A 144,179-nucleotide genomic window follows, 5' to 3' on the forward strand; every position below is an offset into this window, starting at 1 on the left:
TTTTAGCTAGTAAATTAGATTTATGATTAGACTTTAGATGTTCACTTCTCACTTGTAGAAAGTGAAGAAAAACGATTGATCATTGCACATCTTTAATTTCCAGAATCAAACCTTCGAATCGTTAGCTTTGCGTACTTATGCTTTTGTTAAACATTTATTTATTTCTAAAATTACACTCGCAATCTATCTAACTCCTAACTTGAAAGCTTTCAGTAGATACGCGTTAGAATGACATATCTATCATGAATGACATATATTTATTGCATTTGTTGTAGCTATTACAGGATGTTTATGTGATCCCACTAGCGAAGCGGCTTTGTCAGTGTGGAAACTGTCATAAACGGGAAAGAGAGACTTGAATGCGGGCTGCATAAACCATGATGTTTTGTTTGAGTTTGCTGTAGTAGATGAATTTGTCCTATTGTATGAACTGAAACTATGTGACTGGCCACAACTTGGATGGATATTTTTGATAAAAACCTTATGCGGAAATAAAAATTTGTTTGCTTGTAAAAATTATATAAAATAAAATAATATTGTTGAAGATGATGCAAAACATGATTTGCAGAACATTGAATACATCATAGCCCCGTTGACATCTGTGCTGAAATCTTGTCTGATAGATGGATGTATGAAGTGCAATCAGAGCTGCATGGACAGGCACTCTTGCATAGCTCGACAATTTGTTTAGTACTTGAATCAACTAATCAAATGTGAGCAGTGAATTTTTTTCTACAAATTGATACCCATAATGACTCTATAACGTTGAGTATACAATGTACATGACTTTTAGGGATGCAGTTGGTTTCGCCACATATTCTTTTCAAAGACGCAACTTGCTTATTCTACTTAGTAAATAGTTTACATTATGGGTAGCGATGGAACTGTGTCGTTACAAAGTCCTTATTCTACTTAGTTTGCTTGACATAATAACCGTAGACCAGTAGAACTGGTAGTCGGTACTAAGATGTTTACACAGCATTTAGAAGAAGCTAATATGACAAGTTTTTAACTTCCCTTATTTCAGGCGTTTGAGACATTGATAATAATGTATCTGTAACTGAATTAAAAATTTTATTCTAGCCAACATGAGCAAATACAAGATAAAATATATGCCAATAGAGCCGCGTAGGACTACACTTTTATCGCAATAGTCGATGTGAATACGAGAGATAGAGACAGGTTGTATCACGCGTTACATCATTTTGGGCAAGTCCCGGCATGTTTTTTGGCCTGAGCGTTTTTACCGCAATCAATTTTATTCGATTTTAATCTTGAAATATCTTGACAATAGATCGCTTAACACGACAAACAACATCTCAACTGCTAGACAAAAAATACTTTCTTTTAAAACCAACTCAAATTTGACGCAACCACATCTTTAACATGCTGTTCTTAGATACAGCAGGTTAAAGAAGTCGACCTCTAACCCGCTGTTCTTAGATACAGCAACTCCATTTTCATCAACTACTAGACTGATGCGCAGAGTTGTGCAAGTATTAAAAATCAGTTTATAGACAGTGGCAGGGAATGTAGTTGCCTGCCACTTGCCATTAGCCTGGCACACTGCCAATGACTAAATTGAGTAAGCTACTATCCGTACTGCTAAACTTACTAATAAGAGCCGTGAGAGCAAGTTTAGTGACATTGCGTAACACAGAGTGGTGTTGTGCGTGTTTTAACTGAGATAATGACTCACATTGCCTAATATATCCATTACATCTCATGTAGCTTAATTGGTTAGGTCATTGCCTAGTGAATTGAAGATTTTGAGATCAATTCCAGCCATAAGTGATGCTTTAATTTTTAGATTTTCTATAGCTAGACATAGTAAATGTCCAAAGGCTTTGAGATTTATATATACATATTAACTATTAATTATAGATACAGCAGTCACAAGTTGGAGGAATCTAGTTTTCACCCTAATCATGCTGAAAGTTTAGTAATGCTAGCAAATACATAAGAGCCAATCAATCAGAAAAGGTGCCTAGAGTAATCTATCTTTAAGACATTTCTTCTTGTGACTGTTTTGGTAGAATGAACAGTCATTTTAAAGATGTGAAAAGCTTGGCCTCAAAGCTTGGCTCTCAAGCTAAGATATTCAGAATAGTGTCTTATTGTTTAGGTGTATTGAAGACCTTATTCATCTTTCACATTCATTGCTTTCTTCACAGCCATTGTGCGGGACAATTGAAAACAGTTATGGAACATTCTTTGTTCCAAGGGATGATCACAAGCCAAAAAACAAAAATCAGGTTTCAGGTATCAGGTAAATCGATAAATCGGTAAATCGGTTATCAGGCAATCAAGTAATCGGGTATCAGGTCTTTATGCCAGCATTCCCTTATTGCTTGTTGTTTTATGCTGTGTATAGAAAATTAAATCGGCATAACAAATGTTTTTTACGGCTATATATAGGCAAGCAGAGGTCTTATGCAAATCACTTCTTTACCTGTTGGCTGCAAGATCAGTGTGCGGGTAAGCTCAGTGTAATACACTCAGCAGTTTAATGTATGGTTTTGCTTAACTGACAGTAGTCTCTTAGGAGCTGCCATTTGACAACAGGAGGTTTAAGATTGATAACAGATTTTGCAGCTAGTTGCATTCATCCGGATTATCAGCATTTTATTAAATGCAGTAATTTATCATTGTCATTACTATTATTGTGTCATACTGGTTTTATTATATTTAATAATATATTTTATTGAGTAAAACTTGTTCCTCACACTTATACTTGCTTGAATTCATTAGACAGTAAATTTTTATAGCCACTTAATATAAAAATATTATGTAACACTGCTTTTGAAATTTTATTTTTAGATTCATTTTTGCAAAGGAAACAGCCGGGCAGACTTTAACTATGCAAGTTTTAATTTTTCCACTGATTCTCCTCGGAGCTTTCTCAGCTTTACGTAAGTTATAGCAAATACAGCTAACACATTTACTCACCGCTGCATCTACGCAGCAACTGTCAGCAGTGCAGCCTAACGTTCTAACATGTGTGTGAGGCTACACCCAAAAGATTTCTGACATTTGAACTCTTAGCGCATTTTTGAAAGAAATTATAGAAAGGAACTATGAAAACTATAAAATAGCTAATTTGTGGTAAGATGGTATGAAATTCCACAGGTTTAAATTAGAGTAAGTGACAGTTTATACCTTAATCATCATGTCTCAACCAATACGCGTGTCTCTTTGCATATCTTTATAGCAACAACAAAAGCATCCTAACTCATTATTTTTTTGTTGATTCAACGTCAACATGTAAAGCTTATTTATTAGTTTCATCTGCTTGTATGGGACTTATTTATTCACATATTCATTTATTCAAAAATTGTTGCAGGTTTTTTGACGGTGAAATAAATTAATTGAACCACAGTGTATTCTTATAAAAATATTTTCTTCCCTATGCGATGATTTGAAACATACAAAACGTATCTCAGATCATATGTAGGGCTTTGACTGCATTGGTGCAGAGGTGTACAGCTAGACTATGCGACATGGTGACTACTGTATTGGTGCAGAGGTGTACAGCTAGACTATGTGACATGGTGACTACTGTATCGGTGCAGAGGTGTACAGCTAGACTATGTGACATGGTGACTACTGTATTGGTGCAGAGGTGTACAGCTAGACCATGTGACATGGTGACTACTGTATCGGTGCAGAGGTGTACAGCTAGACTATGTGACATGGTGACTACTGTATTGGTGCAGAGGTGTACAGCTAGACCATGTGACATGGTGACTACTGTATGTGTAAAAAAGTCATATAATGGCCAGTCACAAGTTGAACATGCGAAGTACGAGGCAATTAGAGTTTTAAAAAATAACAAGATGGCCAACATCTGTTATGTTTAATTATGTTTAATATGTTTAACAGCTGTAATAGTTTAATTCTCATAGAAATATAGTTTGTAGGTTATTTAATTCAGTAAGTGAAATACGTGTATTAAAATATTTTACTTTCCTGGCTATTGCACTATTGCTCAATACCGAAAGTATATTTATGAGTTGAAAATAATTAGCTTGTAAACAAACATTACTCTAATTTAATATCTATAGCTAATAATAATAGTTAATACTATGGAATTTAAACATATTTGGTGCTTGAGTTGCTTGCCTAAGCTATGGCATAACTTCACAACCAATAGTCCTACCATCACACCCCCTAACCTGTATTCCTACTGTCACACCTCCTATCCTGTATTCCAACTGTCACACCTCCTATCCTGTATTCCTACTATCACACCTTTCACCCTGCATTCCTACTATCACACCTTCCACCCTGCATTCCTACTGTCACACCTTCTATTCTGTATTCTTACCATCACACCTCCTACATTATATTGTATTCCTACTGTCACACCTCCTATCCTGTATTCCTACTGTCACACCCCCTATCCTGTATTCTTACTGTCACACCTATCCTGTATTCCTACTGTCACACCCCTTATCCTGTATTCCTACTGTCATACTTCCTATCCTGTATTCCTACAGTCACACCTCCTATCCTGTACTCCTACTGTCACACCTCCTATCCTGTATTCCTACTGTCACACCCCCTATCCTGTATTCCTACTGTCACACATCATATCCTGTATTCGTACTGTCACACCGTCCATCCTGTATTCCTACTGTCACACCTCCTATCCTGCATTCCTACTGCCACACCTCCTATCCTGTATTCTTACCATCACACCTCCCATCCTGTATTCCTACTGTCACACCTCCTATCCTGTATATTTACTGTTACACCTCCTATCCTGTATTCCTACTGTCACACCTCCTATTCTGTATTCCTACTGTCACACCTCCTAACCTGTATTCCTACCATCACACCTCCTAACCTGTATTCCTACCATCACACCTCCTAACCTGCATTCCTACTGTCATACTTCTCATCCTGTACTCCTACTGCCATGCTTGCCATCCTGCAATCTTAGCATCATACCTTATTTTTCCCTCCTAAGTATCTCTTTCCTCACTCTTTTTGTTTTTTATGTTAGTTTCTGTTGTGGTATAATCAAGTTTGAGGTGTTGCAACAAACTGTAAACCTGTGTCAAACTGTAAACTTGTGTCAACCTGTGAACCTGTGTCAAACTGTGAACCTGTGTCAAACTATAAACCTATATCAAACTGTGAACCTGTGTCGAATTGTGAGCCTGTGTCAAACTATAAACCTATATCAAACTGTGAACCTGTGTCAAACTGTGAACCTGTGTCAAACTATAAACCTATGTCAAACTGTGAACCTGTGTCAAACTGTAGACTTGTGTCAACCTGTGAACCTGTGTCAAACTGTCAATCTGTGTCAAGCTGTGAACCTGTGTCAAACTGAATCTGTGTCAAACTGTCAATCTGTGTCAAACTGTCAATCTGTGTCAAGCTGTGAACCTGTGTCAAACTGAATCTGTGTCAAACTGTCAACCTATGTCAAACTGTGAACCAACAATGACTTTACAAGATAAACTAGTAACTACTAAACTTAGTATTGAAATATTTCAATTTACTTTGAGCTTTTCTAGCTAGTTTATTTGTCTTTACTGGTGAGAAAGGAAAGTCTTTTCATAGCATGTACTCCTTTATTTAATTTTGTTAGTCGCTGCTGAGCATGAAGAAGAAGTGGTGAATATCAAGTTGTTGACTAAGGAAGAGGGAGGGATCCATATGCAGTTTACGTCACATGGTAAAAATCATAACTTGCATCTGAAAGAAAGCAGAGTTCAACTGAAGCAGGTTCCTATTAACTTTCTGGGGGATGTTGATCATGCCGAGGGAGTCAAGCTCGCTAAGGTAAGTGTTCTACTCAACACTTCCACTCAACTTTAGACAGCCGGCTGTTTTGTCCTTAATTGTCCTCTACTGATGAGTGTAATGTGGGATGAGAAAAAACCCTAGCCATGATGTCAATAAATTTGCTTCACATATTTGTGTATAAATAATAATTATATATAAAACTATATATATATTTCTCAAAGTATGTGTGTATGTATGTGTGTCCCTCCAGCTATAGCTATTACTAAAATAGCTGTAGCTGGACAACACTGATGCAACATCATGGCGTACCGACATTAGAAGCCTAGCACTTATTAACTAGCTTACTGGAATTTTCCATTAGCAATGTGCCCGGCTAATAGCAAGTGGCGGGCAACTCTCATTACTTCTCATTTTTTATAAGTTGAATTTTAATACTATTTTCCATTGGCATTGTGCCAGGCTAATAGCAAGTGGTAGGCAACTCTCATTACTTTTCCTTGTATATAAGCTGATACCCGGTAGCTTAATAGGTTTATAAGCTTAATACCCGGTCAATGCCAGGAGGCACAGCTAGTATATAAATAATTACAGATATTGGTATAATATATATGAATAATTATACAATAATATGGGTAAGGAGTAAAAATAACTTGCTAGAAATCACTACAAAATTGTTTCGCGCTCTTCAGGCGATAATAAGTGGATTACCAATTGTATAGATAGAGACGTAGTGTGTAGCCTGAGATGTAGGACACAGCTTGAGATGTAGCGTATAACTTTAGATGTAGCATAAAGCTTTAGACGTAGCATATAGCTTGAGTTGTAGTGAACAGCTTGAAATGTAGTGAACAGCTTGAGATGTTGCATATGATTTGACACGGAGCAATTCTTTTTAGGAAACCACTTTGATGATTGACAAAGATCGGGTTGCAACGATGGCCATAAAGAGAGACCCTAACGGAGAGCTAGAGCCAGTTGTCCATGTAAATATTATCTATATAGTGTTTGTCTGTCGTTCATAGGTTCAGTTCAAGCAATAAAGTTTTAAGAATGAAAAATGTGCTGTGTACTGGAATTGAACTCGGAAACTCTGAGTCTGCAAACAGATGTTTTATCCATTAAGCCACACAGGCTACGTGCATGGATTACATATGCACCTAAGCATTACATCAGTTAAAATAAAGTGTTCTTAAAGGGAAAATACTATTGGTTAAGACTAGCTTAGCTTATTAGCTACTAGATGTGTTTGAGAATATTTGGCCAAGTAACTGTTATTAAGCTGGCTTTAGGCATGGCCCTTATTATAGTAAAGATTCAGACTAGCTTAAGTTACTAGCTTAAGTTACTAGCTTAAGTTACTCAAACTCATTGGGTAATTATTTTATTACCCATGCAACACCGAGCATTCTGTAGTTATGATCAATCCAAGCATTGACCCAAATCATTTCTAGTTTCTCATTGTCATCGCATGCACATTTCTCAGACTATCGCCTCACATAGCATAAATGATATAACCTCTAAATCAATTACTTATCCTAAACGGCTATGAATACCGCATCTAGGAGTTGCTCAACAAATAGTAAACATGAGCAAACAACTACTGTTTCTTGTACTAAAAGCATTGTGTTTACTGATGTTTTGCTGTGGACAGAATCATAGAAGCATCAAAAGCTAGCTAGTAATGCCCAGCCGTTGCGAGCATGTACAAGATCACTTGCTAATAGACACAAGTCATTTAGCAGAATTATAGTACACAGAATATTGAACGCTACATGGTTAATATGCTGTCTGTCTAGTATGGCGCATTTTAGAGCCAAATGGTGACCTAAGTAGCAAATATAGTATAAAGTAAGAAGACAAAATATAAGAACAATAGTGATTGACAATATTGGGGAATAATCTATGGTACGCAATGTCTTGAAGCTATAGTATGGTTCAGCACAATATTATCACCAGCCCTATTCCTAGAAATAGCTGGTTCAACTTTTTTTTCAGTAGTTTGATTGGGTTACGGAATGTTTTGTGATGTTTTTCTTCAGAGTGGATTCTTCCATCTCGGAGATCATGAGTTTGAGATGACTGCACATTCGACAGGCAAGGCAAGAATAACTAAGAGAGCTATCAAAGAGAGAGAGTTTTTAAATGATGGAGGTAAGGTAGTCAGGACTCTGTAAAGATTTATACAAAGTCTATACAAAGTTTTCTTGTTTGCAAACTCTAGATTGAACCTATTGTGACCTAGTATAACTCTAAAGAGCCCATTGTGACCTAGTTACATTTCCAGAAAGCAAACTGTGACCTAGTATAACTCTAGAGAGCCCATTGTGACCTAGTTACATCTCCAGAAAGCATACTGTGACCTAGTTAACTTTAGAGTAAGCCTACTATGACCAAGTTAACACTACAGTGAGTCTATTGTGACCTAGTTAACTCTAGAGAGACCATGATGACCTAATTAAGTTTGTCAGAGGACTAAGGTTCTACCTTGACTGAGTCCATTCAATTGAAGGGAAACAACATTGATTTAGCAACTTGTTGCTGTGAAGACTCTAATATGTAGGTGGTGTGGCTAGTTCTACTATTTAAAGTGACTTGACTAAGGAGTAAATGGGTTTGATCTTGGGAACAAATATGTTAGGAGAAGTTCACAACCTCTTTGTACATGTATGTTATTGCAGATTGATATTAGATAATGGGCAATAAAATAAGGTAACGCCTTGTTTCAGATATATGCTTGTTGGAGCCATCATTCCCTTATAATATTTATAGCTAGCAAGTGTCCTAGAGTCAGATAATAGTCATACATAGAAAACCAACTTTCATAAATTCTATTTACAAGCTGAAATCTATGTACGCTTTTGAACTACTCTATATGCTCTTCTTTGCTATCAATTTAAAGTTCAAGTAACTCCTATCTCTTTTAAAAATGTCTAAATTTAAAAATTAATATTATATAACTTTTAGTGATGAGAGGTTAGACCTTCTTTACTCGAACTGGGATGTTTACCTTCCAACTATAGCTCCGTCCGCCATTCCATTCATGAACCAGTATTAGCTATATCTCTTACCTCTATTAGTCTTACTTCTTCTGATTATCATTCCCCCAACTTATTAAAATAAGGAAGTGTTTTGCTTCAGATACATGTATATAGTTTTGGGAGTCATCATTCCCTTACAACATTATGCATTTATTATCATTCTTCAACTTACCAGTGTTGCTCTTAACATCTCTTAGCCTTTGCTTCTTTAGGCCATCCGTACAGTTGTTGATCTCATCTGCAAAGATACTGTTTCTTGGTGATTCTCGAGTAACCTACAATGTCCCACTAGTTGTCCCACAATTGAAGTTGTCTCACTGTTATATCGGAGGTAGACAACTATTATATTAGTGCGCCTGTGCATCAGTCAGTCTATCAGTATTGCTAACAGGAACGGACTTGAAGATAAACATTGATAAAGTTGCACATTTATCTTGAAGCACTTTTTATCATGAAAACTGCACAACTTACTTTTGTTCAATATCTGTCATGCATATCCCACCCTACCCTAACATACCTCTTATGCACGTCTGACATTCTAAATGGTAGCATTTCTGTTCTCTCATGACTTTATCATAACCTTTGATAGATCTGTAAACACAGAATGTAGCTTTTTTTCTATTTTTGTATACCTTTCCTTCAGTCGTCTTAGTATAATGCACTCTGTTTTTTATTTGTCCTGGTAGAATATGTTTATTTATAGTCGTTTACGGAGCTCAAAAACAAGGAAAGAGATTTGAAGTGGTGAACAGAACGGAGCCAATTATAGCTGATGTAGAGCTGGCAATGTTGGTAGACTATTCACTCTATCAGAAGTTTCAAGGTCATGATAGGATCAGAGGAGCTGGTTCAAGTACTCGATTCGCAGACCTTCTTCTCTACTTCGCCCATTTGGCATCTATAGTAAGGTTCAGCTTACAGTTGGTCTAGTTTACGTATTTATAACAAACTACTTATGTTTATAGTTTAATTGTAACAAGGTAAAACATAAAATGCTCATGAAATAATAAAAATAAAAATAGCAAGTATTTGAAAACCAAGGTAGCGAGAATTTGGGAGAAAAAGGAAAAGGAAAAGTGAAAGGCAGAGAAAGAGAGAGAGGGTGAGAGAGAGAGAGGGTGAAAGGGATAGAGAGACGGAGAGGGATAAAGGGTGAGAAATACGGAAAGGGAAAGAGGGGGAGAAAGAGGTAAAGGAAGGAAAGAGAGGGAGAGAGAAGGAGAAAGTGGGAGAGAGAAGGGGAGGGATGGAGAGAGAGAGAGAGAGAGAGAGAGAGAGAGAGAGAGAGAGAGAAAGAGAGTGAGAGGGAGAGAGTGAAAGAGAGGGAGAGAGAGGGTGAGAAAGAAAGACAGAGAGAGGGAGAGAAAGAGAGAGTGAGAAAGAAATGAAGAGAGAGAGGGAGAGAAAGAGAGAGAAAGTAAGAGAGATAGGGAGAGAGGGAAGGAGACAGAAAGGAAAAGAGAGAGAGAAAAAAAAGAGAGAGGACGAGAAAGAAAAAATGAGAGAAAAGAAAGAAGATGATTAAGGAGAAGGGTAACAGAGGTGGGAGGGTGACAAAGGGATTAGGCAGAGTGACAAAAAAAGAGGTGAAAGTGAAAGTAAGAAAGAAAGAGATATTAGGGTGAGAGAAAGACGGAGGTGGAAGGAGGAGAGAGAAAAAGAAAAAGAGATACGGTGTGAGAGAAAAATATGGTTAAAAAAGATGGAAGAAGGAAAGTAGATAGAAAAGACAGAATAAAATAGAGGAAGGGTGAGAATTAGTAAAGAAAAGAATGAAGAAAAGAGAGTTAGGAAGAACGAGGTAAGGAGGGAAGACAACAGTTAATGTCTAACACTTATCTAACAGTCTTCACAATAACAGTCTTCACAGTCTGCACTCGCTATAGCTGCACTGTGCTAGATAGCTCAAATTATTTCCCTTATATTTGCAGATGGACACATCATACAGGACTATGCAGAATGATGATATTACTGTCTGGATTACATTAACAGGAATAAGTGTCATCACAGTAAGTACCTGCAGGTGTCTTTAGAAGCCAGTATGAATCTCTGGTCTATCTATAATCTGTTTTTACAAGTAGAACAGCTACTAACTAGTAGTTTTTTTTCGTTTTAATTTTGCGAAGGAATAAAAGGATCAAATTGAAGAAAAGATAAAAGCTGCAGAGATCTTTTTTGTAGTCTCCATTTACATACCCTGGTTTGGTGGAGGACCTAAAGAATAATACTGGTAATATTACTTACGTGGATGGAGAGGAAGTTCTCGACAAACTAGAATTGATGCGAGAGAGTCTGATGAACGATTCTTTTGTGCCTCCAAATGACCATCTCATGTTGTTCAGCAAGTAGGTTGGACTTAATAATTGTCATACAGTTTGCATTTTTTCTTACATAAATAAATTGACAGTATTTAAACAACTAAGGTTGTACTAGCAATAAGATCAATTGACAATATCTAAACAATTAAGGTTGTACTAGCAATAAGATCAATTAACAGTATCTAAACAACTAGGGTTGTACTAGCGATAAGATCCATTGACAGTATCTAAACAACTAAGGTTGTACTAACAATAAGATAAATTGACACTATCTAAAAACTAAGGTTGTACTAGCAATATGATCAGTTGACAGTATCTAAACAACTATGGCTGAACTAGCAATAAGATCAGTTGACAGTATTCAAACAACTAAGGTTGAACTAGCAATAAGATCCATTGACAATATCTAAACAACTAAGGTTGGACTAGCAACAATATCAGTTGACACTATCTAAACAACTAAGGTTGTATTAGCAATAAGATCAATTGACACTATCTAAACAACTAAGGTTGTACTAGCAATAAGATCAATTGACACTATCTAAACAACTCAGGTTGTACAAGCAATAAGATCAATTGATACTATCTAAACAACTAAGGTTGTACTAGCAATAAGATAAATTGACACTATCTAAACAACTAAGGTGGTACTAGCAATAAGATCAATTAACAGTATCTAAACAACTAAGGTTGGACTAGCAATAAGATCCATTGACACTATCTAAACAACTAAGGTTGTACTAGCAATAAGATTAATTGACACTATCTAAACAACTCAGGTTGTACAAGCAATAAGACCAATTGATACTATCTAAACAACTAAGGTTGTACTAGCAATAAGATAAATTGACACTATCTAAACAACTAAGGTGGTACTAGCAATAAGATCAATTGACAGTATCTAAACAACTAAGGTTGGACTAGCAATAAGATCCATTGACACTATCTAAACAACTAAGGTTGTACTAGCAATTAGATCAGTTGACAGTATCTAAACAACTAAGGTTGTACTAGCAATATGATCAGTTGACAGTATCCAAACAACTAAGGTTGAACTAGCAATAAGATCAATTTACAATATCTAAACAACTAAGGTTGTACTAGCAATAATGCTAGTCTTCCTCATCCCAGTTTAATCAGTAACTTGTACAAATATATTTATTTAATTTTACAGCTATGACCTGTCTGCTGATGGCAGTGATGGTCTACTGGGTGAGTCATTGTTTGCTATTTGACCTTTAGATTTGCTAGAGTTCATTCTAGAAATATTCTGCTATAACTTCCCCTATTAAGCGTAGGGTCTACCAAACTCCAAACCTAATAAATTTCCAATTTAACCTTCTCTTCCTTTTGATGTCTGTTTTCGGCCAAGAAACATTTTTGCTTATCATCCTGCCGCCAAAGTTTTTTTTGTAAGAATTGAGTCTTTAAACTTCAAAGCTTGATCAAATTATAGCATTCAAGGTGAAAACTCTCAGAATCATTGCCTGATCGTGACAGAACTAGTGTTGTAGGTAATTATATGATTTATTGTAAAATCAAGATATTCTGCAATCGATAGCTTAGCGATAGAATCCTTAACAGCCTTATATACCAAGCTGCTTTAAAATTCAATAGCATATTTTTTATTATAATAAATAGATAAACATGAAGTTGATCTCAAACCATTTTGAGGAGCATTTACTAATGTCGTCAATTTTTGCTTTGGTAAAAATGAAAAGTTATAATCCTAACAACACTGGCAGGATTTGATTAATTTTGTTCAGTCATGTGCATGCCAGACCTTTGACCTGTAGCTTAGGCTGACACCATTCAGGGCGATGAAACTTTCAACTATTTCACCTCTTAATTTGTGTAAAAATAGAAAAATAAGGTTTTGGAGAGTAAAATACACAATTATAAATACAAAAAACTAAATATAAACATTGATGTTGTGAATATTCTGTTGCAAATGCAAAGCATAGCTCAATTTATTGCAGGTGTTGCCTTTACTTCTCAAATCTGCCAGAATGGATCAGTTTCAGTTGTAGAAGTTATCCACCCACAGGCATATGTTGCTATGACTGCTAGTCATGAGCTGGCTCACAGGTGAGATTGACTTGTAATGAGCTGACAGCCACTTGATACAGTTCGAATGATAAACACACGCATTTCTAGGGGCTAGTCATTACTTACAGTATATCTTTGCTACCTTGCAGAGGTGTTAAAGTCTAATATGAACAATGCTATTGTTATCAATTTATCTTATGGGTCATGGCTAACTAGTGCAGCTGTCATGGCTAACTAGTGCAGCTGCCATGGCTAACTAGTGTAGCTGTCATGGCAAATTAGTGCAGGTGTCATGGCTAACCAGTAAGGGTTGCATGGAAAATTAGTGCAGGTGTCATGGCTAACTAGTGAAGGTTGCATGGCAAATTAGTGCAGGTGTCATGGTTAACTAGTGAGGAACATATGGGCAACTTAACTGATGCCATGGCTAGTTAAATGAAGAGGCAAACACATGTCTAGATTTTAGGAACTGAATGCTTTCTCCATCGAGCCACATTACCTTCTAAATTAAAAATATCTAAGCTATCAATCCTACCAAATATTCTGCCCCATTGTCCAAACATTGATGTAAGTTTTATCACCTTACCATAAAGTTTTTAATATTCTTAATGAAACGTTTACTCTTGTACACATAAAGGTTGTTTTCTTTATAGCCTCGGAGTCAGCCATGACGGATCAACAGAGTCAGCGAACTGCTCTGATAGTGACTATATCATGGCAGCTTATGCTGGAGGAGACGGGAATCCTTTTAAAAAGTTCCAATTCTCTTGTTGTTCACAGAGAAGCATGTACTTCTACCTTAGCCAGCCAAGGTAACAAAGATTCTTAACAATCGCTAATTTTTCCAAAAATAACACCACATAATAATACTATAATCTGTATATATAGATCTAAGTGTTTGTTGGTCTGTCATTTGTTGGTCTGTTGTCCGTATGTCCAGTTATAGCGACAAAATTTTAGAAAGGAACAAAACCACTTCGCACTGCAGTTCAACTCGGAAACTTTGGTTCTGCTGACAGGCATACTGTACTATCCACTACACCACACAGTTGGTGGAATAATTGTGTACATACTTATTACACCTGCCAATTAGGTAGCTAATTATTATCTATGTTCAGGAAATTGAGCAATAACATGATATAAATAAGGCTAGGGTAAGAAAATAAAGGTAAAGTTAGGTGACAAGGCTAGGGTGAGGTAACATCACCATCTCTTGTACCTTCAGACTTACTTGCTAGCGCATGGTTTACCATTTTAGTGCCCAGTGTCTAACTGTGCATGATGCAGAAATATATGGTGATGAGGAGATCACAAATAGTACGTCTAACTATCTGCCTGGACAAGTCTTTGACGCGGATGATCAGTGCTACATAGCTTATGGAACCTCAGCCTGTAATCCAGTGAGTGGCCCCTCCTCTACTTCTTTTCACTATTCCGTGTATACATGTGTAATTGTCAGGTGTTCAGTCTATTGATAGCTGAACATTGACCGTAATCTATATGTTTAAATATCAGTGTTTGTCTGTAGCCTGTCCAATTGTAGCGATAACTGGACAGACAACAAACAAAAACTGCATAATTGGATAAAATTTTAGGAACGAGAAAGTCAGATTTGCATTGGATTTTTACTCCCAACCTCCAGGTTTGCAGACCAGAGAGCTAATCCACTACACTACGTTGTCCTTGTGATACTCTGGCACATACTTATGCATCCCTTGCAAAAATACTAGTACCCTCTAAGTTCATGATTGCGATATACGTAGATCATTTGGTATAGATCACAAGTTAGCTCCAGATGTTGGAAACGGATGTTATTATAGTAAGTTACTAGTTTCACTAGCTGAACTACTAGAATCTATTGGGTAATTGTTGTATTACCTGTGCAATGGCAAGCATTCAGCTAGTGGTAATAAATATTCTGACACCAAGACAGCAGCTCTATGGAAGTCTAGAATCTCATCTGCTATAGCAGAACCTTGCTGATTGTTCTGGTAGTCCACGTGGCCATAAGACTTGAGCATTAAATGCAGTGAGGTTTAGTTAGTTTTTCCAGGGAGTTGATGAGCACCTGCTGCATACCTGAGCATTTACTTAGAAAATTGTCTTCTCTTGGTCAAGCATAAAGCAAACACCTACATTTTCTTATAGAGCGTATATCAGGACAACAACAGTTCCATCTGCCTTGAACTTTACTGCGTTAATCCAGATGATGCCATGACATGCATACTCTCAGGCAATACAGCTACTGATGGCACTCGATGCGATTCAGAGAAAGTTTGTTACCAAAGTTCATGCGTCAACAAGACTGATGCTCAACTGCAAGCAGCCCAGAACTGCAATGGTAGGCATATTTGTTACCTTTATAGCTGAACATAGTAAATGGAATTTGAATGCATTTGTAAAAAGGCCCTGTCAGCTAGCCAAACTGACAGCGTTGTGAAAACAGTGGACAAGAGTACACACAAGAGTGGACAAGAGTGGACAAGGTATTTTAAATCAATCGCCATTCTGTATCGTCTTAGTGTATCTATTATTCACATACATGTTTAACAAAACAACCAAGATACTTTGAAAAATGTTCGATACCAGCATAAAACACCAACTGTAAATAGAAAAGCTAAATATTTCTAGAATGCCCTTAACACCAAGTAGTGGCACCTAAATAACACTAAGAGATCACACATGTCACCACTATGATGCATGAAGATCTAGTGTGGCCAGAATCAAATTTTCATGGAACACCGAAGAACACAGGCTATTTGAGGAACAATAGCTAACGGGCTTGATCTAAGGAAAACTCTGGGAAAACCACAAGTACCTTTTATGATTAGCATATAAACGACAAATTTAACAAAATGTCGAAGGAGACAGCCAGTTTTGTTTGCTCAAAACATTCATTTAACTGTTAAAGTTGTTCTCTCCTACAGGAGAATCAATCAGCTCAGACATGTTAAGAAAATGGCTGCTTCACAAATCTTCAGTTTTCAGCTAGCAAGACTGACAACTGCCAATTCAGTCAGTTGGTATGCTGCAGTCGACAGTTGTGAGTGTTTTTAGGAGAGATTTAGACTAATTTAAAGTTGAGTTACTTGATGTGTCATGAATCCAAATATACTAATTGATTTATAGTCCACATAAGTTCTCCAACAACTTTTGTTAAAACTATTGAGTAAAAATCTGTACCAGTTAAACTTTAAGTTATAATGTAGAATTCCTGATGACAATAAGTGAAATACTACGAGTTGATGACCATTGGTAATAAATAGTCTTTCATATTTACCTGATTCCTAACTCTGTATAAAAAGATGTCAGCTGGAGAAAACTATCTGATTTTCTTGTAAAGATAGACTGTAGAGTAGATATAGAGTTTAGACTGAAGAGTAGATGTAGAGTTTAGATTGTAGATGCTACAATTATAGCGCTGTTATCAAGCCAAAACTTAAACCTAATATAAAATGTGAATCTGTTATTTCCTTGTTGCAGTTAAAGACTGCTACGGATCGGAAATGAAATGTGAAACCGGTCTGAATGCGGTTGAGCCAGGGCTAGGCCAGTGTTACCCTAAAAATTGGAAATGTGATGGTGAGGCTGACTGCGAAGATGGCAGCGATGAAATCTGTCCACCCTGCGAAGACAAAAGTTTGCTCAAAAAGAAATGCAACCAGATTATGGTCAAATGCCAACAAGCAGAAACTAAAGAGGAAAAGGAAAAGTGTAAGCAGTTCTGCGAGGAAAGCAAGGAAGAATGCTGCGAGACGTGCTGCAAAAGGCTAGGAATGTGCTAGGAAGGGCTATAAGTTGTAGCTGAACAAGATGGCTGCCTAAATTCAGTTTAATGCTTAAAATGTTCAAAATTTATTCACATTAGATATTGTAACAGTGATTAAAGCAGAAACACTATAAATGGCTCTCTTCTTCCTATTGGTTATCACTAATACTAAAGCTAATAATACTAGGATTACACTTGTCTTAATACTTGATCATTTACAAATTCTCTCTTTTTAACTACCTAATCAGTGGTTCACCTTTCTAGAGTTGTTACTGACACATAGCCTTAGCTCTAGCTACTGCACATATGTAGCCTTAGCTCCAGTTATTGCGGATTCATATCCTTAGCTGGAGTTATTGCTAACGCATAGCTTTAGTTAGAGTTAGTGCTGACCCATAGCCTTAGCTTCAGCTATGGCCGACACATAGCCTTTAGCTCTAGTGAATGCTGACACAGTCTCAGCTCCAGTTATTGCTGACACATAGCTTTACCTGGTGTTATTGCTGACACAGAGCTTTAGTACAGGAAGGCAGTTCAACTATTGAAAGTTTTCTAATCGTGTGTGTTCTATTATTATAATGGAATAAAATATAAGCAATGATTCTTATTTGTCCCATTTATTTTAGTTTGTTATCACTCAATAGACAAAAGCTATAAACAATTAACATATTATTTTACATTTTCATGTACTCTTGACTTCTAAAATGACTCTATAATATGAGGAGTCAAGTTTATCTTGACATGCAAAGTTAATCCATGTTGTTATTTGCTTCATGTGTGAAAACCATCGCATACTGGACCAAGTATACGCCTCTAAATCATCACTTTTTGTGTGTGAGAGCAAAAAGATGGTGTAAAATAAGGACTATGCACTATATAACTACTGTATATTCTACTACTGTATATGTATACACTATACAACTACTGTATATTCTACTACTGTCTATGTATACACTATACAACTACTGTATATTCTACTACTGTCTATGTATACACTATATAACTACTGTATATTCTACTACTGTCTATGTATACACTATACAACTACTGTATATTCTACTACTGTCTATGTATACACTATATAACTACTGTATATTCTACTACTGTCTATGTATACACTATATAACTACTGTATATTCTACTACTGTATATGTATACACTATATAACTACTGTATATTCTACTACTGTATATGTATGCACTATATAACTACTGTATATTCTACTACTGTATATGTATACACTATATAACTACTGTATATTCTACTACTGTATATGTATACACTATATAACTACTGTATATTCTACTACTGTATATGTATACACTAAATAACTACTGTATATTCTACTACTGTCTATGTATGCATTATATAACTACTGTATATTCTACTACTGTATATGTATACACTATATAACTACTGTATATTCCATTACTGTATATGTATGCACTATATAACTACTGTATATTCTACTACTGTATAGGTATGCACTATATAACTACTGTATATTCTACTACTGTATATGTATGCACTATATAACTACTGTATATTCTACTACTGTATATGTATGCACTATATAACTACTGTATATTCTATTACTGTATATGTATGTCAGCCTAGCCGTCGCTATAGCATTGACCCGCTATAGCATTGACCCGCTATATCTATGACCCGCTATATCTATGACCCGCTATATCTATGACCCGCTATATCTATGACCCGCTATATCTATGACCCGCTATATCTATGACCCGCTATATCTATGACCCGCTATATCTATGACCCGCTATATCTATGACCCGCTATATCTATGACCCGCTATATCTATGACCCGCTATATCTATGACCCGCTATATCTATGACCCGCTATATCTATGACGCGCTATATCTATGACGCGCTATATCTATGACGCGCTATATCTATGACGCGCTATATCTATGACGCGCTATATCTATGACGCGCTATATCTATGACGCGCTATATCTATGACGCGCTATATCTATGACGCGCTATATCTATGACGCGCTATATCTATGACGCGCTATATCTATGACGCGCTATATCTATGACGCGCTATATCTATGACGCGCTATATCTATGACGCGCTATATCTATGACGCGCTATATCTATGACGCGCTATATCTATGACGCGCTATATCTATGACGCGCTATATCTATGACGCGCTATATCTATGACGCGCTATATCTATGACGCGCTATATCTATGACGCGCTATATCTATGACGCGCTATATCTATGACGCGCTATATCTATGACTCGCTATATCTATGACTCGCTATATCTATGACTCGCTATATCTATGACTCGCTATATCTATGACTCGCTATATCTATGACTCGCTATATCTATGACTCGCTATATCTATGACTCGCTATATCTATGACTCGCTATATCTATGACTCGCTATATCTATGACTCGCTATATCTATGACGCGCTATATCTATGACGCGCTATATCTATGACGCGCTATATCTATGACGCGCTATATCTATGACGCGCTATATCTATGACGCGCTATATCTATGACGCGCTATATCTATGACGCGCTATACCTATGACGCGCTATACCTATGACGCGCTATACCTATGACGCGCTATACCTATGACGCGCTATACCTATGACGCGCTATACCTATGACGCGCTATACCTATGACGCGCTATACCTATGACGCGCTATACCTATGACGCGCTATACCTATGACGCGCTATACCTATGACGCGCTATACCTATGACGCGCTATATCTATGACGCGCTATATCTATGACGCGCTATATCTATGACGCGCTATATCTATGACGCGCTATATCTATGACGCGCTATATCTATGACGCGCTATATCTATGACGCGCTATATCTATGACGCGCTATATCTATGACGCGCTATATCTATGACGCGCTATATCTATGACGCGCTATATCTATGACGCGCTATATCTATGACGCGCTATATCTATGACTCGCTATATCTATGACTCGCTATATCTATGACCCGCTATATCTATGACTCGCTATATCTATGACTCGCTATATCTATGACTCGCTATATCTATGACGCGCTATATCTATGACGCGCTATATCTATGACGCGCTATATCTATGACGCGCTATATCTATGACGCGCTATATCTATGACGCGCTATATCTATGACGCGCTATAGTCATGCACAAAATTCTGTAACTGCAAGTTCAAAATCAACTTTTTATATATGCGTGTGCACTTTGCGTGATCGTGTGTACAAGAGCTAGTCATATACATATACTGGTACATTATATAAAAACAAATTAAGACCTAGAAAATGAGTTAATAACTTTCTACAAAACATTATAGACATATCTATGTGATGCTATAAACGTAAGCTTGACTATAATAATCAGCTGTCGTCTCTCTACTCACACAAGAGGTTGAATGACTGAATGACGAAACTTTATTACTGAGTTAAAGATGTGGTTGCATCAAAAACGTCGATTTAATGAAATTAAAATCGATAAAAGGCTAAAACGTCAGCTACAATTTAATGTAATTTTTGTCTTTCTAGACTAACCCTGTCCAAAGATATAGACATTTGAATGAGGCCATTTTTTAAAAAGCTCAGATTCCAGCGGGTGCTTCATTCGTGATGTAACAAGTGATACATGTGAAAAGAGTCCACGAGCAATAAATATAAATCTATTCATTAGCCAATCATCAGCACAAAACTTTCACATCGAAAATTCTCATAGTTGAGGATTTTACTCTATTACTAGTTAGTTAATAAACAACAGAATTGTAACCTTGCTCAGTTCAGGGAAGGTGACTCAAGTTTTCTGAGCGTCAGGTGATTAAAGATTGGGGCAGACAGGTTATGGTTAGAGCTGACAGGGGTCAACAGCGTTATGCTGCTGAGAAAGATAGGAGAATGGAGGTAAATCTATCTTTAACTTTGAGTATCATTTACGTATATTCTAAACTAGCGGTAATAAGTTTAGTACTCATGAATAAATCTACTAATAAGTAAGATTATAACTTTTTGCTATCACGAATCATCGTCTCATCGCTTTTTGATCGTTTCACAACTTTTTATCGTTTCACCGAGCTATAACATTTGCTTAAAAAAATTTTCTTTGGCGTTATTAGCTAGTAAATTAGATTTATGATTAGAATTTATGTTCATTTCTCACTTGTAGAAAGTGAGGAACATCAATTAATCAATGCTCATCTTCAACTCTAAGAAACAAAGCTTCGAATTGTTGGCTTTGCGTATTTATGCTTTTGTTAAACATTTATTCATTTTGAAAATTACACTCGCAATCTATCAAACTCTCCAATTGAAAGCTTTCAGTAGATACACGTTAGAATGAGGTATATATGAATGACGTTTGTTTTATCATTACAGGATGTTTATGTGGTTCACTAGGGGAGCAGTCGTGTTGGTCTGGAAACTGTCATAAATGGGAAAGAGAAACACGAATGTTTGCTGCACAAACCATAATACGTTTTGTTTGAGTTTGCTGCAGTAGAATAATTTGTCCTATTATATGGGCTGAAACTATGTAAATGGCCACGACTTGGATGGATGGTTTTAATAAAAACTTTATGCTGCAACAAAAATTTTTTGGCTTGTAAAAATTATATAATAAAATAACATTGTTGAAGACAATGCAAAACATGATTTGCAGAGCATATTGAATACATCATAGCCCTGTTTCCATCTGTGCTGAAATCTTCTATGATAGATGGAGTTATGAAGTGTAATCAGAGCTGTATTGACAGGTACTTTTGAATAACTCGACTCAATTCCAACGGACTAAATATTAAGTTCAAAGAATTTTATGCTCCACTCTACTAAGTGAAAACAGGTTAGTCCACAAACTGCCAACCAGATGCAAGAATGGCTTTAGTGATCATTTGCGAGAATAGGTGGGTTAATTGATTTCAACGAATTTGACGTTTTGCGTTCACTATTTTGGTCAACTCATAAAACCATTTGTTTTGCACTTGAATTAACTAATCAAATGTTACCAGTTAATTTTTTCCACAAATTGATACTGATAATGACTAGATAACGTTGATTATACATGACTTTATAGGATGCAGTTGGTTTGGCCATATATTCGAACATATTCTTTTCAAAGATGGCTGCATTCTTATTTTGTTTAGTAGCTAGTTTCTGGTGTGAGTAACAGAGAACTAAGCTGATACGAAGGCCGCAATGAAATATGTTAACTTGCGACCTAATTACTGTAGACCGGCAGAATCGTAGTCGGTACTCAGATGTTTACACAGCATTTAAAGGAAGCTAATATGACATGTTTTTAATTTCTCTTGTTTGAGGATTTGAGACATTCGTAAATAGTCTATCAATAGCTAGATTTAAAATTTTATTTTAGTCAACATGAGCAAATGCAAAATTAAATATATGCCAATAGAGCCACATAGGACTAGACTTCCATAGCCGATGTGAATACGAAAGATAAAGACATCATTTTAGGCAAGTTTTTATGGCCTGAGCGTTTTTTCCGCTATCAATTTTTTCCACTTTTAATCTTCAAATATCTTGGCAATTAGATTGCCTAACAACAAACAACATATCAACTGTTAGACAAAAAAATATTTTCTTTTAAAATCAACTCAAATCTGACGCAACCACATCTTCAAGAAATTTATCCTTATTGTAAGCATCTTATGTATCTAGAATCCTTAAGTGCATTTAGCATATTCCAAAAATCTGTGGGGCTCTGTAACACTAAGAACTCTAGACTAATATATTAGTATCTAATTTATGGAAATATTTAGATGACTGTATCTACATGTATAACAAACTATTTAGTACCTAAAATTCCTAAAGTACCTAACAATTATTTTAGATAGTTGTATATGTATAGTCCTTAGTTATCTGTGTATATGAAGAACTCTGTTACTTTCAATGTCAATATGGTCTGTGTATATGACTTACTCTGTAACTTTCAATGTCTATATGGTCTGTGTTACGCCTTGTATGGATTTTCCAAATGAGTATAACTGATGCTTGGAATGAGTGTGTGTATACGTTTATTCTGTCGACCGTAAAACTGCAAAGCAAAATGCCCATAATGAGTGCAGCTATACAGTATGTACATAATACACAAATAAAGTGAATGTATGAGCAAACCAAATAAAGCCTCTTTACCTCTACTTATCTGTCCATACAGATGAACAAAACTTCCGATACTAACAGCGTAGTATGAGTGAGGATGCGTGCTTCTTTGCTGAAGTTTTCCTTTGTCTTGTTCACAACGGTGGTAAGGTGTGCTTTTATATAGCATGGCAAAGATTGATCCTTTAGCTTGTGTTATAAACTATGAGGTGACTAACAGACAGCAAGATACTTATGCACAGCAAACTTACGTAGCGGATTATGGAAAGCCTGCACATAGTGGAAAGATAATTCTTGATGGCCTCCATTACAGTCTGTGTATATGACGAACTCTGTAACTTTCATTGTCAATGTGCTCTGTATATATTAATAAGCTCAGAAGTCTGCAATGTTCACGTGGCCTTCAGTGTTCATTTCAATATAACTATCCATGTTTAGTCCAATATATTCATGTTTAATTTAATATATCCATGCTTAGTGCAATGTATCCATGTTTAGTCTATTATATCCACGCTTAGTGTAACATATACGTGTTTAGTGCAATGTATTCATGTTTAGTTCAATATATCCATGTTTAGTGCAATGTATTCATGTTTAGTTCAATATATCCACGTTTAGTGCAATATATCCATGTTTAGTGTAATGTATTCATGTTTAGTCCAACATATCCATGTTTAGCGCAATGTATCCATGTTTAGTCCAATATATCCATGTTTAGTGCAATGTATCCATGTTTAGTGCAATGTATTCATGTTTAATTTAATATATCCATGTTTAGTGCAATATATCCATGTTTAGTTCAATATATCCATGTTTAGTGCAATGTATTCATGTTTAGTCTAACATATCTGTGTTTAGTGCAATGTTCCATGTTTACTTCTATATATTAATGTTGAATCTAACATATTCAGGTTCAGCTGAACATATCCATGATCAGGACAATAGATGGTCTATTTGTGGAGTCTATAAAAAGCATGGTCTCATCTACTCTTAGCTGATGAGTACCTGAGTAATACTTTGTTCATAATATGAAATTTAAAAGTTACAGTTGTTTGAAAAAAGTTTGAAAACCTTTAGAGTGTAACTTGTTATATTTATTTATTCTTTATAAAATAGAATCCTGAGTAAGTGCCAGCAAAGAAAAGTATTATTCTTTTCTGCAGTTTAAAATAAATTTTAAGTTGAATTCTTGGAACAAAAGTTTACTGTCTATTATATCTGTCTATGTAGGTGATGATGGTCATGCAAGCCTCAAATAAATAGTCAAAAGGCATCAGGTACATCTTCTTCTAGAACCAATCAGATACATTAAAGCGTCTAGCAATGAAACAGAAATACGGGTAGAGAGCTAATGAAACAGCAGACGAGTAACAGCAGTAGTGTTCTTATTACTTATTACTAGTATCATTACTAATATTATTGCAAAAGAAAGAGCAACTAGAGAGATTGTGTGCAGAGAATAAACTATGGAATATAAATGTAATACAGTTGCATGACTTATACTGGCTCTCTGTGCTCTCATCCAGTCTGTTATACCGGCGGTGAGTATAGCCCAGCATTCTACACATTAGTCAGTTTAGCCTGAATACTCTGTCAAAGATCACTCTGCAGGTAGGTTCGCCCCGTGCCTGGCTGCTCATTCATGTATGTACAATTGTCATTGCGGTATTGAGGATAGTCGGAGTTGTTAGACTGAGTTCCATTGCTGTGATTGCTAAGAGTGCTTCCATTGCTGTCCCTTCTTATAGACTGCAAAGAAAGCTAGTTTAAGAGTCTGATAGAATGAGTGGGCAAGCAAGAGTAGACAACCACAGTAGAAAGATTTTAGCACCTAAATGTATCTTTATAAAGCTTAACAATCTGAGTCGAAACATTCAAGGATTAATTGTAACCATCTCTTTACATATTTTGGGCCTTAAGTGCAGCAGTTGAAGGCATCTCTGTAAGTCAGCAACTTTCACCAAATGTTTGAAACGATGCCACTTTATAAGGGAATAGAAATCTGTACTTGTGACCAACGTAACTACTGTCAAATTCTACTAATCGACTCTGATATTTGCTTCGTATTTAAAGCTATCATATCTTAGAAAAAATGTTCTTATATTTGAGTACACTGTAATTTCTTTAATTCAAACCAGAACCTGTAAAACAAGTAATTTCATATAACATTCAAATAATCTTTCTTATATAAAATTATGTGAAAAGCTGTAAGCTACATGTACGTATCGTATAAATATTAACACACATGTATGCGCTGCTGGATACACTATCTCTTCTTGCAGTTCTCAATTAGACTGAAATCTTTTGATTTAAAGTTAGAGAAGTGTTTGTATAGAATTGATAAAAAGGCACACACTGTTTAATAGTGTCAAAATCGACTTATTTTCAGTATTATTTTGTTAGAAAGTATTTTTAGCATTTTGATGATCTCCATTGTCATTTCTATAAGCATTTTAAAAAATGTTAGTGTATGTATGCCATACGAACTCACTAGCGTCAAGCAAAAAGCTAGCACATTCTAAAGCAGATGGCAGGCCACAACAGCTAATGCATGAGACTTGAATATTTCAAAGAGAAAACAACTTCTATGAAGTAGAGAAGACCAGACTTGATTACCATGCTTTCTATAGTTCTAACAAGAATGAGAAAACAATTTGCGTGCAATATAAAAATGCTTACAGACTTCAATAGCAACTTGATTCAGTATTTGCTCTGCTTTGAATGAAAAAGACGAGTTTGTGTGAGTACTGTGAAAGAGTAGAGTATGAATAAGAGGACATGGTGAGGTGGTTTTAACTATATTGAGTTGTGCTCTCACAACATAGAGTACAGAGAGGAGACGACATAAGTTACCAATCCTCATATATCTGTCCTTCACCTGTCTCCTTGGCAACAGAATCGGATACAATCAGTCGATAAAACTATACAAAGTTAGATGCTGAGTGTATTAGTTTTAAACATGTTAGAACTAATAACATGAGCTCTTCTATCATAGAAACTGTGTGTACTTACAGATTTCACTGTGGTGGGCGACCCGGAGAAGAGTTCAGTGCGTGGGGACACAACTTGATACTCGATCTACAATGTATGGATGTTGGTGAGAGAATTCTTGTAGGAAAATAAGGAGGAAATAAATTCTTGAAGGAGATAAATCGATTTCTTGTAAGAACTATAAAGCTCGAATGGCACTAGTGGTACTAATCAGGTACTCTGTACCTTCACATCCCCTCCACCCGCTTTGTGTCCAATGTTGTCTCTGCTGCCAATTTTTGATTTAGCGGTTTCCTTAAACGTCAGCTTTTCATCATGAATCTACAATAAAACACAAACTAAATATTTATCATACTCTCCTATTCCGCAGCCTATAGCTCAAAGCCTATAGCCTATAGCTCAAAGCCTATAGCCTATAGCTCAAAGCCTATAGCCTATAGCTCAAAAGAGAGCAACTAATCAAAATTTAGCAATTGAGAGCAAATAAGAAGATCGCAGGCTTGGATTTCAAAATTAGCAAAACTATATCCAAGTGTCTGTTCGATTGTCTACTGCCCTCTGGTGAGAGTGTGAAATAATAATTATTTCCTTTATCTGAAAGATCTCCTAGTAAATGACAATAAAGTGTGAGGTTATACTTGTGGCTAGTATGTTTCTAAATTCATTCCTACCTTTATATTCCCTCCTTTTGGAGTGTGATTCGCCTTCTCTAAGGATCCTATTCGGGCAGCTGCTTTTTCCTTGAAGTCAACTTTGTGGGACTCTATCATAACCTCTCCACCTTTAGGTGTGTGGTGGACATAGTCTAATGAGCCAATTTTAGCTTGAGCTTTTTCTGGAACCACAAGCATCATTAACAGCATTTGTACATGAAGTTACAGGTGGCAGCGGGTGACATCAGTTGATTATTGTTATCAGATGCAGTCATGTGAACATCATGAGATCTGATGAGCTTAAGTACTATCTGATGGCCACTTAGTACCAAATAGTTACTCTTTAAACTTAAAATGTTGCAGCGATTACCCTAGGATCCTAGATTACCCGGACACTTATGTATTCGCCTCATCTAACTTTCGCATTTTCGCGGAAACTAAACTATTATAACGAACAAGCGAAAACGCGGAATTAAATAGCTTTGTTCATCGATAGTCCAAGAAACAAATGGCAGCAAGCGATCAAATTGCATTATCAATATCGGCCACACAATTATACCTGCGGTTTACAATTACAAACTAGTCCCAAACTGAAAAAAAATTTCTTATTGGTGAACCGAACCTGAGGAATCTAATTACGTTTGTTCCGCTGCATTTATTTTCGCATCACTATATTTTCGCACTCATCAGAGCTACGAAATTAAGTTGCATCAAAATTTTACTCTGTATGCTACTCACGAAACTAAATACTAGTGAAAAATATAAGTGTCCTTGGGTAGATTGTCACAAGTTATTAGCTGTGATGAATTAACCTGTTATTAGTTGTAGTGAATTAACCTGTTACTAGTTGTAGTGAATTAATCTGTTATTAGTTGTAGTGGATAAACCTGTGACTAGCTATAGTGGATTAACCTGTTACTAGTTGTAGTGAATAAACCTGTTACTAGTTGTTGTGGATTAACCTGTTACTAGTTGTAGTGGATTAACCTGTTACTAGTTGTAGTGGATAAACCTGTGACTAGTTGTAGTGGATTAACCTGTTACTAGTTGTAGTGGATAAACCTGTGACTAGTTGTAGTGGATTAACCTGTTACTAGTTGTAGTGGATTAACCTGTTACTAGATGTAGTGAATAAACTTGTTACTAGTTGTTGTGGATTAACCTGTTACTAGCTGTAGTGAATTAACCTGTTCCTGGTTGTAGTGAATTAATCTGTTATTAGTTGTAGTGGATTAACCTGTTACTAGCTGTAGTGAATTAACCTGTTCCTAGTTGTAGTGAATTAATCTGTTATTAGTTGTAGTGGATAAACTTGTTACTAGTTGTTGTGGATTAACCTGTTACTAGCTGTAGTGGATAAACCTGTTACTAGTTGTAGTGAATTAACCTGTTACTAGTTGTTGTGGATTAACCTGTTACTAGTTGTAGTGGATAAACCTGTGACTAGATGTAGTGAATTAACTTGTTACTAGTTGTTGTGGATTAACCTGTTACTAGCTGTAGTGAATAAGTCTGTTATTAGCTGTAGTGAACTAATCTGTTACTAGCTGTAGCGAACTGGTCTCCTACTAGTTGTAGCAAATAAAACATCTTTATAAACCCTTTTAGTGTTGTTCAGTAACAGTCTGCAGTTTTAAGCTTGCTGTTAACCTAAGACTGTTCATACTGTTTCTATAAAACCAGAAATACCTTTAAAATGTAGCTTAGTTTGTTCTATTTTAACATTTCCACCCCCTGGAGTGTATGTTGCCTTTTCAAGAGAACCAATTTTAGGCTTGGCTCTCTCCTTGAACTCAAGTTTGTGTGATTCTATAGAGACATCTCCTCCTGATGGCTTGTAAGTGGCATTAGCTAGCGAGCCAATTCTTGAGCCTGTCTCCCATTGAAGCTTCTCATCAAATATCTATAAACAAAGCACTTGTAATTGCTTGCCATAATTGTGTGCTCCAACAATAAAGTGGCAATACAGAGTCAGCTAAGCATGATGAACCCAGATTTTTTAAATTCATTTGAAATGTATAGAAACACATTTCAGAAAACCTTAATCACACCTAACTAGAACAGTTGTGAAATATATCTATATATCTATATACATATTTCTCAAAGTCCGTCCATCCTTCGGTATGTCCAGCTATAGCTTTTATTGGAATAGCTGTAGCTGAACAATGCTGACGCCATGTCATGTCATACGGCATTAGCAAGCTTACTGGAATTTTCCATCGGAAATGTGCCAGGCTAATAGCAAGTGGCAGGCAACTCTCATTGTTTATAACTTGATTTTAATACCATTCTCCATTGGCAATGTGCCAGGCTAATGGCAAGTGGTAGGCAACTCTCATTACTTCTTGTGTTTTTCAGCTGATTTTTAATACCCGGGCAATGTTGGGTAGCACAGCTAGTCTATATATATATATATATATATATATATATATTTCTCAAAGTTGGTCGTAGGTATGTCGTTTCAGCTATTGCTATTAAAATCTTGCAACAAAACATCCATAAAGCAGCAGATTTGATCTCAGTACCTCCTGTTCACCAGTCAGACATCTTTACTAACTAATCCGATCGAACTTGATACATTCGGCAGACAATTTATTTCGATATATTGGCGCAAATAGGCTACTGCTTTCAGTCACAACACAAAGCGATGACTAAACATCATAAGCGTAGGTCTTATTAGTAAGCTTACTCATATCCATTGGTAATGTGCCTGACTAATATCAAGTGGTAGGCAACTCTCACTACCTCTCATTGCTTATAAGCTTATTTTTTATACTCGGGCAATGCCGGGTAGCACAGCTAATCTGTATATAAATCTCAAAGTTTGTCACTATTCATCTGTCCAGCTATAGCGATAAAGTTTTAGCAATGAAAAATCACCTTCATACTTGATTAGAACTTGCATCATTCACATCGTAAGTCTGATAACGAGCCTGCGTAACCACAAGGCTATGCTGTTCTTATCATCCCCATCGCCGTTACTATACATGTATACTGTAAATCATCTTTGTGATTGTACACGCTAAATTATTAATTAATACAGAGTGCCCACGAGTTACAACGCCCACCATAATAAAAAAGATTTTGCCTTACTCTATAAAACACAATGCTTTTTCGTCGTCGCCATACTAGGGCGAATTCTTTCAACAAAAATTTATCTAGAATTCATAATTTGGCAGACTGTTTACTGATTATGACAAACATGCCGATATTCTATTCGCCGAAATCTCTCCCACAACGCCTAAAAGAGATATATGATGCATGCTATCTCAGCTCAGCGTTATTTGTTAGATGTTATACTAAAAACAAATTTGAAAAACAGATGGGCGATAAAATTTCAGCTTATGACAAGGTTGAAGTTTAGTTTATTAAAATACATACTGAAACTTAGCTTCAAATATATATATATAACTCAATTAAGTAAAATTCAACATCCATGTTATTTGTTTGTTTGAAAGGTAAGAACTCCCCATTGTACGTACTGCTAGTACGTATATTGTAATGTTACATTTTCTTGCAGATCATAACCACTAAATACACTAAAGTTATTGTAGGCAACTATAGTTACAAAAGTTAACATATTGTTTAATTCCTAATTTTTTTACTAATTACTAAAATTTTGATGACTTTTACCAGAGGTGTTTGCATTAGATATATACTATAGGTTTCTATACTGCTCTATACAATATTTACCAGGGGTGTTTGCATTAGATATATACTATAGGTTTCTATACTGCTCTATACAATATTTACCAGGGGTGTTTGCATTAGATATATACTATAGGGTTCTATACTGCTCTATACAATATTTACCAGGGGCGTTTGCATTAGATATATACTATAGGTTTCTATTCTGCTCTATACAATATTTTCGCCTTTTCTGAAAAAATGAAATCCGTATACCAAATCATTACCAAATCATTGTTCATTACTTATCATATACCAAATTATTGTTCATTGTAATTGTAACAAAACAGACTTTATTTAGCATTACTTGCTAATTATTTCACATTAACATTTAAACACCTTTACAGTTGTTTTATTTTTTCTCTTAATATATTTCAACAAAACACATTTCTCATGGTATGAAGTTTGAAAGTTAGAATAGTAACTGTTTTTATATGTTAAATGAAAGTAAATTTTCTGTGCAGAAGCCTTTTTTATTACTCGGGCAACACCCGGCATTCACCTAGAATTAGTATATATATAAATCTGTGTTTGTCTGTCTGTCGTTTGTCTGCCCAGTTAATGCAACAAAATTACAACAACAAAAAATCACCTTCATGCTAGACTTGAACTCACCACTTTCAACCTGCCAGTCTACTAATAAGCACAAGTAACCACTGGGCTAAGCCATTTTTTATATTCTGTACTAGAGGTGTATCCTTATTCCAATTTCACACGCTAAACATGTACTTTTTATTATTAGTTAATGTAAACTTCTGTGCTTGTTTTTCTTTAAAAATTTGTTAAAAGCCATTTCAAAATCCATTACTTAGTTTTTTAATTTGTAACTTTCAAATGTTCCATTTCAGTTTTAAATGTGCTGTTATACGCCTATTACCGGTTTCTTTTAAGGCCAATATTTATATCTATTGAGTACAAACGTAGATAAAACTAATTATATGATAATTAAAAATCCCCAAAACATATTTCAATTAAACGAAGTGGTTTATTTAAATGACAGACAACTGAATTACTCAGATAACGTTAAATTTCTTGGAATTATCATTGATAGCTCACTAAGCTGGAAAGACCATATTGACAGCCTCCGTTCAAAACTTTGATAATGCTTGGGTCTGATTTATATAGCATCAGGATTATTACCTAGAAATGTTTTGATTTTGCTTTACAACAGTCTGATCAACAGTAAAATTATCCATTGTATTGAGGCTTGGGGAAATGCACCACGGAGTCACCTAAATAAAATTTTGGTAATTCAAAATCGACTATTGAGAATAATTTTTAATAAACCCCCCACCTACCATACTTCTGATCTTTACAAAAAAGCAAATACTCTACCTATTCATGAATTATATCTTTTACGTATTTGCACATTGGCTCATTCTGAATTTAAAAGCTATATTAAATCTAAGCCAGATCCACCTTATGATACCAGAAACTCTCAATTTTCTCTTCTCTTGCCACCTTCGACCTCCGCTGTTGTCCACAGGCGTTGTGCTTACCAGCTGGCGGCTGCCTGGAACGGACTGCCGGTCGGATTAAGGTGGATTGGAAATCACACTGTTTTGCGAACTACTCTGAAACAATGGCTCCTTGACTCTCTGACATAGCTTTTTTCGCAGTAAATGAACTTTTGTTTTTGTTGACTGTCTACCCGGGCTCTGCACCTCGACTAGCTACGCTATTGTGCACGTGGGCCCTCATCATTAAATATAGATTGATTTTTCTATTATGTTCTTTTGATTCTTTGATGAAAAATACAAACAAAGACATAAACCTGCCACTGGCTTAAGAGTATGATGCACTCTAACTAAACTGTGTACTTTCTCACTGATATCTCACATGGCGGTGGAATGATATCAAGTATTTAAAACTCTAACAGCTAAAGAAGTTGTCTACCTTCACATCTCCACCAGCAGGTTTGTGATTCGCTTTTTCTAGACTCCTTATTTTAGACTCAGCATTCCAGCTCAGCCTTTGCTTTTCTATCTATAAAAACAAAACTCACCATAATTTTTAGGTTTCAACTAAGTTAGATTTTACTCTGTTGCATCAGGTGATATTACAAACTATATGTCTATGGTATATGTGACTATACCATATGAGACTATATCATACTATAGTATATGTGACTATACCATAAGAGACTATATCATACTATAGTATATGTGACTATACCATATGAGACTATATCATATTATAGTATATGTGACTATACCATAAGAGACAACATCATACTATAGTTACATGGTAAATGCCAGGGTGCGAGTCGACCCGGTGTATAAGCCGAGGCCTAAAAATTCTCATTTTGAGATGTACCTACTGTTTAACCCTTTGAACCCTAACGGCCAGTATTCTGGCATCGTGTAGGGTGGGTCAGAAACCCTAACAGTCGGAATACGGGCATTTAAATGGCTCTCTTTACAAATGCTGTTCTTAAGTGAAAGTTTAAACCAAACAAATTAATTCTTGTACAGGGTGTTGGACCAGAATTTGATGATTGTGATGCAGATGGAGGATTATATCTAACTATAACTTTGCAGATTATTATGAGTTATAAAATGATGATGAAGGTTTGCTCCATAAATATGATATTACTGTAAAGATTTTTCGAAGCTTTCAAAATAGTACAAATTGTTATGGCTTTAGCCTGAAGAACTATGAAACACATTTTTTTCCATTTGGGGACATTTGCTGCGCGTTGCTTGACTTTTTTACTAGTGTTTTACCAATTATCATTGTATTATGAGCATATTTAGATATATTTAATAGAAGCTTCAAACTGTCTATCGCTGGACCAATTGCCCTTGAATACTGACAAAAATCGACAAGTACGACCGGGTTCAAAGGGTTAAGTCGACTCCTCTGACTCATATCATTTGACCAATAATAGTTCAGTCAGCATCCAGAGCGGGTGATGTGTAGCTGAGGAAATGGCATCCAAAATCGCTATCAGCAAAAAAGACAGAAGTTTTTTGTGCCATTGGCAATACGTACAACAATTAACAAAAAGATGAGAGATGACAATTCTAGTCAAAACCACAAGGCACGAAAAATAATACTTCACCATCGTATTCATCCGCTTCGCCAATAGAAAAAACTCCCATCTTAAATAATATGTACGTTTTTAACAAAAAAAAAGCCATGCCGAAAGGCAGATTTCTGTCAGGAATCGTGACTTGTGCACAAAAAAAATGAATGGATGATAGGAGTTGCCTCAAATAGATTACCAAAGTATGGGCTTGCGAGCAGATACTAGGAAACTAGCATTAAATTCGAAAAATACACGTTATTCCAGAAAAGAATCCTCGTGATGACAATCTGAATCATGAAGAACGAGACTTTGTCTGTGATCCATTTCATGTTGAGCAGGATTACTAGTATTTTATTATTTTATAAATAAATCCCTAAATGTTATACCCGTATCATGTAATTTTGATTTGTGATGGTTTTTTTTAAATTAAATTTTACTAAAATTTGTGTCATGAAAAACGTAACCGCCGTATCAGTCGGCGATAGATTTTTAAGTTTGAAATTTGGTGTTAAATTTTTGACTTATACACCAAAAATTTACTGCATTTAACTATAAAATACGAGACTATATCATCGCAGTCTGTAGCACATCCAGCTAGCAAAATGGGTCATATGTAAGTTAGAAATCACTTGTTGAAACTAGCATTCTTTTCCTACCTTGACATCTCCTCCAGCTGGTTTGTGGTTTGCTTTTTCTAGGCTTCTAATCTTTGACTCTGCATTCCAGCTCAGCCTTTGATTTTCTATCTAATAAAGAAAAATAAAAAAAACTTGAAGAACAATGCTGCAGTTTGCTGCAGTTTGCTGCAGTTTGCGGCAGCAGCGCTAGTAATGGCTCTCTAAAAGCTTTTTGTTTTTAGAGAGGAGAAAGTAGTGAAGAGACAGAAAGAGATTTTCTAGCCTAATAGAGACATGATAATCAGAGCAAACATTCATGCGTACAAGACAATTCTAGAATGTGACTGCTAGATAGCGAACAGCTAGAATGTGACTGCTAGATAGCGAACAGCTAGATTGTGACTGCTAGATAGCAAACAGCTAGAATTTGACTGCTAGATAGCAAACAGCTAGAATTTGACTGCTAGATAGCAAACAGCTAGAATGTGATTGCTAGATAGCAAACAGCTAAAATGTGACTGCTGGATAGCAAAACAGCTAGAGTTTGAAGATCCTAGTTAGTGGTTTGTAAGCGTAGTATACAGTGATTGAATAAGACAGTTATGTGAGGTAGAACTGTACAATGTACGTTAAATGGTGATGTAGTATTTAGTGATGGACTGGCTGGTGATCATTGATCGGCTGGTTCAATGACCCATGATCTGAAATGATATGATGTGATATGATATGAACCAGTTATCAAACCCCAATGTGTAGAATTTATCAAAGAGCTTGTATGCTGTCTCTTTGTAATAAAATTTTGAACAAGAGCTTAAAGTTGCTGTTTACAAGCTAAAAAAAAGTTTTGTTTTATGTGAGGCCCTCTCTGAAATAAAAGGTTGGCAGCTAGTCTAGAGAAAGTAAAGTTGGCTCATTGATGGGTCAGCATACAATAGAACTGCCTACAGACAGTACACGAACATGTGTGTGTACGTGTACACATATTTGTACATGTATGTGTACATGTATGTGTACAAATACGTGTACATATATGTGTACATGTACATGTAACTGTACACGTACGTGTACAGGTACACGTACGTGTTCAGTAGATTTGTAGAAGGTAAAGAGATGCTAATCGTTTGTAAGCGTTTTCAAAGTAACATCCTACCATTGATAGAGAAAAAGTGACACCTGTGATAAGGGTCGCGAGTGCAACATTATAGCAATAATAGTACAGCTGACACAGGAATTACAGAACATACTTGACAGTACTAGCTGATTGCTGTTTATCTAAACTCACCTTGACATCCCCTCCAGCCGGTTTGTGGTTTGCTTTTTCTAGGCTCTTGATTTTTGATTCAGCATTCCAGCTTAGCCTTTGATTTTCTATCTAGCAAAAGGAATAACAATAGCTAACTGAATGATACATTTTGATTTATCAGCTCATGTAAATTAAATAGGAACTCCGATGAGACAAATTATTGTTCACAAGTGACTCGACACCCTCACTGCTGTTCATTTAAAATATTTTAATGTGCTTTCAAAGTATTTATTAATTAAAACCTCATTAACCAATGAGACATAATTTTATGTTTTTGCTTCAATTTATGACTTTTAATACTTACTTTTAATACTTACTTTTAATACTTACTTTTACATAAATATTAGCTGTGCTACCCGGCGTTGCACGGGAAATAAAAAAGTCTTTGGACAGAAAATTCATTTGTATTTAACGTATAACAACATTTGCCATTCTAATTTTCAAATTCATATCATGAGAGAAATGTTTTGTGTAGTTGAAATATATTAAGAGAGAAAATAAAAACAACTGTAAAGGTTTTTAAACTTTTTCAAACAACTGTAACTTTCAAACTTCATATCAAGAGGAAAATGTTTCGTCTAATAAATTAAATTAAAATAAAACAACTATAAAAAGGTTTATATATAAATGAGAAATAATTAGCAAGTAATAACTAAATTAAGCCTGTTTTGCTATGATTACAATAAAAGAGGATTTGGTAATGATACAATTAATACGAACTGAGAAAAAATGAAAATCCTGAATATGTTGAATTAATAATAACAATTATTGCATAGAAGTGTGTGTGTATCTAAAAGGTTACTGTTCTACCAGAAACTATCCATCAAATCTTTGAATACTACGATAATTGTGCCTCTCGATACTGGTACAAATGTAAAAATGAGATATCGTACTGTCTTTGTCTAACCAAACGGAGAGAGCACATTGAGGCTCTTTTTACGGAGATAATACAATTGTCCGCGTGAAAAGAATTGACCTTGACCGTGGATATAGCAATTGAACCTTACATAGAATCGAAAATAGAAGTTTAAGAAAACACGAAAGAGCGTCGCATTTCATAGAGTTAATAGAAATCATAGAGTTGTGAATATTATGTCATCTAGCGTGTGCATAAGCTATACGGTATAACTATGATGTCTTTGATCAATATGCCTTGTATAACTCAGTTGGAGAGCATGTGCATTTACAACTTGCAGCTGCAATCTTTGTGTGTTCAAATCCGTCATTAAGAGGAATTTTAATTTTTAAGATTTTACTAGCTATGGCTGGACATACACACAGACATACACACAAACACACAAACTTTGAGAAATATATTTATAGATTGGAGTTTATGTGTTTATAAACTACTAGCTCCATCTGTGGTTCATAATCACATTATAAACCATAAAATATTCAACTCAGAATTGTACAGTTGTAGATAGGCTGACTCATAACACACCCAGAGTCATCAATACGTTGCGTTGCGTGCCAATTTAGATACAAGTGAGTTACTTAATATAAACACAATCAAAGAGGTCTCATCACCTTTACTTCTCCTCCAGCTGGTTTGTGATTTGCTCTCTCTAGACTCCTTATTTTTGACTCCGCATTCCAACTCAATCTCTTGTTCTCGATCTAAAGAGACAATATTGCTTATAGTCATATACCTCCTATAGCATTAGTTCTCAGTCTACATAAAGGCACTGAATATTCTCAGTTATTCCAACCTAGTTGATTATTCTCAATCTAAATCAAATACATCGGCTGAGGTTTCATAGCTGTTCCAATTCAGCCATCATTTATTCTCCTTTTAAAAATCAAATTTTAGTTGTGACGGTTAACAGTCAATGTAAGAAAACAGTTATGTGAGCTCTTGGCAAAAAGTATTTTAGTCTTTTTTCTAAAAACTCTCATCAAACTTAACAGGTTCCCGCACCTGGTGGTGTGATCTGTATGAATGTTAGTTCATATTTTACGCTGCAAAAACGTCTCTCTGATATGTATAAACAAGACTGAGGTCCTTCTCACCTTTTATGTAATATCCGCTTCATTTGCCAAAAAATAGTTAATAAAAAAAGATACAGTTAAAACCACTAGAGCCAGTTAGTAACATAATGCGTTAACAGTAGATAACACATAAACACAATGAATGCTACGAGTAAGTATTTATTAAGTTATGCAACAACACTGTCACAATACTGTGGGTGTTGACCGTAGCTACTGGTAGAGGCTTTTGCATACACAATACAGAGTACGTGGAATGATTTGTCATAAACCAAATATTAGTATGAAAATGATTATTAGCTTAAAATAATTACGGAATAATTTTGTTTTAAATTAAGCCTCAAGAAGTATGTAAAACATTTACAACTGATAAATAAAAATATAATTAAGTTAACATTTATGTATTTTTATAAAACCCAAGTTTATAGTAGTGTTTATTTTATTACAGCTATAATACATGTAGTAACGTAACAATTATGAAATTAGAAGTTGTCTGTTCAACCGATGAGGAGCTAGCTTAATTGTTTTATAGGTGTTCAGAGTTTTACCATGTCAGAAAAAACTTCAGCAAATCAGTAAATCACACTGTAAGCAAACATATGTATTATTACTTCAAACAATAATGGCTTAATCACAGTCAAACTTTTACAGGCAATAATTTTTTTTAATTGTCTCAATTTAGTTTGTCATGATTCTCCTATTTGAGTAGCTTTAAATAGAGCCATTCTTAAATATTGTTTAAATATTGTTCTATATTTGACTTAAAGTTCCAATTAAAGCAGAAACTATTGACTACTTTTAGATCTGTAATGATAAAAGGTAAAATGCATTCGTTTGTTCATAATTAATCTGTTTGAATATTGTAGACTTTTCAAGATTGTGGCGGAAATATTACTAAAACCAGGTTATGTAATGTAGGCTACTAGCTGTGCTACCCGGCGTTGCCGGGTAATAAAAAGTCTTTGAACAGAAATATATTGGAGCCACTCTAACTTTTATACTTCATATTATGAGAAAATATTTGTGTAGTTTAAATGAGAGAAAAAAGAAAACAACGGTAAAGGTTTTCAAACATTTTCAAACAACTACAACTTATAAATTTCATATCATGAAAGAAGTGTTTTGTTGAAATAAATTAAGAAGAAAAATAAAACTGTAAAGGTTTAAATGTAAAAGTGAAATCATTAGCAAGTAATATAGTCTAGTCTACATAGTATATAGTGATAGCTAAATTGGTCTGTTTTGCTATGATTACAATGAAAAATCACTTGGTATACGATTATATGACTTTAGTTCGCTTCAGTGTTGGCACCATAAGGTGAAAATATCGTATAGACATATAGAGTGGTATAAAAACCATAGTAATTATCTAATGCAAACCCCTCCTGTTAACAATCATCATCATTAAAAAATAGTAAAAAAACAATATGCTAATCTTGGTAACTATAGTTACCTACAGTAACTTCAGTGTAGTTTGTGGTTTGATCAGCAAGAAAATGTAACATTTCAATATGCTACATGCAGAGTTTTTACCTTCAAGACAGACGTGTAACATAAACGCTGAATATAACTTATATGAATTAACTTATTAAAAACATACTTGGAAAATGTACCCATATGGGTTTTAGTAATCACTTAACTAGAACTTCATCCCTTATCAGTTGGAGAACCCGATTTTTATTATAACGGATGACGCTGAACTGAGATATAATCGGCAAATTTTTATTTCGAGAAATATTAATTTTGATATCGTTTTGTGAAAAATTAATAAACCCTAATACGGCGAAGATGAAAAAGCATTGTGTTTCATAGAGTTAGTAGAATTCATAGAGTTTCAATTAACACGCCATTCAGCATGGAAATACCTATAAATTAATGCACTATTATCAGAATTAAGGAAACACAGTGTGGCTGGGAAAAAGTCTTTCAAGTTGAAATAAATTAGGAGAGCAAATAAATGTAGATGTGTAATAAATAGCAAATATTTAAACTACGAAACTGATAATTTTGTAATGATACAACTAATTATTACAAACTAAGAAAAACGCAGTAAAAACGTTATTTCATCTTAATCAGTACAATAATCGCCAAGTTTTAATTTTGAGAGAATCTATTGTTAATATCGTTTTGCAGAAAACAAATTAGCTCTAGTACGGCGAGGACGAAAAAGGATGTCTACGCTGTGTAGTCAGAACCAAGAATTAAAACTGCTTTCGTCGTGTCGGGGTTACAACGCTGAATTGCAAAACTGTGATTGCAATGTTCGGAAGTTCAAGTCCAGCAAAATGTGAAATTTTAATTACAAAATTTTAAGAGCTATAGCTGGACATACCGGAAACAGACGACAAACTTTGAGAAATATATACAGATTGAGCTAAAAGCTCAACAATCTAATGTGCTAGCTCTGAGGTAATTATTGCTATGACATGCAATTTACTGGCACCCCAATGTATATATTAAAAGTACATCAAGGTGAGCAATCAGCAAGCGGGCATATGATCAGTTTGTTAGAATATGATATGTGTGATTAGGGATGTGTTGTCACGCATGAGAGGTCTCAAACTGGCACACGAGCGGGCAACAAACTGACACCAATAAACAGGTTTAATTGAGTAAGAGTAGACAAATAAGAGCAGGTGGGTGAAAGCTAGGGATGAGCTACAAGAAACTATAATTACAGAGAAGGTAATTCCAAACAAAGGTAAATGAGGCAAAGCAAATAATTATTAGACGGCGGGGCAACTTGACACTATAATATTGCGACTTCATGTCTGCTGCCTCACGATCTGTGCAAATTGTCAGTGAACAGTAATGCTGCGAGTGGAAGTGCTACATCTCATACCTTAACATCGCCTCCTGCTGGTCTACGATTGGCTTTTTCTAAGCTGTTTATCTTTGACTCAGCATTCCAGTTGAGTGTTTGCTGCTCTATCTAGAGTGAGTCATGCGAGAAACAGATGTAAAGGGTGACCCATGCAGTTAGTCTGCTCTCTGTGAATATTCCATATTTACTGAGCAGACAAATCTCTCTTAGGGTTAGCTATAACTCAATTAGGAAGACACAAATTCACAACTACAGCCAGTTAGTAAAGGACCCAGTGACATCACAGCCAGTTAGATTTTACCTTCTTTAACATACCTTAACCTCTCCTCCTCCTGGCTTGTGGTTGGCTTTTTCCATGCTGCCTATTTTAGGTTGTGCTGACCAGCTTAGTCGCCGTGCTTGTTTCTGAAAGAAAGTGGAAAATTGTTACATGGTACAGGGCTATTGCAACAGTGTGGTATTGCAATGATGTGTTATGGCAATAGTGCACTATCGCAACAGTGTGTTATTGCAATTATATGTTATTGCAATAGTGCATTATTGCAATGGTATGTTGTTGCAACACTGTGTTTGTTATTTTGGTAGTCCATTATTGCAGCAGTACAATATTGATATAATGTTGTATTTCAATAGTGCATTCTTGCAACAGTATGTCAATAGTGCACTATTTCAATATTGTGTTATTGCAATAGTGCATTATTGCAATAGTGTGTTATTGCAATGGTATGTTATTGCAATAGTGTTTTATTGCAGTAGTGCATTCTTGCAACAGTATGTCAATAGTACCTTATTGCAATAGTGTGTTATTTCAATAGTGTATTATTGTCAAAGTATCAATGTGAATAAACAATGTCAGAACCAAATTAAAGTAACAATGTGGTTTTCGCATAAAATTTTTATTGCTTAGGAGCCCAAGCTATTGCTGCATGCTCTGCCTTCTTGAGGTGTTTAATTCTATAAGATACGTCTATGTGTGAAACATTTATTGTATAGAGACATCGTCTTACATTTAATGAGATGTTGAATGTACGGTTTAAGTTTCATCTACTAGCAATATGCTTTTCTATATAGCATCCACCTTTCGCTGACTACATAGAACCTTGGAGGTGCTGATTGTATTGGTGCTTTTGGAATCTTATACACAGTAATACACCATGGGGTACATGTATGGCATTCAGATTTTAATCATCTTTTCAGAGCTATAGGGGAATTACAGTAGCTTATACCCTGATAGGTGTACATGAGGGTAGACAGACAATAACTACGTTGGGTCATACTCACTGACAGTAGATAAGTTCATGTATGTCAATGCATCATTTAATGACATGCAAAATATCTTTATAAAATTTTAATGTTTCAGGAAATGATAGCTGTTCGCTTGTCTCTGTAGTGAATGCATTTTATGTACACTAAAGATATTTTATTGAGCTTGTTCATGTAGCATTCTTTTAATTGATAGAGTAATCACTATGCCGACTGCATATCCTTAACAGTGGTTAGTAGGGGATAACTCCAAATCTATGGACACACAGACCTACCATAAATAAAAGCTCATTTAGATAGTTTTCAACATATTATAACTGGTATATCTTTGTAGTAGGAAACTAGAGAGCACCCTATAACCACTGCCTAACAGCATGTTGGTTAACTGCCTAGTTCTGAATTATTTGTGAGGCCTTGACTTTTGCAGCTTGGTCTACTTTCGAGGTGTTAACTGTATAGGTCCTGCTAACCTCCAAAGTGTTGACTGTCAGTACAGGTTTTGCCTACCTCCAAGGTGTTGACTGCATAGGCTCTGCTAACCTCCAAAGTGTTGTCTGTACAGGTTTTGCCTACCTCCAAGGTGTTGACTGTATAGGTGCTGACTGTTTAGGTTCTGCCTACCTCCTAAGTGTTGACTGTATAGGTTCTGCCTACCTCCAAGGTGTTGACTGTATAGGTTCTGCTAACCTCCAAAGTGTTGTCTGTACAGGTTTTGCCTACCTCCAAGGTGTTGACTGTATAGGTTCTGCTAACCTCCAAAGTGTTGTCTGTACAGGTTTTGCCTACCTCCAAGGTGTTGACTGTATAAGCTCTGCTTACCTTCAAGGTGTTGCCTGTATAGGTTTCACTTACCTTCAAGGTGTTGCCTGTATAGGCTTCACTTACCTCCAAGGTGTTGACTGTATAAGTGCTGACTGTTTAAGTTCTGCCTACCTCCTAAGTGTTGACTGTATAGGTTCTGCCTACCTCCAAGGTGTTGACTGTATAGGTTCTGCCTACCTCCAAGGTGTTGACTGTTTAGGTTCTGCCTACCTCCTAAGTGTTGACTGTATAGGTTCTGCCTACCTCCAAGGTGTTGACTGTATAGGTTCTGCCTACCTCCAAGGTGTTGACTGTATAGGCTCTGTCCACCTTTAAGATGTTGACTGTATAGGTTCTGCTTACCTGTAAGCTGCCAATGTTGGAATGTCTTGGGCTGGATTTGTTCCTTAGAATATTCTCTTCTGAATCTTGATGAGATTTGCAAACCAGTTCTGAGTGGACGTCTTTTGCTGTAACCACACAGAGATGACGAGAACTGAGTTTAGCCTTAGTACCAGCTCTTATTTGATTATTTCTTATAAATACATTGACTTTAAGTGTAATTACTGACCTTGGTCACCATTTGAACAATTGACAGAAAATATAGGATTGCTATAAAGTTTTCATGAGCTTTAGCAGCCCAAATGGTAACATGAACTCGGTTTCCAAGATTGAGTGAGCTTGTCATAACAAACCCTCAAGAATTTACCAAAATGTACACCAGTAATAAAAAAAGACATCACCATTGCTTCAAAATAAGTTAACGTCTCAATGTCTAACCACACGGCTTAATCTCTCAGTAACAGAAAGTACTCAACATATAGTGGTGGTCTGTACAGGTGCTACTAATATATCATAGTAACACCGTTTTTCTTCACAAATGGAAATGATAAATATTCTTGATGTCAGGTCTGGAGACTAGTTTGACATGACTCTGTGAATAACTCTATTTACCCATCCTTGTACTGAACGAACCTTGGTTAAACAAGCACATATTGTAGTAGTTATCTGCTAAAAATTTATTCTACGGTAGATATATCTGGCATCAGCCTTACATGTTGCAGTCGCTTACAAGACCTTAAGGTCAAAATACAAAGGTGGAAGTTCACTTATTTTTTTGGTAACATGTTGTTAATATATTTATTATACAACAACGCCTTACATCATTTCTTTAAACTAAGAAGAAAATAAACCTTTTCAGCTAGTTTGCAAAAAACTGCGTCCGACTCTTCATAACAACCACCATATACTGGTAACGCATGGTAATAAGCTCTCTAAACTATACTGGAAGCCATTAGACAAGTATTCATAGTGATAGAGTTAGAAATGACCCATAGAGAGCAATAGACATAACCTTGAAAATGTCTAGAAAGAAATAGGCTATTCTTGAAAGAAGTTGTGCAAACTTCTGCATATTTAAATGGCTGTAGTAAATTACAACCATGACAACTCGGTGAGGTGTTGATTGGGACTGATTATAGTTTATATGGCAGCTGCCAGAACTGGTTTAGCTATCAATTAGTCTGGTATGCCTCTGTGTTAGTTCTTCAATAGAATTAGGTAATCAAAGCAAATACCAATCTCACTCTCTAGTAATCTTTAGCTTATGTGACCTTTCATGTGACCTCCTCTTTTTACAGTTTTATGTGAGTTCCTTCTCACTAGTCATTATTGTCCAACCTCAGCTTATTTTATTGTATTTACTTTAGGTTTGGGAAATTCGTTCAGCCTTACCGCCGGATTTCAAAATCTGACTCCTACATTATCAAGTTGTGTAGCAGAACAGAACTTGTGACGAAGCCACTTGCGTCTATATTGATTCTGTGACGTAACGTTGACTCATGTAAAACCAACTTGTCCAAATTGATGCTATATAAGGCTAACTCACTCTGTATGTGAGGGCTACACACTCTGTACGCTAGGTCAACTTGTCTTGTAGGCAGGTCAACTCACCCTGTTGACAAGATCAATATGTCGTGCATGTGAGATCAGCTTTTTGCAGTGATAACTATACATAGTATAGATGGTTGTTTAAAATGAGAGCCAACACATTACATATACATATCTTATCAACCGGTTACACCGGGGTCAAACCTCTTATTGTTACTGTGGGTACAGGAAGCAAATTGCCATAATGATATGTGGTTAACCAGGGCGGCGATATCTGAGAAAAAATTATCTCTCTCATTTGTCAGAAATGTTTGTTTTGTCATTCATTAAAATTGTTAAGTAAGTCATCTGAGTTTCTTAACTGAGTTCAAGATGGCTTCCATAAGAATTCCTCGCTGTAAATACAAAGCATACACTATATTGTGTCAATGTGACCTATTTGAAAAGCTGAGAAGACCCTACACAAAAATGACAGTAACTAGCTGTTACTTGTTATGTCACGGTCTACACAAGTGCAAATGTAACGTGAGATCAGCCACTTGCTGTGTGGTTTCATGGTCTTCAGACTATTCAATGGACAACAGGCTAAAAGCGCAGAGACTAGTAATTGAAGTGAGGGCTTCTGACAATTAGCACTGCAAAAGCTTGTAGATTCTCCTGAGCCTTTCCCGGTGCAAGCAGAGCAATATTTGTTTTCGGAGAGAACTTTCTAGATGTTAGGATGATGAGAGTGACAAGCCTGAGAACATCAACTCAATGACTAAAGGTTGAGAGACAGAAAAAATATCAGGCACATTTGTAGGCGATATGGCTGAAGCTGAAGCTAGAAAATTTATGAGTCTAAAAATTGTTTGATATTATCACCAGTCATAATTAGTTAACTGATTGCTTGAAATTATGTTTTCAAATGAAATTCACCAAAAGAAAGTAGTTTAACTTATCATAAAAACACACTCATTCTACAATAATATAATATAATGCCAATCTGAATAAAAATATTAAAAAGAAGTATAAAAAAGTTGAGAATTTATATTGCAGCGCCATAATAAAAATTGAGATCTATAAATGTCAAGGACAAAGGATTACGCTCATGCTTGTTGTCTCCAGTGTACCGCACAAAGCATTCGTTGCAAGGATGATGTTAGCACTAGCTAGTAAATATCTGTATCAGGTATTACTAACAGGACCTCTAGAGAGAGAGAGAGTACTGGAAGGTCTGATAGCCAGTAGTCCTACCACTACAAAGGTTAACGCAGCAGACCTACTGTACAGGCCTTGCTCTGGCAACACTGGCAATTATGGCAGTTTATTAAATGGTTTAAATTTCTTGATATGATATTTATCATGAAGTTGAAACTGCATGTAGTTCAAATCAGCTACAGCATGTTTCCCAACAGAACTCCCAGATCAGCTTGTCTTATAGATTTCTGTATAACAAGCATTCCTGTCAGTAAATAACATTCTTTAAAATTATGTTGTAAAGTTCAATACTTTATTTATAAACGTTTATCCGATTCTCAATATAGTTATTGTTGACTACAATGGTTGTCGGCCAGTTACATTGTACTCTACTACGAGACTAGAACAAGTATTTTACTGTCATTTAACTGTCATACCTAAAACTGCCAGACTAATAAAGCTAATACCTCCTAGGACAGCGATATCACTATTTCAGCTGCAGCCATCGTCTACAAGGAGGCATCGAATATCACGGCGTGTCAGATTACATTTAAATTTCAAATTGCTGTTAAATTAGAGATAAATTGGTTTTCCACTTACCTGTTACAGCTATAGACTGAGTTTCAATGGGTGCAGTGCCATTTGTTCTGTGGGTAGGGGTAGGTAGTGCGGAGTGTATCTTCTTAGGAGGTACAAGTTTGCTCTGTCTTGGGCTACGTAGACCTTGTGATATCTTTGCCGGGCTGCCTAAGACTGGCTCGGAGAACTGGCTTGGCTGCAACATAAATGTTTAATAACCTGCAGCGCTTATCGACTCTGTTTTACTAAAGCTCTTAGATTCTTCATCAAATGCAGTGCCAACACCTTTAGAAAAATATTACATTTCCTTTGCTGAGATGCCTCAACACGGAGTACATGTTCACAACCATTGACAGCGGTGAAGAGAGCCGATAAGTGGTTTCCTCCAACTATCATACCGCCTGTGGGCCTAAAGAGCAGCAAATTAACAAGAATGTCCTGGGAGCATAAACTGTATGACAAACACCATTTTTCATTCTGCGGATGATGCAAACTTATAGTCATGCGCGTGTTGAGTTACCGTGTCATTAGGATTTCAATGAACATCCACATGCTGCGGATTAACGCGGATGTTTTGTTAAAAAGATAATGATTTCTACGCCATAGGTGGTAGCGGCACACTCCCGCCTCACTTAGCAGCACGATTTCAAAATGGGAACTCAAGTGTGGAAAATGTTTAAAATTGAGTAGCTTGCGCAGCATTCGCAAAGGTCAAGGTCATTCGCAAAGGTCATTTTCCATCGAAACGTTAGACCAAAATTTGCGATTAACAAAACTCGCTTGACTTGCAAGTTTTGGCCGTTTCCATCTTGTGGATTAACCGTGGATTAGAAGGATTAACCGTGTCATAGAAACAAAGTGATGGCGTCCACTCAGCAGTCTACTCAGCTGCTTTAGTCAATGGCACAGGGGCAGCTGTTGGCAGAAAGAAGTGACCACCATTCAGAATTTGAAAACTCGTGTTTACAACAGATTTAAATACTTGCCAAGTGGTTAAGGTGGCAAACCACAAGCTCTGCGGGCCAGCATAGCCTGTGGTCTCAGCGGATCAGCGTAGCCTTTCTCACTAAGAGTGTTTTTTAATTTTTTATGCTTAGGGTTTCTAAGCTTAGGATTACAATAAAAATATTTATAAATAGTTTAATGCTAGTGGGCTACAATTATGGATACTTACTTTAAAGTAAACAAGTTCTGGTGTTTGATAAAAATGTTAGTCTTCTACATTTTCTTTCAGTAGTTTATGTTATTTTTATTTGTACCTCATCGACGGTCACAAACTATTGAAAGGCACAGGTAGAGAATAATATTTATGGATGCGTCTAGCACTAACTGACTATGTGTAGTATACCACATTCAACAGCTGATATTGGAGCAATATTCTGTTGTGTGTTTTCCAGAGGGGCTCATACAGAGAACTTGAAGACTGTCTAACCCAGTGGTTTAGACAAGAATGAAAGTATGCTAAGAGTGAACCTTAGTTATGCGACTAGCGATGTGTGTTCACATAGTTGAACTTCCGACCTTCATCAGGCCTCCGCCGTGGCTGACTACTGGTGTAGCTAATACAAAAAAGATAAAATAGAGCTTTCAAAAATAAACACATGATTTGACTGACCAAATTACTTAAGCAAATATACCGTAACATTTTACACTATGGGAAAGAAATGCTGATTGAGTAAAAGTAAACAAAGATTAGATGATAAGAAGCACTTGCATCGCATGCCACAAACAGACAGACTACTGCCAGTGTCGGTTGCTATACACAACTGCAAATACCTCTGGCTGATTACTCCATATTTCAGTCCAAACTTTTCTTATTTAATAAGTTTCACCCATAGATATATAAACCTTTATATATCTATGGTTTCACCACAACCCCAATCACTCATTTTTTGCTTCATTTTATCTGCTAAACTAACCTACCGTACAAAGCCCTCAGAAAAAAAACCATGCTATGGCTTACACATAAAAAGTAAGGCCAACATCATTGTATTTTAATCAAAATAAGATTGAATGGGCTCATTAGTTCCCACGCAGAGACCTTTGTAACCAGATACTTACTATTGTCCAATAGGAATCAAACTCAATCAAACCAGCTAATGGACAGGAAGTTATAGAAACTTCAAGTATCTCTTTGCTGCTGCTATTTTACTGCGAGAGGCACTGTTACAGTCACAAAAGCAATTTTTTATCAAAACTGTTTTCATGTTAGTAAAATATTGCATAGAATGTGTTAGCATATGCCAGCACCTTCTGGTGAGTAACTGAGTGCTCGGGAATAAGCATTAACTACACTGGATTCGGGTGTTACTAGTACAGTCGCTTGGCATTTCCCATATTCTCACATTCTGTACACATGCTGTGCATTACATGCATACATGAACACGTATAATTGTGAATATTCAGTAACCGTTTCAGTATACTGATTAAGCCAACTCTTTTTGGCGAGAGCGGCATGGTCAGTGTTGCTCACCTCTTGTGGCTGTTCCACATCTTTCCTCGCTTCTTTCTCTCCTTATTCCTCACTCTAACACCCTCATTCGCTTTCGCTCTTAGTCCTTCACCCTTTCTCACACTCTCTTCTTCTCTCTCTCTCTCTATCTCTTCTTCCCTCTCCATTTCTCTATCTTTCACCCTCTCTATCTCTCACCCTCTCCCCTTCTCCCCCTCCCTCCCTTACTCATTCTCTCACTTATATCCACTCTTCCTCCTCACCTTTTTCTCCTTTATCTTGCCCTTCTTGGATTCACTCTACCCATCCTCCTCCCCCCCCCCTCCATCCCCACTGCCTTACACATTCTTACCTCTTCCAGGCTTGTACTCTCCATCATGAAAAAAGTACGCAGCCAGCTCAGCTCTGTTATACGCTGTTACTGTTACTCTGCAGTTCTGTCCCAGGTCTCCCTTTACTGAAGAAGTGTATGGTAGTTTCTCTTCTTATAATACCGTATATCTGCTGAGTTGTCCTAGTAACCTGTGAGCAAGGGAGCTGTTAGTAAAAACAATAAGTACTATTGACATAATATGCGCTGCTTGTTGATCTCTTGTCAGCAGCCCAAGGAAACTATGACCACACATGCCTAGATTTGATGCAAATCGGACCCACAATGGGTCGAATCCCTGGGGTTTCATTGGTTACTTGTGTTAGCATGAAGATCGCTTTTACGCTTTCAAAGATTTCTGAAAATAATAGATCATCCTTGTGATCAGCATCTTTGAACACAAAACGAAAAAAATGGATAATTAAATATATCCTAGTTTTGGCAACTTCTTGACTACCATACAGTTAGCAAAAGTATTACTAAAGAGGCAGTGGAAGCCGTGAAGATAATGTCTTTAAGCAGACTTTGTCTTTGTGGTTGAACATTGACATCTTGCTTGCTGCCAAACATAGAGATGCGTAGCTGCAGCCCAAGTGTGAGGTGTGCTGTCTGTGAAAGTATGGCCCACATTTGTCTTGTTATATACTAAAGGCAGGTATGTTGATAGCGTTGTGAGAGGCTCAATGATGTGGGTAATGACAGCATAAACAAGGTGACTAAGATGATGAAGGTGGTGGAACCTTAGCCAGCCTCTAATGACAAAGTATGTATTGTTAAATCTCTGGCTATTTAAACTATCTTGTCTCCGCTTGCTAGTGCACCTTCAGAAATACAGCCTCACTTCCCATATGAATACATATTTCTCTACATTTGTACACACTTACATACATCATACTAGATGAGTCTAAGGTTCAAACTATCTCTGGGTATTTGCATCACCAACCGCACAAGCAATGTGGCTAGTATGAAAAAACACTGACTATCGCTAATGAAATTATCTGCAACTGGAGGCTATCGATTTCTAAACATATAATCAATACCCTTTAAGAGATCAGCCCTTGCAGACAACTATGTTCTATTTCGTGCAGAATAGCGTGTGCTGCCAGTGAGTTGAAGGCAGCACTTATAGCAGCCATTGCCAGATCATATTAACTATATTGGCAGAGTAGCGCTGGTGTCAAAAGCAGGCATGCAATGGGTGCAATGGTTTGAACCCTGAAAGTTAGCAGTCGGCTGCGCCTGAGGAGGTTAGTTCCAACTATCAATAGGTTCACACTTCCTACACAATAGGATAAAAGAAAAGACTTAAAAAATCCCACAATCCGGCCTCACTAGCATTCTAAATGAAAGCAGGAATAAGATGTGAGCAATAGTTGACAGTCACCTGTAACACCTGCCATTGCTGGTGGTCCAGTGACTGACACGCATGCAATGTTTGTTGTAAATTAGGTGCTATACAATGGTGAGCGTCACTGGCACAAGGTCATATTGTTGAGAAATGCTGCACTACAGTGCAATGACACTATGCTATAATGCATCATTTCACTATAGCAGGCTGCCTTGCTGCATCGGTCTGCCGTGCATAGCTATTGCGCAATAATTATTCATTGGCAGCAATGAACTATTATGCTTGGAGTCATCTCTAGCTAAAGCAAGGGTAGCTACAGGAAACGAACAATTACTTGGCAAGTTGCCCTGCGATTAACATTGTGAGCATGAAAGTCCAAACAGGAGAGGAAGCAGAAGGAGTTGACTCGTGCACCATGCTGTTTACTAATGAGCTGTAATGTGATCAGACATGTCCTGCTGGTATCCGCTGTGTTTGTTATTTCATGAGTGCATCACAATATGAATCTGTTATCACACTTTGCTAGTAGCAAACAAAAGCATTAACTTACATGGCTGGATGAGAATGAAATTCGTTTTCAATGCAAACAGAGTGAAGTAGGGCCAACAAAAACATCAGGCATAACTTCAGAGATTCAGTTGAATTGATTTTGTTTATTGTGAAGACTATATCAAAGGCTTTCAGTCTCTTAATGTGGCCGTTTGAAGCGCTGCCTATCTATTTAGTATGAGTTGCTGCTGACCTATTTACTTAGGGTGGGCTACTACTACCATCTAAAGCGGCGAATTTGAACATAACACAGGCTATCGAGAAAGCGTTTCTTAGCTACTATCAAAGCTTTTGAACTCTTCAAATGCTCAAGGGCACCAGACATGCGTTCCTCCTTGCTCCTCCCACCTCTCCCTCTTTCCCGCTGCCCAAATAAGACCGGGATATTTCTTATTCTTGCCTGGACATATACAGGTATGCGGTAGCGTTAAGGCAATGCAATGTTCTAGATGATGGTACTCCAAGACCAGTTGGAAAAGTGGTGAAAAAAATCAAAATATTCGCACCACTAACAACCTCTCTGATAATCGTGTTAGTATAGTCTCATAGTTTTGAAAGGTATCACAATGTTCCTAAAATCTATTTCAGCAAATAAAAAGGTACAGCTTTCTTTCATCATATTAGGCAAATTTCGTTTCACTTTCGACAGCAATCATAGTTTCATTATCGTGCCTACAGTTGCAGGGCTCATAACAACCACTCTTTGGCTGCCTAGCAAAAACTGTTTGTAAAATAGACATATCGCAAAGCACTGCTGGCCTACTCACTGGTTTGTGTACGCTGATCACAAGTTACAGTAAATGGAAACCTGGCAGGAAGCCTGCCTATGGCACTAAAATTCTGTTACAGTTTCCTAGTGTTGTTTTCACTCTGATACACAAATGCTTTAGCCACCAAATGCTGCTTACCAATAGGTTGGTGCTCTCTATGTACAGCGGATATTCCAAACAAATAAGCCTTCCGTAGCTAGCGGTGTTGCCACTATCCACAACGAGCCTCGTCTGTGGGGGTGGTACTCTGACTGTATATCGCCTACTCCATTGGTCTCTTGCACTCACATCTGCGAGCACTCTCCTGGCTTTGTAATCAATCAACCGCTATAAGCTCAATTACTACCTTCCTTTATAAAGAGTGAAGAATCAATGTATTGATCCATGAGGAAACAACTTTCATTATTGCCATGGCCCCCTTAATGGGCAGTCAGTGTGTACTCAGCATTATGTATTCATAATTATGCTTGACTTTACACAGCTCGTCAATAAACTGTCACCTTGTTTCAATTATCCACAAGGTTAGGCTTGACACCTTCTATGTTAAACCACAACTAGTCATAACTCCAAATGCCTCAAGCATTTCAAGTATTATCTATCAACATTGTATTTAGCCAAGCCAATATAAAGTGGTCGTTAATATAGTAGAATGTACTATTACTAGTGTTATGACATTAAAAGCAATAGTCAAAGACTAATAAAAAATTATCTGGTGATGTCTTCATCAATGGTAGACATGTGAGAAACTGAGGCCAGACCCTCAAGAGATAAGTGCTTGGTACCAGGACAGTGGGCAACTAGTGCTAAAGTAGTAGGCCACTGGTACGAGGGTAGTAGGTCACTGGTACGAGGGTAGTAGGCTAATGGTACCAGGGTAGTAGGTCACTACATGTAACACTAAAGTAGTAAGCAACTGGTACTAAGGTAGTAATCAACTGGTACTACGGCAGTAGGTTATTGGTACTAGGGTAGTAGGCTACCGGTAGTTGGGTAGTAAAACTAGAATTGTGAACTACTGTGTATTACTACAGTGAACAACCTGTACCCAAGAGGTGTTAGGCTGCAGCTAACATCTTGCGTTGTCCCTGCAACACTAACATGAACAGCTTGTTGTTGTTGTATGAAATCAAACACATTTTGATTGTGTTATAGCCAACTAATGAGCTTTATTTAAGGAGTAAGGACTTGCCTTCTCCCAAAACCAATGTTGCATAGCAAAAAAATTTAGGTTTTGTAAATCCTGCATAAAATCTCCTTCCTATCAATTTGTTTACCTACCATCAATTATTCAACAAAACAGTTTTGTAATTTGAGGCTCTTTGGTGTCAAACATTTAACCTCACCTTAACATCAACATAACTCCACCATAACATGACCACTAAACTTTTTGTTTAATAATATGACCCATCAAAAGACATTGGCACTCGCTCAATGGCGACTTCTGCATGTAGTACCAGAGCTACCACCATCATATAAAAGTTTCCTCTTCTTCGTCTGTCATTATTAACACTGAGTCTAACAAAAAGTGTAGCCTTTTAACCGATGCATGTAGGTTACATTGTAACGTAGCAAGCAGGCATTGTTGGAGCATTCTTCGGTCCTAGATTTCTATCAAGCTAGTTTTAATTCCAAACTGTTTACTCCAAAATGAAGATTGCGTGCGATTTTGCCTTGACAGAAGTAAGACCAAGGAGAACATGGTAAAATAAAGTTTACATTAAATCATCACAATTCTGAGTGAAACATGTATTTGCTAAACAGATAGCACGCAAAAATGCTGCCTTTATATTATTTTTGCAGTTTGTCATGCGCATAGTAGTTTTGTGAAATTGGATTACTTAAAAGTAATGTGTACAAAAGTTCATAGCATTTACTAACAGTTAGGTAGTAGACAATGGTAGCTAGTAGTAACAGTTGGACAGCGTACTCCTAGTAGTCATTAGTATCTACTACCAGTAGTCAGAGTGGTCTAGTAAAGACTTGTGTTCTCCTGTCCTAGTCTTGTCCTAGCTTAGAGGTGATATACAAGAGCAGGTACAGACTTAGTATAACTGATTTACAAACTCACTGAATATTTGGAACAAAATTAAAGGAAAGTTGAGGATGACTTCTTCTGTAAACCTTGAGAATTGGAGACAATAGAAGCTAGTGCTGTTAGTTAAAAAACATACCTGATCTCAAATTGTTACCGAGTTTATCTCTTGTTCTTTACAGCATGACATTCTGGAGCAAATCTGATCCTGTAAAAGTATACTCAGGGACGACAGACCATTGGGCTAAACTGAGAAAGCAGGTTGGAGTTTAGATGCTTATGCCTGGCTTCTGCTCTGTAGTAGCTACTGACTAGAATGAACACGGTTTACTTGTACCTCCTGTTATGTTAGCCTGCTTTTAGTAGTTACACGCTAGAATAATTTAGTGACAGACTCAAGTACAGTTAAGTACTTGAGTCTATTTTAGAAACAAATGTCAAGGAGCAAGGGCGCAGTAAAAATTGAGCTCCTTCAGCCAGCTCCTACTCTATATGTGAAAAATAATATAACCGCAACAATGTGAGTTTGTTGTGGTTAAGCAACTAATCTTTGTTTAGTTGCTATTCTCTCACCCTCCAACTCTGTTAGTTTAGTCATACAAAACATTGCTAGAAAATAAGTTGCTATCCTGATTTTGGTGTATAGGTGTGTTTTATTTCAGCTAGTTAATCATCTCAGCTCGCTACATGTTTACAAAGTACTCTTTGCAGAGGAAGTGAAAATATGGCTGCTTGGTAGTTTTATAGGTTTACAGGTTTAAATATTATTCAAGAGGGTAGACAACTGACACGCTGTACAAATGACAGCAAGCGAGTTGGCAACCTTAGTTGGCTGCTAGTAGTTACTAGTCTATCAGGAGACTCATATTTTCTCAGATCTCGTAAGCCTTGATTTCAGAACTGGTTCTGCTAACTCCATTTAGTACATCTATACTAAGCAGACCGGGAAGTAATTGTTTCTAACCATAGCGATGCAGTAGATGTCATCACAAAGCGCACAGAACTCAGTATAAAGCTGTATTTGGAATTAATATCTATTAGACCATTGAAGTACATCAACTAGTAGATTTGGTTGCTCTTATACCGGCACCAGAGCAGCTGAAGTACGGGTTTGGAGTTGTCGAAACCTTTCTACACATCACTTTATTTCATAATACCTTTTAGACGAGTTGCCTCTAAGCACTCTGATCAGTTGCAGGTTAGATGTCCCATGATGCATTGTTAAAGCGCATGTCATTGTACCCTTCATATCCAGGCTGAAGAGCAAGCCGGTCTCCTACCAAAAGGTGCTGGTATGTGGTGAGCTTTTTGCTTTATTTTGCTGCTCAATCTAATATCTAACGCCTGTCTTAATAGCTATCAGATATTTCTATACCTTCTGTTGATCTACTTTCCAAGTTGTTTGATGGAAATTCTCTGTAAGTGCTAGCTCATTACCCGCTCGACCTGTAGTAGCAGGTGAACCGCTTAGGGATATGGGATTAGATGAAACGGGAAGGAAATTCCCATTTTTATGTTTGCAACCCATCATGCTGTTTCACATTTTTAAATTAAATTTAAATGTTTCTCATTCTGTACATTGTACAGCCCCAGTGCTTGGCCTTCTCTTCTGTATAGCGATCAAAGTTACCGATAAGGGCAAAGAAACAACAGTGATGATGTCACCAATGTTGAACTGTTTACAGGCAAGCAGTTTGATTGCTACTTGTATAAGAGTTTTGGTGGTAGGCCTCCGGGTAAATACCATACGACTCGCAGCACCACCCAGACAGGCCGGCATACCTACCTGCTGAACCAGTACTCTAAGCGCGCCAGTCAGAATTACAGATACTGGCAGGAGAGCAAGGCCTACCCTGTTTCCCAGTGTAAGTGCATCTTATTTTCCTTCTAGATTGCAATCATTCTATTGGAGAAAGTGATCGTGTGCATTCAAAAGTTTGGTGCAGTCGATTATAAAGACTAGCGAATCAAAAAGCTCGACTGTCCCATTGCTCGCTGTTTGTGAACGAAATGCCTGCATCATTCATGAGAATTGCTATATTACTGTTTATGATCAACTCCCATGACAAACGATGGAATTACTAACTAATCGAGCATTAGTCATGTCTGCAAGTTTTTGCTAGCAACCTCTCTTGCTGTAAAGCAGTGGTGAGGCTGAACCCCATATCACAAACAAGACTTCCATTTTGTAGGTGTATTTGCACCAGAGGATGCAAAGAGCATAAAGAATGATGTAACACGAATGCAAAATACGCAGGAGCAAGGAAAGCCTGTCATCTCTGAATACAATGACAAGGTGATTTTGCATGGGACATGTTATAACGAGTAACGACAAAAGTTTCTTTCTATAGGAATGTGTTATGAAGTTTTTGGAGTAAAAATTATAAATACAAAACCACACTATCTTCATTCGAATGTTTTCAGTGCATTATAACAGTATATGGAAGCAAAAAACAATGAATATAAAACATGGATAAACAGGCAAATTGTGTTAAAATACAACTGTCCTGTGAGACAACAAGAAGGCAACTCCAATGAAAATACAAGTAACAACAGCGTTACATGATATTATATGGTAACAAAGTAATATCACTGATTGGGCGGAAGGAAACAATATCTGCAGTCAAATATCGCAAAAAGGACGGATGCAACGGTGACCTAATATCAGCAGTCAGGAAACCGGCAGCACCTGACTATGTTAATCATAAGACTATGTAACTAACAAAAATACTAGAGTGACACTCAGACCTGTCAAACCTGCTTATATCCTCAGAAGCAGAGAGTCATTAGACTGTATTTCTATGCAATAACTGCAAGGGAAGGAAGAGATGCTGGGAGGGATCGTAACCCACTGCTAGCTTGGGATCCTAGGAGTCACTCGGCCAACTAAACCTGGCACAAGCTGGATTGTCTAGCATAAAATGGAAGGCGAAGAGAGTGATGGACTGAAATCAGAGTCTTTCAAGGTTTGTAAATTCATCAACAGGCTCAGAATTTGTTGGTGTAGGAATTGCCTGCTCATCTGTGCACAGTGCCAACTTTCTTAACACCGCAGTGACATTCTTGCAGCAGTAGGCCTCCACATCTGCGCGTCAAAAAATCAACAGTAGAGTTACCTTATAACAATCCCCTACAAGGCATCTAGGCCTTGACGCATAGCAAAACCTGACCCTTGACCCTTCCATCAACTTTTTAATACGATAAATTCCTGATAAAAAGATAAATGAATGCATGTTTGTTATAACCTGTGTACCAGCCTGCCACCAGTTCAAACATCTATGAAAATAGCCAAGATGAGTCAATAAATATATAATTACTGGGCAGTTGCGGCTGAAAAAGCAGCGGGAGACACAAACCAATGAAATGAAGCTCACCTTTGATAACTACGCCTGAGTCCTCTATTGTCTTATGGCCTTGTTTCCATATCGTGGCAAAGGCAAAGAAACAGCCTACATAGAAGTCATTGAAAACAGCAATGATGTCTCCGGAATGGTTGGCCGGTTTGTTGAGAAACTGAGATCTGAGTGCGTGTAAGGCTATGCGTGTCATGTTCAGACTCATCACGCAGAATGGAAAGTTCTAGAAAATAAGTATATCCAACAGTAGACAACAGTGAAGGAGGGTGACCGTTAAGATGTAAGTCAAATCCCCTGATGCTACAAGACTGCCAAAAACAGCCCTATAGCAAGGTATGATAACACTAAACAGGAAACCTTTGCAACAGTTGTTATCACTAAATACTAAATGGATCGTGATCTCAGAAACCATAGTTAGGTCGCAAATCACGAAGTTGAGTAATCCGACTTAGGAGCTGCACTCACTGAATTTATAATATTGGTAACGATTTTTGCAACACGTGCATCCGGACCAATCAAAGAGTGATCTTTCTGAATCTGAAGTCAATTTAGCCAATAGAAATCTCCAACCCTCGGAAAAACCCCCTCAAAACCATTGCTACTCTAAACAGGAAGTACTGAAAAATGGCGTCCGATAAAAGTAATCGATTCTTTTTTGTCGATTTTAAAAATAACTCTGACATTTTGGACACTTGTACTGAGTACTTTGGTATTCCAACTGATGTCGAAAGCAGTGACAATGAAGTGATGATGATATTTTCTTAAAGATTCTTATCAGATTATTATAAGATTTAATTATAAGATGAATTATTTGATTTTATAAGATCAAAGTTTATAGTTTCCGATGGTGTGCGATATGCTACTGTTATTATTTCCTAAAGATTCTGGTGGTGATACTATGGCTGTGCTCAAAATCGACAATACCGCCAAGCCGTTTTAAGTTATAAATTTTGTTATAGATATACAGCTATTCCCATGACGGCTAGCTGAACTCTGTTTTGGTATTTTAATTCAACATAGTTTTTTGTATATAAATACAGAAATCTAGATAAATATCACAATTCCTTGATATTAGTTGCTATGACGTTTTGAAATGTAAATAAAATAATGTATTGGTTTTCGTTTCTCAAACTTTAACACCAGTTTTTTTAGAACAATGCTTTAGCACTAATGGTGAACATGCATTTAGTTTATTGACCATGAAATCTCGTGTAATTAAGTTAAAATCAATATCTTTTTTGCTAAATAACTGGGAGAATTTTTTCCTTCTGCTAGTGTAAATAACTCCAAATCTTACACACCTCCCTTAACCATGGTTTCTGAGATGATGACCCAAGTATAAATACTAAATTTTAGAGGTGTGTTCCTCCTTATCGCCTATGTAGTTGTAGAGATGAGAAATCTCCTGTTATCCACCCATATACACCCTGGAATTTTTACAGCACAAGGTCTTCACAACAAGACACCACATGCATACCTAGACACCTAACCTTCTTATCCCATGAGAGTGTCAAGAGAGATAGGACAATGTCGAGACACTTTACTCACCTGTAAAGAGTGTTGGGACATACTAAATATACAAAGGAATATACTCCTGTACTTCTGGGTGGTTGTGAAGTATACCATGTTGACTAGACCGAGACAACCAGCACCTCGCAGGTCAGTTGCTGGATCTGTACCTGCAAAACTACAACTGAGTATAACCTAGCAAGTGGAAACACATTTAAAGATATTCTGTGTTTGAGAGCAAACCCTTAAAGATCGAGTACAATGTCTGCTTAGCTTACCGCAAGCAGAGGCGGTGCGTGTTTTTAAAAACACTGTTACACAAACGACGGCGCGGTGATCTTAGGGGGACACGCCTGAGTCCAGAAGCGAGAGAACCTCGACGACCGGGACATATCACGTTGCCAAGAGCAATTTAAGGTTGCCACAAGAGGACTTTTTGTAAATTGAACCTGTTATTCTACCAGATATTCTACAGGCTTACCAGCTGAAAGAGATACAGAAATAGAAACAGACCTTGAAATCCGATATCATCCCAATGAGCTCCATATCGAGGAGGGTTTTGTTGTGCATGGGTGATTTGCCTGTACACCGTGTAAAGCATCTGAACCTGAATCAGGTCACTATCGTCGAGCTGCCCTACAACAATGACTAAATGTGTAGAGCGCAGCAACAGGAGAAGACTACTCCCTATATAGAAGCGTCATTCTTATCTCATAGTATGCTCTTACATAACAACTGATTATATTCCAAGTTATAGACTGTAAAGTGGGCCATAAAATACCACTGAGTGAGTGTTCAAAGAATAAACATTCACAGATTACAGAATATTTTTAGGATAGCAATAGGAATGAAGGCCAGTCAGGGCTATCCAAACTAATATTAGGACTTACAAAGTGCCATTGAAAACAAGAGATCCCTGTCATCTGCAAGACTGGGGTGGAGACCTGGCGGCCCAAACAGCAAGTTGAAACAACTCCTCAACCGAGACTGCTTTATGCTCGTCTTAATATTTTGCTGCAAGAGATAGCGATCACAACTAGCGCCTTGCGTAAGCTCTTCAAACTTGTATCCAAGAAGACAAGAAGCTTGCTAATGTACCTACAGGCGTAAATGAAACCTTGCAAACTTATTACCCTCAGTGATTGCACAGTCTGAAACTATGTGTTTGTATGATCAATATCAGTAAAGTTTACGGTTTATTTATGATAATTGACACTACTAACTTTCACAACTCACCAACTCTGCCTACATTATAAACTAACACTAGATGATACAGTAACATTGTTGAATACCTTATAGGACACACTAGATGATACAGTAACATTATTGAATACCCTATAGAACACACTAGTTGATACAGTAACATTGAATACCTTATAGGACACACTAGTTGATACAGTAACATTGAATACCTTATAGGACACACTAGATGATACAGTAACATTATTGAATACCTTATAGGACACATTAGTTGATACAGTAACATTATTGAATACCTTATAGGACACATTAGTTGATACAGTAACATTATTGAATACCTTATAGGACACACTAGTTGATACAGTAACATTGAATACCTTATAGGACACACTAGTTTATCAGCTATATATATGACTATGGTTTACTTTATTGATATCTACTGATACTTTGTAAGTTGGTATTCCTTATGGGTGCAGCAAGGACACCAGATATCACATATAGAGTTATACCTGATAATATGGTAGATTAACATGTCTCCTGAAGTATTCTATAGCTCCAGATGTGGAGGTTAGAGCATCAACAGTTTCAACAGATTCACCTAAAAACAACAAGCGAATTGTGTGGTGTCAGAAATGCACGCAGACCACACAGAAATCCATGCATGTCATATCTGTGTACATGAATTTTACAGGTCAAATAAATTACCATGTTGATATCTTTGCGTAGGATCTTGTTTCGATATTATGACAGAGGGCACTGCATTCCATTCCTCTTCGGCAGCTAAAAACTCCTTGTCCATCACACCATACGCACCACCTCAAGTTAAAAGACCTATAGAAGATGGAGTCAAGTGAAAATTATGGACAACACCTAGCTGGTGTAATGCTCTCAGTTTTGGGGAATAAAAAGCTAAGCTTGTTCCAAAGTATTAGAACATCTATACTCTCAGATGCCATCTGTGGCCGGTCTCACACCAGAACCAACCAATAAAGCTTGTTCTCTGTTATTAACCATCAAACCTAGGGCACAATAATCCATCTAAACCTAGTATTGAATTTACATGCTATATCTCCCTAATATTTGTCAATGTATACAATTGTCTAATTAGTGAAATAAGATTTTATGATCACATTATCTTATGTAATTGATTATGAGCGCACACCATGTTTATATCAGAGTCCTAGTTCTTACTGATTTTTAGGTATGCAATTTCCGGGCTCAATTAAACTGATGATGAATGAGTCTAAATGCTACATGTCTTCTCACTGTAGCCATACATGCTATACAATACTCGGAACACTGACATCAGGTGGTGATTTCTAGATGAATAATACTATATCAAGTTTATAGCTCACAGATTTCCAGCAGCAGAGATTTTTAATGAATCGCTACTAGTGTACAATATGATAGGATTATTGGGGCTATCTAAAGATGAAGGACCTCCCATACCATCAGTATGTCAGTCAGAAGACAGTTTTAGAAGTAATGCCATGAGGTGATAACCCAAAAATAATAAACTTAAACAATTGGAAAACTTCTATCGCACCTGCATGTTGTCCACGATCTTCAAATGACGAGTTAGACCCATAACACATATCGGCTGCCATCAAACGATGATGGTTTGATGAATATAAATGAACTTTTTCTATTTTATAACAAAAATAATTTTTCTATTTTCTAAAAACTTGCCAGTGCAAATCCTCTTAGAACGGCAAACATCAGAAACCGTGGAGAGTTCAGCAAGATGCAAACTATCAGCAAGTTGGTGAAAAAAGCAATAGAAACTATATAAGAGGGGTGGTACAATCAGGGAATATAGGGGATACTACAAGCAAAGTCTGAAGCATCGAGCTTTAGTACACATCATCGATTGTTCAACAAGTAATGTGATAATCTCTATGCTCCGCGCAGGCAAAAAAAAGATAGCGGTACAACGCAGCTCCAAAATTGTCTTTAATAGCCTATAAATAACTGTAGAATTGATTTAGTTTAGTAAAACTTTTTGTGTACGTTGGGATAACTCTCATTCCTTGCAACTCTCATCCCCTACATTGCAGCGAGTGATCACTGTAGTAGCAAAGAGTAAGTTAGACATCAACCGGAGAGACAACCAAAAGCTGATGAGGCTAATAGACAAACTCAAGTTGTGTGACTGAGGAAAAAAATATTTAAAATTACCGCACAACTAATCTTTTAACTAGTCCTGTTAATATGGTCTAAAATGAATAATCAATCAACTTGGCAAAATATCAAAAAAGCCAACTGTTGAATTGGTAAAAGAATATCAGAGAGCAGTCAGCAACCACTCCTTATAAAGCCCCACTTGAACATGTAGTAATCATCTTTAAAAAAGTTGTGAGTTGTACAGTAAGGCATGCAGCCAGCTAATAAACACATAATTATATTTAAAAACATTAAGGTTAATTACTAAGGTTGTCTTCTCATGCACACACAATGACAAAATTAATAAACAGCAAATTGAAAATAAAAATAGACAGCCAAGCTGTTTCTAGAGAGATGCTTCAAACAATCAGCGAGACACGTTCTTTACTCTCTTTATCAGTATATAACTGTAATGGTAGACGTTAGCTGATGAACTATTGGTAGTTTAAACTGCAGCCACCATTTAGCAGATGGCATTGTGCTAATTTCACATACAAATACTCTTGCCATTAGCTCTCAAACTTCTACTTTGGACCATCACAGTTCAACTTTAATGTTGTTGATTTCAAGCCTGCTGCTGTTACTCTAATGTCTTGGCTGAGTAACCTCTGTCATGAATGCTCAAGTCAAAGTTAACAAATCTTATGTAGCTTTGATTAGTAGCACGCAAGTAATTACATAAGGCACTGTATGCAACTAAAATCGCATGAGAAACTGATTGAAATGACGTTGTAGAAATGGAGCTCGAAACATCCTAACATCTCCTGTAGAACATTAAGTTATGGAACTCAAATAGAAAACCCTGAGCATGAAAATTGCAGAGAGATGAACACTCCGGAACAAAAAGAACAGCTTACACCAACAGCAGTTTCAAGAAAGAAGAAAAGTTGAGATATTTATTCATGTTAGTAAGCCTTGTACTCGTGACTTATATGTGTATAGCCAAGAAAGAGATCCCAGGATATTTGATGACACTGAACTATAACACCTACTTATGGAGGCGCCATTGCTTTCATCGATAGCCTAAAGCTCAGCTATTGCATCTACCTTGACTAATACAAACGACCTTCTTTTCCAAACTACTGAGCAGATCCAACAAAATGCTAAGGAGTTGTTGAAATGGGAGGCAAATGTTATAGTTCATCGAAGGTGAATACTACTAACAGCTCCATGCCAATTCTTCAGTGAAACAGCAACCAAAGCATTCAAAGTTGAAACTCATATCCTCACTAACATCTGAAATCATGTCATAAAATGTGTGTCAAATACACACTCAGTTCAGTTTTATCTTCACCCGTCGGCATATGCTGGTGAATCCCACGCTTACCAACATGCAGAGCAAGCAAATGGATAAATGATGCAAACTTAGAGATTAATGACTAGTAAGAATTATCTCACACAAAAAAATGAGCGATCTGTTTTTTTAATATATTCGCACTGACTCCTTATGAATATAGAGGAATGGCCAGGAATGCTACTACTCGGCTGCTCAAACTCTTTCAAAGAACTGACCAACGGTGTCCATCTACATAGCTATGAGGTCATACTAGGGTCTCAGCTTCTATTGGTTGTAAAAAGCAATAAAATTCAATAGCACTACACACATTTTGTCACTTCAACACTTGAAGACAAAATACCCAAATGTTACACCGGAGTTGAGTTTGTGGTAATTCACAATTCATTTTCCATGAAGCCAGCTAAGTGAAGTCTTTCCATTGATACCATGTCTAGCAATTAATAATATGACAGGTTCTCCCAGAGTAGCCTTATTACCGCATAATTGTGAGCTTTTTTAAGTGATCCTTGCATTGCTTTTGCCAATGATATACAGCCCCCCCCCCATGGGGCTGGGGGCTGTATATCATTGCTTTTGCTAAGCAGCGCAAAGCTAAATTAATAAACTATACTGTATTAGTAGAATTAGCTTTCAAATAATAATGATACACATCAACATTTTTAGGGAGTATAAGCCAGCAGTAAAAATATTTAAGCCAGCACTTTAATACTTTTACCAAATGTATACAGTCAGATGAATATGTACTGTAGTCCGAACGTTCACAGGTGCAACTAGTAGCCAACTTCTTGTGTGAGATACATTTCCTTCTCGATGTTGTAATTAACTCACATTTGATAGACGTGTTCTTGACAGCATTAACAATCCCACATAACCAACAACCAGTTAAATTATTCGTCACAGTTACGGTTGAATATGATGATTAATGTTATTCAGATAACCCGTGCACGGATCCTGAAAAACAGTGGCAAGTCAACGAATACTTTCATCTGACTACCAACAACAAACTAATATCTTGCAATAATAAATATGATGATTCAGAAGTTTGTGGAGTAATAGAGTGTATGGTAAGCCCAGCTACATAGTGATTACCAGGAATGTTCCGTTTGACATTTGCCTTGTTGCCATTATCTGATCAATAATTAAGTTTTTATCGGTGCCCGAAATCGACGGACTTGCGTTGGGTTCGCTACACAAAAGACGATGACAACCGCTGCCATAGCCGGTGTTTAGTAACTGTTGCAGTAATTTACTCTATGACAGATTGTAGATGGATCTTACGCCAAACGTTCGCGTTTCCAATAAAGCCGATTATTAAGGCGATATCTCCTTTTTTATTACGGCGAACCAGCTACATCGAAGAAAAAATATTTTGTTACAACTATAATAAAATATATGAATTATGGTTTTAGGGATTAGTTTGCGGCTAAAAACAAAGTTCACCACGTGCCTCACACCTATTAAATACTACTTAGCCGGTACTCAATCGTGTTACCACGACTTTCGTAAGTTGTTTTGACTTTTGAATCTAATAAAATTTGTTTCTTTATACCTAGTGAATTACTTCTTTTTGTTATTACACATTGATTCATACTATAAAATAAATTGTTTTTCAATATTTTTATATAAAACTGATTATACTAGGATAGTTATTAATTAGGAATCAAGTGATGTGATCTACTATGTCTCATTTAGCTTTTGAATGGCGCAAAAAATTTTCAACTAAAGCAAATAGAAAGCTTAGCCGCTGCGTGAATTCATCTTTATATTCAAGATTTTGCCAACAAATAGTGAGACAGCAAAATTTGGTAACAGTGCGAAGAAGTCATGTTTTGTTGTCAGCTGCAGTATTATTATATTGAAACATGGCTGTACCCTAATACACATATTCGCGATTATTAAGGCTCATTTTTATGTCGATTTTTATACAAATATGTTATTAGAGTATTTTATTTCTGACAATTAGACAGTGATACAAAGTGCTTTATTAATTGGTTCAAATATGTGTTAGGTATGAATGATAATGGCAATTTTAACTTTTTTATAGCTAGAGACAAAGCGAAACTCGCCCGTCAACACGCTGCTAAAAAGAAAGAAAAAGAAGATGCGCATTTGAAATATCAACCATACCGAGAGATAACACCGCTAAATGACATCGTACAGCTTATCCGGTCACAGGCTAAGGTAGTTCTCATCATGAGATGTATTCTCAACTAATAATTATTTAGTATGGCTTCCTTGTTGAGACGATGCCCTATCTATGTAGTTTACTTCATACTGTGGTTGTTCTTACAGCCAAATCATGAGGACTCTCAGCTCTCTTCAAACTTAGAATCATCTTCAGCAAATGAGAGCAAAACTAGCCTAACAGCAAGCGTACAATCAGATGGAATTGTCTGCAGTGATTTATCTCCATACACTGGAGAGGAAAAGAAATGCATTATCTGTAAATATAAAATTCCACTGGATTATAAGGTGAGGGCTGTAAAGGTTGGAAGATTTTATTCTTCCTTTTATAGCACTATCTTGCTTAAAAATGCTCTTCTTTAGGATTGCCCCCAGTTGTTGCTTCAGCTATTAATAATAAAATCCAAAACCTGTGTTACAGTTCAGTAATCTTTAATCTTCATTATATTGTAATAAATACATTTCATATATTTTTACATGCAAATGCAATTTCATTTAGCACTAGTGAGCCATTGGGTTTATGCTGAATGCACATGGCTAACTTGATCAATTTGAGTACATTATTCACCATTGGATGACTGCATAATACTGACTTGTGAGATTTTTGTAGTTTGCTCACATACTTCAACTTTTGGAAAATGAGGTAATAATAATCTTTAATTGGTTTACTGGCACCTGTTAGCAGTAGCACTTGCCATATATGCTGATGTGAGGCCCTCTGTAGCACTTGCCATATATACTGATGTGAGGCTCTCTAACACATTTGCAAAGAAAAACCTGTTTGCCTAGCTAAGACCTAAACATTTAGAGTTAAATGCTTCTGTTTACAGTCAACATCGTTGTATGACCACCTTAACATTGAGGTGAAACTGAGCCAATATATAACTCAATATCGGAAGGAAATTTTAACAGGCGATGTCTGAATTTTCTTGAAGCATTGCAGCTTTGTAAATCAGTTAATATCTTTGCAATTTTTGTTTACATAGTTTGCTACTATGGTGTTTGAATAATATTAGACATTGCTTCATTTTTTCCTTTCATAACTTTAAAATCATGGATTTCATGAACACTCTACAAGTGTATTTAGTGACGAAAAAGAAACAAGGTAATGCTTTTCTTGGAGATAACACAAGAAATAATACAAAAATGTAAACCAACATTTCAGAGCAGTTTTTTAAAAACTTGTTGATGATATCTAATAGTTATTGAGGGGAAAAATGAAAAGAATTCATAAAAAATTCTGATATCAGCGATGGTTGAGAAGCTGGATGTGATAGTTAGAGATAAAATTTTAACAATATCAAATGTGAAAACAAAAAAATATAAATATTTTGTGTCAATTTCATTTCATGTGGTCTAGGTTGACTAGCCCCATATATCCATCATCACCTCAACCTTCACCCTATCCATCAAGGTTATGGCCCTGTTAGTCTATTATTAACAACAAGGTTAGCTGGCAGTTAAAACCTTTCTTTACTTATTACTGTTTTATTATTATATTATTTTACATACAAATTAATTTTTTACATGTTTCATATAATGCATTTGCTTTAATGCTATATATCACTACCTTAAGTAGTGATTGATAAGTATTTTAGTATTTGTACAAATTAAAATAAAACACAGTTTATTGTCATGGGAATGTTTGGTCCAATGTTTGATAGTTTTGACATACAAGGAAAATCTTGTAGCTGATCAACTTTGAATACTGTTAAACCTCTATTTGAACACCATGGCGCTCTATTTTTCAACCCCTCTGTAGTTGCGTTTTATTAGATGTGACGTTCAAATAAAGGGTGATGTTGTATTTTCTAAATAACTCAGAATTTTGGGAAGCTAAATTTGAACCTCTAACGGTTGAAACAAATGTCGCCTATATTTTGCACTCTCCTTCGAGTTGAGTGACATTAACCCTTTTGGGTGCAATAAATCTGCTATAACTTACCTTCAACTTGTCGTAGATCTCTAAGTAAATATGCATTGGGAAGCTGAGAAATATCTTTATCAGTTGATATCTATTGCTTCTAATTAACCTTCCATGGTCTAATAGCCTGCATTGCAATTTGTTGGAGCTTTTATTTTTTTATTTCAGTCCAAATTTGAAGGCGTAGTTTTATTTTATAACTATATTTAACAATGTTGCATAAAAGCTCATTGTACTCATTGATATGTTTGCTACGGTTTGCAGCCAAAACTAGCTTTTTATCTGCAATAGAAGAGGAGTTATGAGCATCGATTCATTGCTGTGTTTACATTCAAGCTGAGTTTATATAACAGCAAGGATGCTATCAAATAATATGCTATAAATCTGCAAATTTATAAGTTATATAACAATGATCTATCAAATTCTACAAATATATATTCATGAACAAGTGACATAAATGAACCATACTTATAATACATGCAGAAACAAAAATTAACGTTTTTGAAAGAAAATTATTTGCATCGTTTGCTTGGCCAGTTAGGTTCTAATTGCTGCTTTCGATAAAACAAACATCTTTTGGTTGTTCAATACCCTCCACAATGTTTTTTTACCTCAACTCTTCTTCTAAAGTACTGCTGAGCTAGTCGGTATTAGCGTCCAAATATATATTTTTAGCAACGCAGAAATTTGAAAAATATATTGCGAAAATAATGATAAACCTTTAGCCGCACGCTAAGCACAATTTATAGTCTTACTGTAATTGTAAATCATTTTTCACTTACTTCGAAGTATCAATGCCGCGTTAAATAAGGAGCTGGATTAGCCTGATACAGTAATATATTTTTATTTATTAATTTAATTTATTAATAATTAATTTATTTATATGGCATTGCTTTCAAAGTTTAAAAGACAACATGCTTTTAGGTTAGGAAATAGATTTTGTTACGAACAGCAATCACAAAAGAATTTATTGTTAATGGTGTAACAATGTTATTATTAGCACCATTTTGTGGACACTTTTCTGCTGATCGCTTGCTGCTATAGGTTTGTAAAGATCAAATAATGTCAAAGTGGCGGCCAAATTGAGGAGGTGGCGTTCAATTACAGGGTGGCATTCTATTTTTCAACTCTCCTCCTATAGTGGCCATCAAATAAAGGTGGCGTTCAAATAGATGTTTTACGGTATGTAAAGAATGGTGCATCTGGTAATCTATGGTGTTGTAGAATGTTAGATTGCTCTCCCAATTTGTATCACCTTTCTCTGGAAGGATTTATGGATCAAGTGTAACTGGGTTATGTATTCCTATGCAAAGTCGCATAGCTAAACTTATTAAAAGGTCAAGAACCATGGGTATGTTGTTCTTCATGCACTCATCGTTCTTTGTACTTATTAGCGTTTTGAGGTGATCAGTTACTGCTTGGTTATCTATGTAGTATTAAATGTACTACCCCAACATAAAAAGAAAGATGCTTATATTGATATAGTAGGTTGTTATATACTGATATAGTAGGTTGTTATATACTGATATTGTACCATGTTATATACTGATATTGTACCATGTTATATACTGATATTGTACCATGTTATATACTGATATTGTACCATGTTGTATACTGATATTGTACCATGTTATATATTGATATTGTACCATGTTATAATACTGATATTGTACCATGTTATATACTGATATTGTACCATGTTATATACTGATATTGTACCATGTTATATATTGATATTGTACCATGTTATAATACTGATATTGTACCATGTTATATACTGATATTGTACCATGTTATAATACTGATATTGTACCATGTTATATATACTGATATTGTACCATGTTATAATACTGATATTGTACCATGTTATATACTGATATTGTACCATGTTATATACTGATATTGTACCATGTTATATACTGATATTGTACCATGTTATAATACTGATATTGTACAATGTTATATACTGATATTGTACCATGTTATAATACTGATTCTGTACCATGTTATATATACTGATATTGTACCATGTTATATATTGATATTGTACCATGTTATAATACTGATATTGTACCATGTTATATACTGATATTGTACCATGTTGTATACTGATATTGTACAATGTTATATACTGATATTGTACCATATTATATACTGATATTGTACTATGTTATATATTGATATTGTACCATGTTATATACTGATATTGTACCATGTTATATACTGATATTGTACCATGTTGTATACTGATATTGTACCATGTTATAATACTGATATTGTACCATGTTATATACTGATATTGTACCATGTTATAATACTGATATTGTACCATGTTATATATAGCCTACTGATATTGTACCATGTTATAATACTGATATTGTACCATGTTATATACTGATATTGTACCATGTTATATACTGATATTGTACCATGTTATATACTGATATTGTACCATGTTATAATACTGATATTGTACAATGTTATATACTGATATTGTACCATATTATATACTGATATTGTACCATGTTATATATTGATATTGTACCATGTTATATACTGATATTGTACCATGTTATAATACTGATATTGTACAATGTTATATACTGATATTGTACCATGTTATATACTGATATTGTACTATGTTATATACTGATATTGTACCATGTTATATACTGATATTGTACCATGTTATATACTGATATTGTACAATGTTACAACAGTATTCATCTTAATAATATTCAGTAATCGCCTATCTTATATACTGCAGAATGATGCATTGATATTCATTTTTTCGGAGCTGTTGTCTCCCAACTTGGTTACATAAAAAATACTGTAATTTAGTGCATTGTTTAAAACAACCACATTGCAATTTGTTATCTTTTGCATGCAAGATTTGTCAAACAAATCTTTTCATGTTAGTTCTGGACGATATCTACTGATTTGGATAAAATTCTTGAAATTGCTTAAAAAGGAATGATTGTGCAACCAACTTTACATGGCAGGATTCTAATATTAGATTTTTGTTAGGGTTATGCGTCAGAGCTTTTGCTAACCATATTATTTTATTAGATCAGCTCTAGTTCATGACTTCTCTCACAATGGTCATCTACCCTGAGTAAGGCCTCTCTCACACTATGTACATCTACCCTGAGTAAGGCCTCTCTCACACTATGTACGTTTACCCTGAGTAAGGCCTCTCTCACACTATGTACATCTACCCTGAGTAAGGCCTCTCTCACACTATGTACATCTACCCTGAGTAAGGCCTCTCTTACACTATGTACATCTACCCTGAGTAAGGCCTCTCTCACACTATGTACTTCTACCCTGAGTAAGGCCTCTCTCACACTGTACATCTACCCTGAGTAAAGCCTCTCTCACACTATGTACTTCTCCCATCATGTACACAAGCCATTACATGCTTGCTTTCTTGAACATTTCACCAATGTTTTCTACTCCTCTAGCATGCTTGTACATACGTCTTATTGTCCCCATCCTTCAAATGGGGCCACTTTATCATTCTTCCCTTTGTTACTTTGATATTCTTCACCCGCTTTGCTGTTATACTCACCATTTCCATTCTACGCAACACCGCTGACCTACTATAGATTTAATCTTTCATTCTATCTGACATATTCTTACACCAGAGTCCATCAACCTCCTTCTGGTTCAGCCACCCTGATTCAGTTGACCTTTCATCTCTCTATGGCTGCTCACCACCACTAATTCTTGGTCTTTTAGATGTTGGCACTTTCATCCTATTCATGTTTTAATATAAGTTCTGTCTCATTTCCTTTGTATGGTCTTTTTATTTACTTTATAAACAGTGTCCTTCTTTTTTCTGATGTACATGTGGTTGGATATTTACAGGGCTTATGCCTATCACCCGCAAAGAAGAACAGTTTCAGAAGGATCCAGATCTATTTAATCCGTTTGTGAGGAGATTCTAGCGTAGATATGCATAGGGGAGATAGGAATGTTTGACTCTCTCTGCGCACAGGAATGGACAGTGTCTCGATAAATCTGGTGCAGGCGCGCCCAACCTTTGTATTCGTCTTTTTATGGAGTTGTCACTTCTTTTATTAAAAACCTTTTGAAGGCCATCTGTGTATATATTGCCTGATATCGACTATTTGTTAGCTGACCGTGTGTCATTTATATGGTCGCTTACTACCTCTGAATAGCTATTATTCGCCGTGACAATGGCTTCTGTTGTATTGGCTCATTGTAACACTTTTGTCTTACATTTCAACATAATATAATGCATAAGTGAGCGTCTTAAGACCTCAGTGCATAAGCTGGCTTTGCCAGTCTCTATAGAAACAGCACGCTAGTGCTGAGTGTCAACAGACCACCTGTCTCTAACTGTCTAGTCAAGGCATGCCTCGGTCAGCTAGAACCAAGGTACGTAATTGCTTCAAGTCTTTTAATTCTACTAGACGCTAGCTACTTCATATGGTAGTTCATCCTAGAGCTGCATGCATAGTAACCATGAATGCTTTTATACGTTTTACTAGAACTTGCTTATGTTGTTACCTTGGGCTCTACTTGTTCCCAGGATCCACAGATTGTAGCGCAATTGCTAATCAAACATTGAAAAATGGAAAACAGTCATCATGTGTTGAACTCAACCCGTTTTCTAAAAAAGCATATTGAAGCAAAAACCTCTAGCAACATAGGCAATACTTATTAGTCTGGTTATTCCATGATGACTTTGCACTGAATAACCTGACATTGCTTGACAAAATGTTTTTAACCTATGGGACAAATCTTGATTTTACCCTATGTTTTTAGTCAGGAAGAAAAATTGAAAAAGTCCCCAGTGATGGAACAAGAAAGGTAAAGTACTACTCGCCTGAATTATTTGCGGTGGTTACTCATTCAACAGCTTATGTTCTAACACTTCTTTAGCTTCTTTAATTCGTAACTGCATGACTTGCAGTTAATGTCTTGTACTCTTGATCAACATTTTCGCTGTGCACATAGTTTTAACGGAGTCTAATCGTTTCCTATCTATTATTTAGCTTAAGAGCTTACAAAGAAGGTGTTGAAATCTTGATTTGGCCAATATTTTAGATTAGTTGTTGAAGGTTAGTTTTATTTTGGCACATTGGTTTTGCTCTCCACAATTTAACGAGTGTAGAGCAGGCAGGTGAGGCAGCTCATGATATCCGGCAGAACTGCCATCTGCTACCGACAAAAACCCTCTACCACATATAATCGCTCTCTAGAATGCAAGTACAAGGCCTGTTATAGGATAACTCAATATAATGATGCCGTTTATTAAGTTTTTTGGTCGAAAATTGTGTCGTCACGGTGGCTTGGTTAAGTAGTTTTGTAAAATAAACAAAAAAAATTGAGGTTGGGAGTTGGTTCCACCTGCAAATAATAATACAGAAGGCGTCTAACTGTTATCGCGAAAACCATGTCATTTAAAAAAAATCCGTTCAAATAGTCGAGTTTCTTAATTTATTTGCGTTTCTTTAAGGGATGTTCTGTTACCATGTTAGCAAAATGGTTTAACTATGGCGGACATTGAAGTACGAAGAAAATTATCGCTCGCAACTAATAATAAAATGAAAAGATCTGCCAGAATTGGCAGAGGGAAACACAAAGATGCTAAATCAGATGATGTAGGCAACTTCTATGGCAATAAGCTTTTTCCTTTTTTTAAATTACTTATATAGCTTTTTTCACATTCTAGCATCGACCTTAAAGATGTCTTCAGGGCTCGATTTTTTCTGTTTAACATCAATTTGTCTCATATCGATTCAAAAACATGTAGTATGCACAGTATTATGTTTGAATCCGATTATATTAAACAAATACATTTTGTTGGTTTTAACAAGTTTTAAGGTAACACAGCGTAGGCCTACCACAAATAATAGCATTTTAAGGTGTACGGATTGGATTTACTTTCTAACAGTCAATGTTTCGAATATTTTTAAGAAAATTGGTTATCAAGCCAACTCATTTCTTTTATGAACGTTAGTTTTTTTGTTTTAAAATAACAGCTTTGGTTGGAAAGTTGCACTGCTCAGTCGGAAACCAACAAACCGAAAGTATAAGTATCTCAAAATATCCTTGTTGGTGCCAAAAACATCTCATTCTAATACGTTTTTAGCACAACATTACAAGCATGTTATTGTTATAATGATATAGTCGTTTTTAATTAATTGGTATTAGCAAAAATTAGATAAAGTTCAAAAAGGGGATGTTGCTTTGTACTTGTTAGTATGACGCCTTTTATTATCACTGTGCTACTTGCATATATCTACCTGAAATGAAACCTTGTCTACAAGTCATTTTGAGCTTGTTGTTAACATTTATCTTTTAGCAGCCCTATGTTATTTTTTTTTAAAACATTTAAATTTTAATGTTGGCCAATTTATTGGCTAGCCGGTGCTCTTTTGGTACTACTAACTGTTTCTATGCTTGAGAAGGTGAGTGTGTACTCTTACAAGTAGTGTACTTATACAGTATATATTGACTGACTCAAAACAATAGTAAGTAGGTACTTACAATAGTAAGTAACTTCAAGTAATGATAACAGTTATATTTATTAAGGAAACTGATCGAGAAAATCCATTCATCAATAAGGTAATCAATGAAGCACAAACCAAGAGTCTTCTTGAAGCAGACGTCGAGGAAGTTGAAAAGTAAGTTGCAGTGCATGTCATTATACTAGTAGTAATATTATACTAGTAGTAATATTATACTAGTAGTAATATTATACTACTAGTAATATTATACTAGTAGTAGTATTATACTAGTAGTAATATTATACTAGTAGTAGTATTGTTGTATGTGAAGTGAAATTATATAGATGAAGACCGTTCGACCTAAACTGTCATATACTGTTCGGTACTGTTTGACCTAGACTATCAATTAATATCATTTGCTTATTTTTTTATTGTAATAGTATAGCCGTAAGTACCTTTTATAATTGTTTTTAATCTGGCGATGGCAATTTATTTACGCATTACTCTCATATTTAACGCATGATATCCTCTTGTATTAATCTACATTTTTATCCACCCAGACTGAAGAGCTCAAGACCGGATATAAGAAAAAAGCGCTTTTTCTTGAGTAACTTTAGATTTTGATCACGCAGCTTTCACCGACATTATCAACTACGAATCTTATTCTTACTGCATCACTTTGGTTATACCCATAATATTGTTATTATCGTTACTACAGTTTTTTGACTCATAATACAAACATTATCGCTTCTATACAAGACACCGTCTACGCTTGCTGGCTCATTTCTGTGAAGGTTGGAGCAATTTAGCTGAATTTAAACAAATTCCCTTTATTGGTGGCAGCCTCGTGGGATAACGCTATCACGAACACACACCGAAAATGGCAGAAGGAGAGGAGAATAAGGAAATACTAAAGTACTTGAAACAACAAGCGGAGAAAAATGCCCAACCAAAAGGGCAACAAATACAAGCACCAACGTACGATGGAGCAACAGATATAGAGGAGTTCGTAGAAAGTTTCGAGGAGATAGCTCAACACAACAAATGGAACGAAGAAGAAACTAACTTACGTTTTAAACTAGCATTGAAAGGAGACGCCGCAAAAGGCCTACCAGCCACAAACTACGAGGAAAGAAAAAGCCAACTTTTGGAAAAATATGGAATAAAAGAAAAACAGGCTCATCAACTACTAAAAAGGATAAAGTATAGGCCAGGGGAAGACATATACACCTTCACCAGCCAGCTCCAGAAGGTCATAAGGATAGCACACCCCACGCTAAGTGACAAAGATAGGGAAGATATAGCTATCAAGGAAATTTTGGGAGTACTACCAACTAACCACCCGGCCACATGGGCAATGACCTTGGACCCACCCAAAAACTTAAAAGAAATCCAAAACAAGCTCAAGGCATTCGACAATAGTAGCCCCGGAGTGCTACACATAGATATAGCAACTGAAGAAGTGAAGAAAGAGGAGTCAGCCATACCAACGGCCATGTACAAAAGCCTACTTAAAACACAACTACAAACACAAGAGGCACTACAAAAAGTGACGGCGTTAGTCAATCAAGTGACACAACTACCAGAGAAACGAAAGGAACCTCGCAGAGAAACAAGGAGATGCTGGAGGTGCCACAAAGAGGGGCACTTGGCAAGACAGTGCAGTCTGCCTCCCCTAGCAACTCAAGGGAAGAGAGAGTACTCGGCGGGAAAAGATTATGTTCAGGGTTAAAACACCCAGGGGATCCTGGACAGAAATCGATACACCTGGGCATTCAACAAGCCACGCATACCGATAACACGGCCGCCTACTACATCACCGGTTGGGCGGGAACAGCAGAAGCCACCTTCTTACTAGATAGCGGCTGCTCAAAGTCGATACTGCCAACTAGCCTATTTAATCGCATACGGCAAAAACACGATAAGCCTATCGAACCCGTACACTGTCAAGGAATACTAGCGGATGGCAGTAAGCTACCCCTAGAGGGGCTAACAACGATTACAATACAGCTTGGGCAACAAAAATTTGAACACAAATTTCTAATCGCTAACCTACAGGAAAACGTGTTGCTTGGCTTAGACTTTTTCACAGAAAAAGGGTGCCGCATAGATTTCAGAAAAGCGCAACTACATCTATACGACGAGGTTATCAAATGCTGTGACCAATATGGCGGGCCACTACAAGTGGGAGTGCAAACAGTAGAAGCTACAGAGATCCCTCCATTTTCGGAAATACTCATCCCAGGCCGACTTAACCAGAATTGGAATGGACAGTTAGCTCTAATCGAAGGCAAAACACCAGACACTGATATACGAGTGGCCTCGTCAGTGCACCACCCACAGCAGGGAAAACTATGGATTAGAGTGTGCAATATTTCGGCGAATACCATCGAGTTACCGCCAGGAAAAAATATCGCGACTTGTAGCCAGGCGAGGCAAGCCTTAAAGCCAACAGCACCAATGCCACCTTCCACACAGCTACCCGAGGTGTTAGAAACGTTACTCGACCAGAGCGGGTTACAAGGAAAAGACCATGCCAAAGCGAAACAAATGCTGACGCAAAACCAGGATGTGTTTAGCGTAGGAAAGTTTGATTTGGGGAGGACAGGTCTCACACGCCACCGGATTCCGTTTGCGAAAGGAGCTCAGCCAGTAAAACAGCGACCTTATAGGCATGGACCAGCACAGGAGGCCGAGATTGAAAAGCAAGTGGCCAAACTGCAACAACAGGGGCTAATGTCAGAGGGAAAAGGGGCGTGGAGTTCTCCTGTAGTCCTAGTCCAGAAGAAGGATGGCAGCTGGCGCTTCTGCGTCGATTACCGGAAGCTGAATGCTGTGACGTCAAAGGACGTGTATCCACTACCAAGGATTGATGATAGCCTCGACACGCTGGGGCATAGCCGGGTATTCAGCACCTTAGATCTGACCAGTGGATACTGGCAGGTCGAGCTGGATGCGGATGCCAAGGAGAAGGCAGCTTTTGTGACGAGATCTGGCCTATACGAATGGGAGGTCTTACCATTTGGCCTCACCTCGGCTCCCTCTACGTTTGAACGTCTCATGGAGACAGTACTACGAGGACTACATTGGCAGACTGTCTTGATCTATCTCGATGACATCATCGTGTTTGCACCGGATGTGGATACTCATATCCAACGACTAGAAGAAGTTTTCTCCAGACTGTGGGCCGCGAATCTGAAACTTAAGCCAAGTAAATGTGCCTTATTTGCAGATAGAGTCAAATATCTAGGCCACATTGTCAGTCAGGCTGGTGTAGAAACGGACGAAGACAAGGTAGAGGCTATTAAGAACTGGCCTCCACCCCAACACAAACGAGACCTAAGATCGTTCCTCGGGATGTGTAATTACTACCATCGCTTCATACACGAATAATCTGAGATCGCCAGACCACTCAACCAGATGAGCTCGAAGAATGCGATATTCAAATGGACAGGCGCTTGCCAGGAGGCGTTCAGCACGCTACGGCAACGTCTGGTCTCTGCACCGATTCTAGCGTATCCAGACTTCAACCTACCTTTCATCCTGGACACCGATGCCAGCGCCGTGGGACTAGGCGGCATACTGTCACAAGTGCAAGATGGGCAAGAGCGTGTCATTGCGTATTATTCCAAGATGATGTCGGCAGAAAAACGTAATTATTGCGTAACTCGCCAGGAGTTACTTGCTATAGTCAAGGCAATAGGACACTTCAAGCCCCAACTGTATGGCCAGCGATTCGTTGTGCGCACCGATCATGCCTCACTAACGTGGCTACTGCGTACCACCCATCCTCATGGCCAACTCGCGCGATGGATGGAGACACTGGCACCATACAACTTCACGATAGAACATCGTAAAGGCAGGAAGCATAATAACGTGGATGGGCTGAGTCGCCAGGTGTGCAAAGATTGCAGGCAATGCAACCGCATGACCCAACACGATATACCTAACAAGCACCTCCAGGACCACGAGCAATTGTTAGAGATCGCACCCCGAGTGAATCGTACGGACTTGCCACCAGTGAGCCACGCAGGACCGCCCCAGGTTCCTCTGCTTCCGGAAGGCATGGTATGCCGGACCAAGGATCTTTGGTTCCCAACTCACTCCGCGGTATATACACCGCCCTTGCTCCCTTCGAACGTATCTCTGGAGAGTCATGCCGGACCTTCGCGGGTTCTTCGGCCACCGGAGGATACAAACCTTGCACCCACCAACCGGTGGCCTCTACCCCCTTCGACAAAACAGAGACCACCTTATCACAGTACGAACTTGCACCCAGGTTGGGTGGCAGACCCCAGGGTCGTGTCACAAACCCGGGGTAGCATGGTACTCCAGCCCAACAACCGTTGGGCCCCTACACCGCAAGAGAGCAATGTCGAAGTGTCACGACCCCCACGGTTCTTTGCCCCTGTGCCTATGGAACGCTGCCAAGTGATAGCCAGCGATCAAGAAACTCGGAAGAATCCAGAAGAGCTGAACACGACGTCGCCTCTACCACGTCGATGGAGCGATGTAGTGCGCACCACTCCGAAAAACATAGCTCTCCCCCGAGCCCGGGAAGTGCAAACCTCAAAGAGTTCACACTTGAGTCAGCAACAGAAAGATGACTCCAACTTACGGCCCATCATCCAGGCCATATTGGGACAGACCAGCATCGACTCTCGAGTGGTGAGCGCTGAAACAGCACAGCTGTGGAAAATCTGGAGTCACCTGTTTCTGACAGAACAAGAGGAGCTTCAGATCACGGGACTTGAAGGAAAACGACGGGCAATCTGCCCCTGTGCGCAAAGGAGGTCTTTGATCGAAAAGACTCATCAGGAGGCTCACTTTGGGGCAAACAAAGTCATAGCTGCGCTGAGACGAAATTGGTTTTGGCCTGGCCTGACGAGTCATGTAAAGAGACTGGTCAGAACGTGTATGGCTTGTCAGCGAGCCAAGGGCACCGATCACCGCCGCAGCCGAGCTGAGAATCATCTGTACACCGGTCGGCCTTGGCAGATCGTGGCAATTGATCTGTGCGGTCCACTTCCCCCTACCACAGCTGGAAATAATCTTATACTCGTACTCACGGACCATTTCACCCGTTGGAGCGACGCCATACCGATACCAGACGGGAAGGCAACCACCATCGCAAGGATTTTGGATGAGCGAGTATTCGCATATTTTGGCATTCCAGAAGTCATCCATTCCGACCAGGGAGCTCAGTTCCAGTCGGAGCTCTTCCAAGCATGCTGCGAAATCTAGGGATGCGACAAGACGCAAACATCTCCGTACCGACCACAAGGCAACTCTGTGGTTGAACGTCTCAACAGAACGGTGGGCAACTCGCTGCGAGCCTTACTAGCAGGACGAGAGGTGGATAAGTGGGACAAACTGTTACCGCAGATAATGAGGACTATTCGGGCCACCCCCCACCGCATAACCGGCGAATCCGCCAATTACCTGATGATGGGAAGGGAAACTCGGTTACCCCCGGATATTCACCATCCAGTAGAGGCACCAGAATTTACAGAGCAGAAATATGCTGTCAAGTTACAGGAGCGATTGCAACAAGCCGGACAACTTCTGAGAGACCAACAGTATCGATCCCGGGGAGAAGTGGATGTCCCACCTCTATTTACAGTTGGAGACCAAGTATGGCTGAAATCTTTCTACAAGGGAAAAGGAAAGGGAGCTAAACTCCAGCCGAAGTATATCGGGCCATACAAAATTACCAAGAGTCTTCCGTATCAGGTATACGAGATGGAACGACACGGCAAACGTACAGTCCAACACGAAGGACGGATCAAATTGTATCTCGAAACTACATCCGTCGCTACCGAGACAACCACAACGACAACACCACCAGATCCAACTCCAGCTGAGTACGAGGAGATAACCATGGATGAAATTTTTCCGATTTCTGCCACAGGCCCAGCCGAGACAGAAGTACCCGACACAGCGGTCCAGGAAGACCAGGAGATCATAGACCCACCATCAGGAACGCCCCCGCCGGTCCAAGACGAAGAAATCCCAGCGTTAGAAACGGGGTCCGAAGAAGGGACATATCAGTCTGCTAGTGATGAGGAGGGTGAGCCGGAAGTAGCAGTTCCTCCTTGCCCAAGGCGCTCAAAGCGGGAGCGACGAGTACCCGAGAGATGGAGAGACTACGTGACCCATGCGATAAGTTATCTCCCCGGAGTCCGAGGATGGACTCCACTTTAAGGAGGGGGCGATGAAGTGAAATTATATAGATGAAGACCGTTCGACCTAGACTGTCATATACTGTTCGGTACTGTTTGACCTAGACTATCAATTAATATCATTTGCTTATTTTTTTATTGTAATAGTATAGCCGTAAGTACCTTTTATAATTGTTTTTAGTCTGGCGATGGCAATTTATTTACGCATTACTCTCATATTTAACGCATGATATCCTCTTGTATTAATCTACATTTTTATCCACCCGGACTGAAGAGCTCAAGACCGGATATAAGAAAAAAGCGCTTTTTCTTGAGTAACTTTAGATTTTGATCACGCAGCTTTCACCGACATTATCAACTACGAATCATATTCTTACTGCATCACTACGGTTATACCCATAATATTGTTATTATCGTTACTACAGTTTTTTTGACTCATAATACAAACATTATCGCTTCTATACAAGACACTGTCTACGCTTGCTGGCTCATTTCTGTGAAGGTTGGGGCAGTTTAGCTGAATTTAAACAAATTCCCTTTATATGGAAATACTTCGAAAACAAGATACCAGCAGGGAATGTAACCAGACCACAGGATAAAAGAGACATTAAGAGATTCTCTAATTTTAAATGTCAGAATTAGAAGACATCAATCTTGGAAACTGCTGCGTCAACACCACGTCAACACCGCCAAAGGAATTTGGAATGCAATTACATCTACCAACCATGACCAAGCACAACCAAAAATAACTGAGCTTACCCTGAGCCAGCATTTATCCATTACATGACACAGCGCCAATCAAAATTATGCAATCCCAGTTTTAAGACACAGATACAGCGCTAATCAGATGACGGCTCAGAGACAGTGTTCCCTCCTGTAGACTTACTCCTACAACACAAAGATATAATACGAACATTATATGTACCGTCCTCAGGCTATCCTGAATGCCTATAAAAGCGAACAATTTCAGTAGCTCATCCTCTTTTGACAGTGACACTTGTAGACGTACAAGACGAGCTTAAGGGCAGTTACAGCTAGCTGTTGGCGTAAGAAATTATTTTACTTAGCTTTTACTGCTTGCTATCTATCTTATATTCTAGAATTTTGCTACTTGTGTATTAGGCTTTGGTTCATAAGAATAAAAGATATTTTGATTGCTATACCAAACATCTGAGAATTAGCATAGTTGAGGCTTGCACAAAGATCTGGGTCAAGTCCCATACTCACACTCTTAGCAACCATTGAATAAACAAGGCGGCTTGCCTAGCCCAATTAACCACAACCAGCATAGTTTAGATTGAAGTAGAACTGGTGGTTATTAATCATTGATGTTAGTGTGGTATTCAAGTAAGACAAATTACCTAAATACCCATATAACATTTTTATACTAGTAGTAATATTATACTAGTAGTAATATTATACTAGTAATAATATTATACTAGTAGTAATAATTAATAATATAATATTACTACTAATATAATATTACTACTAGTAGTAATATTATACTAGTAGTAATATTATACTAGTAGTAATATTATACTAGTAGTAATATTATACTGGTAGTAATATTATATTAGTAGTAATATTATACTAGTAGTAATATTATACTACTAGTAATATTATACTAGTAGTAATATTATGCTAGTAGTAATATTATACTAGTAGTAATATTATACTGGTAGTAATATTATACTGGTAGTAATATTATATTAGTAGTAATATTATACTAGTAGTAATATTATACTACTAGTAATATTACTACTAGTAGTAATATTATACTAGCAGTAATATTATACTAGTAGTAATATTATACTAGTAATAATATTATACTAGTAGTAATATTATGCTAGTAGTAATATTATACTAGTAGTAATATTATACTAGTAGTAGTATTATACTAGTAGTAATATTATGCTAGTAGTAATATTATACTAGTAGTAATATTATACTAGTAGTAGTATTATACTAGTAGTAATATTATACTAGTAGTAATATTATACTAGTAGTAATATTATACTAGTAGTAATATTATACTACTAGTAATATTATACTACTAGTAATATTATACTAGGAGTCTCTAAAATAAAACCCTGAATCTTTAAGTAGAATAGCATAAACAAGAGTGTATTACTGTTGCAGGCAGCTGGCGATCATTTTGAATCTTAAAAACTATTCTACTGTTCTTCTCGAAGCTTCCCAGTTAGACTACTTTGTTGGTGTCTTTTGGTGGACTAAAGAACAGGGTTTCACCCTTGCACAGACATCGGCGTTATTCACTGCTGCTCATGTCCTCTTACATAATATCAAAGGTATACCAATATCTATGTATGTTTATTCAGACAGTATGCAGTCAACTTAAGTACTAGTAGTGTTTGTGAGCAATGTAAGCAACATTTATGGCAACATCATCAACTAGATATCTAGCACTTCTGAATGATATATCAATATATATCAGTCTGCTGTGCTTGACTTTGTAGATAAGCACATGCACATACTGGACAATATCAAAGCATTCAGAGACATGCTTAGCGGTGTGGGACAAGTAGAGGCAGAAGCTCCTGGTGGTCTTGACTGTTTTGAGGTACTTCATGCAAAGACTATAGCCCAGTTCTTTCATACCTCGTAAGTTAAATAAGAACCTACCTTTAAAACTGTTTTGTAGAATCTCATAGTCAAAAGTTGACTATGAGAGCAACAGTAAAGGGTGCATTAATGCATCCTAAATTAAGGGCTAACAATTTAAAGGCCGTAAAGGGCTAACAATTAAGGCTGGGAACCTATGGCTTACAACTTTAAACAAAGTCTCAACTCCCTTTAGCTATTGTATAGCGCTAGTAAGATATTGATTTGTCTTTTTCTTCTGTTAATAAAAGTTAAAATTCTGTGTAGGAGAAACTAACTTTAAAGTCCGTGACCAACCAAAATTTGGCCTATTTTTTGATAATTTTGTCATTCTTAGAGCTACTTCACTAGAACGGCTAGTGAAATATGAGCAGTTCACTTTACTCAAGTTACGTACTGAATTTATAATTGGATTCATGATGAAACACAAAAACTCATTCAGGCAATTTACAGAAAATCACTTCAAACAATTGTTCTATTTTAAAAGCTCCTTTTAGCTACTGCCAAAGAGCTTTCTATCTCTTTTGTATGTCGCAAAAACATAAAACTCTGTTTAATGTCTTTTCCAAAATAGTCTCAATAATGAGACAGCTTTCTGATGACACTTAGCTTGGCTGTTGGCACCGACAGAAATTGTCAATATAGACTAACCCATTAGTGTCTCTGATCATTTTTAGGTTGTAATTTTGTGTCTTGCTTCTAAATTTTTTTCGTTAAAAAATAATCAGTTATGGCAACAAGTTAAATCCATGTTTGTTGTATGTAATCAGTTGATACATAATACTCCATCATTTCACTGGCATAAATCAAGCTCTAGCTACTGTTTTCTAGTAATATAATTTGAAAACTTGTCGAATCCATCAAATATGGTGGTAAGAACTTGGACTTCAGATGTGAGAAGTTCTTTTAATTTTTCTTCCCCTCTCTTTATGCAGTGTACTAACACTTAGCAGGATCTAAATAATGCAGGTTGTTCCAACACTATCGACTCTACCAATTTGTCTTCTCTCACACACAAGCTGAAGAGATCATTGGCCTTGACCTTTCATGTGAACTGGTGCCACCTGCAAATATACCATATCCAGCTCCTCTTGCTGAAGGCTTGCCTCATGATGTGTGGGAAAAATATATAAAGACACCTCCTCCTACGCCCCCTCCAGCTACTGAGGTAGCCATTTACGTGTCTAGTCATTGATAGGGATTAGTTGCTGTGTAAGGGCATGACTCCAGCTTCAACTTCGAATGAGTGAGGTGACAAAATGCTTATGTATTGATTTGATACAATGACTCTGCTCTCATTACAGCTATCGGTTGGAGATGTCATAAGCTAACATCACTATCTAAAATTTATATGAATCCCAAAGAGAGCCGCTCAGCGCTTATGTATTTGCAGCTCACTTTATTTTATGCTGCCGTAGCTTGACCTGGAAGCGGCATCAGCTGAACAGGAAGCAAAAAAACAAGCACGGCTCCAGGAAGAGGCAGAACTCGCTGAAGAAAATGCAATCTTGTCAAAGATGACGCCAGAGGAGATACAGCAGGTTGTGGAGCTGGTTGCTAAAGACACCTTTAAAAACCTAAATGTAAGCTAACTGGGAGTTGTCAGTACAAAGAGCACGCAATGGCCATAGTTTGGATGCACCCTAATAAGCTATGACTGAATATGTCATATTCCAGAGTAAATGATGGTTTAACTCTATACAACAATATCCTTTGTGCGAAAAAGGACTTAAGTGGCACTGTAAAAAGCTACTAATTAGCTTGTCTCAAGTGGCAAATCCTAAAACTTGCAAACAGGTCATCTAGAATATTTGCTAAACACCTCCAATTTGTGTCTGCATAAACGCATACCTACACGTGGGTATGCCTGTACAGCTGTGTGCAGCATGTGAATGTATATGCTACATAGAATCGCTGTTTAACTGTTCCAACTTTTCTTAGGTTAGCGCAATAATAGGTCATTATAAGTATAGGTCAGTGTAGGTATACATAGGTTATGTAAGTAACTTACAACAATGCACTAACTAAGCATCAAAAGTACAGATTGTAAGTAGATTTTTGTTCTACAGGCTGAGGTGGCTGCGAAGTTGCGAGAAAGAGAGAACACGATTCTCACAAGGATAAACAAAATTCATAAAGTAGCTACTACCTAAGTATACAGGGCGGCTGGCTTCTACAGGATGTGCATTTATTGTAGTTTATTACATGTTTCATACCTACTGTGGATTACGACATGTTTCATATCTACTGTGGATTGCTACATGTTTCATATCTACTGTGGATTACTACATGTTTCAAATCTACTGTGGATTACTACATGTTTCATACATACTGTGGATTACTACATGTTTCATATCTACTGGGGATTACTACATGTTTCATACCTACTGTGGATTACTACATGTTTCATATCTACTGTGGATTGCTACATGTTTCATATCTACTGTGGATTACTACATGTTTCATATCTACTGTGGATTATTTCAGGTTTTGTATAAATATATTATCATCATTTCTGACTAGCTTACACTCTTGAATTATTTGAACACGTCTGAACATGCCCAGAAGGGGCAGTGTTAAAAATGGGGCATTTAACCTTTTTAACTAAATGTTTAAAAAAAGCTATGCTGCTTTTAGCTAGCAACTAACTTTTAGCATTTGTCGTAAACTATGAAAGAGACAGTGATTGTAAGGCAGCTATGGTCGGTCAAAACTCTATGGTGTCAGTGTGCAACACTCACATGATCTTTAAGAATTGAGATACTTTACACACTACTGTATTCCTTTTATGTCTCACATTCTCTTATTCACCAACCTTTACTAAGTTTTCATATGTTGATGCGATGTCGGAGAGTTGTGCATGTCTTTAAAAATACAATGGGAGTTATCCTGTCCTGTTCACAGCGTAAACAGGATAGGATAAATCACACTGCATGCATTAGAGTTGATGTCGTAGCCTATAGACCTATTTTGTCACTGATCATCTCACATACTTGAAAATCTAGCCTCCACTGACTGCTCATTTCATTGTATGATCTGAATTCCTACCCCATATGTTGACTCATGTTATTACCATTTCACACAATTCCTCCTCTTTCAAATCAGATTTTCATCTGTTTACCTTTGTACTCAACTGTTGGGAACTATTGTTTACCCTTACCCTTATCTGCTATTTTGTGCTTCCTCAGTCAACCCTTCCTTTCCATTTTCAGCTCCTGTATCACTTATCTATTTGTTAGAGCACCTCACCCTTGCTTTCACCTGCCAACTTTGACTTTGACACAAGTTTTACCCTTATTTGCCTATTTGCGCTCTTTTCTGGTGGTTTTTGCTGTCATCTGCACCAATTTATTCAAGCACCTGTTAGCTCTGTGTCATTAACTGTCAGCGCATAGAAAGATATTTGCTATGACTAGACTGGTACTCTCTTTTTCATTGAAGAACGCATGAGTTTCAAAAACTTTACATTTTAATAACCTCTTCGTATTTGGATTTATGCCAAAGGCCTACAACCAGTTATAAAATGGCTCTTCCTGGCCCACCCCTGAGCAGTGTCTCGTTAAAATTGTGTTAGTCATGCATTTTCATTGCTAAATGTGTAACACTTCATATACGAATTTATAACTGAAAATGTGTTATTGTCTTATTGTTTGTACGGCTGAGAATGGCAGACAATATTTAAGTTTATTAAAAAATATTCAAATCATAATAAACACTGCAGACTTTGATGCAATTATAATACTATAATATACTAATATTATATATAATACTGTATAATATACTAATATTATATATAATACTATAATATACTAATATTATATATAATACTGTATAATATACTAATATTATATATAATGCTGTATAATATACTAATATTATATATAATGTTGCTTGTGTTAATAGACAGCATGCAATAAACCCAAATTCTTTGGCTGATGTTCCTAAAAAATAAGCTATGGTAGAAATGCTCCATAAAATATTGTAGTAGGATTTAGGATATAGTAGGATAGTATTAGGCGGACTTAAAGTTCTATGGAATTCTCAGACAAAAAGCCATGATCTTTTTTCATAGTATTTAGTTCTTAAAGTTAGTCTAGTAGATTGACAAGTACATAATTAAAAGGACAATACTCCTTAGTTGTCATTTACCTGTGGTATTGCTTATGTGAAAACATTCTTAAACAGTGAGAGAGTATTGTTCATGTGGTATGTACATATCAACAAAATATACAGCATGTGATGTTTATGAGTGGTATGTACATATCAACAAGATATGCAGCATGTGATGTTTATGAGTGGTATGTGCATATCGACAAGATATACAGCATGTGGTGTTTATGAGTGGTATGTGCATATCAACAAGATATGCAGCATGTGGTGTTTATGAGTGGTATGTACATATCAACAAGATATACAGCATGTGGTGTTTATGAGTGGTATGTACATATCAACAAGATATGCAGCATGTGGTGTTTATGAGTGGTATGTGCATATCAACAAGATATACAGCATGTGGTGTTTGTGAGTGGTATGTACATATCAACAAGATATACAGCATGTGGTGTTTATGAGTGGTATGTTTATATCAACAAGATATACAGCATGTGATGTTTATAAGTGGTATGTACATGTATATATCAACAAACTATATGTAAGATGTGATGTTTATGAGTGGTAGGCCTATGTACATATCAACAAACTATACATATCCTGGTATGTTTATGAGTAGTGTGTAAATATCAATAAGATAATGTATATATAGAGTGTTATTTATTATGAGTGGTATGTACATATCAGCAACTATATACATGTATGTAGGAACTATGTGAGTGTGACGTTTGAAAATGAGGAAACTGCAGATAGGAGTATCATATGATAATCTACAGTAAAATGTGTCATACATGTAAACTACTTATGCCTGTATAGTGAGTTCTGGCTAAGTTCAAGGTGCTTGAGCTGTGAGCACTCTCCCAAGCATTTAACTTTGCTTGCCACCCATGACAGGTCTGCATGCTAAGTTGGTTGGATACAAACCCTGATATCACAACTATGTCCTTCTGCATAAGTTCTGATAGTGTACCGCTGTCTGTCCGTCTACGCTGTCTATTTATGGAAACCCTCTAAGAAGTAGCTGCCATTCCTAGTGGCCAAGTATCTCCCTGTAAATGGGCTTTCTTCAAAGCTCAGGCACGACCCTGATGACTGGCATGCGCTGTTTGTTTGTCAGCTGATGATTTTTGTCAAGTGCTCAGAAAGTGACTTGCATTGGCACCACCATATATACTGGCATATAAGCTGTGTTACATTGGCACTACCATGATATATACTTGCATATAAGCTGGTCTAACATGTAAACTGACTCTAAAAATTTCCCTGAGGTGAGGAGCTTTGGCAAAAACTCGTGTATATGCTGACCCCACCTGTCGCCATGGGTAATAATAACATGACAGGGATACGCTTTGAAAAAGGTTTGTTATCAAAGCATTAATTCAATAAACAATATTATTGATAATGTAATTGTAGAAAGTAACTGGCGTTGTATAACGATAATGTGCAATTTCAATGTAAGGAACTCTTGCAGAAAAGAGAAAACGAGAATGAACCGGCTTTTGCTGTACCTTTTAGTAGGTTTGTCAGAGTAAACGCTGTCTCAGAATATTGCAGTCATTCCAGCTGTTACCCTCAACCTAAAGTTGCACATACTTTTAGACAATAATCTGTTATTTCTCTGACTGCTTATTTATATTGCAGATGACAGCATGGCTGGTCTATGCTGCCAATTGGTGTTACTCGTATACGTAATTATATTTCTCATTCCTATTAGTTATTAACGTATGCTAGCTTACCGAGTGCATGAGAAAATGCAACTGCACTCAACCTGCTCTGATTGGTTGTCATAACCAAACAATCTGCTCTGATTGGTTGCCTCAACCGATACCCGTCTGGAAAGTTACCAAGTTCAAATGGAAGTTTAGCTAATTTTTCTGAAATGTTTCTTGAAAGTTATCAACTGATCAACGTTTTGAGAAAATTGCCCGATTATTGACTGTGCGTAATTTTAGATTCACTAAACAAGCTTTTTCCAACTTCCAAAGTACATTCGGCACTAACTATTATCATCTCATACTTTCCTATTTAGGTTTTCACTTTGGCTTTTTGTCACAGTTGAGAGTTTTAGTCTTTTTGACATTCTCCTGTCACCAATGATATACAGCCCCCCCCCCCCCCTTCCCCCACCAGGATAAGCGACAGGCATCATGTGAGCGGGGCTTAATGATCGAGCTCTGTTGGGATGAACCCGAATACAGCACCCGAACAAACAAATATGCTGAATAAAGCCCCTTGTAAATTTACAAATATTATGAACAATAGTGATTATTTTACTGATCTGTTGGTTTATTTTGTTGTCAAATAAATATAGTATCCCAATATTGTCATCGTTATGATCAGTCAGTTGTCATTCACAAGCATTTGCAATATTAATATATGAAGTTGCAATCGTAAAATAGCCCAAATTCGGTTTCATATTTAGATTTTGAGTATAAAAACTACACTCCACAGCTTTGCCTGCTGTCCCATCTTATTGGCCAGGTAAAACTATGTTACAACGATGAAAGACTTTGTCATTTTATATTAGGGGTGGCAAAATATAAATAAAAAACAAGGGAAAAAAGGCGTGTTGTTGTTCGGGCAATTATGGGTAAATTATATTTAACTTTAAGCATAAACTACGACACCTACCAAGTTCAAAATTAGTAAAAGTAGATCATTTGAAATGTTTTATTTTCCATGGATCCATTTTTTTAGTTAGGTGTTACCTCTACATTGTAGAAATTCAAGGTTTGCTATTGTGAACCGCTGGGCCTACTGACTGAATGAGCTAATGACACGATAACAGCGAGTCGTGTTTTCCAAAACCTAACAAGGCAACGTGACCGCCCGGCGAGAATTGTGTTAGCTCCGAAACCCAGGTTAGCGTAATCCTAACAGAGCAGATCACTAAACCCCACCCGAATGATAACAGTCACCTATCCTTGGGGGCTGTATATCATCGCTGTCACCCACGAGTTTCAGCAGGATCTGATTAGCTGTCCATGCAATATTTTGATAGGGATTTTTGTAACATTGTTTGAGAAGACATATTATATGCAGGCTCCACTCATGGTGCAATTCCAAAGCCACTTCTAGGCTCAATTTTGGTTACACCGTCTCTGAATTATTTTCAGAATAGCATAGATATTTCAAGAAAACATCCATTGTCATACCCTCCCGCATGCTCATTCATTCATCCTTTTGGGTGCTGACGCTGTTTTGTCTTTTGATGTTTTTTCCGTTTATCGAATGCCATAGGGGGCAGGGAAGGTTAGTAGCTTTGCTTTCATTTGTATGATAGATTGTCTGTGCAACGTAATGTGCTCTTGTTCTGACAAATACCTTTCTGTCATCCTTTTTGCTTGGCATGTCAAGGACATTGTCTCAGGTGCATACTGTCAACCTGCTGAGAGAGCATCCATCAGTGTTTCATGTAACTATCGATCACATAATTATGGAACTCCATCACTTCTCAAATTCTATTAATAGTTGTTATGATATTGTAGTTCCCTGTGTTAGTGGTATATATTCCAGAGCTTTTTAAACACCTCCTACACCAATGCTGGAATGCTGAGAGAGTTGAACTGCCTTCAAATTATTCAGATTTGGACATCAGCAATGCTTGTAAGTGTACACCCAATCTCAACTTGAAATACCTATTCTATTTTTAAACTTCAAACCACCCAGGAGTAACAATTGCTGTTTTCAAATACTATCAAGGCAGCTTTGTGCCTTCTCTTCACACACTCTGCAACGATAATGGTATCTAATGCACCATTCCGACCATATCTTCTGTTTTTCACCTGATCCACTCTCCATTTTTTGCTGCTTCAACATTGCCGTCTTCACTGTTTTTGTTTAAAAGACAATCACATGGCATCCCTTTATTTAGCACCAGATATGGTTAAGTTCCTCTGAATTATAGTACGACTAACATAAAAGCTGCAGACAAACTCTCACTTTATCAGCACAAAAGTGAAGGACTAATCAACAGCAAGGGGTGATGATCAGATGCTTGAAAAAGCAGAATGATTATTCTCAGGGTGAACATGATGTATTTACATGAAAAGGGGTACATTGCATTTTATTTAAGCTACAGTTAAACTTAACATTAAAATCAATTTGAAGTTTGTCAGAATTGACTTTTATTTCAAATCTCAATATTTGTACGACTGGATGTATGACTGTGTGTATGACTAGATGGAACATCAGTGATAGCGCGTGATCTGAAAAGCTGTGTCTTGTCATTCGTTTGTCGAAAATAGCTCAATAGAATGATTGATGTTTTGAGTTTACAGTGGGTTAATATATAAGTATATATGGTAATTGCCTGGGTAGCAGACTCCTAGCAGGTTACAATGGATGCTAGTTGAGTTCTCCATTTAATAACTAGTCGTTCATAACATGGCGATGGAAACCCCTGACTGATTTCATGACTCATTATTACAATGACATCGCTAAAGGAACTTTAATCTTTTCAATGCTGTTACAGTACAATGGTTCAGACATCAGTGTGCTTGAAATTTTTTGTGTCCCGTCATTAAGAGGGAGCGGATAGTAAAGATAGCTATTTTATTGTAGCCTCTTCACTCAAACCCAATCATCAAGTGCTACCATTCCACCAAGATGTTTGATTACACTCACCGTGTGATTGGTCTTCCCTAGTAGGTAATATTTACTATTACAAAGGAAACAATGCACTAAATTGGCAAATGTACTCTTTTGTAAAATCCACCCTGGTAATTTACTGAGCTATAAAACAGCAATGCATCGATGATAGCAGGTATTAAACACATCGTTTTACCACACAGTCCTTCAATGTCCATGGAAATGCTTTCACTGAAACTGGTAAGATATACACTAGTAACTATCTATTCCAGCTGTTTACTGCTCAGCATCTCTCAAGCATAACACTAGAGAGAACAATACATGTATGTTATCTACAGGTATTATAACATTGGAAACTAGTTGCAGTCTCTCATATCTGATTGGCACTAGCTGAGAATGTCAAAGTGGAATTAGCAATATAATTATATAATATAAACAAACAATTTCAAACGATTTTCTATACTACTTTTAGGTATATTCAAGATATCCAGGAAGCCGATAAGTGATAGAGTAATACAATGAAGACATTACCTCCTCTAAGTGAGTTCAACTCTTACTCTGAATACTGTTCACCAAAAGTTCTCTCTTCTCCCTCTTGCTGCCTTTCAGCGCTGCTATATTTTAGTTGATCAGCTTTGATCACGATCCTTTTACCAAGTGTATGAAACTGGCCTTATCTTCTTACTTCAGTGCATCCAAATTAGGGGAGGGAGTAATACTCCCCTTGGGTTGAGGATAAATTTTCAAAAGTCAAGGGGCATTGTTAGATTTTTTATACGCGGTCGAAATGTGCTTATTATTCACTAAATATAATTTTTTACTGATGCTGCTGTCACTGCTGCCGTTGCTGCTGTCACTGCTGCCGTTGCTGCTGTCACTGCTGTCGCTGCCGTTGCTGCTGTCACTGCTGCCGTTGCTGCTGTCACTGCTGTCGCTGCCGTGCTGCTGTCACTGCTGCCGCTGCTGTTGTCACTGCTGTCACTGCCGTTGCTTACTAGGTAGGAAAATGAACTTAATATGTCTTGTTAAATCAATTATTTATGAATTGCTATGCGTCTTTAGAATATGCAATGAACTGAATGCCCACAAAAGCTTTTAACAGCGTGTCATCTTCTCTTCTTCGCCCTCACCATTCAATCATTCTATCATTCTCTTTGCTGCGCTGCCGTGACTGGAAATTTGATGCTTTAATTTAGTCTATGCAATTTGAAATCATCATTTATACAGCAACCAGTTTACAATCATTTTCAGTATTGCAGTTAAAAATATGCACTTCAACAAATTTACTATTTGTAAAGGAAATGTATTACTAAAGGCAAAAAGTTGGGCAGTTCATAAATAGTCAAACCTAATTTACAATGAACTGCAGGTCAGCTTTGTGATGAAGCCCAGGCTAACCATGTTATATATTACAGGCTAGCATTTTGCTAAACCACGGGCTATCTTTGCAACCAATCACAGGCTAAGGCTAACATTGTAACATTAAATTGTTTAGATCTGTTAACTAGCGTCAAAACTAGCGATGTAATTGTTAGCCAATCAGGAGCCAGAGCATTATATTGTTGAGCTTCATTCAAGTGTTGTTCCGAGATGAAAGAACTGCAGAAATATGTAGCGAGTTGACAGATCTGAAAATCTCTCCAGTCTAAAGTGCAATTTTCTGCTGAAAATCAATTTATTTAGCATTTCTCTGGTTATTGTTGATTTCATTGGAAGATATAATGTAGGGTCTCGCTGTTTGTGTAGGCCTAGGGCTACCTCAGGGATTTAAAAAAGGGACAGATGACAAACAGACGAGTTGTTAAAACTGTTGTGATTACTTTCGGCCTGGTAAGCAAGCATTTGCTTGAAATCAGAGACAAAACCACTGTCACTGGCTATGCTTCAGTATACCTTGGTTTCTGACCACTGTCATTGGCTATGCTTCAGTATACCTTGGTTTCTGACCACTGTCATTGGCTATGCTTCAGTATACCTTGGTTTCTGACCACTGTCATTGGCTATGCTTCAGTATACCTTGATTTCTGCAGGTGCAAAGGATATAGCCAAGTTACGGAGATGTCAAACCCGTAGAAGATGCGTCAGCGAGAGTAAGCCTAGCCTCTATTTCATTGTCTGAGTTTTTCATGAATTGATCAGCCTGATTTTTAAATATTCAAAGCTTTGACTGCTACAGAAAGTTTCACCAGATGTTTCTTGTTACATCATTATAAGAATGTCCTGTAGCACAAACCATTGTGAACAACCAATTTAAAGCTACACGCCTGCTGGTATAATAGCGATCACACTATTAAAATAAGACAAGCTGCTGCACAAAGCAAATCCTATGCTATCATTTAGTGTTATGCTTGACTTTAGGTGATGCGTCCGTGACAAGTAACACTACAGAGGTCTTTAGTCATCCTTCTCTGGCAGCAGCAATCTCAGCAAGTAGGTATGAGTCAGTAAGCAGGCATGCAATCATATGTATGAGTCTGTAAGTAGGTGTGTAATCATATGTATGAGTCTGTAAGTAGGCGTGTAATTGTATGTATGAGTCTGTAAGTAGGCATGTAATCATATGTATGAGTCTGTAAGCAGACATGCAATTGTATGTATGAGTCTGTAAGTAGGCATGTAATCGTATGTATGAGTCAGTAAGTAGGCATGTAATCATATGTATGAGTCTGTAAGCAGGCATGTAATCATATGTATGAGTCTGTAAGCAGGCATGTAATCGTATGTATGAGTCTGTAAGTAGGCATGTAATCATATGTATGAGTCTGTAAGTAGGCATGTAATCGTGTGTATGAGTCTGTAAGTAGGCATGTAATTGTAGGTATGAGTCTGTAAGAAGGTATGTAATCATACATAAGAGTCGGTAAGCAGGCATGTAATCGTATGTATGAGTCTGTAAGTAGGCGTGTAATCATATGTATGAGTCTGTAAGTAGGCATGTAATTGTAGGTATGAGTCTGTAAGTAGGCATGTAATCATATGTATGAGTCTGTAAGTAGGCATGTAATCGTATGTATGAGTCTGTAAGTAGGTGTGTAATCATACATATGAGTCTGTAAGCAGGCATGTAATCTCATCATGATTCACAAGTAGTTAGTAAAAACAGCTAGCAGCGCAACTCTATGTGAGCACAACTCTATGTGAGCACAACTTTATGTGAGCACATTTCTATGTGATAATCATAACTTTGGACTGTAGAGTTGAAGGAGATTTTACTCGATCCTATCACTAAAACTATTGCAAAAGAACAAATGCATTTAATTAATTAACTTTCTGTATAAATAGGTGTTTGTGTATGATATGTTACATTAAATTATGTGATAACATTATGTTATTAAAAGCTGTCCATTTCAGTCAATTTTAATTTTGCAGTTACGCCTGTCTAAACCAAATGTTATTCTAGGATGAGTGCTAAAGTCTATGGCACCTTATAGTGCCTTGCGTTGCGTGTTCACAACTTGAGTTGTACAACTCGAGTTGCACAACTCGAGTTGTGAACACGCAATGCGACTTTGTAAAAGTAAGGTGCAATATATTGGTATTACGGTAGCATAACCGTAGATCTGGTTATATTAACAATGGTACATTAATAGGCACCAGTTAGCTAATAGAAATTAAACTATGTATGTACTGTAAAACTAGAGCTAATGGCGAATTATAGTGTGCCGAGTTTGCAATTCGAGTTGTACAACTCGAGTTGCAACTCGAGTTGTACAACTCGAGTTTGTAAATATAACTCGAGTTGTACAACTCGAGTTACACAACTCGAGTTCATCAAAAATCCAAGCCGAGTTCTTTCAACAGCAACTCGAGTTCAACAACTCGGCTTGAGAACATGGAACGAGAAGCACTGTAAGGCGCCATACTAAACAACTCATCATTTCATTTTCTCTAGCTACCTATATTTTTTTATATGGAAATTTTTTTGGTGCATCATTAAACGTCGTGGAAATAATTTCTATGTTCATTTTCGGTGTTCATTCAGTTTCTTGTCAGGTTCTAGAGAGATAACTCTTTTTTCATTTGAAAAAGAAGTTGCCCGGCTCCCACATAGATTGTTTTTTAGTTTGCTTTTTACATTCTACAATTGTTTTTGTCTCGTTATATTTATAGAAATAAATATGCGCAAATATCGCCAATATATATAATTTAAATGTGTCTATATATTTAAATTATTACTATTAAGTTTCTGTAAATGAGACACCCCAATTAGTACTCACTTTGATTTTTTTACAAACCCGTGTTAGTTTTGCGTATAACACAACTCGAGTTCATCAAAAACCCAGGCCGAGTTGTACAACTCGAGTTGCGAACACGCAACGCGAGGCACTGTAAGGCGCCGTAAAAGTCAATTATACTCATTTCTCATTCCATTGTCTACAAAGCATCATGGGAAACAGTGCACTGTATGCTCATGCATGTTAATATGCAGTGCTTTAGAGATTTTTTTCTAGCTTATCTGTGCAGCTGAATGTTTTGGAAACAAGTGGTTGGGCAGTTTGTAAAAGTTTATATGCTCAGGTTTAGGCTAACTTTGTAGTGAACCGCAGGCTAATGTTGTAAGTAGTCACAGGCTAATGTTGTAATGCATGCAAGGAAATTTGCAGAGCTGTAGAGCTAAAATAAGAACTAAGAATGCAATTGTTAACCAATCAGGAGTCAGATTGTTGTACAGTTGAGTGAGGTGTATAAAGGAGCGAATCAGATTGGTGTACAGTTGAATGAGGTGTATAAAGGAGAGAGTCAGGTAGCTGTACAGTTGCATGAGGTGTATAAAGGAGAGAGTCAGATAGTTATACAGTTGAATGAGGTGTATAAAGGAGAGAGTCAGATAGTTGTACAGTTGAATGAGGTGTATAAAGAAGAGAGTCAGATAGTTATACAGTTGAATGAGGTGTATAAAGAAGAGAGTCAGATAGTTATACAGTTGAATGAGGTGTATGAAGAAGAGAGTCATATAGTTATACAGTTGAATGAGGTGTATAAAGGAGAGAGTCAGATAGTTATACAGTTGAATGAGGTGTATAAAGGAGAGAGTCAGGTAGTTGTACAGTTGAATGAGGTGTATAAAGAAGAGAGTCAGATAGTTATACAGTTGAATGAGGTGTATGAAGGAGAGAGTCAGATAGTTATACAGTTGAATGAGGTGTATAAAGGAGAGAGTCAGATAGTTATACAGTTGAATGAGGTGTATAAAGGAGAGAGTCAGATATTTATACAGTAGAATGAGGTGTATAAAGGAGAGAGTCAGATAGTTATACAGTTGAATGAGGTGTATAAAGGAGAGAGTCAGATAGTTATACAGTAGAATGAGGTGTATAAAGAAGAGAGTCAGATAGTTATACAGTTGAATGAGGTGTATAAAGAAGAGAGTCAGATAGTTATACAGTTGAATGAGGTGTATAAAGGAGACAGTCAGATAGTTATACAGTTGAATGAGGTGTATAAAGGAGAGAGTCAGATAGTTGTACAGTTGAATGAGGTGTATAAAGGAGAGAGTCAGATTGTTGTACAGTAGAATGAGGTGTATAAAGAAGAGAGTCAGGTAGTTGTACAGTTGAATGAGGTGTATAAAGGAGAGAGACAGATAGTTGTACAGTTGAATGAAGTGTAAAAAGGAGAGAGTCAGATAGTTATACAGCTGAATGAGGTATACGTATAAAGGAGATAATCAGAAATGGAGGAAATGTAGAAGTATTGACAGATCTGAGAATCTCTCTAGTCTAATGTGTAGGTAGCTAATGGGAATCACATGATTAGCAGTTCTTGCCTTATTTCTGACATCATTGAAAAGGAATGTAGGGCACCCCCTCCCGCTGTTTGTGTTTGCCTAGGCTCAACTCTGGGATTTCCAAGGTAATTTGCTAGCCAAACAAGCTATGGTTTTGAAGATAGTGTGTTGACCTGAGCTTAACGTAGAGTTATTTGCTTGGCAGACCTTGGCTTGGCAGACTGGCTGCATAGCTGGCAGTTGCTTGCCAGCTGCCAGCTATGCAGTGTAGCTGTGCCATGCAGTGTAGCTGTGTCATGCAGTGTAGCTCACCCATAGACCTATTAACTGTACCTAATAGGTCTATGAGCTCACCTAAACATGGTATCCTACAAAGAGTTGTTGACATCCTTTCCCAAGGCACAGAGTAAAAAATTTGAAGTTGCAACTTTCCCAACCTGATAAAATGTTGAAGTTATGGAGATAGAGAAGGATAAAAACAATAGAGATAGAAGTTGATAGAAGTTGTCTGCTCTGTAGGTACTATCTATGAGGGTCAAACTGAGATAAACATAGAGAGTCCTGGAGAACAGGCTAGAGCCGAGGGCTATAGAACTACAGCGCCTGGTCATCAGCTAAATGAAGTGGCTTCAGGCCAAGGTATTTATCCTGTTTCATCAAATTATGGTGGGTTGAGAGGCACAACTCCCACTCTCAATGGCTATAACTATACAGTATAAAGGTCTAGTGAGTTGATCACTAACAGGCCTGCCGTCACCAGCTGAAGCTCATAGTTTAATACACCTGTTTATGCATCTTATTAAATTAAACTGTAATGACCTTCTTGTGTTTTATTCTTAGATTATACCCCCCCCCCCCCCGCAGGAAATTAGGAGAACTGCTAGCACCTTTTTGATTGTAGTATTTGGGAGCAGGTCTTAACATAAACCCAAACTCTAATTAGTTTTGGCTAGATCGCTTCTGCTTCTGTAGAACAAATTTTGATATTTTGTACAACCAGTTTCTATGTTAGCTATAAAAGAGTTCTTGCTACTGGATCTAGATTTGTTGTCAACACTTTGAAGATTGACCCGAGATAATTTGGGAATTGTGTTCCCACCTGATACTACACCCGAGTAGACCAAGCTCTAGAGTTTCACTTTGTTTTTTTGTTGTTTTTTTTTCAAATTATGTAGAGTTATGAAATTTAGGTCACTTTGTACAGTATATTGTACGTTTTTAGTATAGTTCCAATGTTTTAAGTTGATTGGATGATTAGCTTTTAAGACATCAATGAACTACCAAGGATGCTTCTAGCCAACTGAGAAATGAAAAATGGCTGCTGAGAGAATATTAGTTTCTAAATAAATGGCACCCTGATTGAAATTTTTAATAATGGATCAATAATAAGGATTGAAAATAGACCAGGCTTTACACTAAAACTATTTGTTTTCTATTTTTAAAAATATACGACTACACACTCTGTACAGACTCGCTGTCCATACTCGATTTCGGTTTTTTCATTGAGGTCTACAAGCGTAAAATTTCAACATATTATTCAGTTCAAAAAGGAATGAAGCCATCCTAATTGTAAGAGAACTCAAGCAGCCTTTTCTACCTATTACTCACTCACCACTTTATTTTCCTTTGTTAATTAAAACTATATTTATTTGTTGTGTCGATTGTGTCGTTTGCGACACCATATTGAATCGGTGTAAAAAAGCCTTCAAAAACAAAAATGATTCTGAAAGTTAGTGGACCAATCTTTATTTTGAGTACAAAATTGGAATCAGCGTGTCTGATTTACCTATAAAAAAAACAACGAAAGCTGTTCGTGGCAGTTAGTCTTTAATTAAAACATTGTTGTATTCGGGTCTAAGGCGCCACGAGAGTTGTTTCGGCGTGTTGTGTTTGGCCAACTGTGCTGGTGGTTTTGCAATAGAATCGAACTGTCTTCAGTGGTCGGCCCTGTGTCTCGACACGTTTTTATTTCTAGTAACTATCCTCCATCCAAGCTTCCAATGAGCAAGACACGGCTGATGATTAATAGACAAGTTTTCTACATGGACTACTTGAATTAGCTCAGTGAGTGTTTTTAAAAATGGCAAAAGGTTCGTGTCAATAATTTTTTATCTTTTATAAAATCGTTATGTTTTGTATTGCCGGAGAAGAACATGTTGTAAATATGTTGTTCAATTGTAGATATCACAGTTTCGGTGTTAATTCAATACAACAGCAATGAGTCATCTTTAAATCAGTGATTTAAACCCACCTTTAAACACTCGCAAGCTACAAACCTATCGTTAACCGCTATACTAAGTGCTTTCACATTTGATAGAAGGTTGTTAACATGGTCTAGGATCAGGTGACTTGTTTGGGTATACAAGGTCAGGCTTCAAAGTGTTCAAACAGTTTCATATAATAATATGTCAGTATGAGAGTGCAGCAACCAATATGCTATGGAATATCCCTAAGAAAGTTGGAGCGATGATGACTAAGGAATATCAAAATTTTGGTTTTTATATACCAACAGTTTTTTGCATAGGAAGTTTTAGATGTTTCTCAGATGGAACGATCCCAGCTGTGAAGGGGTTATGGCAACATGTTGATCCATAAGAGAGTATTATGGTTTCAGATGTACCTGCGGAGGAGGCCGCCAGCGCCAGGTCTCCTAGCAACAATGATGCTCAAAACATTCAGTATCTTCTTGAAGAAAATAAGAGAACCGCTAAAAGACTAACCGGTAAGAGATGAAACTACTTTTTGACATGTAAAACATTGTAAAAGCTTCGTATAACAAAGGTAAGGCTTGAAAAAAGTTAATTAAAAACTTTCGGCCTCACACACTGTTGGCTCTCAAGTATTGAACCATTAAATATCAGAGCGGTTTTATATTTTCAACATAATTACCTTCATTACTAACATTTGAGATAGCGGTGATGAATTTATTTTTAAACAGCGGAAAGATGTATTATGTTATACCATAAACCGTAAGCTAATAAATATAGTATAATCTACCTTATTAATAATACAAAAGTGCTGCGCATAACATGAAAATGACATACTAAATTAGTAGAGTATCCATGCCATGGCCACCTTTGCCACCATGGTCATTTCCACCTTGGACAGAAAGAGCTACTTTCACAAACACTTTTAAAACAGCTTAGGGTGACAATAAAATGCAAACAAAAACAAAGTTTCCTCGATGTAGCACCGCTAGTGACAGCACTGCTAGTGACAGCACCGCTAGTGACAGCACTGCTAGTGACAGCACCGCTAGTGACAGCACTGCTAGTGACAGCACCGCTAGTGACAGCACTGCTAATGACAGCACCGCTAGTGACAGCACCGCTAGTGACAGCACCGCTAGTGACAGCACCGCTAGTGACAGCACCGCTAGTGACAGCACCGCTAGTGACAGCTTTGCTATCAACAGTGCCACTCATGACGCATACAACCACAAAAGAAGTGTTCTTTACTTATGGTCATGCCCATAGTTACCAATAGATACAACACAGAAACAACCAAATAGAACTTCACTCATGCATTCTCACATGTAGGCTTTAAGGTCTAATAACATACTATTTTAATTTTTAAGACATCTTTCTTTAGAGTATAAGTTTTTGAGAATGCTCTTTCAATCTCGATTGTTTTTTTAAACATGAAGAGTCTTCCGTCATCATGCACTAAAGTAGCATTCTTTTAACTGTTTGCAGATAATTGTCATAGCCCTCAGGTTTTCTAAGGCTGAGGATGAGTTCTCAAGTCTGGTGCAGTTAACCTCCCAAACCAAGCTCTCATTGATGTGCTCTTGCTCCTTTCATAGTTCCTATTTATGAGTATTTATGTTGGTTTTATGATCTGAAGATGTGGAAAATGAAAACAAAAGTCTAAAGGAAATGATGAGGAAGCTCCAGGATGCAAGTAAGTAATTTCTGGGAACAGATGAAGAAGGTGTGACATGAACTGTAGCAGAGGGAGTCAGCTGTGAGTTGATAGTCAGGGTGAAACATTAGCTTTCTTTTTGAAGTTTCTGTATACTTATATATTATGTTCTGTCCATGATTCTCATCTCACTTAGGCAAGCCTCGATGAAAGCCATTATTGCTACTACCTACATGTATGTGATCATATGAGTGTATGTCGGTATGATGGTGTGAATGTATATATGGATAATTGTATGTCTGAATGACTGTATAATTGAATGATTGAGTAAGTGTATAATTATATGAGTGTATAAATGTATGAGTATATGATTGTGTATTGATGTCAATTGATGTATTGTAGTCAATGTATTGATGTATTACAGTAAAAGGGAAGCCATTTCCTTCCCCCTCAAGTGTTGCTGTACCTGAATCTGATCCGGTAAATGAGGAAAGGGAAAGCAGTTCCAGCGAAGAAGCAGAGCTAGAGGAGGCACATGATTTGTAGTAGTGACAGTGTAGCATGGTGAAAAGAAAAGGAAGATATGCTTATACTAGTAGACAAAAGTTGTTTCATCATCAGCCAGTTGTGTTTCGATCTGTCGAACAAGTTTACCATCGCAAACTGTAGTGATTTGTCTGCTCCAATAAGTTTTTGCTTATTATATGGTCAAACCTTACCTCTGATCATGTTGAGATACAATTTTTTTTAGATGTGACTAAATCATAATATTGTAAAGGAAACTGCTCGTTCCCTTTACTTCTCCACAAGCCCACCAATAAATAAAGCTACCTAGTCACCAGAATATATATATTTTATTAGAAATATATATATATATAAATACATGAAGCCAAAGTGTGTACATCATAGATATATATACCTATGGTATATATATCTATGGTGTACATACAATGAACATTCATGTAGAGATCCTTCGCTAACTCTGCTGAACGATACCACTCTTCTTTTATATCGATTGTTCTTACATTATATAATGTATACATATTTTTCATTATAAATATATATAGTATATATATATATATAAATACATAAAGCCAAAATGCGTGCATACAATGAACAATCATGTAGAGAGCCTTCGCTAACTCTGCGAAACGATAACGCTTTTCTTTTATATTGATTGTTCTTACATTAGGCCCCACCCCTTTTCTTTGTTTATCGCTCGGTCAACCGAGTCGGCTCACCGGTGATCGAGCCTTCTTCGATAGTAGGAAGGCTTGGTTCGACAATTTCAGTGGCCTTGGAGTCGGTCGCTCTGGCTTTGATCATGGGGCTCTGTCGTAACAACATCACACCCAAGATCTTTTAAGACAAGAGATTTTTAGATGAAGGTAAAAAACCAGCAGAATTTAGAAATCTTACTATGTCTAATGTAAGTTTAAGTAAGTTAAGATTAGCAGTATTCCTACCACTGAGTTTGTGTATCAAACCTACACTTGTGTTTATGTGTATCTGCAATAAGGTAACAGTGAAAACTCCGTTTTGCTGGCTGTTTCTGTGTTAATCTCGCTTTTTGCATAGAGGCATAAGGCTTTAGTGCTTAGCCTTTTATATATACCTAGTTTTATATGATGCAAATGTTTCAATTCTATAGATAATTAATTAAAGTATTGATCATATATTTAAGCTCTGAAACAAAGGAAACAAATCTGTATCTATATTTCTCAAAGTATGTCTGTATGTCGTATATCTGTCTGTCATTCCGGCTACAGCTATTATTAGAATAGCTGTAGCTGGACAACGATGCAGACGCAAAGTCATGGCTTACCGTCACTAGAAGCCTAGCTTATTAAGCAGCTTACTGGAATGTTCCATTGGCAATGTGCCTGGCTAATAGCTTGAAAGTTACAGTTGTTTAACAGTTTTAAAAACTTTACAGTTGCTTATATTTTTCTTTTAATTTATTTCAACTACACAAAACACTTCTTTCAAAATACGTAGTTTGGAAGTTAGAATGGGAAATGTTGTTATATGTTAAATACAAATCAATTTTCTGTCCAAAGACTTTTTTATTACTCACGCAACGCTGTGTAGCACAGCTAGTACATGTATATTTATAAAATATTTGCTGTTACATGCGAAGCATTCCAAATACAAATCGTATAACAAAACATCAAAACATCAACTATCTAAGTTGCACAGCATATCACCCCATAGATGTCTTAGTCTGATATAGCACAGTCTGTTACTAAAGATGAAATACTTCCCAAGCTCTACAGTTTTAGTCATTAGGTAGATCTACAGTAGATGCAATGGCAACAGGTTTCACACCTGTTGAATCCTAGATATCTATTCCTCTGACTGAACTAGTTGGCTATTACAGTGTTTGAAGGAAGGTAAGATAAATGCATACTGAATATAACTGCTCTGCATAAGCTCTAAATTTATGAACTGCTGGATCTTTAGATGCACTATAAGTAGTGTTATTTACTTGGTATAAATACAAAATAACTCAATAAAATTGGCCACTAGTTCAAAAGGTACAGGAGTTGCCTTCTCTGATGGTTTAAGATTGGCAACAAGGCTTATTAGAGCTAACAGTATTTATAATTAGTGAATGGCTGTATAATGAAGAGCTAACGTCTGATATAAATTGTTACAAGTTGGTCTTAATACAACCATAGATGAAAGAGTTCGTATCTTTAAGTTGGTCTTAATACAACCATAGATGAAAGAGGTCGTATCTTTAAGTTGGTCTTAATACAACCATAGATGAAAGAGTTCGTATCTTTAAGCTCATAGGAGCTTTCTCTTCAATCAAGCTGGCTATGGTGAATCGTGTTTTGTCTAGATTTTAGATGTAGCTTTTTCGTAAGATTTACAATCAAACTGCGTCTGGTCGGAAATGACTTCATGACTAAAGAGAGTCACCGGTAAATGACTACCAAAGTCATTATAAGAAGGGTTTCCTACTAACCTATTGTTTACGGGTGATTGCAGGAACTTCTGCCTTTTTATTTAGGTATTACATGATAGGGAGACGTGTCTTACCTTTTATTCTATTGTCCTATTCTCTATTTTAGCCAAATAATGCAACTATTTTTTAACATTTCTTAATTCTATAAGCATTTACTTAGGTGCAAATATGAAAAAAATAGCATTAAATTATTTTAAAAAAGAATACACAAATGTTCCATGTTTATAAGCTTCATTTTAAAGTAATGTTTAATGGTATCTATTGCTCACAATTCAGAATATTGTTATCAATCGTATCTCTGGCTGGACTTGCTAATTCGCATCTATGCTGAATCTAATCTGTGTGATTGGTAGCAGAATAGCGTTTAGTAAAAGATCCTGTCACATCTGAAGATAAGCGTTATACATGTACTTTGCAATGGATAAACACAATGGGAATAGGTATTTCACATTAGAGATAGCTCACAATTACGATATGAAAGCAAGGTTATCACAGAAATCAATATTGCAAGAGAAGAGAACATAGTGAAGGTATCGAATGATATAGTCAAAGTGCTGACTCATAATAAGACAAAAGATAATTAATATTTAACCAGCAGACCTGCCAACCCAAGAGTGGGGCAATGCGTGAGATTTTGTTTTGGGGCAATTGATGTATCAATGAAAGTATATATAAAACTGTGGAAATTGGGGCAAAAATTTCACGCATTTCTCACGCATTTTCATTTTTTCTTTGGGGTGATTGCGTGAGTCTCACGCCCAATGCGTGAGAGTTGGCAGGTATGTTAACCAGTTGTCAAGCGAATGGGAAAACAGCTGCCCGCCTACCAAGTTTTGGAAAAGGAAAAGTTGGATTTTCCATTTTCCTAAGTCAACGGAAATGGAATTTTCCATTCCTTTGCTACGTCTGTGTTTGTCTGCTGATGAGTAATCATGTAATAGAAGGAGCCATTTCGCCTTTCAACTTGCGTTTATGTGCCACGCTGATCACGCTGTGAGCTCATGGCTACAGATAGTGTGTTCAATATGCAAATCAACTATTTAATCCATTCGTATATAAGCACTAGTTCATCGCAGAGGTAAGTTCAAATGTGCTTTTTTTACTATCTCACGTGGTTTAGGTACACGTGAGATATTCAATTTCTAATCTCGTATCGCTCACAATTTGAACAGATATACAGAAGTTTCTGCCGTGATTAGGATTCATGGTGGCGGACAATACTCGAGTCGAGCCAGCTATACTGACAGTAGATAATCGCATGCGTGGGCGATGCATCGGCAGAAGTCATGTCCCGAGATCGTAATAATTAATTTTCCAAGGTTCTTATTTTGTGGTAACCAAATATTGCCTTCACAATATTGCGCTTAGTGCACATATGCCACAAATATTGTTAATGGATTCATTATTGGGCCGCCGATAAAAGATAACTCCAACTTTATGGATTCGTGTTGTATACCTCACTTGAAAAAAATACGTATCCCTCCAGAAGTGTCTTAATCTGGGCTGTATTGTCCAAAGAAAAAGTGATCAGGATACTGTCAGTTAGTAGTTGCCGAAGACCGACTCGGCCGTGCAGGGAGGGTCTGGGAGGGGAGCAAAAGCGCCCTCCCAGAGAAGGGGGGCTCGGCCCTCCCCCAAGAAAATTTTGAGAATTAAGAGCAAAATTAGAGCATTTTAAAGTGTATCTTGTATTATTTAAAGGTTGACTTGCGACGAAATTCCCATTACAGTTATTTGGTATCAAAAGATACACCATGTCTTACTCACTTGTGTTGTCGGTTCCAAATATGTGGAAAAGTGATTACAAGGTCTTAAAAGCTCAAAAACGAAAAGCCGCCGTAGATTGGAATCTCTTTAGTTCTCTGATGTAGTCATGAAATTTGGTTATTGTCTTGTCACATGATGTTCTCACATGAATTGAAAGGCCAATAAAATTCTCAATGTAAAACTTATCGTAGCACTAGTTTATGACAAACACTTCGGGATTTACCGAAGACCCGTATCAAATATAGATGCTCGCTATTTTACAGTTTTGTTTTGGTTTAGTCTAATCGGCAAGTCGTAATCTGATCATGTGACCCAATACTTCGCAAATAATTTCTGCAGCACTTTTCGATTATCACAGGTAACCATCAGGCACATTTGAGCCGTTTTGGAAAGAGAATCCAAACTACGGCAGTCTCGTGTGACTGCGATTAACTGTTCGTTTTTTTAGGGTTTAAGAGCTTGTAATCACATTTCCACATATTTTGCACCTACAACACAACAGAGTAAGATATGGTGAATCTTTTGATATCAAATAACTGTAATTTGAATTTTGTTGCAAGTCAACCTTTAAGGTAGATCATAGAGTTATATCCTCTCTAGAGTGATAACTGTGTATTCAACAACACGAGCGTTTCCAGTGCCAACAAGGAGCGTTTAGGCCACGCCCCTTTTTGTGTGCTAGTCACTCGTAGTGATTGACAGAAAAATAACATCAGCCATTAGAATGATCATGAATTTGCACAGTTAAGATAGTAATTATTGCTCATATTGAAGAAATGATGATTATAGTTTATTACTCTAATATATGCTTACTATTTAAAGCAATTCAATACCTACATGACTTGCAAAGGCACTGAATAGATATTGTTAAGTAAGTGAGTTAATGCAATCAGTTAATGCATAGATAAGATAGATAGTCATACTGGGGTTGTATTACATTAGGGTGATGGCAAGCTAATCGACTGCCATCAACTGAAAGTATTGACATTGTATGGTGATAGAGTGATTTATTGACACCACAGTCCACAAACAGCCCTTGCATGTAATATTAGATTTCAAAACATATCAATCAAATACATAGACTAGCTTGAAGCATATATGTCTACTAGTTAGTGGACATCTTTGCTTGATGTAAGCAAGCAAAAAGTTTGAAAGTTAGAGTGGCAAATGTTGTTATATGTCAAATAAAAAGAAATTATACTTAATTATACTAAATTATAATTATTCAAAAAATAAAATAGATTTTTTTACTACTTTATTTATTTAACAATTTTTTATCGTAATCATAGCTAAACAGATTATATTTAGCCATTACTTGCCAATTATTTCACATTTACATTTAAACCCATTTGCAGTTTCATTTTTCTTCCTAATTTATTTCGACAAAAAACTTCCTTCATGATATGAAATTTAAAAGTTGTAGTTGTTTGAAAAAGCGTGAAAACATTTACAGTGGTTTTTATTTTCTCTCTTCTCTTCATTTATTTCAATTACACAAAACACTTCTCATAATATGTAGTTGAAAGTTAAAGTGGCAAATGTTGTTATATGTTAAATAAAAATAAATTATACTTACTAATACTAAATTATAATTATATAAAATAGACTTTTTTATTACCTCATTTATTAAATAATTTGTCATTGTAATCATAGATAAACAAACTATATTTAGCCATTACTTGCTAATTATTTTACGTTTAAACACATTTACAGTTTTATTTTTTCCTAATTTATTTCAACAAAAAACTTTTTTCATGATATGAAATTTAAAAGTTGTAGTTGTCTGAAAAAGCTTGAAAACCTTTACAGTTGTTTTTTTTTCTCTTAATTCATTTGAAATGCTTAAAAATATTTTCTCATGATATGAAATTTAAAAGTTAGAATGGTAAATGTTATATAAAAATAAATTTTCTGTTCAAAGACTTTTTTATTACCCGAGCAACTCGGGTAGCACAGCTCATAGTTGATGGCAGTCAATTAGCTTTCAATCACACTAATGTAATACAACTCCAGTATGACTATCTATCTTATCTATGAGTAACTGATTGCATTAACTCCCTTACTTAACACTATCTATTCAGTGCCTTAGCAAGTTATGTAGGTATCAGGGATTAAGTGTTTGTCACAATTTCCATTTTCATAAAACATTTCCACATTATTACCATTTCCATAACATTTCCATAATTCATTTCCATATTATTTCCATTTCCATAACATTTCCCTACTTTATTTTCATATTATTTCCATTTCCATAACATTTCCATAATTCATTTCCATATTATTTCCATTTCCATAACATTTTCATAATTCATTTCCATATTAATTCCATTTCCATAACATTTCCCTAATTCATTTCCAGATTATTTCCATTTCCATAAGATTTCCCTACTTCAATTCCATATTATTTACATAACATTACCCTACTTCATTTCCATATTATTTCCATTTCCATAGCATTTCCATAATTCATTTCCATATTATTTCCATTTCCATAACATTTTCATAATTCATTTCCATATTAATTCCATTTCCATAACATTTCCCTAATTCATTTCCATATTAATTTCATTTCCATAAGATTTCCCTACTTCATCTCCATATTATTTCCATTTCCATAACATTACCCTACTTCATTTCCATATTACCTCCATTTCCATAGCATTTCCATAATTCATTTCCATATTATTTCTATTTCCATAGCATTTCCATATTTCTAAAATAGAATTTCCATATCCATTTCCCTAAAATTATGGAAATATTTATGTTTATGGAAATAGATATGGAAAAGTAAGCATTTCCATAATATGTTTAGCGATCCCTGGTAGGTATTGAATTGCTTTAAATAATATGCATATATTAGAGTATTAAACTATAATCATCACTTCTTTAATATGAGCATTAATTATTATCTTAACTGGAAATTCATGATCATTTTCATGGCTGATGTTATTGATCTAGTCATTCACTACGACTGAATAGCACAAAAAAGGGAAGTGGCCTAAACGCTCCTTGTTGGCACCGGAAACCCTCGTGTAGTTATCACTCTAGGGGGAGATAACTCTATGAGGTAGATATCCAGGTCCTCCCAAGTTGAGTCATTTCAAGTCTTGCCAAGAGAGCTAGCTACAGAATTATATGGTTTTGAGTCGTAACCATATATATGTATATTTACAATTATATTCTTAAATATACATACAAGTACATGTGTACATAAAAGATTAATTGTTATAGCTTGACACTTGTCTTTTAAAATTTAAATTTAAGAGCACCTGTTTCAGTTACATAAATAAGTTTAAATAATATATTACATGCACCAGGGAAAGACAACAAATAAGTTACTTGGCCTGCTTAAAATTTACTATGTTTAAATTATGGCCACCTAGGAATACAATGAGCAACAAACTTGGCCTGCAAACACAAACATACATGTACATGTATACATAGAAGATTGATTGTTATAGCTTGACACTTGTCTTTTAAAAAGCTCTTCTTCTGTCAATGTGTCCATGGCAGAAATATTTTACAACTGATTCTGTATCTATATCATCATCTTTATATATGTGTAACATTAGATGATTATTTAGACAGCCTGCTCCATGGTATTCCTCATCAATCTTTGGATTCGCTTTGATACAGAAAAGTATCTCTCGCCTACTGCATTGGTGGCAGGCAAAACCAATACATGTACTAGATTAGTGAGCCTCACCACTTCATCACCAGTTGCTAGAGCGCAACGTTGCGCTAGAGCGCAACGTTGCGCTAGAGCGCTAGGTAATTAGTTGATGGAAATTCCAAGTGAATGAGCTTAGACTTAAATTCTTACTAATTAGCCGCCGAAGATCACTAAAAGGTTGGGGCTACTCAGCTGCCCAGCCGCCTCAGGGATTACGGGCCTGTGAATTTTAGTGTCACGTAATGACTTCCACGATGTACGCTATGCCGATTTCGCAATTTCTGAGATTTTGACAGAAGAAAAGTGCTCCGGATGGTTCCGGAGTCTCCTAATAGGACAATACAGTACTGGTCTTAATATATTAAGTGTAAAACGTAGTTGATTTTTGTGTGTAAAATGCAGCTCATTAGCATTAATTGAGAAAAATATATGTTATTTTTCATCCAAACACTATTATTCAGTTGTCAATTCACTTTTTTATAACTTCCAAGCGCTACCTCATGCTTTCAACTTAAATTTTCATTGCCAATAATGATATAATATACTACAATACGATATAACATGCTACAATATAATATAACCTCAATCTATCTTGCAAGAACAGAAAATGTCACAGCTTATTGTCAGGGGGTAGCTCTGGCCGAAAAACATGTTAGAATAATGGTTGTTAACAGTGAAAAGAACTGTGATTTTGTTATCAGATGATTCTATTACTTTTGATAGAAACCAGCTGGAGTATAGAAAGTTGTGATCGAAGCTACTAGGTTGATTGTCAAAGAGCTAGAAGAGAAACAGCAATGCTAAGTATGAGATACAAGTACTAACCAAAGTTGAACTGCTTCATTCAATTATCTTTTTTATAAGATCTTTATAATTGAATAGCTTGACCTTTAACTCCATTTGCATATGACTTGTAATTTATGTATCACTTGTAGTATTTGATGCTGTACATGGCCTGTGGGTTTTTTAGCTGAAAATGTTAAGGTTCCTTCAACTACCCAACAACGCCAGATTGAAGAGCTGAGAGCTAGCATCACAGAAAAGGGGCTTCGAATTCAGGGTATGCTAAAGCTTTTTATCTGCTAGTGGTTGAGATGGCTACTTAGCTACCCCTCGCGCGTCTTTTTCTATGGCACTTCAGTAAGTCAGTCAACTACTTGGTCAATAGGTTAGTTAGGTATTTGGTGTTTTACTTGGTATGCTCGTGTCTCAACAAGTTGGGCCATCAGTCAGCTGGTGAGTGAGTCACTCGGTTAGTTAGTCTATCAGTCAGCTGGTAAGCGAGTTACTCAGCTAGTTGGTCTATCAGTCAGCTGGTGAGTGAGTCACTTGGTTAGTTGTCTATCAGTCAGCTGGCGAGTGAGTCACTCGGTTAGTTTGTCCATCAGTCAGCTGGTGAGTGAGTAACTTGGTTAGTTGTCTATCAGTCAGCTGGTGAGTGAGTCACTTGATTAGTTGTCTATCAGTCAGCTGGTAAGTGAGTTACTCAGCTAGTTGTCTATCAGTCAGCTGGTGAATGAGTCACTCGGTTAGTTTGTCTATCAGTCAGCTGGTAAGTGAGTCACTCGGTTAGTTTGTCTATCAGTCAGCTGGTGAGTGAGTCACTCGGTTAGTTAGCCTATCAGTCAGCTGGTGAGTGAGTTACTCAGCAAGTTGGTCTATCAGTCAGCTGGTGAGTGAGTCACTCGGTTAGTTAGTCTATCAGTCAGCTGGTAAGCGAGTTACTCAGCTAGTTGGTCTATCAGTCAGCTGGTGAGTGAGTCACTTGGTTAGTTGTCTATCAGTCAGCTGGTAAGTGAGTTACTCAGCTAGTTGTCTATCAATCAGCTGATGAATGAGTCACTCGGTTAGTTTGTCTATCAGTCAGCTGGTAAGCGAGTTACTCAGCTAGTTGTCTATCAGTCAGCTGGTGAGTCAGTCACTTGGTTAGTTGTCAATCAGTCAGCTGGTGAGTGAGTCACTTGGTTAGTTGTCTATCAGTCAGCTGGTGAATGAGTCACTTAGTTAGTTGTCTATCAGTCAGCCGGTAAGTGGTTCATATTATTATACTCATAGGTTAATTACACATTCAACTGATTAGTTAGTATGACTATAGGTTTATTAGTTGGTTAGTGTGCTTACCAACTAGTGAACCAATGAGCCGTAAGAACAGCTCAGGAAAGGACCTGTGTCTGGAAATGTTGAGAATGGCTAACAGTTTAATTGAAAGCAAATTTGATCAATTTCAGAAGTTGAACGAGAAAATGAACAACTCAGGAGGGCAATAGAAGAATACAAACAACATGAACTGGCCTTAAGTGCAGTCCAAATTAGTAGCCAGCCTTCTGCGGAGCAGATGATCCATTCAAAGGACGGTTGTGACTAAAGCGATGTTACAACGATACTCTCTTGTACTTTCGCCATACGTTTGCATTCCGTCTACTCAATTATATCTTTCTATGTATTTTTCAGTTAATTGAAGATTGAAATAACTTGATACAATACAATTACAACGCAATAAAATCAGAAGATTGTCATATGTTGAAATTATAGTACCGGTAAAATATTGCCGCAACAATGACATACCAGTTTGGCAAACAACTTTATTTGAAACACTCAAACCTTGGTAAGTGACTTTATTAGCCAAGATTATTTTGTTGTGTTCACACATGTCTTTGCGTAGAAAAATAATTTTTGCTCACATTTTCAACACCTCTAATACCCAACTCTATTCAGCTTATGGCATCTGGACACAGCTCTCAGCCTCTGTGGGCATTAGGAGGCAACTACCGCTCACTGTAACTCTGAGTCGACTAGTTTTACTGTCTCGTCAACAAACCTTCCTTCTATCGGCTAGCTACTCTCACTAGCCTAGTTTGTGCCTAACATGCCACTAACATGAAAAAATCCTCACCCTCTTTACAGCCTGCATGCAGCAAAGATGTGTCCACTGTTACTGCAGTCTTCACTCGCTATGGTGATTAGCTTGATTCAATAACAACTCTCTTTTAGTTTAAACTGCAAACCTACTCAAATAGAGTAACTGTAGACCCTATCTACTGTACTAGTCACTGTAGACTCCATGTACTAGTCACTGTAGACCTTATCTACTAGTCACTGTAGACCTTATCTACTAGTCACTGTAGACCTTATTGACTCGTCACTGTAGACCTTATCTACTAGTCACTGTAGACTTTATCGACTCGTCACTGTAGATCCTATGTACTAGTGACTGTAGACCTTATCTCTAGTCACTGTAGACCTTATGCACTAGCCACTGTAGATTCCATCTATTAGTCACTGTAGACCTTATCTATTAGTCACTGTAGACCTTATGTACTAGTCACTGTAGACCCTATCTACTAGTCACTGTAGACCTTATCGACTCGTCACTGTAGACCCTATCTATTAGTCACTGTAGACCTTATCTACTAGTCACTGTAGACCCTATCTACTAGTCACTGTAGACCTTATCAACTAGTCACTGTAATCCTATCTGATGAAGTTGGGAAACATAGGTATAGGAATCTAAAAGCAGTCAATATTACGTAAAGTCTGCAGATTCCAAAAGGCTGGGTAAATTAGCTCACCTCTAGCTTGCTGTAGGTTAGCTCACCTCTAGCTTGCTGTAGGTTAGCTCACCTCTAGCTTGCTGTAGGTTACCTCACCTCTAGTTTGCTATAGGTTAGCTCACCTCTAACTTGCTGTAGGTTAGCTCACCTCTAGCTTGCTATAGGTTAGCTCACCTCTAACTTGCTGTAGGTTAGCTCACCTCTAGCTTGCTGTAGGTTACCTCACCTCTAGCTTGCTATAGGTTAGCTCACCTCTAACTTGCTGTAGGTTAGCTCACCTCTAGCTAGCTGTAGGTTAGCTCACCTCTAGCTTGCTGTAGGTTACCTCACCTCTAGCTTGCTATAGGTTAGCTCACCTCTAACTTGCTGTAGGTTAGCTCACCTCTAGCTAGCTGTAGGTTAGCTCACCTCTAACTTGCTGTAGGTTAGCTCATCTCTAGCTTGCTGTAGGTTAGCTCATCTCTAGCTTGCTGTAGGTTAGCTCACCTTTAGCTTGCTGTAGGTTAGGTCATCTTTAGCTTGCTGTAGGTTAGCTCACCTCTTGCTAAATGTAGGTTAGCTCACCTCTACCTTGCGGTAGATTAGCTCACTTCTAGCTTGCTGTAGGTTAGGTCATCTTTAGCTTGCTGCAGAACTAGATAGCTAGACATGAAGCTCAAACAAAATTAAGAAAGTAAACATTGAGATACTTACTCTTTAACAAGCCAACAAGTCATTAAAAATCACTCAGGCAGGAAGAGAAAAGCAGCAGAATGTGCCTATTATTTTTGCTGCACGAATGTTTAAAAAACTTTCTTAAAACAACCCAATATATGCCACGAAAACCAATCTTATCAGTAATATAATTATGGGTGTGCTGTCACTCTATTGTGTGTCATAGATATGAACTTCTAAGAATTCTAAGTCTGTCAACACAAGTAATATTATATTATTATATCAGTAATATTATATTATTATTATTATATCAATAGCTTGACAATCAGCAATGTGTAATATTATGTCGCTAATTCTGCTTTTCAGTTTTATCAACCTCGCACGATCTTCTGATTTTAGCTGCACTCAACTATGAATCAGTTTACTTTGCCAATTCTTTGTTGTAGGCACACATCTGAGCTACGCACCATTTTAATAGTCTGCTGCTTGAAGGCACTAAAGAAGACAATTTTGTAACTGGTTTTAGTACAAATTCAAACATGAAAAAACTTATTTCTATATGAAGTTGCTAAAAAATTGATTGAATATTTTATGTCACACCTTTTTTAAAGCTTCTCTTTCCCAACTATACAGCTGAGGGTATCATCAGTAGAATATGATTCCCCATAATTCACCATGCTATATATAATTATACCAACTATACAGCTGAGGGTATCATCAGTAGAATATGATTCCCCATAATTCACCATGCTATATATAATTATACCAACTATACAGCTGAGGGTATCATCAGTAGAATATGATTCCCCATAATTCACCATGCTATATATAATTATACCAACTATACAGCTGAGGGTATCATCAGTAGAATATGATTCCCCATAATTCACCATGCTATATATAATTACACCAACTATACAGCTGAGAGTATCATCAGTAGAATATGATTGCCCATAATTCACAATGCTATATATAATTATACCAATGCTCAAAATAAATAGTTTTTTCACTAACCAAAAAACACATAAATACGATTTGTGTTGTTGCCATGTTCTGAAGCATCTAGTGATATGCAGTACCAACACGTATAAACATGTATAAACAGATACAAAGACAGTGTATCCAGCATCATGTGCTTATTTCTTCTACCTATCGAGTCATAGGTTCAGGTAGGTCATGTATTGTATTCATCATAAGTTGGTACATAATTGCCTCTTAGCTCTGCTCTCTCATCCGTACAGTGACTTACAGTGTATTCGAATACCATCACACTTGACAGCTCGAATACAAATGTTGTTTTTAATCATCAGCCTCAGAATTATCTAGTTGTATGTAAACTAACGCCTTGTTACAGCTGATAGCACTTTCAGTAATAATTCATATCTTTTCTCTTCAGCTTTTGGAAATTGGATAATTATTAAAAGTTGTGAATCTGGTGTTATTGAGAGTATAAACTAATGTCATTTATTATTTCCAATATCATAGCACAGTCTCGACACATTAACCTTTTATTACAAAAAATATCCATGGAGAAATCACAAGTCCAAGAAGAGGAGAAATTGTTGAGTATAAAGGAGCATGTCTTTAGTGACTGTCAGATAGCTGAGCCATTTTCTTTCATTTCTATTGTATATGTAGGTAGAATGTTTATGCATAATTAGTATTTGGTGTTAGAATGTTAAACCGCAAAGTAATAGTACAGGCTTTTGGGATTCAGTCAAAGTGGCTTTTGCAAGGCATGAGAATCAGTTTCAAGAATTACAAAATGCAGTTCATGCAAAGAGGTTCAGTGTTTTTAGGTCTATTGCTTCTGCAACAGTATGCTGCAATGCATCAATTGCCTGTTTATTGGTTTGAGCTATCCACATTGACCACAACCATTGCATCGCAGCAAGCAGCTTTTTAAAACTGTAACCACAAACTCTAATGAAATGTGTGGCAAACAAGTGAAAGGCATCTAATGGATGCATAGATGCAAAGGGCAAGTGTAACAGAGACGTTCGTTAGTATTACACACGATATAGTAGCTCAGAGATACACCAAGTAGAGTAAAAGATAAGATATTCAATCAGAACTTGTCTTACTAGTTTAACAGTTTAAAAACAGTAGAGGAAATTGTGACATGGTCATCAATGTTAAAACTGAAAAATTTTCAGAATATTGGTTCAAACCAGCATTATAGTATAAGTAGATTATGACAGGTAAACTGTCGAAACATGTCATATAACAAGTTGTCTGCTCTTTCATTTATGATCGTTGGAGAAAAGAGAAAGTAATTTCTAATTTAGTGCTTTAAATTTGTATTAGTATAAACAATAACAACACAGATATGTTGCAAATGATATATTATATGATTGTTTGTGATGCATTGATGACATGTCCACCAAGAGTTAGATAAACCTGTCACAAACATCTCTTTACTACTGATTCTAAGGTTGTCTAGCAGTGTAGTTATGGTGTCAGCAGTGTAGTTATGATGTCAGCAGTGTAGTTATGATGACAGCAGTGTAGTTATGATGTCAGCAGTGTAGTTATGATGTCAGCAGTGTAGTTATGATGTCAGCAGTGTAGTTATAATGTCAGCAGTGAAGTTATGATGTCAGCAGTGTAGTTATGGTGTCAGCAGTGTAGTTATGATGTCAGCAGTGTAGTCATGATGTCAGCAGTGTAGTTATGATGTCAGCAGTGTAGTTATGGTGTCAGCAGTGTAGTTATAATGTCAGCAGTGAAGTTATGATGTCAGCAGTGTAGTTATGGTGTCAGCAGTGTAGTTATGATGTCAGCAGTGTAGTCATGATGTCAGCAGTGTAGTTATGATGTCAGCAGTGTAGTTATAATGTCAGCAGTGAAGTTATGATGTCAGCAGTGTAGTCATGATGTCAGCAGTGTAGTTATGGTGTCAGCAGTGTAGTTATGATGTCAGCAGTGTAGTTATGGTGTCAGCAGTGTAGTTTTGATGTCAGCAGTGTAGTTATGGTGTCAGCAGTGTAGTCATGATGTCAGCAGTGTAGTTATGATGTCAGCAGTGTAGTTATAATGTCAGCAGTGAAGTTATGATGTCAGCAGTGTAGTTATGGTGTCAGCAGTGTAGTCATGATGTCAGCAGTGTAGTTATGGTGTCAGCAGTGTAGTCATGATGTCAGCAGTGTAGTTATGGTGTCAGCAGTGTAGTTATGATGTCAGCAGTGTAGTTAATGATGTCAGCAGTGTAGTTATGATGACAGCAGTGTAGCTATGATGTCAATAGCACGCTAACACTCTAGATGAGCAGCAGGCGCTACTAGAATATTCATGAAGACCATGTCGTGTAATTGTAGTTTCCTATACTGATGTCTCTGGTCAGTCTGAGAGTTCTCTTAGATATTCAGTAAACCAGAGCAATGCCATCAGTCTCGCTAACCATCAGTGAAGATGATTAGCTGAATTAGAGCTTTAGGCCTGTAAGTACTACGCAAAATTTTTGGCTTTTCGAGAAAAATGGTGTTATGCAAATTGCTTCAAATTATGCGAATTGTGGTTTGCACCTGGTATTTCATATGGGTATGCTATAATGCTTGCATATGCTGTATGCAGTACTGCATTGATTGCAGATGTGATATTTAACCACTATATATATATAGTACATATAGCTTTGCTACTCGTGATTTTATAGGGCAATACTAGCTAGCTAGCTGCGCAAGCGTGGAAGCCTCTCCTATCATAGGTTGATTTCAGTGACGATGCAATTGTTTTGGATAGTGTGCCGAGGGCTGCAAACACAGCTCATTACGCTCCTATGAACCATAGTAGCAGGTTGACCAAATTACCTCGATTTAAACATAATGTCAAGGTAAGTGTCTAATCAAGCCCTGAATATCATTATTGCAAGTTCTTTTCTTTACTGAGCAAATTGCTTACTAATTTAATACTAAGTAACGCAGTCAGTTGCACTTGCCACAATGCTTGGGAGTAACTCCTGCTGTACTGAGATAAGCACCGTGTCAAGTCGTGGCTTCGTCAACTGTTATTACTGTGTTATGGCTTGTTACAGCTGACACGAAATACAAGCCATCAAATTTGATGCTAAGGCGCAACAACTGGCCTCATTCTATGCGGCATGTGAAACATGCGGATTATGCGAGTCATGGAAACATAGTGATTGTGTTCTAGAAAGTGTATAAACTTGTTTCCTATTGATGCAAAGCAAACTAATATTTTCAGGAGAGCTGGATTGATGGATTTTGTGAAAGGCTATCAGCTGCTGAAAGACGAAGAGCAAATTACTATGTTAAGAAAACTGCAATACAAGGCAATGCTCTGTGAGATGATCAATCGACAGCGACAGGAGGTCATGAATCAACGGCGGCAGGAGGTTCAGCTTTTGCTGCAACGGAAAAAGGATAGGGAGACGTTATTAGCGGAAAAAGGTGAGGTATTCTTTTTCGTTGGGTCTCCGTATTCTTATCGTTAAGACCAATTTTTTAAAGAGTAAAGAAATGGAAAGTTGCAAAGTTTCTAATTGAACTGTAAGTTTATAAATCGTTTTGTTGCAGAATGGACAGAGGAACTGATAGCTCGGCTGACTCTTTACAAACGTGAACTAGGTGAGCAGTAAACAATAATATTCGCTGCCAGCCTTTATAATGTGGCGTTTGCTGCCAGCCATGTAGGTACATATTATAGAATGGCGTTTGCTGCCAGCCATGTAGGTACATATTATAGAGTAGTGTTCACTGCCAGCCATGTAGGTATTATAGAGTGGTATTTGCTGCCATCGGGTTTCTTTTATTGAACTTGGAAGTCAATAATGAAAGCAAATCTAACGTTCCACATACTAAGCTTGCATGTCTTGCAGATGATGCACTCACCATGACAACAATCACGACCTCAGCAGAGCAGTGTTCAGAAGACTTCAACACTCACCAGACACCTGTTGCTGATGATCAGCTGCCTATTGTCACGGAGGACAAAACATAACTGCTCTATATCCTCACCTCTAACTGACCCCCATAAACCCTAAACTGATCCACCAAACCACACCCTATACAGAACTACACCCAACAGAGTCAGCTCCTCCAGATGACATTCCAATATTGTGAAATGATGACATCGTATTGTGCTTGAAATAATGCTAGCCACCAACATTGGTCAGCCTCTGTCGCCGTCTCTTCTAGAGCCTCCTGCAAGAATTCTTGTTGGAGAATTGCTAAATGCTGAGTCCCTCCGAGAAGCTGGCACCTTGTCGTGGTGGAGGGCTTAATTGAGGTAAAACTCCAAGATTTGGAGTTTTACCTCTACGAAGACCAGCTTGCATTCCTTAATTTTCACTCAGCATTTAGCAATGGCAACAAGAATAAGTAGCAGGAGGCAGGTTAGACAAAGACAAGTGGCTAGTCAATGTTGGTGCAAGTTTATTTGTTGCTGATGCTATGTCATCATTTGGCAATTTGTATGTTGCTGCTGGAATGCAGCTAAACTCTAAAAAAACCACCAGTAACAATGTTGAACTCCTCAAGCTTCTTCCTGTCCTTGGAAATTTGACGTAATCAATAAAATCTTGTCCGTTCTCACATATCCTTTGAAAGTATCATTTTTATGTTCTCTAGCAATTCGTGTTATATAAGTTACACTTGCGGTTTTCCTATTTTATGCTTTCATTGACAGCTTAATAAATGATTTATAGTAAATGGTAAATTTGCTCGTTCTTCTTTCACCATAAGAAAGTTACACTTCTAAAGAAGCAATACAAACCAATTTACCTATAGGACGTAGTGTACACTAGCTGACTTAATGTAGAAAATGGTGGAAAATGGGTATCGGTAGAATAGCTGTCGTCAGCTAGTTTCACTATGGCTTCAAAAGGACGATCCTCTTGTTAAAGGTAAAATATATAAACTGGAACAACGATATAAACAATTGAGCGATCTTGTCTGGCTTAGCCTGAGAGAATTGATAAACTTAGTCAATCCTTCCGAGACTTCCATTCAACATAAAACTTTCGGTTAGAAGTATTATAAGGATATTAAGGTAGGAGTGTCTGATTGCACACACGCTCTAAAACAACTATACTAGAGAAACTGTCTACAACATTTACTGCTTGCAAACCTGTTTGTCTATCAGTCACACCTAGACTCATATAAATGCCTCAATTGGCTGTAGCCCTAGCTCCAAGAGATTAGTCCCGGTAGAGTTGACTCTGGCACTATAACCGTGATATTACGTCTCTTCTTTTATCTTCTCCTTAGTTCTGCATAACAAAGCAGCTAAACTTATATGTTCTTGACCTATTAGTGTCACAAAAAATTCTTAGCTAAACTAATTAAACTTGCAGTGCAGAATCAATGGCCAGCTCATACTGTTGCTAGCATAAAATACAAGTAAAGCATACCTTGCTTGCCTTCTAGTTGGTGAATAGTAATAGCAGGTACTCATCCAGCCTGCTAGCTGGTGAATAGTAATAGCAGGTACTCATCCAGCCTGCTAGCTGGTTAATAGTAATAGCAGGTACTCGTCCAGCTTGCTAGCTGGTGAATAGTAATAACAGGTACTCATCTAGCCTGCTAGCTGATGAATAGTAATAGCAGATACTTATCCAGGTTGTGTGATTTGCCGCTGGTCTTCTGAGTAGTGTAATATCTTCTACTAGAATTGATGCCCCCAGATTATTACTAACAATAGTGCGGCTATTCTTACAGCTACTCATTCCGCTTTTACTATTACTGCAACTATTTCTACTACTATTACCTCTACTATTACTGTCTTTACTATTGATATTACTGACACTACTGGTACTACTGCTGTTACTACTGCTGGTACTACTACTACTGGCACTATTACCATTGCTACTACTAGTGTTGCCACTACATTCGTAATGCGGTCCAGATTCATCTTACAGTGAAACATCACTGCCAATGGCTTCTCCATGCAAAATGACAAATGATGGATAAGACACATATAATAGTGCAATATAACACTTGCGCAATAGCATGGACATTTTACAGAGACAGCGCTACACTCCTGTCAATGTATTAGCCAGTAGCTAGTTTTAGTACGTGCTGCATGAATTGCCTGCTATATCAATTTGCCTGTCATCAATTGGAGCCTGTAAGTTTCAGTGTTGTGAAGAGTAAAACTTGATTTTCCTATATCTGCTAAGCCTTCATATGTCCCATCAGTTCATGGTGAGGATATCATGAAATGTCAAAGCATTCCTATTCTTATTGATCTTATCGAGTACAAATTTAGGTTGTTCACTGATTTCATTGACACACTGCTCTGCTGTTGCATTGTTAATCATAATCCCTGACATTGCGAAGCAAAACATTAATAGAGTGCATAGTACTAGCTGATACTCGTAGGGTAGAAGAAGAAATACGATTATGATAGGCACAGAATCGTAAGTATTTAGTTTATTTATCCAAGCAGTAGTACGAGGCATAACGATTCTACTCATCTCAGAAAAGTATGAGTCAATCTAACTTTGTGCAACTGATCTATAATCATTTTCATAAATTCAATGGATCACTGGACGATAACTAGGCTTGGTTCCCGCATAGAATCAGGCTACAAGGAAGTCGTGTACAAGTACTCTCAAACAGGCTGATTACTCAGCGAGCTGATGAAATACAAAAACCAGTTTGAACTGGTTGAATATAGGAATGGGGAATTCCCCAGCTTAGGAACTTTCTATGCGGACTTTCCAACAATGAATATTCCTCCTTTGACCTTTCCAACAAGAAATCCAAAAAATTGTATCTGTCACTAACAGGTAAGTGTAATAACTCTCTTGCTATTCGTAGTCATATATATTTCGAGGTTACTTTGGTCAGGGCTTATTATTGTAAGTAGAACTGACAAGACTGCCTTTATAGAGTAACTTCGCTATCAGCCATCTTCCTACAGGTTCTTTATTCCTTCAATTTCTATCATCAGCATACACTTTATACATTTGTTTAAACTCGTGTATCAAGGTATACAAGGGTTCATTGTTACCAATCATCTATTCACCAACCTCATTGTCACTAGGATGAGCTCAGCTCCTGCAGACAGTCTAAACTCTTTCGACTTGTTCACAAACCTTGGGCGAAAAAATTTCTCAACAACCAACTGTAGCGAGGAGAGTGTGAGACAAGCAGCATTACTAGTCGACAGCTTTCAGCCAGATAGTTTTTGGCAGCAACAGGAGAATGTTGGCTCCGCTGTCAGTGAGTCTGGTGAGTAGATATCCACAGACTGTTCAATGGTTACTGTCAGTAGGCTGAAAGTATAGCAACCCTTTATAATTTACTGGAAAGGTTTTGCCTGTAACTTGTAGATCTCGATGACCAAATTATAGCCCTAGAGCAGTTGTATCAAGCTCAGACTATCTTCTTGGCTGGAAAGGCTGAAACTGTTGCAGCTCTACGATACGACACTGAAGAGAATCAGAAGGCTATTGAAGGTACACAGTCTAAACCAGTTGCTCTATATTCCCATACTCTTTAAGCTGGTGTTAACTCTTTCACCATTTCTTGAAAACCGCTTCGTATTTAATCTAATTTCTGGCGATTCACTGATTAGACTATCGTGTAAAGCAGTGTGATAACTTGTGAAGGTTTTAGAATAGTTTATAATATATATAGTTCATAACCAATGATTACCATGTGTCTGTCTATGACTACTATATGTATATATCTATGATTACCATGTGTATGTCTATGACTACTATATGTATATATCTATGATTACCATGTCTATGTCTATGATTACTATATGTATATATCTACAACTACCATATATATGTCTATAACTACTATATGTATATATCTATGATTATCATGTGTATGTCTATGATTACTATATGTATATGTCTATGATTACCATGTGTGTGTTTATAACAACTATCTGCCTATGTTATGAGAACTGCCTAGTTCCCACGCTAACACCATCATGTCAAGTTGCTATTCGTAGTGTTAGTATCTCTACTTGTCAAGTTTGGGTTAGTAGAGCTATTGTTACTCATGTTCAGCTTACAGAGTTATACCAATGACAGCCAGCAGTGACCATAACTCTGGGTTCCAGTTGCACTGCTACAAGTTGTGTTAAAATGACCACATGTAACTAAGTCATTTACTACGGACTACAGAAAAAAACTTACTTTTTTCCTTTCAACTAGCGAATTTTCAAAGTGTTCCCTTTTTTTAAACCAATATATTAGTATCCTCCTAATGATTTGTACAGAATCCCCTCTTACTAGTAGTTGCAGTTGTTCTCTCATTGATTGCAATTACCATAAATACCCGTGTATAGGACGATACCATGTATAGGACGCAGTGGATACTTGACCCCAAAACGATGGAAAACTGTGGAACTGTGTATAGGACGTATCCTAATTTTAGTCCTAAATTTCTATTAATTTTTATAGAAACGGTAGTGTTTCATATAAACCTTCATGAAATTATTCGACGAATGTCAAATGATCTCACAAAATCATTCGGCATTTGTCATGTCGAATGATTGGATGACATGTTTTAAGGAAAAGTTTTTGCTCCAACGAGAGTCAAATACTACTCCATGATTGGTTGATTTTACAATTCCATGTACATATTACATGAATACTTACATGTGTAAATATTCTACCTATTACCGCTAGTTTTAAAGATAGCAGTTCATTAGTACCCTTCTACATGGCAAAGACAACACGACAGAGTTATACTTCAAAGTTTGAAATGGAAGTGATCAAGTATGCGAAAGAACATGGGAACCGAGCAGCTGAGCGGCAATTTGGTATGACAGAATGTGCGATCAGAAAATGGAGAAAAGCCGAAAGTGCTATCGAAGAAATGCAAAAGGTGAAGAGGGCGAACAGAGGCTCGAAGGCTCACCACCCTAACCTAGAAAAGGCGCTCGCTCATTAAATAGATTCAAGATACTCGTCAAGAGTGCTTAGGGGTCAGCACCACCACCATTCACTTACAGGCTCTAAGATTTGCAAAATAGCCAAGCATTGCAGAATTCAAGGTGTCGATGAACTGGTGCAGGAGATTCTTTGAAAGAAGTAACCTATCAATAAAATGAAGAACTACCATTAGTCAGCGACTACCCAGCAACCACGAAGAGTTATTAATGAAATTTCAAAGTTATGTAATCATGATGCGCCAAAAATATGACTTACAACATGAGCCAGACTGGAAACGCCGACCAAACTCCGCTGACATTCGACCTGCCATCCGATACCACAGTAAACATTAAAGGCGCAAGGTCTGTCACTATGCGATCGACTGGAAATGAAAAGAATCGGTTCACCGTGATGCTTGGTTGTATGGCTGTTGGCACAAAGTTACCACCGTACATTGTCTTCAAGAGGAAAACCATGTCCAAAGACAGTTCCCGAGTGGTGTGATAGTCAGGGTGCAAAAACTAGGATGGTTCAATGACAGCCTAATAGACAACTGGCTGAAAACAGTATAGATGAAACGCAAAGGTGGTCTGGAGAAACATCAATCGATGCTGATGTTAGACGCCTTTCGATGTCATACAACCAACAATGTTAAATCAAAATTGAAGCGGCACTATATAAACCTCGCCGGCATGACCAGTATTCTGCAGCTGACGGATGTCGTTGTGAATAAGCCGTTCAAAGCAACATTAACGCAGAAATGGGCCAAATTGATGATTAATGGTCATCATACTTCCACCAAGGGCAGCAACATGAGAAAAGTCGACATGCCTATGGTCTGCCAATGGATAGTAGACGCCTGGAAAGAATTGCCAATCAAAACCGTGGTGAAGGGATTCAAGAAATGTTCTATCATGAACATGTTAGGTGGCACGAAAGACGATATTCTCCGGATGGACGATCCAGACAACGATGATGACGACGAAGGGGAGGAAGAGCTGGACTATCATGATGATTGCACAACACAACAGGATTGGCTGCTTTGTTGAATGATGACAGTGACGACGAGGATAAATATTGATGAATAAGTAAGTATTTGATGTAAGTTTGAAATTTTTATAATAAATTTTTGATATTAAGATAAATGCATAATTTTTATAATAAAAGTATCCATAGATAAGACTCAACTGGTTTTTTAGGTCAACTTCTTAAGAAAAAAATGCGTCCTATACGCGGGTATAAACTGTACTTTCTAAGTCAATTATATCATCTATCAATAGTGGTAATCGTATCCAAATCTGTTGAATTTGTTAAAGTAGAGATGAAGCAAGCAATTGTCAAATAGAAGAAACTGGCCAAAGAAGAAAAAGGTACAGCTAGATAAATGCTTTTCGAGGCATTTTAGTTATAGTGGCTTCATTTCTATTAGCATCAACTATAGTCATTCATACGGAGTTAGGTAATTGTTCTTACCAACAATCATCACAGTATATTTAATACTATTATTGAGTATTACAGTAGTAGACTTACAAACATTATATTTACAAGGGAACACAATTCTATTTCAGTGAGTTTGATGAACTATTTTTCTGGACTGTTACTCACCAATACTAATCTTATTCATATGGAAATGCTGTGAAACTTTTTACAACTGTGTGTCTTTTAAACTAATGGGGCTAATAAACACTCCAGTGTCATGCATTCATTTTGTCACCAGCTGGAGCAGACAACCCTAGGTGCTTAGTGTGGCTAGTAGGATATACATGTAATATGTTTTCGAACTCTCTACAAGGGGTGTGGGTGTTAAAATGTAGGAATAATATCTACCATAGATTATGGTGTGTGGTAAACAACCATTTAATATCTAGTGAATCCATAAATATTGAGTTATCCTCTTCATGCATTTTCATTGATATGGGCTGACATGGCAAATACTCCATTGATGATTTGTGAATGAACTCAATAAACCACTTTTAAAAACTCTGAATACGTTTATTATAATGCAAGTATTTGGTAATAATAGCTCATATATACCATGTTTTTATAAAGATCTCAGGCTTTGGACTTCATAGAGTAGATGCATTGCCATGTGTGCGCTCATCCGCTATCAATATACTCTACCCTTCTCAATATACTCCACCCATTTCACTCACCGTGTACTCTCATCTACTCTTAAAATATACTCTACTCATTTCACTTACCGTGTAACCTCATCCACTCTCAATATACTCTACCCATCTCACTTACCGTGTACTCTCATCCACTCTCAATATACTCTACCCATCCCACTTACCGTGTAACCTCATCCACTCTTAATATACTCTACCCATTTCACTTACCGTGTACTCTCATCCACTCTCAATATACTCTACCCATCTCACTTACCGTGTACCCTCATCCACTCTCAATATACTCTACCCATCTCACTTACCGTGTACCCTCATCCACTCTCAATATACTCTATGGTTCTCAATATACTCTACCCATCTCACTTACCGTGTAACCTCATCCACTCTCAATATACTCTACCCTTCTCAATATACTCTACCACTCTCAATATACTCAACCCATCTCACTTACTTCAATTGATTCTCTGAAAATTGGTGCACATAGCCTTACCACACTAGTATACTCCCGACACATGGAGAATCTGAATGTACCATAAATTACAGAAATGTTGCAAAGGCATGTTTCCTGCTGCTATCAGCAGTTGGAGTTGGGCTAGTCTGAGTAAATCTTTTTTCGATAGTTCATTGTGATTTGGACTTTAATGATTTGGCTTATCGCCCTAGAGCAGTTTTTAATGGATATTTCTATGCCTATCAGAAGGTTCCGGCTTTACAGCTATAAGTATTGACAGGAGAGACATCATGGCACCTGCATCACTTGCCAAACTCCTGGAACTACTGCTCACATGTTCATTATTGTTGTCAATCAAGTAATAATGCATCATTATACTCTTGTTTTAACTCTATCAATCGAATAAAAACTTAATAAAAACTTTTTTCTTCTTCAAAGTTTTAGATGAGTGATAAATTTTGTTTGGTTGTATTGTTTATGGTTTATCTTCAGATGGTATGGACAATCTATCATCAATTCAGATCATTGCACGTAATCCTGGTCTATTGTATGGGTGGAGATGTCGATATTGTAGTGTATTCAGTAAAAGGCAACTCTAACATCTCATCCTTGATAAAAGCTTGACAATTGGTAGTTCAGTAACTCATATGAACTGAGGTGAGTGCTTATACATGTACAAGGTACATGAAAATGGGCACATTATATCTCCGGTATGAACACAGTGATGTGGAACATGTATTCCCTTGTTTCATTAGAAAAGGTACTGTGGTAGGCGGAGGAGAAGGAGAACCAGCTGGATAGTGAACTCATATTGTATAATCCTTGGCTGGATTAGGTAAAAGTGCGCATGACATGACAACTCTCTTCCTGTTTGTAGAGTGCAGAGCCAATAATGCTGACATGGAGAGAGAAATTTGTCGCATCAGGCAGCAGTTGTTGAATATTGAGAAAGGACAAGATCTCAACAAATGCGAGCGATTAACTTCACACTTCAATGAGGAAGAGATGAGACAGTCTTCATAGAGAGCCAATAAAAGCTCTGCTTTCAGTACAAGATTTCAGCAGTAGGGCTGTTAGTAGTTTACTAACACTGATTATAAACAGTTGCATTTAAAAGCACCTTCAGTGGGATTGCATCTTTTTAAATATCTTGTGACAATTGATGATATCGCCTACACTCTTAGATTGCTCTACTGCTACCAGGCTTAGTTAGTAGTCCAGTGATCTCACTCAGTTGTATAGCCTACACTCTTAGATCGCTCTACCGCTGCCAGGCTCAGTTAGTAGTCCAGTGATCTCACTCAGTTGGTGTAGTTTTAGTAGCTGTGGTTCAGGCCTTCAAGGCTTTTTAGTTGTGATTTGTATGTCCATTGGTTGGTGTGTGAGAAGTTCTGGCAGGTATTAGAAGTGTCTCTGCTGGCCTCTAATTGGTACCCCTTTACCTCGATTGGTTGAGAAGGGCTTAAGCCTGATAAGGGCACACTTCTATGCCACAGCTCACAACCACCCACAACTCTTGACTTCTCTCACAACTACAACCACTGCTGCTACCTTTAGCTCCTAAAACTCGCCTGCACTTGCAATCATGTCACGCTCCCTAAAGAGCCTCATAATTATGGGAGCCTGGTATGATCAGCTGAGCAAAGGGATGGCTCTAACTAACCTTATAATCAAGTAGTATTGTAGCCTAAGAGCACGGCAATATCATCAATTGTCAGGGGGTCTGCCAAAGATGCAATCACAAATCAAATACAAATAATGTGGGTGTTTTTTATCATCAACTATTGATAGACAGCTTGGTCAACCACTAACCTTCCCCATGTTAAACCTTTATGTAGACAAAAGTACTGTTTTATGAATTCAGTGGCATTATTATTTATTTACTGCACTAATGAACGTTTTGTTCAATGTTGAATGTTTTGTAAAAAAAATAAACTTATCATTTGCTTCTAGCAAGCTCTCAAACTTACTTGAATTGACCTGGTGGAGGATATTCAACAGAGATGTCTGTGTGTTGTCAGTTAGGCTAGCCTGGGTTTCTTGTCGCACAAATCTTGTTAACCTCTGGGCTGCCATAATACAATGAGGGCATGCAGGGTGGACAGTGGCTATAAAAAAAGAGAAGTTTACTTCCATTAGTCGGCAATCTTGCTTTGTTTTCCCACTCAGTATGTTATTACGTCAGCTGATAGTTTAAACCAATCGTATTCTGATTAACAAGCACTCCTTATAAAGTGAACGCTCGGTTTTTTGTAACGGATCTCTACAAGCTAGCAAGTGCCCTTCGTATTGTTGCAAGAAATGTCCAAATTGTTTTTCTTGTCAAAAGAGTCCGGGTTACTGCCTGTCAAATATTTCTGGTTCTTAGTCTCATATATAGCTGAGAACAGCTTGTAACATAGCCTCGGTCCCCTAGTTTTATAAGTAGCTGAGATCAGCCATTCTCTAGCATTAAATGCAATCAGCTGATTAGCAGATGTTAGGACCAATTACTACATACAATCTAATGCTAGTAAATATTTCAGGCTACTTACTTGTCCTCAGATCTGCCTAAGAATGAGCCAGTTGCTTCCATTACAAAGTGCTTCAGACAGTTTCTTCCTCTCAAGTTGCCGAGTTAGCAACCTCTCTGCTGATCCTATACATATGTCTCTGCTGTACCCACGAGAAAACGATTTACCTTTAGTTTTCAACTCATGAGTAGAGATAGGATTATTCTCAGCTGGTTATCGACGAATGATAGCTTGTACTCTGGTCATACGCTGTTCCCATGAGCAGCAGGACGAATGTGCTACAAGCTCCTGGACATGGTTACCATAGATATAATAAGGGTTTATTATATCTATGGTAATTACCAAGTGGTTAATTTGTTGAACATCACTGCAGCTTTAGTCCTATCAGCATAATATATTTAACACTTATATTTGCTGCTTATGACAGACTATTATGAGCCAGCATGTCTAAATGGTTTATGTCAGTACAAGAGCACAAATACAAATGTTATATAATAGTTTTACTGAAGAGTCTAAAGGCACCCTTAGATTCTTTATGCATGCCTCAAAGGGTACCCATGTAACAATATCTATAAATCTATTGTTAAATGGGGATACCTGATAAGTAATGTTATTGACCTTGGTGTATCCATAAACCTGAACTTACCCTCTACACGAATTTTCCGGAATTCCCCGAATTCTGTAAGATCAAACATTTGCTAGATAAAAATATTTTCTGGCTATAGTCTTGTCATGCTGTTGATTATTTTATATCAGTATATAATTGGTCAACATCAAGGTTTAGTATGATGATATACCTCATGCAAGCAGAAGCAGATTTTGTCCTTTGTCACCAGTTGTTCAAAGCATTTACTTACAAAAGTCACACCAAAATAATCATAAAACCTTTACTTGAGTTCCTTAAAGTTGTTGACAATTAAACAAATGTCTACTAAATTACTTTGATTTGAGTGTGTTTGTTTCAACTACTCCTTAGATCTTTAGGTACTCCTCCACACATGTAAAGCTAACAGGGCATGTTCATATGAACTTGGAATTGAAAGGCCACCTGAAGGTGGGTGAAGAATAATTCACTCATATGCATGAATTATTACTGATTTCAGCTTAAGTTGAGAGACAGCACATGTTTCTCAACTTAAGCTGAAATCTCTTGTAAATAAAACTTGAGGATGAAAATACTAACTTTTTTTATGCTAAAACAAAATTTGCTTCCCTTGGTCAATCATTTGCAATTTTTTATGTCCAAGAGTAGCTAACTTCATACTTTGGCTGTAATCTTGACAATAAGAGCAACTTGTGATAATTATTTCTGGGTGAAAAATTTGATGAAAAACTGCTAAATATTTATTTGGTTTTATACATGTATGCATTGTCGATTTTTATAACATTTCGAGATGTTATATAAAGCATCTACAGTTTGTTTTACTAGAATTATGAGTTTAGTACACAACTAATATTCAGTATGCATAGACAAGGTTCTATAGAGAATTCAGATGAAAAACTGGGCAGTCTTACTACCTGTGTGCCAACTAATACAAGTATTAATTTATAATTAACACTTATTAACATGCTTGTTTACTCCATCCAAGCTGTTGAAGTTTTCCATTCAGCCTAAGTTGGAGTTGTCTGCTCGTAATCAGTTCTCTAACTGCATAGCATTTGCGTATGTCATTCTTCTTTTAAAGCTTCTTATCTAATATTGATTGTTTTTAACGTACATGTACTTGGATGTAACAAACAGGAGAAGACAACCCTGGCTGAATCTATTTATTCATTTGATCATTTAAGTTGCAAAAATAACTTAGAATCATCCTTCCTTAGCAAGAGACAACAACTCTAAAAGATGTTTATGGTTTGACCTTGTAAGTCTGTTGTGTCTACAGCTGCCTCTCGGTTATATCTATAGCTGCCTTTCCATTGTATCCACACCTGACTCTCCATTATATCTACAGCTGCCTCTCCGTTGTATCTACAGCTACCTCTCCTTTGTATCTACAAATGCTTCTTCCTTGTATCTACAGCTGCCTCTCTGTTGTATCTACACCTGTTTCTCTGTTGTATCTACAGCTGCCTCTCCGTTGCGTCTACAGCTGCCTTTCCATTGTATCCACACCTGACTCTCCATTATATCTACAGCTGCCTCTCCATTGTATCTACAGCTACCTCTCCTCTGTATCTACAAATGCTTCTTCCTTGTATCTACAGCTGCCTCTCTGTTGTATCTACAGCTGCCTCTCCCTTGTATCTACAACTATCTCTCTGTTGTATCTACACCTGCCTCTCCGTTGTATCTGCAACTGCCTCTCCATTGTATCTACACCTGCCTAACTGTTGTATCTACACCTGCCTATCCATTGTATCTACAGCTGCCTTTTTGTTGTATCTACAGCTGCCTCTTCATTGTATCTACGCCGGCCTCTCCGTTGTATCTACTACAGCTGCCTCTCCGTTGTATTTACTTCTACTTCTCTGTTGTATCTATTCACCTACTCTTTTGCTGCAACTACATACACCTATCTGTTATATCTACACACACCTCTGTTGTATCTATACATATTTCTCAGCTGTATCTACACATACCTCCCCCCATGTTTTGACACACGCCTCCCTGCTGTATCTACCCGTACCTCTCTGCTGTATCTACACATACCTCTCTACTGTATTTAAACATGCCTCTCTACCGTATTTACACATACCTCTCTACTGTATTTACACATACCTCTCTACTGTATCTATACCTACTTCTGTCCTCATTGCTTATATGCCGTAATATGTAGTAAGACGCAGTTTTGTTTGTTGCACTTTTTGTATAAATGTGTTCAATATATTTCTTACCTATTTTTTCACCTTTTCTTTGCTGTTCACAAGCAACTCATGTTGTCTACAGTGACACTCATATGGTATATAGAGACTTATACAGAGTCTGTATAAGTGCCTATCACCATATTTATAATGTTTTGTTTGGTTTTAGTGTATTGAAAGGCACTGAAGGATACTCTAATGATATGTCCCTCCTCCAAATAATAATGTTAGATTATTATCTAGGGTTAACTACATTAAGCTGTATTAGTGAGGAGACAACTACAGATGAATAGCAGCACAGTAGATGCTCCTATAACGTATACCTCCTATAATGTAAACTCCAGATGAAGTAAAAAATTTATTTGAGGTTTTTGCTTTGTACTACATGGAAAATTTCATATAATGTAAAGTGTCAAGTCGGGCGAGTTTTCAAACTCGATTTGAATGTTAATCTATTTCGCCGCACTTTCGAGTACAAAAATTAGGCGCATACAGCGTTATATCTATTATACATACAACTTCTATGACATTCTAGTTTGTCGTAATAGATCGTCAGATGTGTTGGCAAGATAGGTAATAAGTAGCTGCGTGGTTGTTCATAAATACATAAATTAAAATGCGAACGATTTGTGCAGGTGTTACAGCGTTGGTCTATCAATCTGGATGTCACGAGTTGGAGTATCGTCGGAAGCTCTCTTTCATTCTAACCTTGACCACCTGGGCACAAGTAGAGAACGAACCGGAACAAATATTTTTATAGTAAAATATTTTGTTGTTTTGCTTTATTGTAAACATAGAAAATATTTGTTATTGGTCTTACTTTGCAAAACAGACTGCTGTTTAGAAAAAAATTAGCAAATCATCGAAAATACATGTATACGTTGAATATGTAAAATATTGTAAATTTACTGCAATTATGGTCTATAAAACCAGTGAAATTGATCAGAAAAAGAAGAAAAGTTGTCGAGGCAAACTAATAATACTGCAGTTACGGTACAAATTGAAAAATTTAAGTCAAATTTTCAATTTTTTTGGTCAAAGGGGTGAGTTTTGAAAAAATCTTGAAATAGATTAGACAATTTACAGGTATTTTACTGCTCTTATAACATAAAATCTCTATGATGTAAAATGTTCCTGGAAAGGATTGCACATATATTATCGCACATATTAGCATTTGTAATTTTCCTAAGTAGATAATTTGCTTGTTCTGATCTAAGTGAAGTAATCTAATAATCATAGGTTGATACCAACTTTGAAGAGTTGTCCGACCTTGCAGTAACCTAATAAATTTAAAATAACTGCATGCTTAAAGTTGACGTAAACTGTTTTTGCTTTAATGCTCACATATTAAAATGCATAAAGTATACCAGACACACGCAGCACCTCTATAATCTTTACAAGAATCAGCAGCTTGCATTTTCTAACTAATAAACTACTCAGCGGAAGTAAAAACTAGTCATATAACTGTTATTTTATTGCTGCTGGAAGATATCAGAGCCAAATTTTATCATACTAGAAATTCCACTGTCATACAGCCCACGACCAAAGTGATATTGGAAAAAAGAAAGGGTACTGATGGTTGAGAAATGCAATATTAGCAGTCAAATGACACTGCAGTGCAATAGGATAACTGCAATGGTAGCTGTTATGTACTGGGTGCGGATGTTATTATGTACAACAAACAGCAATAATGAAAGGAAAAGATTATATGTTTATATCTCTCCCCCTGCAATAGGAGAAATGCAATATTGGCCAATATTAGAAGTAGAATGCACTGATATTATTAGAATAATCAAGATCATTAATCCCACGAGCAAACGAGCGGAGCGAAGTGTGGGAGTTTTTATGATAAACGCATGTGCACACAACTCACGAAAATTATTCATCATCAATGAGACGAACCCTCGTCAAGAAATTTCATCAACAAATTTAAGCATCGTTATGTAAAGTCGTTAAAGTATAATAACGATACAAAACACATTTAAACCTATTTAAATATGTTACCAAGTCTTTGTAAACCGTCGGTATTATCTTAAAACTTACCCATCTGATCGGATTATACACAAATAGACAGATTAATTTCAACGAAAATCGCCACAAAACACTTAAAAAGCTTGGTTTAATAAAAGTTAAGACCGAAAATTGAAACACCGAGGGACAGATAATAGAACGATGAAGTCTTGCGCATTTCACGAAAAAATAGCGTGCACTTTTCGCCAGTCTACAGCATTGTCGAATTGCCGAAGGTTTTGGCAATTAACATAGGAGTACAGAAATCGTTTCATTTTTGCCGATTTCAATTTTTTCATTTTCATTTGCCGAAATATTTGAATACTTTCCCATTCTAACTGATGCCCAACGCAGTATAAGTAAAGCAAATGACGACGATATTTTTTAACGTTTCTTATGAGATTATTACAATTATTAATTATAAGTTTGGATGATTACAGAACAATGACTACGTAGTACAGACTTTCTAAAAATCTAACGCAGTGTAAGTAAAGGCATGACGATGATATTTTTTCTAACGGTTCTAATGAGATTATTGCAATAATTAATTATAAGTTTGGATGACTACAGGACAATGACTACGTAGTACAGATTTTCTAAAAATCTATATAAATATCACAACATCGTGATATTGTTAGCTATGCCGTTTTGAAATGTAAACAAAATTGTGCATTGGTTTTTTATTATTACTATATAAATAATATTGGTTATTCTAATAATATCAGTGCATTTTACTTCTAATATTGGCCAATATTGCATTTCTTTTTTTGCAGGAGGAGAGATATAAACATATAATCTTTTCCTTTCATTATTGCTATTTGTTGTATATAATAACACCCAGTACATTACAGCTACCATTGCAGTTATCCTATTTGACTGGTAATATTGCATTTCTCAACCATCAGTACCCTTTCTTTTTTCCAATATCACTTTGGTCGTGGGCTGTATGACAGTGGAATTTCTAGTATAGTAATAATATAAAACCAATGCACAATTTTGTTTACATTTCAAAATGTCATAGATAACAATATAAAAAAGTGATATTTATCCCACGACCACACGAGCAGAGCGGAAGTGTGGGAGTTTTTATGATAAATGCATGTGCACACAACTTACGAAAATTATTCATCAACAATGAGACGAACCCTTGGCTAGAAATTTCATCAACAAATTTAAGCATCGGAATGTAAAGTCGTTAAAGTATAATAACGATACAAAACACATTTAAACCTATTTAAATATGTTACCAAGTCTTTGTAAACCGTCGGTATTATCTTTAAACTTACCCATCTGATCGGATTATACACAAATAGACAAATTAATTTGAACGAAAAATGCTACAAAACGCTTGAAAAGCTCGGTTTAATAAAAGTTAAGACCTAAAATTGAAACGCCAATAAAGTCGTGCGACAGATAGTAGAACTATTTAGCAGTGCGCATTTCACGAGAAAACCGTGCTCATTTCATCAGTCTATGGCATTTTTTACTTGTAATCGAATTTATTCGAAGGTTTCTGTAATAAACGTAGACCATTTGAGGCGTAGACCGATTTACAAGTACGAAATTGTGGTGCACAGTTTATCAGCCTGTGTTTTTTATCCAATCACCGAAGGTTTCATTATTTGAAACGTTAGCCAAAATTCTTTACAACTTATGTACAAGCTAGGGCCGAATTACAACGCCCCTTCATGACGAGAACATTTTTTATTTTGCTACAGTTTTATACGCGTGAATGCTACTACTCGCTTTCTGTTAAAGATCGCTTATCAAAACCATTCAACGCAACCAACTTTCAAACTGTGTATAGTACACAGTAGCTCGCCATTTTACTTCTAATTTTGCATTTCAGAGTTATAATAAACATATTTCTTTATTGTTGTTGAATTACATGCATTGCAGTAAATTAGGCCTACAGCTTTATAACACTTTTATAACAGCTTTTATTTTGCTGCAGTTTGCAGAAATCTTTGAGACGCGTGAACGCTCATAGGTTTTCTATTATTGCTGTATTACTATATTAACAATATTGGTTATTTTAATAATATCAGTGCATTTTACTTATAATATTGGCCAACATTGCATTTCTCCTATTGCAAGGGAGAGATATAAACGTGTAATATTTTCCTTTCATTGTTGTTGTTTGTCATGACCAAACACTTTTTAAATAAGTTTTCTTAAAACATATATAAATACCACAACTTCTCGATATTGCTACCTATGACGTTTTGAAATGTAATCAAAATTGTGTATTGCTTTTCTATTATTACTATATTAATAAAATTGATTATTCTAAGAATATCAGTGCATTTTACTTCTAATATTGGCCAATATTGCATTTCTCCTATTGCAGGGGGAAAATATAAACATCTTTTCCATTCATTATTGCTGTTTGTTGTATATAATAACATCCACACCCAGTACATTACAGCTACCATTGCAGTTATGCTATTGCACTGCAGAGCCATTTGATTGCTAATATTGCATTTCTCAACCATCAGTACCCTTTATTTTTTTGCCAATATCTCTGGCCATCTCTTTGGTCGTGGGCTGTATGACAGTGGAATTTCTAGTTATATAGATTTTTAGAAAATCTATTTAAAAAATTGTTTGTTCATGACAAACAGCACTAATGAAAGGAAAAGATTATATGTTTATATCTCTCCCCCTGCAGTAGGAGAAATGCAATATTAGAAGTAAAATGCACTGATATTATTAGAATAACCAATATTATTAATATAGTAATACAGTAATAATAGAAAACCAATGAACAATTTTGTTTACGTTTAAAAACGTCATAGCTAACAATATCAAGAAGTATCAAGAAGAATATCCAAACTTATCCCACGACCAAACAGAGCAAAGCGATTGGTTGGGAGATTTATGATAAATGCACATGTGCACACAACTCCCGAAAATTATTCATCAACAATGAGACGAACCCTTGAATCAAAATTTCATTAACAAAATTAACCATCGTTTTGTAGAGTCATTAAAGTATAATAACGATACAAAACACATACAAACCTATTTAAATATGTTACCAAGTCTTTGTAAACCGTCGTTATTATCTTAAAACTTACCCATCTGATTGGATTATACACAAATAGACAGATTTATTTGGACGAAAATCGTTATTAAAACTTGTCAAGCCTCACTTTTATAAAAGTTAAGACAAGAAATTGAAACGCCGAGCGACAAAGAATAGAACGATTAAATCGTGCGCAATTCACGAAAAAATAACGTGCACTTTTCACCAGTCTATAGCATTGTCAAAGGTTTCGGTGATTAATCAAGGAATCAATAATGACAGGAACACAAACAGCAATAATGAAAGGAAAAGATTATATGTTTATATCTCTCCCCCTGCAATAGGAGAAATGCAATATTGGCCAATATTAAAAGTAAAATGCACAGATACTATTAGAATAACCAATATTATTAATATAGTAATAATATAAAACCAATGCACAATTTTGTTTACATTTTAAAACGTCATAGCTAACAATATCAACAAGTTGTGACATTTATATAGATTTTTAGAAAATCTATTTAAAAAAATGTTTGGTCATGACAAACAGCAATAATGAAATAAAAAGATTATATGTTTATATCTCTCCCCCTGCAATAGGAGAAATGCAATATTAGAAGTAAAATGCACTGATATTATTAGAATAACCAATATTATTAATATAGTAATAGTATAAAACCAATGCACAATTTTGTTTACAATTCCAAACATCATAGCTAACAATATCAAGAAGTTGTGATATTTATATAGATTTTTAGAAAATCTATTTAAAAAAGTGTTTGGTCATGACAAACAACAATAATGAAAGGAAAAGATTATATGTTTATATCTTTCCCCCTGCAATAGGAGAAATGCAATATTAGAAGTAAAATGCACTGATATTATTAGAATAACCAATATTTATTTCACAACTGTAATGATGATTATACAGTAATACAGTAATAATAGAAAACCAATGCACAATTTTGTTTACATTTCAAAACGTCATAGCTAACAATATCAAGAAGTTGTGATATTTATATAGATTTTTAGAAAATCTATTTAACAAAACTATTTAGAAAAAATAATAACAGTAGCATACCATCATCGATGTTGTTAGTGTGACTATAAGACTTCAATAGTCATCCAAACTTATAACTAAATATTGTAATAATCTCATAATAATCGTTAGAAAAAAATATCATCGTCATTTCATTTACTTCCACTGCTTTGGACATCAGTTAGAATACCAAAGTACTCAAAAGTTTCCAAAATGTCAGTTACTTTGAAATCGGCAAAAAAGAAACGATTTCTGTACTTCTACGTAAATTACAGAAACCTTCGGCAATTCGACAATGTTATAGACTGGTGAAATGTGCTCATTATTTTTTCGTGAAATGCGAACGACTTAATGGTTCTATTCTCTGTCGCTCGGCGTTTCATTTGCCAGTCTTAATTTTGATAAAAGTAAGGCTTGGCCAATTTTAATAAAGGTTTTTGGCCGAATTAATCTGTTTATTTATGTATAATCCGATCAGATGGGTTAGTTTTAAGATATTGCGGTAACCTTTCAAAGACTTGGTAACATATTTAAATAGGTTTAAATGTGTTTTGTATCGTTATTATACTTTAACGACTTTACAAAAAATGGTTAAATTTGTTGATGAGATTTTGATGCAAGGGTTTGCGACGTTGTTGATGAATAATTTTCATAAGTTGTGTGCACATGCATTTATCATAAAAACTCTCAAACTTCGCTCCGCTTGTTTGGTTGTGGGATTAATATTATTACTATTATTATTAATATTATTATTACTATTATTATTATTGGTAAATACACAAGTGCATCGGTGCAGTTACAGCTTGGTGGCCTGTTAACCACCTGTATGAAATTGTCATGCTATCCTTTAACGTGAAGGTCTATTCTTGCTTTGTGTTAGTATATTTTTATTTGAAGTAATTCCAGGAATGCAAGAGATGTAATGCCAGGCTAAACAACCTTCTCTGAGTTTTATTATTCATCAATCATTATATTCTGGCATTCAGGAAGGTGCCAAATGTAATAATATTGTATGCATAATAATAGCATTATAACTAAATTTATTTACAATAGAAGTTGAAATAATCTAAAATGTATTTAGTGAATTTTTTTGTTATAACATCTTTGTTTCATTATAACATTATATTGTTAAAACACTATATTAATGTTAGATAATATATTATGTATGTATATATATAACACATATGTTATATATAGTATTGTTGATGCATTCATTATATGTCACAAGCTTCTTCTCTTGAAGGTCAAACCAGGGTTAAAAGAAAGGTATAAATAAATGTATATGATTAGTTGACTCAGTTTTCTAGCATATGTGCCCATAGAGAATGTGAACTATCTATTTAGCTTATTTTGTAAATTAGCAGCTAAATAGCGCCAGAGTAATGATTTCAGTTCCTGTATGAAACCTGTTTTTATTCACTCCTCCTTGAGATATATAGTTCCTCTCTTCTCTCTTGTCCTCTTCATGTCTGCGACTTCTTTTTTTATCTTGTGCAGATAACTCTCTAACGCCTCATTTCGTCTGCTGTACACTTTCAATCAGAAGACAATATTTAAGAATTCTCCTTCTGAATGGCACACAAAGCTTATAGAAGTTGAATAAATACAATACATACGTTGTAGCTGCCGATCACTTTTTGAGATGCTACTTCTCAGTGTTGCGACTTCCTGTTGTAGTTCAGTTATTGTAACAGCACAACCATCAGCTTCTCTCAGAGTAGTTGCTCCTCCAGCGCGTTTTGCTGGTCGTTTCTTTTGCATCATTGAAGAGAGAGCAGAAAATAAGATCTGTAGAACATAAGCAATTGTACATGAGTAAGCTGCTCTTATCCATCCAAGTGATGAAAGTAAAGCATGGGAACTTTATGATGAAGTTACTCTTAAATTACTCTGACAAGCTCTGAGCTAAGGGAACAGTAAACTTAGTCGCTGCTAGCTTGGGAAAACATTTTTTTCCACAGTTGGAAAAACCCAAATCCCTGAAAAAGTTGGGAGTTTCAAAAATTTTCCAATACTGCTGGAATTTCCAATGCCTGACTATCAAAACTTTCACCAGTTGCCCATGAGTATAATTATACACAACTAAAAACTTTGGTCTTGTTGCACAAACATAATGTTTGCATAACAATATACTTTTTTATCTGTCTCAAACTCATCAGAAGGATGTGTGGTTACACAATTGATAATTAAAATGTGTCTACTGTAGTCAAATAATGAGTTTTCTTTTCTTATACTTGGTTTTGATAAACTTCTGCTGGTTTATAGCTATATTGCAGGTTGTATTGTACAATGTGCAGGCCAGTCCTTTAGGGATGTCGACGCTCAAAATAGAATCATCTCTTCTGGTCAAGTTGACCTACCAGTACCAGTCAACCCTCATTAAATTACCTCTCTTATAAGAAACCTTATTTGGACACAATACTGTTAAGTGATATCATATTACGAAGACAAAAGTTTGAGCAATTTTCATCTGATTTCGAATCGGTTATGGTTCCATAAAATTGCTTTCCATAAAGTGAACATACTTCTAGGGATAACATTATTTCAAGTAAGTAATGAAAAATCAAAAAATGGTCTACAAATACCACAAATTGACAAAAACAGGAAATAATTCAATATATCTTGAATAAACTGCCATATCAGATAATTTGTTTATGAAACACAAAGCATGTGAATATAGAGAATAAGTCTAGCCGGGTAAGAAAAATCGAAAACAGCAATCTCTTAATACGACCAATTGGCTCAGCTCTCATGGTGTATAAAATACTTCTGCTCATGCAAGTCTCTGAGCAAGACATAAGCTGGTGTACTAGCTGTATACTTGGAACTCCATGCTAACTCTGTTCAGTATCTTACTAGCTCTTATGAAATGTTGTTTCAGTTTGTTACGCATGGCATGCTGGAAGGCCTTTCAGGTAGGAAGTGGGTCTTACTGTTCACTATCAGGAGTTTAATACTTGTGTGAGAAGATCAGATATACGCAGAGGAGCATCAGGCACATGTACAAGGTGATCACATACAGAATTCAATTTTCTGACACAAAAAAGCAAGACTAAAACCGAAATTTCAAGTTTCATTTTGGTAAAATCTTAGAAGCAAAGATAATTTCTGATAAAATAACTATTTATTTAGTGGAAGCACAAGATTGACCTCACCGGTTGACCTCACCGGTTGACCTCACCAGTTGACCTCACCGGTTGACCTCACCGGTTGACCTCACCGGTGGCCAATGGTAATACCGTGAGCAATACAGGGAGCCAATAACTGTCCACAGCAAGAGCCATTGTTTGCTATCATTGTTCATTCACAGACTGATTGTAAAGTGAACAATCTGATGAAGAGAAAGTCTCTCTTCTGGAGTAGTTATCAGTTTGGTTTCACCATCTTCCGCTAATCTTTTTTGTACTATATTCGCCGTATATTTATTTTACACATAATCAGTTTAAAATTTTAAATAGAGTATCAAATAATTTACTCCTTGTCTTTGTTCTGCAAGCACAGAGTAAGTAGGTGCACATCATAGATATTTATTTATTATAGATATAAGAAATGTTGTGAAAAATAACAATCGTCCAATAGTTTGGTGTAAAATCTAAATTTGATAAACAAATCAGAGTTTCAAAATATTTGACACAGAAGCTACAGAAACTCATATTCATCTTCCGCACTACCGACTGTCGCATGGAGTTAGACTCAAAAGAACTTTTGTCATCAAGTGACCCGAAAACCTTATTCGTCTTTGCAGCTGTCTTTGCTGATGGAGCCAGTCTTAGTACTGCCACATTACTCAACCTCCAAAGACTTTACACCTCTGGGGAGGCACCAGCAAATATGAGACGATGCAAAGCTGTCTGTATTTGAGAAGATACAAAGTGGAAAAACGGATGGGATCATTTTAGGGGGCTCTTTGATATAGGTGAGGCATGTGGCTGGCAAAGTCAAAGGTATGTGCTATTGTCTTTGCATTGGGTCATTTCACTGCTTTCTGAGTCATTTATTGTAATGTTTCAGCAGGCCCTTCCACGACGACAACGTGCTGGCTCTTCGGAAGGGAACAGTCACTCCGGCATCATCTGAAGTGAATAACTCAACACAAAAGTCGGTATAGCGTATGAATGATGCTTGAAGCGAAAGGTTTTTGTAAATAAAGTATTAGTTTCATAAAGAAAGAAGTGAGGGTTAGAAGACACGTAAGTACCAGATAATAACAATAGTAATAATAATAATAGCCACACCACCAATAATAATAATATAATAGCTATTCAGGAGATGCTGGATACAGAGTAGACGATCCATATGCGGTTGGTTGTCAAGCACTTCAGGGCAGGTCATTGTTTAAGAGCCAGAGCCAGTTTCCTGCTGAGCTTTGCAAGTTTCCGGCATAGCCACTGGTACACGATCTGTAAAAGTAAATATTATATATTTGTCTATCGTGCTGTAATTAACCATTGTGCCTGATCAAAACTTGTTTAATTCAGATAAACATAAAATTGTGATCTTTTTACAAGATCTTCACAAAATCTCCTTTAATCCGTGCCCCGGCGTCTCACTCTGTGTTATAACATGTTATAACACGCAACAGTCACAATAATATTACATGAACATACAATGGAGGTTTTCTAAATGGTTTTCATTCTTTTGTCTTTAGTGTTGTTGTAATGTGTTAATGCAAAAAAACCCATTTTCGATGACAGCCATATTTAATTCTCTACGACTCTGCAACCCGTCGACTCTGCGATTATGCGACTCTACAACGTTAAAGCTACTTGGACTCGACTCTTCCTTGAGCAATATTTTTCTTCAAACTGTATTGTGACAGTCGTATTGATCTAATTCTATTGATTGGTCCATTTTAATCCACTACTATTCTATCATCTTTTGTCAATCAAATTGGTATCATGGGCAGTTGCATTATTGAGTCACATAAGTCATTCTCTGACAGCATCAACATTCACCATGTTTCCATGATGCCCAGTGCTTCGGAGTTGCGCCCTCTCCGAATCATGGAAATGGCGTCTTCGCACTGAAATGACTGCGCACTGATCAGTGCGAAGCCAGTGCAAATTCGCAGCAAGGAAACGGCAGTTGCGCAGGGCTGCGCATAGCTCTCTTGCTGTGTAGACAGATTCATCGAGGCCCATAAACTAGTACTAAAGTTATCCCGCTTATTTTGTTTTTTTTCTATTCTTCCGATTTTCTTTCACTTAAATTTAATTATGGTCTGCACCTACGAGGATGATGAGGTGATTACTTTCCTAGACTTTGTTATCGATGCCAACACTTTTCGAAAAATAAATGGCAAGTCCTATAGTAACATTTAAATAATATAGTACTTAAAAATACGTATTAAAATATATTACTTTGTAAAAATTGTGTTAAGGTTTGTAAAACCTTGTGAATGTGTATTGTAAATAAAAGTATTATAACGACAGAAGCATAAAAAGACTGCTTCTGGCGTTCGATATCCATGATCGATTCCGTGTATCCATCCAGCGATTCGATTTACAGTCATACTTCAACTTACGAGCTTAATGCGTTCCGAGACTGAGCTCGTATGTCAATTTACTCGCATGTTGGTACAATTCATTTATATATAGAACAATTAAATATATATTGATTGGTTTCCATACTCTAAAAAAAGCAAATAAAACACTTAAAACAAGATATTATAACAGAAAGAACATGTTGGTTATTGTCCTTACGTAGTACATTCTTTCAAAAAGCAACAAATAAAAAACAATGCAAGGAAATGTGATTAATTAAAATGTAAAATTAAATACATACAATAGCAGTTAACGCTCGCATTTGCCAGGGAGGGAGATATAAGTTATCCTTCGTTACAACAGGTGACTTTGGTAAATTTGGATTTTATCAAAGTGTTAAAAGACAAACTTACAAGCAAACTAAAAAGCAAACTCTCATTTTCAACTAAACGTAATTAAAGTTTCTTCGGCGTTCATAGTTTGAAATTTCTCGCTGGTTAGCGAGAAATTTTTCCTTTTTTCGCTTTCACGACTAGCCGGCCGTTTTAAGATAAACCTATCTAAGGACGTTTGCCTTTGTCGCCCTTGCAACATGTTGCGATTAGGACGAACACAGGTGTCGCCACAAATGGTTAACGCACGACCACTAGCCAACTTGTCCGAATGTCTATTAAACAGTTTGGATAGATAGCACCGGTCTTTTCACATAGCATCGTTTCAGTTACGCTGTCACCGGCCAATTGTTTGTCCAATGCCATTAGCGGCCGTGAAGATCGCTGCACCGTTTAGAAACTATGGTTAGTCCTTTTGCGAACTAAATGCCCTGAATATAATCCTTCTGTTTGATAATTATGAATGTATTTTTGTCATATTGCCGAGCTAGCTGAATCACGCATACACATTTCGCATATTTTTCAATATTTTTCCGTTTAATATCGACTGTTATCATTTGCTTTTTCTTTGTAATATCTTTCATTTTACTGGCAAACTTTCGGTCTACGCACAGTACTTTTAATTCACATAATTCTGCACAGAAAATCGTGCACAAAAACACGGTACAACAGTATAACCCCTGAGCAGTTGAAAAATACATAGTGATGCTGTTCTCATAAAACACCTCCGGCATACTTGGCAACTGACTCAAGTGCTCGTATCTCAAACATGGCTCGTATGTTAGTGCTAAAACTTGCTTGAAAGCTGGCTCGTATCTCAAGTTTCTCGTACGTTGGAGCACTCGTAAGTTGAAGTATTACTGTATACAATTTCTCTTCTCTGGCTAATTTGCTGAAAACCACTGCCCAGCATGGAAACGTACAATCTCCTCGACTTCGGAGGGGGCTGCATCGAAGCACTGCTCATCATGGAAACATAGTGAATATCTGATGTTGAACTAGCTGCCATGAACTCTCCTAGTAGACACTGCTGGCCTAAACTTAACTCTCTCTAATACAGCAAACAGAGCAAGAGGATTACTAAATGCTGGCAAACTTATTATTCTTGTAAACAGCGTTCATTGCCAGCACACCTTTTATGACCTCTTGTGACCTCTTATGATCATATCACATCTTGTTTAAACTTATAAAATTATCAACAAAACTATCACCACTTATAAAAAAACAAAAACTAAACTGAGTACCTACTGA

General features: G+C 36.8%; 8 protein-coding genes and 2 long non-coding RNA genes across 12 annotated transcripts in view; 7 read left to right on the forward strand and 3 right to left on the reverse strand.

The window, feature by feature from the left end:
• Positions 1–16,950, forward strand: part of LOC137393179 (A disintegrin and metalloproteinase with thrombospondin motifs 13-like) — a 23,250-nt gene extending 6,300 nt beyond the window's left edge. The window contains exons 2-13 of the mRNA XM_068079618.1: positions 5,603–5,796; positions 6,657–6,743; positions 7,800–7,911; positions 9,502–9,701; positions 10,730–10,807; positions 10,980–11,143; positions 12,291–12,328; positions 13,096–13,204; positions 13,819–13,977; positions 14,424–14,565; positions 15,314–15,506; positions 16,649–16,950. Of these exons, the coding sequence (XP_067935719.1) occupies positions 5,603–5,796; positions 6,657–6,743; positions 7,800–7,911; positions 9,502–9,701; positions 10,730–10,807; positions 10,980–11,143; positions 12,291–12,328; positions 13,096–13,204; positions 13,819–13,977; positions 14,424–14,565; positions 15,314–15,506; positions 16,649–16,950 (1,778 nt within the window). The remainder of the gene's footprint in view (positions 1–5,602; positions 5,797–6,656; positions 6,744–7,799; positions 7,912–9,501; positions 9,702–10,729; positions 10,808–10,979; positions 11,144–12,290; positions 12,329–13,095; positions 13,205–13,818; positions 13,978–14,423; positions 14,566–15,313; positions 15,507–16,648) is intronic.
• Positions 16,951–24,151: 7,201 nt separating this feature from the next.
• On the reverse strand, positions 24,152–51,640 carry LOC137393487 (microtubule-associated protein 4-like). The gene is made up of 15 exons (XM_068080061.1): positions 51,502–51,640; positions 48,679–48,848; positions 45,896–46,070; positions 42,590–42,696; positions 40,478–40,567; positions 40,181–40,270; positions 36,880–36,969; positions 35,332–35,421; positions 34,089–34,178; positions 32,298–32,387; positions 28,404–28,617; positions 26,733–26,896; positions 26,287–26,382; positions 26,083–26,148; positions 24,152–24,819 (listed from the first exon to the last, which is right to left on the reverse strand). The coding sequence occupies exons 2-15, from the start codon at positions 48,703–48,705 to the stop codon at positions 24,664–24,666; spliced, it is 1,545 nt and encodes a 514-aa protein (XP_067936162.1). The 5' UTR covers positions 48,706–48,848; positions 51,502–51,640; the 3' UTR covers positions 24,152–24,663.
• Positions 51,641–55,620: 3,980 nt separating this feature from the next.
• On the reverse strand, positions 55,621–80,525 carry LOC137393383 (ELMO domain-containing protein 3-like). Of its 2 annotated transcripts, none has more exons than XM_068079917.1 (8): positions 80,452–80,525; positions 60,166–60,291; positions 59,970–60,058; positions 59,151–59,274; positions 58,774–58,896; positions 58,300–58,430; positions 56,770–56,974; positions 55,621–56,480 (listed from the first exon to the last, which is right to left on the reverse strand). In XM_068079917.1, the coding sequence occupies exons 2-8, from the start codon at positions 60,257–60,259 to the stop codon at positions 56,347–56,349; spliced, it is 900 nt and encodes a 299-aa protein (XP_067936018.1). In that variant the 5' UTR covers positions 60,260–60,291; positions 80,452–80,525; the 3' UTR covers positions 55,621–56,346. The 2 variants fall into 2 exon arrangements, with proteins under 2 accessions (XP_067936018.1, XP_067936017.1); XM_068079916.1 differs by lacking the exon at positions 80,452–80,525 and adding an exon at positions 64,010–64,108.
• On the forward strand, positions 64,250–71,306 carry LOC137394759 (uncharacterized). Its single transcript, XM_068081520.1, has 5 exons — positions 64,250–64,422; positions 64,965–65,101; positions 65,213–65,392; positions 68,253–68,379; positions 70,899–71,306. Exons 1-5 carry the CDS (start codon positions 64,320–64,322, stop codon positions 70,976–70,978), a joined length of 627 nt encoding a protein of 208 aa, XP_067937621.1. The 5' UTR covers positions 64,250–64,319; the 3' UTR covers positions 70,979–71,306.
• Positions 71,346–84,676, forward strand: LOC137393382 (ciliary-associated calcium-binding coiled-coil protein 1-like). Of its 2 annotated transcripts, XM_068079915.1 has the most exons (8): positions 71,346–71,432; positions 71,823–71,867; positions 73,596–73,687; positions 81,832–82,001; positions 82,170–82,314; positions 83,284–83,482; positions 83,733–83,897; positions 84,384–84,676. In XM_068079915.1, the coding sequence occupies exons 1-8, from the start codon at positions 71,409–71,411 to the stop codon at positions 84,465–84,467; spliced, it is 924 nt and encodes a 307-aa protein (XP_067936016.1). In that variant the 5' UTR covers positions 71,346–71,408; the 3' UTR covers positions 84,468–84,676. The 2 variants fall into 2 exon arrangements, with proteins under 2 accessions (XP_067936016.1, XP_067936015.1); XM_068079914.1 differs by lacking the exons at positions 71,346–71,432; positions 71,823–71,867 and adding an exon at positions 72,554–72,661.
• Positions 84,677–91,837: 7,161 nt separating this feature from the next.
• On the forward strand, positions 91,838–101,449 carry LOC137393181 (uncharacterized). Its single transcript, XM_068079619.1, has 7 exons — positions 91,838–92,012; positions 93,045–93,104; positions 93,373–93,444; positions 97,262–97,381; positions 99,357–99,464; positions 100,589–100,645; positions 101,031–101,449. Exons 1-7 carry the CDS (start codon positions 91,838–91,840, stop codon positions 101,150–101,152), a joined length of 714 nt encoding a protein of 237 aa, XP_067935720.1. The 3' UTR covers positions 101,153–101,449.
• An 8,278-nt stretch (positions 101,450–109,727) lies between these two features.
• LOC137393175 (uncharacterized) lies at positions 109,728–111,508 on the forward strand. Its single transcript, XR_010978279.1, has 3 exons — positions 109,728–109,824; positions 109,991–110,080; positions 111,249–111,508. It is a non-coding gene; the product is annotated as an uncharacterized lncRNA (long non-coding RNA).
• Positions 111,509–117,046: 5,538 nt separating this feature from the next.
• On the forward strand, positions 117,047–118,361 carry LOC137393182 (uncharacterized). Its single transcript, XM_068079620.1, has 4 exons — positions 117,047–117,054; positions 117,426–117,631; positions 117,758–117,808; positions 118,060–118,361. The coding sequence occupies exons 1-4, from the start codon at positions 117,047–117,049 to the stop codon at positions 118,179–118,181; spliced, it is 387 nt and encodes a 128-aa protein (XP_067935721.1). The 3' UTR covers positions 118,182–118,361.
• A 2,521-nt stretch (positions 118,362–120,882) lies between these two features.
• LOC137393172 (uncharacterized) lies at positions 120,883–126,892 on the forward strand. Its single transcript, XM_068079609.1, has 4 exons — positions 120,883–120,972; positions 121,230–121,417; positions 121,519–121,644; positions 126,539–126,892. The coding sequence occupies exons 2-4, from the start codon at positions 121,231–121,233 to the stop codon at positions 126,682–126,684; spliced, it is 459 nt and encodes a 152-aa protein (XP_067935710.1). The 5' UTR covers positions 120,883–120,972; position 121,230; the 3' UTR covers positions 126,685–126,892.
• Positions 126,893–137,984: 11,092 nt separating this feature from the next.
• On the reverse strand, positions 137,985–138,871 carry LOC137393174 (uncharacterized). The gene is made up of 2 exons (XR_010978278.1): positions 138,670–138,871; positions 137,985–138,585 (listed from the first exon to the last, which is right to left on the reverse strand). It is a non-coding gene; the product is annotated as an uncharacterized lncRNA (long non-coding RNA).
• Between the last annotated feature and the right edge of the window lie 5,308 nt (positions 138,872–144,179).

Source organism: Watersipora subatra, chromosome 4 (genome assembly GCF_963576615.1).
Source record: "Watersipora subatra chromosome 4, tzWatSuba1.1, whole genome shotgun sequence".
Taxonomy (NCBI): domain Eukaryota; kingdom Metazoa; phylum Bryozoa; class Gymnolaemata; order Cheilostomatida; family Watersiporidae; genus Watersipora; species Watersipora subatra.

Coding starts and splice junctions, on each gene's coding strand:
- LOC137393487 (XM_068080061.1), bottom strand. CDS start 48,705: ATGATGGAGAGTACAAGCCTGGAAGAG. Junction 40,568..42,589: donor CCAACATTGGCAGCTTACAG/GTAAGCAGAACC, acceptor ACTTTCTTTCAG/AAACAAGCACGGCGACTAAG. Junction 36,970..40,180: donor CAGCAGGAGGCGATGTTAAG/GTATGAGATGTA, acceptor TTGTCTCTTTAG/ATCGAGAACAAGAGATTGAG.
- LOC137393383 (XM_068079917.1), bottom strand. CDS start 60,259: ATGGACAAGGAGTTTTTAGCTGCCGAAGAGGAATGGAATGCAGTGCCC. Junction 60,059..60,165: donor TACGCAAAGATATCAACATG/GTAATTTATTTG, acceptor TGTTGTTTTTAG/GTGAATCTGTTGAAACTGTT. Junction 59,275..59,969: donor TTAATCTACCATATTATCAG/GTATAACTCTAT, acceptor TATCTCTTGCAG/CAAAATATTAAGACGAGCAT.
- LOC137394759 (XM_068081520.1), top strand. CDS start 64,320: ATGGTTTTAGGGATTAGTTTGCGGCTAAAAACAAAGTTCACCACGTGC. Junction 64,423..64,964: donor ATCGTGTTACCACGACTTTC/GTAAGTTGTTTT, acceptor ACTTTTTTATAG/CTAGAGACAAAGCGAAACTC. Junction 65,393..68,252: donor AAATTCCACTGGATTATAAG/GTGAGGGCTGTA, acceptor ATGGTGTTGTAG/AATGTTAGATTGCTCTCCCA.
- LOC137393382 (XM_068079914.1), top strand. CDS start 72,554: ATGGCGGACATTGAAGTACGAAGAAAATTATCGCTCGCAACTAATAAT. Junction 72,662..73,595: donor AAGATGCTAAATCAGATGAT/GTAGGCAACTTC, acceptor ATATTTATTAAG/GAAACTGATCGAGAAAATCC. Junction 83,483..83,732: donor CGCCCCCTCCAGCTACTGAG/GTAGCCATTTAC, acceptor ATGCTGCCGTAG/CTTGACCTGGAAGCGGCATC.
- LOC137393181 (XM_068079619.1), top strand. CDS start 91,838: ATGCTGCTGTCACTGCTGCCGTTGCTGCTGTCACTGCTGCCGTTGCTG. Junction 99,465..100,588: donor AACCGCTAAAAGACTAACCG/GTAAGAGATGAA, acceptor TATGATCTGAAG/ATGTGGAAAATGAAAACAAA. Junction 100,646..101,030: donor GAGGAAGCTCCAGGATGCAA/GTAAGTAATTTC, acceptor GATGTATTACAG/TAAAAGGGAAGCCATTTCCT.
- LOC137393182 (XM_068079620.1), top strand. Junction 117,632..117,757: donor GACGTTATTAGCGGAAAAAG/GTGAGGTATTCT, acceptor GTTTTGTTGCAG/AATGGACAGAGGAACTGATA. Junction 117,809..118,059: donor TCTTTACAAACGTGAACTAG/GTGAGCAGTAAA, acceptor CATGTCTTGCAG/ATGATGCACTCACCATGACA.
- LOC137393172 (XM_068079609.1), top strand. CDS start 121,231: ATGAGCTCAGCTCCTGCAGACAGTCTAAACTCTTTCGACTTGTTCACA. Junction 121,418..121,518: donor CTCCGCTGTCAGTGAGTCTG/GTGAGTAGATAT, acceptor TGTAACTTGTAG/ATCTCGATGACCAAATTATA. Junction 121,645..126,538: donor GAATCAGAAGGCTATTGAAG/GTACACAGTCTA, acceptor TCCTGTTTGTAG/AGTGCAGAGCCAATAATGCT.